We start from the raw sequence: 144,179 nt of genomic DNA on the forward strand, positions 1-144,179 counted from the left end.
GTAACTTGTTCGTAGGACAACGAATGTGTGCATATCACCATTCTACCGAAGGAAGATGATGTAGACGAGCACACAGACTGCAAAACACAACAAAACAGCATACGCTCAACTAGTCCAATACCTTGATGAACGCTCACTACAGCTTATCATGCGGGATGCTGCTGATAATGGAAGCGAAGCGCTCAAAATCCTTCGCAGTCACTACGTGTCAACCGAAAAACCGCGAGTACTAACCCTCTACGAAAACCTTACTACCATTCAAATGACAGAGTTTGAGGACATTACCGGATACTTGATCCGTGCAGAAAACTATGCTACAGGACTGAGGTCAGCTAATGAGACAATCAGCGACAACCTAGTAAAAGCAATGATTCTGAAAGGTTTACCCACTTCATATCAACCATTCTTTGTGGTACATACACAGCTGGATAAGACCCAAACATTCAGTGAATTCAAGTCTGCACTCACAAACTTTGACCAGCAGCAACAAAGGCAAGAATCAACAACAGCTATGACTGCCAGTGCACGAGGACACCAAAGAAACCAGCGACCTGCTAAAACACACAAACAAACATCCTCAAATCCACACTCAAACAAACCACGAAACTTCCAAAGCCGAATTTGTCAGGCATGTGGAAAAAAAACATTCAGCCTCGCAATGTTACTCTAGAGACAAACTCAAATGCGAATACTGCCACCTCAAAGGACATGCTGAAATTGTTTGCTACAAGAAAAGGAGGGAACAAATCCAAGTTTCCACTTCAAACACTGCTCATGAGGCAAATTCCTTCACATTCAAGGTTGATACCTGCAAAGCAATCAACTCACTGTCTGACAACTACAAATTCAAACTGATGGTCGACTGCGGAGCGACTAGCCACGTTATCAATGACAAGGACACTTTCATTGACTACGATGAATCCTTCCAACCAACAAAACACTTTATTGAAATGGCAGATGGTCACCAATCAAATGAGATCGTTAAAGCTAGAGGAACAGCACAATTCACAGTTCTTGACAGTGAACAGAAAGGACGGAAGATCTTGCCAAAAGATGCATTATATGCTCCTAGCTTCCCACAAAGTCTCTTCTCAATTCGTGCAGCAACGACAAATGGTGCACAAGTCACATTCACAACAAAAAACAACAAACTGACATCGGAGACCACAGAGTTCCCTATTATCACCCATGGTCGGCTCTTCTTTTTCCACACTGTAGACGAGAGCTCAGATACTGCCAGTATTACAAGATCACTTGATGAATGGCACAGAATTCTAGGACACCCCAACTGCGAGGACATTATGAAACTCCAGGATGTGACAGAAGGAATGCAGATAAGACCAGTGACGAACAAAAAATCGTGCACCACATGCTTGGAAACAAAAATCACTAAACAGCCACACAATCAAGACCTACCGGCTGCACCAGCCACAGAACCACTCCAAAGAGTTCACTTCGACCTTTGTGGGCCGATCAGTCCACCGTCAAGAAAAGGTCACAAGTACACAATAAACTTTATTGATGAATACTCCAGCCTTATGCACATCTACCCACTCCGTAACAAAAATGACGCAACAACTGCTATAAAACAGTACATTGCAGATGTTGCCATAGTAGGCAAAGTGCTGGAGCTACACACTGATTGTGAAAGAGAGTATGTTGGTGAACACTTCACAACATTGAGAAAAAACAGCATAAAACACAACCACGGCTCCCTATTCCTCGTACCAAAATGGAAAAGTTGAACAAGCTTGGAGAACGCTCATGGAGAATTCCAGAGCCATGTTTAAAGAAACAAACATATCTAAAACAATGTGGCCATATTCATTGAGACATGCACAGTACATCTGGAACAGGTCCTACCAATGTCGCACAAAGTTGACAGCTTTTGAATTCATGAAGGGCCAGAAACCGGACATGCGTAAAATACACCAATTTGGATCGGACTGTACTTACTACACGGAGGGCCACAAGCAAAAACTACAAGACCGAGGCTCACCCGGTAAATACCTCGGACTTGTCCCTCGGAGTCAGAGTTTTTGTGTTCTTACAGCAACAGGAAAAGTGGTGACAACCCGTAACGTAATGATCCATCAACAAGATGAGCAAGACATAGTCCTACAAGCCAACTTACAACGAAGAGGCAAACCCAGTCCAAAGAGATAAGAGCTCTGATGAACAAACAGTCCACGAAGATACGGCCATCACAAGACAAGAACCTGCCGAAACAAAATCAAACAAAGGCAGATGTGGAGCGAAAAACTCCACGCCACAAGAACCTGCTGAAAACCAGGCAAACAGACCTATAAGGTCAAAGAACAAACCAAAATATTTGGCAGACTACGCTTTCAGCAGTGGCGAAGTGACAATCGATTACGCCCTCAGAGCAGTCTACAATGTACCCCACACCTACAAGGATGCCATAGAATCAGCTGAAAAACAGACTGGCAAAAGGCAATGGACACTGAAATTGCCACTCTAGAGGAAAACTCTACATGGACATTGGAGTCCCTGCCATCAGACAGACCTGAAACAAAAGGCAGATGGATCTATGCATTGAAACAGGGTACCACACCAGGTGAAATCAAATACAAAACCAGATATGTAGCCAAAGGCTATTCCCAAACACAAGCCTGGACTATGACACGACTTATGTAAACAGTACTTATGAAAACAGTATGGAATGGCCGACTGCAAACCAGCTACCACACCAGCAGAAAAGGATCTGCAACTACAAAGAGAAAATGATACTACTCAAACAGATTTTTCCTACCGACAGGCAGTGGGTAGCTTGATATACCTGACCACAGCCACACGGCCAGACATAGCCTGGACAGTGTCAAGACTCTCACAATTTCTTGACCGTTACGGACCAGCTCATGTTGCGACGATGAAACGCCTTCTGAGATATCTACAAGGAACAAAGCACTACAAACTGAAATATAGCCCAGGTAACAGTCAACTTGTAGGATACTGTGATTCTGACTGGGCGGGTGATGCTGAAACCCGCCGGTCCACATCCGGCTATCTGTTCAAGATGGGCAGCGCTCCGATAAGCTGGAGATCTAAGAAACAAACAACTGTAGCGCTATCATCTTGTGAAGCGGAATTCATGGCTCTAGCTGAGGGCACAAAGGAGATGATATACTTGAGAGCCTTTTGCAACGAAATCGGACTCCCACAGCCTCCGAAAACAACCATGTATTGTGATAACCAAAGCGCCATGGTACTCATGACCAAACGGCCTGGACAAATGAACAGAACAAAACACATCAACGTGAGATACAACTTCATCAAAGAGAGAGATCATGTCAACTACTGCTACATTCCTATTGATGACAATGCTGCAGACATTCTCACAAAATCTGTCGGACGAGTTCGACACCAACACCTGCTGAAGTATATAAACATTGACATTGAGGGGGAGTGTTGAGATTCATGACTATAAACAATGTGCAATGCTATACTACATGTGCAATGCTAAATTGGAGTTACATACTGATGTATTACTGTTCGTTATTTTATCCGTGCTAAAGTGACCTAGTTGACTTGATACCCCATCGGTTACTTTTTACTGCTTTTGTTTCCTTCGTTCTCAAAAATTGTTTCTGAAGTACATCGCAAAAATCAAATATCTCCAAAGAACATTTATTTCTCAGCTACTAGAACTGTTACCACTACGGCTAAAATACTACTTCTAGAGCGATAGAACCCGGTAAGACCATTCCATTATTAATCTTACACAGCTTTGAGTTAACCAGGTAAAACTGGACACACTAATAGCCAAGCTTCCACTATGACTACATCAACACTTATGCCATCAATAATAACCCATTCTACAGTTTTATTGGTGTGTGAGAGTATTATTTAATTTGTGGTGTACATACTTTAAACACTTGTAATTAGTTTTGGAGAAATTTCCTCAGAAGCTGTTAGAGGTGAGACTACACTGTGGGTGTGCAATGGGTTTTCACTGTATTGCAGGTATGCACGCCAAGCATTGCTGAAATAGCTACATGCTGTTCAATGATAAAAAGAGACCTGTTGGTTCGGCTGGTGCTCATACCAACGCTCATTCGACAGCTTCCAAGTATGGCTTGGAGATCGACTGGTAGCACTAATCAGGAGTTATTGTCCAACTTAAAAAGTATGCAGTTAACAGGCAGTATCAAAATACTAGAAGCTTTAGGTGCAGCGGTAAATATTGTTTATATCGAAAGTTGAAATATCTTTAATTTTAGTTTTGGGAATCGCTGCCTTTTCTTTACTCAAGGGATATTTTTATTTTATGTTAAAATATGGTTTTTACTGATTTTTAGTTATAAAACTCAATTAGTGCTTTAAATTACATACATTGTATATCGTGTGAGCTCATTTTTTAATATTTTATTTTATTAATTCCAATCAATTTAGTTCTAAGCTTTTATTAAATACATTGCTTCTTATCATAAAACCGGTACTCTAAGTGGCTCTGGAGAATCTCATAGCATCACTGAGAGCTTATTGACTGACTGACTGTTACCTACAAGCTCTTTCTCCCTCCACATTTTAAATAACTACTTGTAGTTTTTTGTCACTCACCATCATTTCATTTCGTTAGTCCTCTTTAAAGCATTTTTCACACATATTTATTGAACTTTGCTTAGTGTTAATTAAACCTTTTTACCCAGCTATTTATATTTAATTAACCAAGACTGGCCTTTAAAATTGTCAGTGAAAGTTTTTATAAAATCCATGTGTGAGTGATTTACGAAAATTATTATCTTTTTACAGTTTGAGAGGTGCTACACTGCTCAGAACATAATTATCTCTTTAGATTAAAACAATATTTTTAAATGTGCAGGTAGACTCCAGGGGAAAAGCTCGATGCTAAAATTACCTATATCTTGTCTTTAAAAGTGGAGTTCCAAAGCGTAGACACTATTTTAAACATTTAAGGTTGATTTTTTGCAACAAGTTTTCATTGTATTGTTGAGTTACAAACATACAACAGGAAAATTGTGTGGAGAATTGACTTTACCATATCTAAAATTATGTTGCCACGTCATAGTTCAACTTTTTCAAAAAATGTGACTGCCAGCCTTTCACCTGTTGGTTCTTTTAATTTGCTTACGTGAAATATTTGCTTACGTGAAATATTTGCTAGATTTTAATCTAACACCAAAATTACTCTTTCATGGTTGCCATTTATTGCACTGAATTAAAATTTAGAGCACTCTATTGTTACTAGAGTTGTGAAACAATGTTAACTTGTCACATTATTTTTCACTAAAATTGTTTGATGAAATTTTTTCATTGAACTAGCATTTGTTCCTAGCATTTATCATTTGTAGATTCCTCAGACGAAGTTTGATACATTATGCATGATATTCTGTGTACCTTTCACGCTTTTTCAACATATGGTTTTGGTTCACTGTAGAAAATGGAGTTTTAAAAAATCAAAGGGTTATAGATGCTATGCTTCGTGTTGACCGTGGCCACTTTACCGATAGAGATAAATATGTGGACGCCCCGCAGCCCATTGGATATAAAGCTACAATCAGCGCACCTCACATGGTCAGTGGATTATGCAATATGTAGTTGCCTTCTCTCTAATGCATCTACTAGTTGTTTTATTTCAACTAAATTTTGGACAATAACATTATTAACACTTTGGAGCTTGGGAGATAATTGGGTAACGGTGCATCTTAGGTCGGTACAACGCGCATACAAGGCATGCGCGTTGGAAATTATTAATATTTTAATAATATTAATGTGTAATAATAATAATAATAATACTAGTAGTAATAACATTATATTATTATTCAATATTCTATTTATAGTCTATTAATAAAACAGGTCTAAAACATTACACAAAGTATTCTATTTATTTTCTATTGATTGTTGTATGCGCGTTGTATCCGCAATGTTTGTGCTTTGCAAGTGCCTTGTATGTGCGTTGCGCATGTGTTGTATGCGCGTTGTACCGACCTAAGATGCACCGTTACCAATAATTGCCTACTTTGGCTTTGTTGTTTTTACGCTTGGTTCACGTAAGATTACGAGATTCTGGTCACTTTGCTCCTGCGTTTTCATTATAATTCCAAAGTTTCAATTTGATTAGACGATTAGTTTTAAATATATAGTCAAAATATCGAGGGGTTATCGACTGAGAAATCAAAAATTGCTGCTGACAGGAAATCAGTTTATAATAACACACTGACTGAAATTCTTGATAATGGAGGATCAACACTAGACGAAGCTAAAAAAAAGCTTCTGCTCACCAACAAGAGCTTTACACTAAAATTGTTTTATTTTCTATCCATAAGAAATATACTCACAGTCGATGGAATGTTGTTAACACAATCTAGGATCAAGAGACCTGCTTGTATATACAAGACTAGGCTTCAAAGTGTTAAGTAAAGCTTTTAACTATTTTTGGCTTATGTATTGTTATGTGAATTATTCCCTTGTAGCATGCGCATGCACTGGAGTTGTTGGCCGATCAACTTGTAGAAGGAAACCGGGTTTTGGATGTCGGATCTGGCACTGGCTATCTGACTGCTTGCATGAGTATTATGGTAGGCGGACCACCGAACAGACGGATTGTTGGACTTTGTTTATACTAAACTCGCCCTGTTTCTTGCACGCATCCTTTAAAATAGCTAATTAGCATTACATCGGCATACAAATTTTTCCATAGGTAGGTGACAAAGGCAAAGTAGTCGGAATAGATCATATTGAAGGAATAGTCAAAGATTCTTTAAACAATGTAGCCCGAGACCCTCAGCTTCAGGTGAGCATAACAAGTGAGATTTGTCACGCTCTCCCAGTTCATTATATGTCAACTTAGTCTTCTTTTACTGCTGCTGAACTACACACATATTCCCTTATTTCCTTTCATCTAATTACAGGCCCTGATTGATAGCGGCAGGATGGAGTTGCTTGTTGGTGATGGTAGGCTCGGGTACCCTCCTGCCGCCCCTTACAACGCGATACATGTTGGAGCTGCTGCAGCCACCATACCTCAGGCTGTGAGCCTACTTAATCTATACATCTTTGCTTTTGATGTTGTCTGGAGAGCCTGTGTAACTACATCAGAAGTCGTTACAGTATATTACGGTTGTGACAAATTGTGATGCTGCTGTCTCTGGTTCTATTGCACTTTGCAGCTTTTCACATAGACTCTTCTGAAAACAATGGAGCTAAATTTGGTCTAATCATGTATAAATCGTAGGGCTAGTAAGTCTTTTTACGCATAAATTGAAAACATCATCCTTTGGCATGTAATCATTTTAATGGTTCTAATATTTGAAATGAGTGATATCTGCTGGAGTTATTGGCACATGTGTTTCTTATCAATGCCTGACGTTGATGTTTACAGTTTTTAAATGAAGATCCACGTGTAAGGCGTGTAACTTAGGCTACAAAGCTTAATTTCACTCAGTCTAATTCCTATGACCTAAAAAGTAAGGTTAGGCCAATTTTTTAGAGGACTAATTAAACGGTTGACAACTCTGTCAAGTGTCTAAACATATTTAATGGCTTGCAGCTGACAAGTCAACTAGCCCCTGGTGGCAGGATGATTATCCCCCATGGGCCACAAGGAGGCCATCAAGAGCTGCTACAAATCGATAAAAAACAAGATGGCACTCTTACTCAGAAGTCTCTCATGGGTGTCATCTATGTGCCTCTGACAGACAGCGAAAAACAGTGGCCTAAGGCAAGGTCTGTACTTTTAAGGTTACACTTGCCACCAATTTCATGCTTTTCAGCTTGTATCATTTACAAAAAACTCCAGTGCTAGGTAGTCATGTAATAACAGTCTGTGTTTGCTGATAGTGTCTGTTTGTAGCATTGTTTGAAGGGATTCCAACATACGGCCGTTTTTTTAACTCTTCGTTTTTGAGCTATTAAGAGCTTGTAATCACATTTTCACATATTCTGAACTTACCACACAGCAGAGTAAGACATGGTGAACCTTTTGATACCAAATAACTGTAATGTGAATTTTGTTGCAAGTCAACCTTAGTAGCCAGTGAGCCAACTCTTTTCCTTGCAAGTTGTCGAAAACTTCTGTACATCATGTGTGTGGGTGGTTTATTCATGGCTGTCTTTCCTTGATTTTAGGTCAGACTTATAGATACTACTTCCCTGGATGTCTACAGTGGCAGTTACAATTTGGAGTTACCTGGTAACATTTTAGGATTCTCTTACACATTTGCTGCAGTCCTGCTGATTATCTTAATTTAATGTATTGCATGCCAGAATTTTAAATTATCAATGGTTTTTTGCACAAAGTTATTATATGCGCTTCTTTTAAACTATCCTTTATTGATGAAATGTTTCAACCTGATATATTTTAATATTTTATAATTTATACCCATGCATCAGAAGATTCTTAGTTTCGACAAATAAAAAGTGAATAAGGGAGGTTCATTGACATTGTTCAGTCTTCAATGGTGTAAATAATATAAAATGTATGTATTTACAAATAATATCAAGATGTGTATAAAAAGTGAGAACGCATCAAGATAAATACATAAATATAAAAATGTAAATATTTATATACCAATTGTTAGCAAACAAAACTGCAGCCTATTGTAATGTGATACAGCAGCTGCCTTGTTGCTGAGTATTTCACTTGCAGCTACTGGTCCATTTCGACTAGAAAATTTGGCTAGAAAATGGATGCGGAGTGGATATGCTTCACATGTAAAACCTTTTGCTCGAGTTGATGAGTATGAAAAATAACATTCCAGTCGAAGCTGGCTCAGTCAGCAGGTAAACACCTAACTATACCCTGCATGCCTACTCGAGGCTTGTCCCAGACTATGATTCTTCCTTTGTCTGTGTTGGCGGCAAGACGTTGATTGTCGGGGGTAAAAGTACAGCTACAAACAAAATAAAATGACTGTTATTTGAGAAGAGAAATTTTTGAACGAGAGAAAATAAACACTAAAAACACACTATTTTCCGCAATGTTCTTTTTTTATCATTTTGTAGTACCAGTAAGTATGTCACATGTTGTGTAGTGCTGCAGCAGTGCTGCATGTAAATAGGTGCAATTCATTTGACGGCAATAACAGCAGAAATCTTAATGTTATTTGCATCTGATTGGTTAATTCAAGTAGGTGACAAGGGATGCCTACTCTATATTTTTGCCAAGACCATAAGTTCTAATAGCCAACCCATTTTAATTTTATAACCTTATGAATGCAAATTTTGCAACTAGAATTCTCTGTAAAATCCTAGTTGTACAACAACGCTTAGCTTAGAAAAGATTTTGATGTGAAGAGGATGCAATTAGGAACATAATTATAGATGTGGTGTGCCACATTGATGCTTTACAAGTACCGCACTGCTTGGCTCGTGTTGCGCAATGAGTTACCCTGCTTGCGTCATCAGTCCAAAATAGAAATATAGCAAAAAAATGAGCAACAATATCGATGACCATTCATGAATAGATTTTCAAATGTTTAGCATTTTTATTAATGTAACGAGTATGGCGTAACCATGCCGGCTGAGATGCTGCCACGGCTGACATCGATTTGATCAAGTTTGATCATATCAAACATTACGCCCCATCAGTTTCATGTTAGTCTTGAACAGTGACCAACGTGAACCACCCTGAAAGAGCGCTGCTATCTTTGAAGCTTCAAGAATCATCAGTAATAAAATAGCTTACCAAATGAATGGTTCATCCATGCCATTTACTGACAAAGTGCGAATCGGTTTGAGGTCCCAAGAACTCCAAAATCTGCAAATAATAATTTTCCAGCTTTGCATAGAGTTCATATGATTTTAACTACAATTCCAACCACAAGTTGTCCATAAAAGTGTTTTGGATCAAGCATAACAATTCGAGAAATGCAAATATTTTAGCAATCTCATTTTGTATGTACATGTAAATAATAAATGATGTTTACTACTACATTCCATCCGTTTAATTGTCTCAAATATATCAGAGTTTGAACAAAAACTTCTAGATTCTTTTGCATCAGATGCGGAACAAAAATCACAGACTGTTAACATATAATTTTAATTATATCCTTTAGTAGAATAAAACCAAAAGTGTTTCTACACATTTTTATTTTACACAAAGAACCTGAGGAAACGAGGGTCAAGTGAGAGCCACCACGGATATGGCAATACATTCCCCAACCTGGCCTTCATTACTGAAGAGCATTTATGAGAAATTCAGTGTAAATTATATATTCTCTGATTATTATTATACAGTTAATGCCAATGTAAAAAATGCTCAAGTCATGTCTTAATCATGGAACAGCTTACAATTATTTACATGATCATTGTAATGAAAAGAATTGTAACGGGAAGAATTGTTTCAGAATTTGAACAATTCACTTTTTGAACAGCCTGCTGTCAGCTAGGATTCATAATAAACACAACTGTGATGAAAGTTGTCATATAACAATCTTTAGGAACTGCAGGACAGAGAAAAATAATTACTCTAAAAAAAAGAAAAAAAAATGCGGGTCTGCAGGACCACAAAGACTTGCAAATAGCAATGTAAAACTGCATGGATATTGCTATATACACAACTGACAGCAAACTAAAAGTATAGTATAGATGACCGCATCACAGAAGGTAAACAGACACACCATCGTATGTTTCAGTTTATGTATGTTCTGTTATTTCAACCTTCGATTCACTATCCTGACTCCGCAATACTATTAGATTACCAACTTCTAAAACATGCTTAGTTAACCTACTCAATGATTCGTGACTTTTGTCTCTTCGGGTTTATTTGTGGCGTGTCACAAAAACATTTTTGTTGAAGATTTACTAATAAGCTATAAAATATTATACATATAAAGAGTTGGAGAATAGGTTTTAAGACAAAACTCGTTCAGGCAACAACAACATGTATTTCAGGTAGCTCTGCTAGTTTACAGTATAAGGAATTTTCCAATGAGGCCATTAAAGGTGAAGATAACCACCTACACGTGTATATATAGACTAAGAAGGGTGTAAGTCATGTTTCATATGGCAGCAGATATACTCACTGAATAGTTGCATCGCTCAATGCACCAACTAATGCATTAACAGATAGACCCTCTGGTGCAGCCGAGTAACAAAGCCAGGCTATCGTGTGGGTCAAGGTCAGGCGGGCGACAGGCTGGGCGTTGACTGTAAATACTTCTAGGACACTACCACTTCCTGCACACAAAATGGGTTCATTAACATTTCCTGTTAAAATTGAATAATAGGAAAACACAAATCAGTGATGAGCCTCAAACGTACTCTTCAATTTAGCAGATAATCTGTATATATAATCTGTATAAATTATCTCTATGGTTTATCTCTATGGATTGTCTATATAGCTTATCTGTATAGCTTATCTGTGCAAATAAGCAGTACAGATTAGCTTCACGGATAAAGTATACAGATAATCTTTACAGAAAACCTATATATATAATCTGTACAGATAATCTGTACGGTTTATCTGCACAGACTACATATCTGTATACTTTATCTGTGGAGCTTATCTGTACAGCATAGTTCCACAATGAACAGTCCTGCGAGTTAAGTAATGGTAGATGCACTTGAAACGTGAAAGAAGATATTACGACAGCATGGGATACAGGACTTACCATGTGGAGAACAGAAAGCAATGTCACCAAGAGTGGGGCTGACGGCAACACAGTCTATCCTGGACTTCGTCTCGTTTTGTATGCATCTCACGTAGCTCAACCTAGAAAACATTAAAACTTCTAGCTACAAAGGCGCTAAAAAGAATGACTTACTTGATGTGTATTTAGACTATAGATCTATTAACTATACAATTAACCTATTACCATACCTACTAACTAGTTTAGTATAGTTAATAGGTGCACTGTATGCCGTTTGAAAACACCAAAACATTATCTAAAAATCAAATTCTATGTGCTATACAATTAGAAATTCACGTAGACAACTGACTCAAAGTGTTATTGTGATCAAATGAATTTGTTAGGTGTTATGGCCAACGCTCCATATTCTATGTATAAACAAAACTCACTATTTCATAATTAATCATTTAGTAATGCATCGAGCACTACAAATAGTAACTAGTGATTTTGAAAGACTTCTGCAACTAGATGAAGCCTACACAGAGAAGATTACAAACTGATTCACACGAACTTGTTGAGATCCCAGATGATACAAAGACCCGACTCATCTGCAGAAACGACGATGCTGTACTCCTTGCAGACTACTAGCGATGTGATTGGTGAACGGTGTCCAATGAGAGTCACCTCCAGACCAACCCATGCCAACTCGCACAGCTAAAACAAACACAAATTTTTGAGGTGAACTTTACGTGTGAGCTGCTTGTACAAAATGGGATTCCACATACAGCTAACCAACTGTGACCCATGCATAAGAGAGACACAGCACTGCAAGAGAAAAATGTTGGAGATACTGTATGATATGAATGATGCCGTGTGCTGAATATGATAGTTGTTTAATCAAAATACTGCAATTTTAGTTTCCTTGAAATAAGTGATGAAACATTAAGTGAGCTATTTTATCACATTTTTATTAACAATTTTTAATTTTATTCACAGCAGAAATGCGATCTTTTGTTGGGACTGTTATTGTTTTTTGTTGATATATTGAACAAATATTTATCCTAAATATAACAATCCAATATATGCAATAAAAACAATGCTTCTTATTAACGACTTTCTATAAATCTTTTTTATATGAAAACAATTCTACATAAAACAATAAATTTAGTCAAAAATTAAAAAAAAGTTTGTTACGTAACTAATCCGAGTTAATTTAAAACCCCATCATATCTTCTACAAAAATATATGTGTACTTGTAACAGAACTATATTTTTTTAATTGAAAAAGTATAACTGAAATATATTAGTTTGATCTGAGCAACCTGCATTAAAGATTTTATAGATGAGGTTTGCTCAAAAGAATGCAGTTACTTCCTGCACTCCTTAAAAACATTTGAGAATGTCTTTAATATTCAATGAAAATTGGCTCATGGAACACAGCGATTGCCTTGACAGCGATTGCCTTGACAGCGATTGCCCTGACAGCGATTGCCCTGACAGCGATTGCCCTGACAGCGATTGCCTTGGCAGCGATTGCCTTGGCAGCGATTGCCTTGGCAGCGATTGCCTTGGCAGCGATTGCCCTGACAGCGATTGCCTTGGCAGCGGTTGCCTTGGCAGCGATTGCCCTGACAGCGATTGCCTTGGCAGCGATTGCCCTGACAGCGATTGCCCTGACAGCGATTGCCCTGACAGCGATAGCCCTGACAGCGATTGCCCTGACAGCGATTGCCTTGGCAGCGATTGCCCTGACAGCGATAGCCCTGACAGCGATAGCCCTGACAGGGATTGCCCTGACAGCGATAGCCCTGACAGCGATTGCCCTGACAGCGATTGCCTTGGCAGCGATTGCCCTGACAGAGATTGCCCTGACAGCGATAGCCTTGACAGCGATTGCCTTGGCAGCGATTGCCCTGACAGCGATTGCCTTGGCAGCGATTGCCCTGACAGCGATTGCCCTGACAGCGATAGCCCTGACAGCGATTGCCCTGACAGCGATTGCCCTGACAGCGATTGCCCTGACAGCGATTGCCTTAGAAACGATTGCCCTGACAGCGATAGCCCTGACAGCGATTGCCCTGACAGTGATTGCCCTGACAGCGATTGCTCTGACAGTGATTCCCCTATAAGCGATTGCCTTGGCAGTGATTACCCTGACAGTGATTACTCTGACAGCAATTCCTCTAAAAGCGATTGCCCTGGCAGCGATGACCCAGACAGTGATTGCCCTGACAGCGATTGCGCTAGCAACGATAGTCCTTGCAGCGACAGTCATGACAGCAACAGTTTTGACTGGTTGAAATTAGAATTACCCAGTTTATGTTGTCTAAAGCTTGAGATACACACAAAAGCTCACACAATCTTGGCCTGTGGTCCTTCAAAACTCTTCCGGTATAAATAAATGATTAGGAACGAATGAGTCTCTGCACATATTATGGAATAGTTTTGAAGTGACCCAGTATGAGAAACTTGGAATAGGTCAAACTTCTAGTCCAAAAGTTTTCTAAATGAAAAAATAATGAATGCGCAAACGCTTGTTTCAATTAGATGACTTCTGCTGTACAAGCCATCTGTAGGTCATGCTCATGCAGTAAGAGGTACAATAACTTAAAACCATGCATCAGGATTGACTTGCAACCCAAGTACATTGTATATATTGTTATGTTAGCATGAGAACTAACATATGGTGTTGTTCAACAAAGCGATTGTTGCAAAGCAAAAGGTGTGTATAAAGCCAACTTTCTGTAAACATATTTTTGTGCAATCGGTGAGATATGGAAGTACATTTCAGTGATTACTGCATGATATTTACAAGCTCAGCTCATATGGAAGGTGTTTGACTGAGTGTGCATCAGGAAACTTTATATCAGATCTCATTCCATAGTAATATGAAATATTACTTTATGAAATTACGCATCTAGCTCATAAGGTATGGTATCACAACTCTCAATTTGATACCTTAATGCCTTTTCCACTTTTAAAAATAGTGTTGGAAGAACGCAAAGGTGAAATCTAAGTGCCACATCAAACTTCTTGAGAAAAATTAAAAAAAGCGTCTTGCCAAGAAATGAGTTTACTGCAAATACTCACCGCATGCACGAGCTTGCTCTGCCATAGAAACAGTATGCGATACAAGTCAAACTCTCCCACAATATCAATAGCAAGACCATCGTAGACATAACAAAGAAAAGCGCCTAAAGGCATGAGGTACTACCAGTACTATCAGAATAGAGTTTACTAGTTATAGCAACTAGTATAGCTAGGCTCGTAGGGAAGTCTATCATGACTTCAGTGCATGTAGGGTACGCGACTAAACGGATGGCCACAATGCAGGCAAAGTGGCACTTCTGATGTCCGAAGCATCGGTTGGGGAGTAACTTTGCACGCAAAGTAACCAAAGCTTAAAAGATTTCAACTGAATATCTTTTATCATACTTAATTTGGTTGGATGTGTCACAACCAAAGCTCATTTTTGATTGGACAATGTATTGTTGACGATTGCAGTGTTTAGTTTATTTCGTAACAAAAACAGACTCAATGATGATAAAAAATGCAATGAGTGGAATTATTGGCGAATATTTTTCTGATCATTAAGAACACGCTTTACAAGCTTCAGTTGTTTCACGTGAAATATGCCCAGTTTTGAAGTCTCAAATCGGTTAGAACTAAACAACTAGATATACCTTCTGCTTAGAGTACTGTATCCTGTGTACTTGTATTATGCCAGATACAGATGCGATGAACAGCAGTCCACTGTCAGTCAGACTGCTGCAGGCCGTCACCTAACAAATAATAAGCAAACATTGGACTGGGAAATTATAGCAAATGTTATCCTTGTTACAGTTGCATTAAAATGCTAAGAACACTCATGCGTTAGTTGTATGCAAGTGTCAGGCAAGCTCAGGTGTCAGTTGCATACATGTGACAGGCGTACTTATGTGGCTGTTGTATGCAAGTGACAGGCATGCTCAAGTGTCAGCTGTATGCAAGCGACATGCATACCCAAGAGTCCGTTGAATATGTGTGACAGATGTGTGACATTCTCTAGTTGTATACATATGACAGGCCTACCCAAGTGTCAATTCCATACACTTGACAAGCGTATTTATGTGCCTGTTTTATACATAAAACAGGTAAATGCATGTGTAACACACAGAGACGCCGAAAGAAGATAGTGATGATATGAAAGATTTTACCTTATATGGCAGTGACAAGAAGATAGTGATGATATGAGAGATTTTACCTTATATGGCACTGACAAGAAGATAGTGATGATATGAGAGATTTTACCTTATATGGCACTGACAAGAAGATAGTGATGATATGAGAGATTTCACCTTATATGGCACTGACAAGAAGACAGTGATGATAAGAGAAATTTTACCTTATATGGTAGTGACAAGAAATTTATAGATTGTTTGTTCTTTTGAGTCTGTAGCCTTAGAACATTATCTGGATGGTTCCAAGTTAGCCTGGCTGCCCAGAGAGAGTCCGTCTTGCTAGACAGTTCACCACCTATAAAAGTTACAGACGCTGCACAAAAGGAAACGCATGTAACTCTTTGTGTTCATGGGCATTTATAAAGGCTTGTGGAGTAGAGATTCCATTAAAAGTCCACCCCTGCCATCAATATTACGACTTCTCCCAACACCAACTCAACAATGAGCTGTTTTTTCCTGGAAGTATAATTCACCAAGTTACTAAGTTTTTCATATTCATAATGATCTGCTAATAGTCAAAACTCAACCATATAAACTCCATTTATCTTTAAGCATATCTAAAAGCATTGCTGACCTCTGACCTCAACCTGATTAGTTTGTTTTATATTTATAGAATCATATAATCTCTACTTCACAACAACAATAACAACAACAATACTGTTTGAAAATGACTACCAATTCTTTCATAAAGCTAGTTGTGACTAGCATATGGCAAAAATACAATATCTCTATTATTGAGTAGGGTGGGGGTTACATTCTAGACCTACTGAATAATTAGGAATTTTTGTAAAATAGAAACTGGATTTTTTAATTTTAATACTTCAGAAAACTACTTTTAAAACTTTCGTGATCGCTATACATGCAAGTACATGTACATGTCCTCCTCCATGGGTAATACGCATATAGCAAATTGTATATACAATACTTAAATCCATAAAAAATCAACCAAAAATGAAAGAAGAGGCATGACTGGGACGAGAATCAAATAGGCAAAGTAAATACTAAATATTCTTGCACCAATCAGTATCACGATAACAAAATGATGGAAAGTGTTTGTTGGTGCTTCTCTGTAGAGTCTACAGAGAAGCACCAACAAACACTTTCCATCATTTTGTTATCGTGATTATTATTTGTTATTCGTCTACAGTGTAGACAAATGAAGAGGGATGATCCAATTCCATTCTACAGTTGACAAGCAGTCTGGAGCTATTCATGTAAGAAATGATATGTGTATCCCTGGCATCAACTAGCTCCTTGCTAAGGGACTTTCACATCAATAGACTTTCATATAAAATTCATGCATTAGTGATGACAAGGACAGTGTGTTGTTGTATCAAAATATCGAATCTAAATAAAGGCCATCGTATATGAAGAAGATGGCCTGTAGTCCATGAAACAATAAAACATACTGAACTGCTTTACATTGTACTGGCTTTTTAATGTATTCATTTTAAAACAATAAAATGACTGCGAATTTCAATATTTTATTATTATTAAATGACAATGAAGAAATTCAAGTCGCCACAAAACCCACGATGCACTGGAGCCACGATACAGTGGAGCCGTGATACAGTGGAGCCACGATACAGTGGAGCCGTGATACAGTGGAGTCGCGATACAGTGGAGTCGCGATATCGTGGAGTCGCGATACAGTGGAGTCGCGATATCGTGGAGCCACTATGCAGTGGAGCCGCGATATAGTGGAGTCGCGATACCGTGGAGCCACGATACAGTGGAGTCGCGATATCGTGGAGCCGCGATGCAGTGGAGCCGCGATATAGCGGAGTCGCGATACCGTGGAGCCACGATACAGTGGAGCCACGATACAGTGGAGCCATGATACAGCGAAGCCGCGGTAAAGTGAAGCCACGACACAGTGGAGCCGTGATACAGTCGAACCACGATACAGTCGAACCACGATACAGTGGAGCCATGATGCAGTGGAGCCTCGATACAGTGGAGCCTCGATACAGTGGAGCCGCGATACAGTGGAGCCGCGATACAGTGGAGCCGCGATAGTTGAAGCAGCAAAGTATGAAGTATAACTGTGTTCCAAATAGCCATTGTGACGACCTTGTGACGACCTTGACTCACATGATTCGTTCTGAACCTAGTTAGGGCTAGGACTTAGCAGTCGCGAGGAAAGCCAATCACTCGACAATCGATGATAATGTTTTCAATGTTGTTCAAACAGCATCTTGTGTGAGATAAGCTTCAACCATGAGATTTGAATAAGCATGAATGGATATTTAGACAGACAGAGGCTGCAAGAGTGAACAAACCTGACTTTGTCTCATGAGTTATGACACTACTAGAGGAACCCAGGCTAAATACTTCTTCCGTAGTAATGGCGACCACTCTCTGCGCCCCCATCAACTCATTCACTATAACCTTAGGCTCGACTGCATCTGCGGGAGAGCCCAAATAGTCGCCCCACTTGAGTCCAGCAACAGTGTCGAGAACTGGTCTAAATAAATTCAATTAACATAAAATACCAATATTAATATCATTATGAAAAATATTAATATTATTAATAATACTAAAATGAATAATATTAATACATCCAAAATGGTCATCGTGTGCGCATGTATGTGTGCATGTGTGTGTGCTTCCACTAATACAACCTACCATTATAGCTTTAGGCATGCTAGCTATAAAGTGTTAAGAAGGTCAAAGAAATATGTTCACTAATACACAACATACATGTCAAATCCTAGCCTATGTTCCTGAGTAAGTTGTGGGAGTTGCTCTGGGTGTTTACTAGTAAACAGCTGCTTAGGCATCTGGCCGTATGTACGTATCATGACCTTGATAGCACTCTGCTGCAGCTCATCCTCAATGCTGTTCACCTCTAGTCCGTAGTACGTCTGCAGAGAATATTATGACTGGTGGCTACAGTTTGTTAGAATTCAATTAAGGATATGACCACAACATAACTCATCATCTGTGCATAGACCGCCATCCTAGGATATTCCAGGAAGCATTAGCTGAGCAACAACTACTCAAGGTAGTAGAGTTGTCTGCTCTCTATGCATGCATTTGTTACGTTAAAATGATAACTCCTAATTGTTCACTGACTAGATAAAATATACCGTTATCCTGCTTTAAAAACCGATTCGGCAATAACAATGTTCGGCTGTGATATCGTGAAAATGCAGCATAAACTTGTGAAAAACTTTCATTAATGTAAAATTAATTGATTGTATTATATCACTTTATTTAATCATTCATTTGTGTCAGCCATATTTATCATTTTGACTACAGCATGTACTTCCTACTCCATAATGTCCCTGAGCTGAGAAAAGGCTCGCTAGAGATCTAGTATAAATAAAATAGCAAATACCAGAATACAATACAGTAATATAGAATAATATAATGAACCTGAGACCCAACCAGTTGAATACATATACAGTATGCACTTCTACAGCGTAACTAATCTGTTCCAGGAGCGTTTACATTAAAGGAATTTTACGTTATACGAACAGAAACATACGGGTAAATTGTCTAATCCGTTTCAAGAGCTTTTCAAACTCCCCCTTTAACCATGCAAATAGGAAAAACTAAACTAAACTTTTTAATTTGTTGGCTGTACCGCAAATGCAGTATTCTTAGTTTGCATCGATAACTTTTCTCCTTTTTTTGATCAATTTCACTGGTTTGATAGATCATGATTGCAGTAATTTTACAACAAGTTGATGGTAAACACACACCGTCGACATCCATTTACAATGATTTGCGTATTTTTTCTAGACAACAAAATCTATTCTGCAAAGTAAAACTAATAACAATTATTTTATACATTTACAAAAAAACAAAAATAGATTTTTCTGATGAAAAGAGCGGTGTCTACCTGATCGTGGTCTATCTGTATCCAGGGGTCAAGGTTCGGATAAAAGATAACTTTCGATAATACTCCAACTCATGACATTCAGATTGGTAAATCCACACAGTAAAACTTGCGCCAATCGATCACTTTCAAGTATTTATTAACAATCACGCAGCTACCTATTCTCTGTGTTTTGTCGACACATCTGACGATATATCACGGATGAACTAAAATGTCATGGAAGTTCTATGTATAATAGATACAACGCTAGACGTGCGTTGTCTTTTCTTTCACAAGTGCGACAAGATATGTTACCATTCAAATAAAATTTGAGAACTTGTCCTGGCTTGATATGTTACGTTACATGGAATTTTTCACGTTGTGCGAAGCAAAAACTGTGCATAAATTTTTTACATCATCTGGAATTTACGTTATATGAGTTATATGTTATAAGAACGTCTCGTGTATATTAACCCCTAACGAACTAACCCGAGATTATCTGGAAAGTGTATTTTCAAAATACTGGACTACGCGTGAGATATTTGGAGAATTTCTGCCACTTATGTAGAATTGCCCCAAGCAGACCGTATAAGATTAGAGACCTCCATCACACCGCGCCTGCCGAGAATGAACTTAACTTACCGCAGGGTGGAACTTGTTGACAGCTGCTCTAGCAGCCTCTCCTTGCTGCTGATAACCAAATATAAGGTTAATCCAGTTCTGGAGATTACTTGTCACTATCGAGTTCTCTAGAGCCTGTCGCAGTACCATAACAAATAGCCTGTTGTCCTGCTTACACCAGTCTGGCAGATTGAGATCATTCACCTGCGCCTTGTTTTGTCGCTTGCCAAAGTCAAACCCTGAAATGCCAGAATACCATGTGAAGAGAAGGGCTTGGACGCCTTAATAATAGCGATATGAAGTGATGAGAAGCCAGCGGAAGGTGATCCCAATATTTTACACTAGTGTATGTTAAGTTTGTAGCCAATAGCATCAATTGTTAGTCATTAGTTGACCTATCACAGAGGGCATACTTTAGTCATCTCAGCTATTAAAGATGAGCTTGAACAAAATTTTAATAGACTTTATCCAAAGGCATTTGCTATCATTTGAGATTGTTTTTGATGTTTGAGGTGATCTGACTGCCAGGATGTTTCAAGATTAAAATCTGATACAGTAAAGACATTACATCATTAACGGTTATGCGTTTGAAATAAAACTAGTATTGTTGTGAACATTCGCATTTAACAATGAAAGCCATGAAATTAATTATTTCATAGTTGAGTACTAACAACAAAAGAGTAAAATGTGATGTAAAGGTGAACACACCTTCGTAATTGACTAGAAACTCAGGCAAATAAAAAAACTCTGGGATTAGCTCCTTCACATCAGTTGAGGACCTTTCACTGGAGAGAAGCCATGATGTCTGCATCGAGTGGAATGTCCTGTCTGGTATGTCGAACTGGCCATCTGCGCAAAAGAAGCGATTGATGACAAGTAATGTCGTGTGAGAAGTGTTACTAGAATTAGCTGGAGGGAGCAATTGAGTAAAAGCTACAGACACTAATACACTAGTGTAATAGGAGCGTTAAAAACATGGCAAGTGCATCAAGTGAGAAAATGAACTTGCCATGACCAGCACCTAAGAAAAGGTGCGAGAAGGAACACACCACTACCAGCCCCTAAGACAAGATGAGAAAAGGAACATACAACTACCTGTACCTAAGACAAGGTGAGAGGAGCACACAACTCCCATCACATAAGACAAGGTGAGAGAAGGAACACACAACTACCAGCACCTAAGACAAGGTGAGAGAAGGAGCACACAGCTCCCATCACTTAAGACAAGGTGAAAGAAAGAACACACAACTACCAGCACCTAAGACATGGTGAGAGAAGGAACACACAACTCCCATCACTTAAGACAAAGTGAGAGGAGCACACAACTCCCATCCCATAAAACAAGGTGAGAGAAGCCATACACATAAGACAAGGTGAGAGAAGGAACGCACAACTACCAGCACCTAAGACAAGGTGAGAGAAGGAACACACAACTCCCATCACTTAAGACAAGGTGAGAGAAGAAACATACCAACACCAGCACCTAAGACAAGGTGAGAGAAGGAACACACAACTACCAGCCCAAAGACAAGATGAGAAAAGGAACACAAAACTACCAGCACCTAAGACAAGGTGAGATAATGTATATGTTAAAATGTACCTTGATACTTTAGGAACATATGACTGTAGGGGAGGAGTCTGATGAGATAGTGTAGAACCACACCACTGTTGGAGTAGTGCGAAGCGTAGTGGTAGGGTGCTAGCGATATGTGGCTAGAGTCAGGGAACCTCTTGCTCCGCTCTATATCTGCCTCGATAGCCTAAATAAAAGCCAGAAAAGGCTAATGAAAAGGTAAATAGGCCTTGAAGATGTGATCGCATCAAGTTTTAAAAGATTTTATTAGAATTTATAAATATTTTCTATCATTTGAGATAGGTTTGTGGTTTTAGGTGATCTGAATACTAGGAATTTTCAGCATTAAAATTGACAAAACTTGATTGCAGGTAAAATGCTCAAAAGAAAAATCCTGGCAGTCAGATCACCTAAAAATCAAACAAAATCTTAAAAAATAATAAAATATATCTATAATTTCAAAAAAATTCTACTGGAATTTAATTTGATTAATCAACTCTTAAAGGGATGATTAACATCAGCTCAACCTGTTAGAACAACATTTACATAGTTAAAACACGTACAAAACGATACCAAAAATATGACAACAGGAAATGCAAGTTGTATATTCTGGTCCATTGGATTATATTCCAGAGGCATGCAGTATTTGGTTTAGTTGCATGTATCAGAAGTGTGTAGTATTTGGTTTAGTTGCATGTATCAGAAGTGTACAGTACTTGGTTTAGTTGCATGTATCAGAAGTGTACAGTATTTGGTTTAGTTGCGTGTATCAGTAGTGTGCAGTATTTGGTTTAGTTGTATGTATCAGAAGTGTACAGTACTTGGGTTAGTTGCATGTATCAGAAGTGTACAGTATTTGGTTTAGTTGCATGTATCAGAAGTGTACAGTATTTGGTTTAGTTGCATGTATCAGAAGTGTACAGTATTTGGTTTAGTTGCGTGTATCAGTAGTGTGTAGTATTTGGTTTAGTTGCATGTATCAGAAGTGTTTAGTATTTGGTTTAGTTGCATGTATCAGAAGTGTGCAGTATTTGGTTTATTGCATGTATCAGAAGTGTGCAGTATTTGGTTTAGTTGCATGTATCAGAAGTGTGCAGTATTTGGTTTAGTTGCATGTATTAGAAGTGTGTAGTATTTGGTTTAGTTGAATGTGTCAGAAGTGTGCAGTATTTGGTTTAGTTGCATGTATCAGAAGTGTGTAGTATTTGGTTTAGTTGCATGTATCAGAAGTGTGTAGTATTTGGTTTAGTTGGATGTATTAGAAGTGTGTAGTATTTGGTTTAGTTGCACGTATCAGAAGTGTGTAGTATTTGGTTTAGTTGCATGTATCAGAAGTGTTTAGTATTTGGTTTAGTTGCATGTATCAGAAGTGTGCAGTATTTGGTTTAGTTGCATGTATCTGAAGTGTGCAGTATTTGACTTAGTTGAATGTACCATAAGTGTGCAGTATTTGGCTTAGTTGCACGTATCAGAAGTGTGTAGTATTTGGTTTAGTTGCATGTATCAGAAGTGTACAGTATTTGGTTTAGTTGCATGTATCAGAGGTGTGCAGTATTTGGTTTAGTTGGATGTATTAGAAGTGTGCAGTATTTGGTTTAGTTGGATGTATTAGAAGTGTGTAGTATTTGGTTTAGTTGCACGTATCAGAAGTGTGTAGTATTTGGTTTAGTTGCATGTATCAGAAGTGTGTAGTATTTGGTTTAGTTGCATGTATCAGAAGTGTGCAGTACTTGGTTTAGTTGCATGTATCAGAAGTGTACAGTATTTGGTTTAGTTGCATGTATCAGAAGTGTACAGTATTTGGTTTAGTTGCGTGTATCAGATGTGCAGCATTTGGTTTAGTTGGATGTATCAGAAGTGTACAGTATTTGGTTTAGTTGCATGTATCAGAAGTGTGTAGTATTTGGTTTAGTTGCACGTATCAGAAGTGTACAGTATTTGGTTTAGTTGCATGTATCAGAAGTGTGCAGTATTTGGTTTAGTTGCATGTATCATAAGTGTACAGTATTTGGTTTAGTTGCATGCATCAGAAGTGTACAGTACTTGGGTTAGTTGCATGTATCAGAAGTGTACAGTATTTGGTTTAGTTGCACGTATCAGAAGTGTACAGTATTTGGTTTAGTTGCATGTATCAGAAGTGTGCAGTATTTGGTTTAGTTGCATGTATCAGAAGTGTACAGTATTTGGCTTAGTTGCACGTATCAGAAGTGTGCAGTACTTGGTTTAGTTGCATGTATCATAAGTGTGCAGCATTTGGCTGCCTAGTGTAAAAATTGTTATCAGCAGAAAGCAATTTTTATAAACAGCTGATGACTGAATAATTAGTACAGTAATACTTCAACTTACGAGTGCTCTAACGTACGAGAAACTTGAGATACGAGCCAGCTTTTAAGCAAGTTTTAGCATTAACATACGAACAATGTTTGAGATACGAGCACGTGAGTCAGTTGCAAAGTATGCTGGAGGTGTTTTATGAGAACAGCATCACTCTGTATTTTTCAACTACTCAGGTTATACTTTTGTACCGTGTTTTCTGTGCGTAATTTTCAGTGCAGAATTATGTGAATTAAAAGTACGGTGCGTAGACCGAAAGTTTGCCAGTAAAATGAAAGATAATGCAAAGAAAAAGCAAATGATAACAATTGATATTAAACGGAAAATTATTGTAAATTATGCGAAATGTGTATGCGTGATTGATCTAGCTCAGCAGTATGACAGAAGTACATTTACAATTATCAAACCGAAGGGTTATATTCAGGGCATTTAGCTTGCAAAAGGACTAACCATAATGCGTTTCTAAACGACGCAGCGATCTTCACGACCGCTGATGAAGAGACTGCTCAGGCATTGGATAAAAGATAAACAATTAGCCGGTGACAGCGTAACTGAAACGATGTTTCAATAAAGGCGAAAAGGCCTATGTGAAAAGGCCGGTGCTATCTATAAAAATTATAAAAATAGACTTTCGGACAAGTTGGCTAGTGGTCGTGCATTAACCCTTAGTGACGACACCAGTGTTCGTGCTAATCGCAACACGTTGAAAGAGCGACAAAGGCAAACGTCCTTAGATAGGTTTATCTTAAAATGGCCGGCTAGTCGTGAAAGCGAAAACAAAGGAAAAATTAGTTAACCAGCGAGAAACTTCCAACTATGAACGCCGAAGAAATTTTAATTACGAAAAATGAAAGTTTGCTTTTAGGTTTGCTTTTAAGTTTGTTTTTTAAGACTGATAAAATCCAAATTTATCAAATTCAACTGTTGTAATGCAGAATAACACTTATATCTCCCTCCCTGGCAAATGCTAGCGTTAGCTGCTACTGTATGTATTTAATTTTACATTTTAATTAATCACATTTTCTTGCATTGTTTTTTATTTGTTGCTTTTTGAAAGCATGTGGTAAGTTAGGACAATAACCAACATGCTTTTTCTGTTACAATATCTTGTTTTGAGTGTTTTATTTGCATTTTTTAGAGTATGGAAACCAATCAATATATATTTAATTGTTCTATATATAAATAAATTGCACCAACATGCGTGTAAATTGACATACGAGCTCAGTCTCGGAACGCATTAGGCTCGTAAGTCGAAGTATGACTGTATTTAAAGAAGTTTTCATCTACTAACATAAATAAAATTGCGTTCCCAACAGGGATGAATTTGTGAGAGCAAACAAATTCGAGACAAGATAGAAGAGCTAAAGAAAGCACTCATAATGAAAGTTGTCCCACCTCGTAGTGCTGCTTGAACTTGGCCTCATTCTCAGGAAGTTGACTGGCAATTGGCTTGTTAAGTTTCCGATAGTTTTCCGGGTCATCAATGTCGAGAAAGCTGCTATCATAGTTGTTGAGCACGAACGGGAAGACTGGATACTGCATGAGGTCATTAAAGCTGAAAAACATTCAATAATCTGAAAACACTACTAGTAGTGAATCCTTGAACGCACAACGTATAATAGCTCCCTTCTTTTCAGACTGCATTCATAGTGTTGTGATTGTGAGAAAGACAAACCTCTATCTACCTCCAACCATCAAGACCGTTGACATAGGTCACGTGGAAAACTTATCCCAGATGCAGAGTCATCAAATTGATTGATTATACCTCCTACCAGTGAGAGTTGATGTGATGAACTGTATATAACCTACCTCCTACCAGCGAGAGTTGATGTGATGAATTGTATATAACCTACCTCCTACCAGCGAGAGTATTGAGATGAGTCAGGTAATCAAAGTTGGACATGTGACCACTGAGCCACTGCTTTTGAATAGAATCAAGGTCAGCCGAGCTGGTCAGGTTGGGAAGGGGCAACTTGTTGAGGGTGTCCCAGAGAACATCTCTCTCCTAAAGCATTAATTAGAGCAGTTGAGTCCAACAGACTGATCTATCTGGTGCACTAAATGTGTTGACAACAATAATAACATATAATATATAAAAAAGAAAATCAACACTAAAGCTGGGCCGTAACACAGAATATAAATACAAAAGGAATGTGATATGAGATAAACAAGAATCCATCGTTTTTTTTTACGTCATCAAGTCGTTCGCGCATACGCTCGTTCTCGAAAAAGCCACCATATTTGTAGAAAACGATCGTTTTTCTTTTATTTAATAGTACTTTTTGGTTTTGTTATGATACTATAATAAAAAAATTGCAAACAATAGCATCGTTTTTAAAAGTTCATTGCAAAAGCTTCGTGTTTTTAACGATAAAATTGTCTATAAAGATGGCCGACAATGATAAAATGACATCACAAAAAAACCGAAGGATATTCTGCAAATAAACTCTGTTTTGCGAGTATGTACAACAGCAAACAGAGTTAGTAGTCTCTAACACTCCATTCCTATGACTCTGTCTCCACCATAGACATATTAGTTTTTGCCAATAAAAAGGCTGAAGCTCACTGGAGAAATAAAGAGTGGGTTTGTGAGAGTTCACACTACAGCCGATGCTAGCGGTAAAAATTAGTGTATTTGTATGTTTGAGGAGTGCTTGATATTTTTGTCAACCAGTCTTCTATGACCGTCGAAAAGCATGCTTTAAAATGAAACTAAAGACACACCAATAGAATCTACTGAATTAAACTTTCGGATTGAATTTTATGTTCTGATCAAGTAAGACAATCACAAAAAATACAATATTAAAAATTATTGATGAAGGCTCCATGTGCACAATAGCTTGGCTAATCAAGGTGCAAAGCCCTTACAGTAAAAACTGAGTCGCTTTGAAACAATATGATGTTTTAAAAAAAAAATTTTTAATGAAAAAAATTGGTAAAAGAGAATAGCAAAATATACAATTTACCGTAAAACCTCTAATTGAAAGCCACCCTTTTGTTACCTCTATTTGACTGCCACTATAGGGGAAGAGTTGAAAAATAGAGCACTACCCTTTAATTGAACGCCACTTTGACATTCGTTGATCTTTACGTAACAATAATAGCAAGTGATCAGTAAAAAAGTGTCCACAAAATCGTACTAATAATGACTCAGTTACATTAATAACAATTAATTTTTTCAATGTATTTGATCGTATCAAATTCAGTTTTCCAACTCTTAAGCTTTTCAGTTTTTTGTTAAAACTTTGAAAGCAGCACCATAGAAATAATTAATAATAGTATCAGGCTAATAGAAGTTCCTTGTTTAACATGGTTTTGATACTTCGACATATGTGAAAAACGGTTTACATTCACGATGGTATGTGAACGACTAGTTTTTGGTTTTTGGCTAAATGTTGTCTTTAGCGTCCATGCAGCTAAAGGTTTATTATTATTTGTGTGAAATTCAACGTGTAAAAGTTTTGTTCTGCCAAAAAATTGTTTGAACGCTAATATCAACTAACTTAGCAGTGCGGAAGAGTTGAGGTCAGCAGACACTGTAGAAGGTATTGAACAGTCAAAAGAAGATGAATTTGTTCCAAACAAAAGCAACAATCAAAATGCAACTGGCCGAGCAAACGATGCAAATATTTTTGTTTCCAAAATGTTAATTTTTGTTTCTGCGTGTATTATAAGTATGGTTAGTTCATGGCATTTGTTCTTAAATATATATTTGTAGCATTTAATAATTTATTAAGATATAACCTATAAATTTGCAGATTTATAGCATATTATTTGATAGCATCCTTGTGGTAATCTCAACTCGGCTTATAATAGATAGATCAACACTCATAACTCCTCTTCTATAGCGCATAAAAAGCCAGTTTTGGCTACAAACTGTAGCAAACATATCAATGAGTGCAATGAGCTTTTATGCAACATTGTTGAATATAATTATCAAATAAAAATATGCCTTTAAATCTAGAATGAAATAAAAAATTGAAAGCTCCAAAAACTTGAAAGCAGGCCACAGGCTATAATATCATTGCAGGTTACCTGCAAGCAATAAATATCAGCTGATAGAGATATTTTTCGGCTTCCCAATGCATATTCATTTAGAGATCAACAACAAGTTGGAAGCAAGTTAGCAGATTTATTGCATCTAAAAGGTTTAACATTGCTCCGCCTAAAGGAGAGTGCAAAATATAGGCGACATTCGCTTTGCTGATAAAAGGGTTAAATTTATCTTCCCAAATTCTGAGGAGCTATTTGAAAAATGCAATTTCAACCTCTGTTTGACCATCACGACAGGGGAAGGGTTAAAAAATACAGCGCCATGGCGTTCAAATAGAGATTTTCTAGTATATTACAAGTGCTTGCATAAAAAGTCAATTTTTATGAATATTAAGGGTAAAAATTTTTGCTCGTGTTCCAGACCGCCAGTGTGCTTCAACGAGCATCCGTTACATGGCTGATGCTAATACACCTACAAGTGTCTTGCATCACCTCTTTCCCGCCCTGGTGAGCTTAGGCGTTAATAGTCATACACTATTTACATCACTGTGATAAACATAGTAGACAAGCTACCTTGGTGGAGTCGACAGCAAACAGACTAGCTCTGCCACTGGTCAAAAATATCTCAAGTGCATTGTCCTGCAGCTGGTAGCGTCTTTTGTAGAAGCATTTAATTTCATTGCATGGCCAGCGAATAAACAGCAACTCCTGTCTCTCAGAAAATACCTGCAATAACATGTCATTGCTGATCTGAACAGTACACTTGTGCATGTCTACGTATGGATGAAGATACAGTTATCAGTTTTTCCAGCTTCAACAGCAACATTACAACCTCCATAAAAGTTGAATTACACAAGCGTTGAAACACATTATCAAGCATTTTTCTGGATACAGCATACAGTCGTGTTTCATGGCCTACAGAATATGTCTGTTCAGAGACTGGCTAAAATTTGACCAGCAACATCTTGAATGAACCTTTCAAGGCAGTACTAACTCTTTCACTACGGAACTTTTTGCTTGTTCTGACAGAATTAATTCATGCCGAAAAACTTTTTGTTGAGTATCGCTGGTGTGAAAGCTAGAGTTTTTGTAATAAAGCTTTTATCTAATGATTTTTGGAATGGGCAAAAAATCTGCACACGAATGAAAGCACTTGGCAAACAAAAGCCATGGTTAATATTTTTTTAGTTTAGTGAAACTGGCTGCAAACAAATGCTATAATCCTTCCAGTTTGACCAAAATGCAGACCTCCTTTCGCTAATGTAAAAATATAATCATCAGAAATATCTGAGGCTCAATGTTAAAGAAGTTCACTAGCTGAAATACGTTGAGGTCACTGTTTACAATTTTACTTGTCATCCGTCTCAAGTTGAAAATAAAAAAAATTGGAAATCACGATATTATGCTGTGAATTCTGAGTAAAACGAAAACTAGCTGGTTTGTTTTGTTTTTAAAAAGTGACAACCCAATATCTTAAATTTATTGTGGTAAAGTGTTGGGTGCATCTGTTAACTCAGAGCGGTTATAAGAGCTTTTCATAGCGAAAAAATTAAAGCTAACACCAACCGTTTTGCTGTAGTCAGATATGGCATCATCTCCAACAAAATGAATGCAATCATCTGATATAAGAAGCTCTCCGTGAATTTCAGTACTGGGTGTTACATTGCTGCACTTACAAGTGAAGCTGCAATAAGCAATACATTATGCAATACACGAACAGAGATAACACTACGACTTCATATCTATGATACGCTATGATATGCTGCGAATTGTGCGCTAATAAAGTTACTGTGTGGAGTTGTGTGCACTTGTAAAGTTATCGTGTGGAGTTGTGTGCACTTGTAAAGTTACCTTGTGACATGTGTTTCAATGGACATTCGCATGTTGCGGATTAACACGAGCATGAATATAATTGTTGTTAGAATTTGTTAAAAAATATAAGGAATTCTACGCCAGAGGTCACAGCGGCGAATTCCAAACTTATCAAATTGAAATCAAAATAGGAACGACTGAAGTGTAGAAAATGTTTAAAATGGAATAGCTTGCACGGCATTTTCCCGGCATCATTCGCAAGAGCAGTTTCCATCTTTTGCAAGCATGAAAAATTCGGTACAAAATTGGGCGTAAAAAAAATCGCTTGACTGTTTCTATCTTTGTGATGGCACAAACTTGCGGCTTAACAGTGTAATGGAAACGCAATGTTAGTCTTATATTAGGATGCCTACTTGATTGTCTCATTAGTGTGCAGCCTGCAGATGACGTCTGCACTCGCTGACTCGTTCTGCCTTAGTTCCTCAAATAAGAACTGCAACGGCGGGCCACTCTTAGGCAGCTCCAGTTTATACTTGTACTCGCCAAGAAGAAACTTTGGTGCAATATTGAGCAGGTGACACCTCTGTAGCCTTTTCCTCACCCTTCCTGGACCCTCCGTCGGGTCCATTTCCCATGACTGGGGAAACCTTGAAGGATCTGTCCAGACAGCCCTACAATTGTTGAGAGAGACACAATGATGAAGCCAGCAGGTTTCAAAACCGGCATCATATTCATATTCATGTTCCTTATCTACTGTTCATCTAAAAGCTGCCCAAAATACTGATAACCAATAAATATGTACACTTTGTTTCTATAAAAAGCAATTCACGAAAGATTGAGCTGAAATTGGAACTTCTCACCACAAAAATACCTGAGAATTTTATTGTACTATTTTATAGCTGCTTGCCTATGTATAATTGCCTGAGATATTGCTAATATTTATACACATAAATTACCAGAGAAAGGCGACAGTTGTTCAACAAAAAGCTAAGGCTTGATTGAACTAAAAATAACTGCCTGTTTTGAATCTTAAAGGAAAATGAGTTTTTATGTTTCAAATTGCAGTTTCAAAATTTTTTATTAAATGGCAAAAGTTAGAACTTGAGCCAAGCATCTGGTTGCAGTAAAATACCCAACATGAGTGAACAACTCCTTGAATCACAGTTTATATACTAAGCCCGTGCATTCTGGCCTTAGTGTTGCTCACTACACTCATGCAGTATATGTATAAATGTTCAACTGATGTCTTCCAGCAAACTGATTGATGTTAGGACGCTGGCTATTCAGTCCTTTAGAAGACATTCTGATCTGTCAAAAAATTTGGTTACTCAAATCTTACTCATTGCTAACTGTAGTGAAATGCCGTCTGTAGTCAAATGAGCGATGAGGGTTTTTTCTTAATGAATTCTAAAGAGTATGGAAATATTATTTGTAAAGTATTCATTTATTTGTTAAGGCGGCATTTGATTCGCCCGTAAAAGGGTTAAATTTATCTTCCCAAAATTCTGACGAGCTCATCAAAAAATACAGCGCGACCCTCTATTTAAACATCACCTCTAATAAAATGGCACTATACGGGACGGGTTAAAAAATAGAGCGTCATGGCATTCAAATAGAGGTTTTACAGAATATGAAGATATATACGTGTATATATACACATATATATGTACATACTGTATATACTAATCACAGGCATTGCACTAATCACAGGCAATGCACTAACCACAGACCATGCACTAACCACAGACAATGCACTAACCACAGAACATGCACTAACCACAGGCCATGCACTAACCACAGACCATGCACTAACTACAGACCATGCACTAACCACAGACCATACACTAACCACAGACCATACACTAACCACAAACCATGCACTATTCACATGCGACGCACTAACCACAAAGCATGCACTAACCACAAAGCATGCGCTAACCATGACCATGCACTAACCACACACCGTGAACTAACCTTTCATGAGTGAACTGTTCAATAATCCTCTGCCACTGCTTGCGTACCGACACCTCAGTTGCTATGTGTATTTTCATCAGCTCAATAAACCTCTTCCGCTGCATGTTCTGTCTGTTTACCACATCTCTGTTTACTTCCATGGCAGCATTGCGGAGGTCCTTTACCAGTCTCTCTGTGGCTTTAATCACCCTTCAAACCAGCAAGAGTACAGGTAAATCATTTGCTGACAATATAACATTATGATAAATGATAGTGTTTCATTTTACACACGCTTATAAAGAAATGTTCAGGATTGTCATGGACATTATGTCTATGCGTTCCATTCTCAGAACTACAACAAAACTGATTTCGGTGCAAATACCGTTTTTATATAATGACTATTTTTGCCCAAAAAACTTATCAAAACTCAATTTCTGTAGCAGAAAACATTTACCCCTGCCCTCCGTGTGACAAGATTAGCCGATCTCAAATCAGATTCACTGAGATCTGAGAGTACGCAAACAAGTAGACATCCTAATCGTGAATCAAGAGATTGCCGACGACGAGATGTTAGTTATATACAGTAGCAAACTAGTCCTTAGGAGAGTTGATTTACTGCTGAGATCAACTGAATGATGTACAATTTTCATCATAAGCTCAATAGCTAAGGACTATATTATGCACCTGAAAATCAAAACACCTGTGCACACTTGACTACCATTCAGTTTTATCTAATGGTTGGACGACTCCTAGCTCATACCCTACAGGATGAAATTATTTTATGGATTTAATAATTCACGAATTTGTATACAGTCAATTCCTTAAATTATTAAAATCTGCAAATAATTAGTTTTACTTTTAACACAAGGGAGAATAACTACTACCTCAAATTAAAAACTAGCCGCTAGGCCGAGTTAGTAAACGTAGCTGAGTTCCAAACTCTTTTAAAATCATCGCCGGCGTTTTGAGTTAAGCCCATTGCCAATGTATCACACTTCTTTACAAAATTATTCAAGGTTGCCACAAGTTATTTGAAATTCGGTCACGGCATCGTCATCGAAAAAATCTCTCCTACAGTTCTTTATGGTGAAAAAAACTCATAATTTACCACAAGTTGTTGGTTCACCAAAGGCCTCCAAAATTCCAAATCGATGAATATTCATCAAAACCTCTGAATGCAGCGCCAGAAATTTACAGCTTAGCATGATCGACATAAATTTCCCAAGTAAATAAAAACCTAAACACGTGGTATACGCTTGTGAAGGTTGATTGCTAGCTGCATTCACAGATTAATTTATTCGCGAATGTGTTCATCCGCAAATAATTTAGTCGGCGAATATGCATGAAAAGACAAATTTCGCAAAAATTAACTCCGCGAATAATTTCATCCTGTAGGGTAATGCCATAAAAATATCAAACGCATGCATCAACAGCCAGCACCTGGCCATCTCATTAGATCCGAGTTGCTATAAAACATTAAACCATTAATACTATCAGTCCACCCTTAACTTATTCAAGGATGCAGAGAACTGCAGTCAAGAGAACATTGAAACTTTATGATCATTCGAGTTTATGAACAAAATGCGTATAATATGTCACCGATTTTTAATTCTTAAGAGTTAGTCCGACTAGAACATCATAAATGATAATACAAATGTATCATAAAAAGTTAAAATTAAACAGTGTAATCCATTGAACTCACTACTCTATGGTGTTATTATAACAGAAGTTGTTTCAACACTATTTCTTCTTATCAAACAGTTAAAATTAAGAAAATGATCAAGTTAAAGATGAACTTACACAAAACTTTAGTAGATTTCACCCGAAAGTATCATTTCCTATCATATTCCTATCATATTCCTATCATATTCCTATCATATTCCTATCATATTCCTATTATATTCCTATCATATTCCTATCATATTCCTATCATTTCCTATCATATTCCTATCATATTCCTATCATATTCCTATCATATTCCTATCATATTCCTATCATATTCCTATCATATTCCTATCATATTCCTATCATATTCCTATCATATTCCTATCATATTCCTATCATATTCCTATCATTTCCTATCATATTCCTATCATATTCCTATCATATTCCTATCATATTCCTATCATATTCCTATCATATTCCTATCATATTCCTATCATATTCCTATCGTTTCCTATCATATTCCTATCATATTCCTATCATATTCCTATCATATTCCTATCATATTCCTATCATATTCCTATCATATTCCTATCATATTCCTATCGTTTCCTATCGTATTCCTATCATATTCCTATCATATTCCTATCATATTCCTATCATATTCCTATCATATTCCTATCATATTCCTATCATATTCCTATCATATTCCTATCATATTCCTATCATATTCCTATCATATTCCTATCATATTCCTATCATATTCCTATCATTTCCTATCATATTCCTATCATATTCCTATCATATTCCTATCATATTCCTATCATATTCCTATCATATTCCTATCATATTCCTATCATATTCCTATCATATTCCTATCATATTCCTATCATATTCCTATCATATTCCTATCGTTTCCTATCATATTCCTATCATATTCCTATCATATTCCTATCATATTCCTATCATATTCCTATCATATTCCTATCATATTCCTATCATATTCCTATCATATTCCTATCATATTCCTATCATATTCCTATCATATTCCTATCATATTCCTATCATATTCCTATCATATTCCTATCATATTCCTATCATTTCCTATCATATTCCTATCATATTCCTATCATATTCCTATCATATTCCTATCATATTCCTATCATATTCCTATCATATTCCTATCATATTCCTATCATATTCCTATCATATTCCTATCATTTCCTATCATATTCCTATCATATTCCTATCATATTCCTATCATATTCCTATCATATTCCTATCATATTCCTATCATATTCCTATCATATTCCTATCATATTCCTATCATATTCCTATCATATTCCTATCATATTCCTATCGTTTCCTATCATATTATAAAGTATCATACTTTATATCGTTTCCAGTTGTTTTTGATCTTTTGGGTGATTTGACTGCCAGGATGTTTCAAGATTAAACTCGACAAAACTTGATCGCAGTTAAAACGCTCAGAAAAAAATGCATGCTGAAATGCTGGCATTAGTTGTGCTGCTTCCTGTCTCATTCATAACTGAAATAGAATATTGTACTCAAATTGCAGCGTTACGTGTCCCTATTCTGTCAGTCTCTTTGCCAGAGTTCAACTATAGACATCACAATCACACTTTTGCTTGATTCTGAGCATTTTAACTGCGATCAAATTTTGTTAATTTCAATCCTCCTGGCAATCAGATCATGCCAAACGTCAACAACAATCGCAAACGATAAAAAAATATCCATCCTTTCTAATAAAACCTATTAAAACTTTGTGCAAATTCAACCTTAAGAGAGAACAATATGAATATTAAATATGAAATTACGCATGCTAGATTTTGAAATTTAACAATTGAATGTGAGCACCAAGACAAGATCGACAGTGATTGGATATTTCAACTGACATAGTATCACCTGGCAAGACTTCCAACAACTCAAACAACTGACTGCAAATTGGTAGGAAATAAAAGGTACACAATTGAATCACTGTGAAGAAAAACAAACTCACCTTTGTTTTCTCTCTGCGAGCTGCCTTTTCCAGATTTTACGGTCCCTCATGTAAGAAGTCAACCAGAGACTTTGTATGTTGCTCTCTGTTTTCTCAGGGACGGGAAGGGTGGGAGCACTCGTAGAACGAAGCAGAAAAGCACTGCGCTTGTTTAAAATTCTGCGAAGAAAGCTCTCTGAAACGTCTTTGAGAAAATTTACCTGCAGGAACCTCCGCAAGTTGGGTAGTAGGAAGTCATTGGGCTACAGAAAATAAAGAGCGCTTTTAATAAATCTTACATAATCATATAGGAGAATAGGCAAATGCATTTCATGTTGAGAAACAAATTATTACCCCTCTGGGTGCCATTTTCGCATTTCTGCACAAATGCTTATGTCACTCGAGTGCCATTTTCACACTTCTACAAATCTGCAGCGACTCAGAATCGATGAAACTTAATAACCGGTGAATGAGCATAATACGTTTACAAAATATCTACAAACCTGATACGAGGTCTGATCCAAAAGTTCCCGGAATTGAGTTGTATACTCATGCATATTCACACGATGGAGAAACCCCATTGCAGGGTTGGCTGGGAAACACCTCTGGAGTGTTGTCACAAAATTTCAGGTTGCTATGACAATGCGTTCTCATGTGAGCTAACGATATGTCAAGGTCTGTCCGGTGCTTCGGTATTTTTTTTAACAAATTTATCGTCATGCCTAATCAATCGGAACAGCGTATTTGCATTAAATTTTGTGCGAAATTAGGGGAAACAAGAACTCATACAGTTGAAATGTTAACTATTGCTTTTGAAGATGCTGGTCTATAAAGAACACAAATTTTTGAGTGGTACAAACGTTTTTGTGAAGATAGAGACAGCACTGAAGATGACGCGAGGTCTGGCAGACCAGCGTCGGCAAGAACCTGCTCGTAAATTGACAGTGTGAGGTCACTAGTCATGCCAGATCGACGTTTAACCATTAGAGATATTTTGAGAGACTGGACTTATCTTTGGAACTGTTCAAAAAGTTTTAACTGACAATTTAAACAATTTTTAACAGATTAAACGAGTCGCAGCAAAGTTCGAGCCAAGCTTGCTGACTGATGACCAAAACGAGCTCAGGATGCACGCTTGCAACGATTTTAAGGAAGCTTTCAAGAATGATCAAAACTTTATTTTAAAGGTCGTAATATCCTTGTTTTTCCTAATCTCACACAAAATTTAATGCAAATGCGCTGTTCCTGTTTATTAGACATGATGATAAAAAAAATTTTTAAAATATCGAAGCACCGGACAGACCTTGACATATCGTTAGCTCACATGAGAACGCATTGTCATAGCAACCTGAAATTTTGTGACAACACTCCAGAGGTGTTTCCCAGCCAACCCTGCAATGGGTTTTTCCATCGTGTGAATATGCACGAGTATACAACTCAATTCCGGGAACTTTTGGATCAGACCTCGTATATCCACAGTAGAAAATATATTTATATTTAGATTTCCTATGAAGCAGTTTTATACAGTTGGGATGAGTATTTAAATAAGTTGTAAAAAATGGATAATGGCAAAATAGAATGCATTTTCTCGCGATGCTGCAAACGCTTTATAAATATTTGTCAAAACTTCAAAGCAACTCCCTTGACCTTAGTTCCATCGCACTATAAGCCTCTATACATCTATAAATTTTAAAAGGAAACGCTATATTTGTTGGTAATTACTTATCTCATACACAGAAAACGATGTCTAGCAAAAGTCGATGATCTGAAATCTTTCATTTCTATAAACAGACTCAAGGTTTTGTACGGTGTTATCGGTCTAGCTTTGTTATAACTTCTTTTAGTTTAAATTCTAAACCTTTCTTCGTTGAAGCACATATTGTCATTCATTTTAGGAGGTTTATGCTGTCGATAATTATATTTTTTACGATACAAATTTATTTAATAGTCGATCTTACATTTTTTCTGGTCTCCATTTCCGATTTGTTTTATACTCATATTGTTTTATATAGTTTTGCATTAATTTATTGTAGCTTTTGCAAACTGCTGTCACGTTATCTTAACACTTCTAATAGCAAAATGAAATGGCTAGCAGTTATACAATATGAACTAGAGCCCAGACAGTTGTGTTTTTATTTCAAAAAACGCGCTTCTTTGTATTCTGCATCATCTGGTTTACTATAAAGTCATCCAAGTCAGGTACTATTGATCATGTTCTGTCATATATGATATATTGTTAGCTTGGGTCAGCTAAAACAAGTAATAACATAGCTAGGGTAAAAGCAAAATGCAGAGTTTTTGTGCGAAAAAATGTGGCACCGAAGCACTTGGCGCAACAAGTAATGCGGCAGCCAAAGGGTTAATGTACTTAGTATACCTCTGGTACACGAGTACAAACATTCTAAGCAACAAACAACCGATCGACGAAAAGAACCTACCGTGAGATTATCGACAATCTTCTTCTGACTGGTATCTGGCAAAAGGCCAAAGACTGCAATGATGCTCTCAGCTGATATCTGATCGCAGGAAGGTGAGAGCATAAAGGTTATCATCTCTGTAAGCTGCAGCATACATAGTGTCAGAAGAGCTAATCACCAATGGTAATCCCACCAGAAAACAACCAATAATAGAGAAACTTACAATTTAGAAACCAACTACCGATAGAGAAACTAACAACTCTGAAACCAGCCACTGACAAAAAAGAGATGACAACTGATACAAAATGCTAACAAACAAGCATTCATGAACACCGCTTACCAATTTCCAAACAGTAGCTCTGAGTTTTTCAGACTCAACGATTGATGTCCAGAGAGACTTCTTGACTCCGGAATCTTCTTGAACTATCAGAGTGTCGACAAGCAATTCCACGACACTCGTTAATGTCTCTGAACATTTCTTAGCACTGCTAACTGTGGCAAAAAGAATATAAGAGATGCCTATGATGCAGATTATGATGACCTATTCTAAAAAAGAGGATGAAGTTATAAAGCTCGCAGATAAAGAGATACAAAAGAGACACAAAATTGAACAAACACATCTATACATCAACAACAAACTTAATCAAGTCAAATACATGAACAAGATATACTCCTACTCAGGAATTAAAAAAGTGTGTTCCTTGCTGGCTCGCAAACCCCCAACATCTCCCTCTTGCCATCCTGCCATGCTACTACAGCAGGTTAAAGTGTTAAGGAAGTAAAAGAAGCTGTGATGACAGTAAAGAAATAGCTTCCACACTTCTTTCTTCAAAGTTGGGTAATACTTGCTTCCAAGATTCAACAAAATATTGCAGCTTATTAGGACACCTGAATTTCTCTCTAGCAAATTACTAGATGTACTAACAGACCATACAAACTGTCAAATGAGGACCGTCCAACAATGCTAAACATCTATAAGATGCCCGAGACGCGCGATATGCACAACTAGACAGATAAAAAGGGCAATATTTTTTTGAAAACATTATTTCCATAAATGGTCTAATCATAAAATCCATTGTTCACTAAAATGACTTAAAAGTCTTAACACTGCATATGTTTAATTTTTTAATATATTTGTAAAAGCATAGATTTAAGTTTGCAAATTTTGAGCCATCTTTTTAATATTTATATCTGAGAAGATGAAAAGAAAATTGGTAATTTTGACAAACTGTCTATTTAATTTGTAACGTCTACATGTAGTTATGATGCAGTTCATATACATAAATGTAATTAATTTGGTCTCTATTTTTTTCTTACTGAAAACTGTTAGCGAAAAAAACACGCACAAAAACTTTCAGACCTCCAATTTAAAACGAGGCTACTCAAATCTCACAGCAGGTCTACTATAAAATTAGCATTTCCAACTTTAAAAAGTGAACACAACTCTAAATGAAATAACAATTACATGTTTAGACAACTCCAAACTAAGGATTGAACGTTACAGTATTAATTTCTGAACAAGGCTTCATGTACGCATAAGGTTTTTGGAGTTATCTTAACTTGCATTAACTAGCCTCCACTATGGTCTGCCTATTACTAACCTCTGTAAAGAGAATAGCAGAAAAAATCCTTCAAGGTACAGAGCAGCATCTCGGCAAGAGAGTTCTTTGTATTCTTTGAGTCTCCGCTGTCAGTAGCGAGGTGGTGCAGAGATGTCATCGAGGCTGTCAGAGACTGGTTGCCTCCCCCTAGCGAAATTCTTTTGATGGAAAAATTAGCTGAGTCCTCCAAACCCCTGTTGGGCTCTAAAATGTTACTTATTGAGATGGTACGAAGTGCACACGCTGGCTCAATAAACGGATGAACAATCAATGTGCAGTGTGACCGAACCACCAATTATTCAGTCAAACTTCACAGAAAAAACAAGTGGCATCCCTAAATAGTACTTTTGAATAGGCAATACTTAACACATTGAAGCCTTACATATACAAGCGGGTTTCCTAAAGGGAAACTAATTAACTAGCACAATTTAACAATTTAACAAGTGCCAACTTGTTGAGTTCAATAAAAAAGCAGAAATAAAAAAAGTAAACTGTTTTTTTTTCATACTCTTTCAAAGAAGTGACGTTTCAGAGAGATAACTGAACAAACATAATAATTGCAATACACTAGAACCTGCTAGAGGGAGTATATATAATATCTGTTATATAAGCAGGAAAACAAGTAGTGTTAGTATAAAACTCATCTTGCTGAGGGGATGAGCTTTGATTACCAAATATTTCAATTAGTTTGTCATTAGAAACAAATGTTCAATAAGGAGACATTTTACGTTTCTCGGTTGGTTAGAAAAACCCTCGGTATTTCGGCAAGATCTAGTAGTTCAACCAACTTTAAACTCTGAAATTATACTGAAAACATATGATGCACAATGTGAACTCAAGCTAGTAACCATATGATGCACAATGTGAACTCAAGCTAGTAATCATATGATGCACAATGTGAACTCAAGCTAGTAATCATATGTGCACAATGTGAACTCAAGCTAGTAATCATATGATGCACAATGTGAACTCAAGCTAGTAAACATATGATGCACAATGTGAACTCAAGCTAGTAACCATATGATGCACAATGTGAACTCAAGCTAGTAACCATATGATGCACAATGTGAACTCAACCTAGTAATCATATGATGCACAATGTGAACTCAAGCTAGTAACCATATGATGCACAATGTGAACTCAAGCTAGTAATCATATGATGCACAATGTGAACTCAAGCTAGTAATCATATGATGCACAATGTGAACTCAAGCTAGTAATCATATGATGCACAATGTGAACTCAAGCTAGTAAACATATGATGCACAATGTGAACTCAAGCTAGTAAACATATGATGCACAATGTGAACTCAAGCTAGTAATCATATGATGCACAATGTGAACTCAAGCTAGTAATCATATGTAAACCAAAAGTATGGAACAACAAAGCGAAACTGCAGCTTGCTTTACTTGAGCATAGGACTAGTCGGAGGAAGACAATTCCCGAATTACCTCAAGTCTAGGCTTCAATGTGTTAACTAGAGTTAAACCTCAACTGTCTATATCCCTTCCACTCATGCATTCTCAACATACGACGTAAAATTTGAGAAAATACTTGTCTTAACATACCATGTAATTTTCAATAAATGAAACTTTTTAAAAACGTTAAAATTCTACGAGTAAAAGTGAAAAATTAGAATAAACATAAAAATAACTAAAACATATGAATTATTTAAAACCCTATCCAGTGTAAGTTATGCCCCATACTTCTATCACTCATATCACGAAGACAACATATTGCCAAACTTTCTTTTCCATTTGCGTGTTCCTAGAATAAAGTAAAAATAAAACATCTTTTTACTAACTATTAACTACTTTAATTACTTGTGTTTTATATATTAATTTTTAACGTGAAGTTTTATTTGATTTATCTAATTGACAAACCATTGTTACTTTTTATAATTCTTGTATAGAATAATTTGGAGAAAGTTGCAAATAAAATAAATAAAAATAAAATTATTGCCAATAAAAAAATGTTTCCACATATTTTAGTTACATCGGTTAGTATTATTAATGCTCTCCAAAAAACCTGAAATAGTATATAACTTTATAATAAACAAAATTAAATAAATTGTTTTTTGCAAAACTATTATTACTTTATATGATTTATTATTAAAAAAATTTTATTATTTATGAAACAAAGTTCACATTGTATATTTTTTATAAAAAAAATTGCAATGCTTATATAATCTCACAATGTTATTTATGCCTATAAGATGCTACAACATTTAGAGCAAATATGCCCCAAGTGACAAAATTTTTTAATTTGAAATTAAAATAAGATAAACACATAAAATGGATGTATATAGCTAAATTCAAATGACTGGAAACCAGATGAATAATCAAAAGTGCAGATAAGTTTCAGATGAATAAGAACACAAACATTGAAACAAATCACTAGTCTATCATAGCTATTGAGTTATAGTAAGAGTGTACCTGGGATGGAACCTCTGCTGAGAATTCTCTGTAATAGAGCGAGAGGCCGAGCCATAGCTTCCTGTTTAATGCTAGTGTAAAGCTCCTGATAGATGAGGCTAATGGCAGTTTCTACACGGGAGACTGCATAGGAACCTGTAACAGATGCCACATGTCATTCCATAACAGGTGTCACATGTCATGTCATGCCAAAACAGGTGTCACATGTCATGCCAAAACAGGTGTCCATGTCATGCCAAAACAGGCGTCCATGTCAGATGTCTTGCTGGACAGTTGTCACAAGTTATGTCAGAGTTATCTAATATCAACCAATAAGAGGTACAACATCAAGTCAATATCGCAATGACAAAACAACACGTGAGAGAAGCATAAAGCAAAAGTTAACCATCAACTCAAATTGGACATTAATTATGACAATGATGTTTAAAGAAATAAACTTTACTCAGAAAAAGTATGTAACAATTTTCTAATAAGCAATGTACAGCATTTGACTAAGAACAAGTGAATGACTGTTTTTATAATAACTGCAGGGCCTGAGCTAACCCTGAACGTTAACGATTTGTGTCATAGGAATTACAAAAGACTCCAAGTTGAAGAATCAAAACTTGGAATACAAATAACGAGTTTGTGAGTCTTAACAACAGGGTTGAAATAAAATCTGGCTAGGCCTTTTTTTTTAGTTGTAATTATTCTTAAAAGCGGAAAACATTTTTAACCGTATCACTATTTCCGTTTTCCATGAATATACGTTAAGTTGATCTCGTGTTTAGAAATATTTCAGAATGCTGCAAAATGATTTCTGCGCTTAATACAACAGTAATATGCGCTACATACAGTGCGTTTCCATTCTTCGAATAGCTTCAGAGTTGCTTCCACCACGATTTATAGAAAACCTGAACACATTTGGTGCAATTTCGCTTCACAAAATTTGTGCAGTCATTCACTGTGAGAGTACTATTCAATATCATAGACACGCTCACTGTTGATGGATCTAAATTGATAAAACTCAGTTAAACTCTCACCAGCGTAGATAGAAAAATTCAGCATACAACTACTTGGGTCTGCTACAAAAATATCCTAATGCTACTCACTACTGTTTCTGCTTGACTTCTCTCTTTTTCGATAATATTTACATGCCAAGAATGAATTGCGCAAATAAGGATAACAAAACAATTACTTTTTTACATCTGATAATTGACTACGCGCGAATTGAAAAGTGACCTTGACTCAGAAGTTACATCTGATAATTGACTACGCACGAATTGAAAAGTGACCTTGACTCAAAAGCGAGTCGACTTTAACAAGTTTTGTTTAGAAGGATACATTGCGAATCTTGTAAAGATCTATGCAGTGCAACTCCGAATCGTTGAAACGGTAGAAAATGAATTCGTTGGCAGCGGGCAGCTCTGAGCCTATTTGATGCATGCAAACACAGTGGTACCACACTGCCTTATGTGATGTGAAAAATGACACAGTCAAGTGCTGTAGCTATTGAATAAAAAACAGCCAAGAATATGTCAACGGTTTTTATGCGTGATGGTCTTCCATATCTAGCCTTAGGACACAATGTAAAGGCTGTGTTCAACCTAGGAGTCAGCCATAACATACTTCCTGCCATATATTCAAACTGTTAACTGTTAGGGAAAGCCACTAAATGTGATGGTTCTGAGCCTATGAAGTATTAACAAGAAGATACATATATGTGTCTTATACTATAATCTTATACTATAATTATATATTATAATTATAATATATAATTAATACTATATTATAATTATATACTTATACTATAATCAATGCACTGGCAGAAATTGCAGGTTACAGTGACTCATGGGGCAGACATATTTAGAGTAAAATGGCACGTATGCAAATCAATAAAGATTACCCCGCTGTTCGCGCCGCTCCCTTCTCTCCAACAGCATGAAGGGACACAAAAGTGACTTTATCTGATCTGTTTTAGACTCATTCTTCCCATATCTGTGGCAAAGAAAATTTATATGAAAACAACTGCCATCTACAGTAATCTTTAAACACGCTTTCCTCCTACTGCATGCTAAAGCAAAATTTACTAATATTACAAGAGCTTTGAGGCGATTAGTGCGGAAGAAAATAAAATTCCACAGAAAAATGATGCTGGAAAGAGAAAAACTAGACCAAGCACACTGAGGAGAATATATCTAGTGAATTGGCTGGTGAATCTGAGGGCATTGAGACTTACTGATACTAAGGCAGGAGTGCTTGATGTTACGCACGCAGTTATGCGCTGACTGGTTTAGCTGATCGCTAGTGGTACTTTTAAAATGAAAACTGAAACGCAAAACCTATGTCAACTTATATAAAACACAAATGCTGTAAAATAGTGCAGAGCAATTCAGAGAAAAAATGGATTTAAAAATAAAATTAATAAAATCTAATATTAAATATATACAATTGATAATGCATATATCCTAATGAAAATCAGTTCGCATAAATGTGAAGGAACAGATATAATGTTTGAGTTGGACTGCTCCAGTGTGCTATACAGAGACTACTAGACACTAGTACTGTCAGTTCACAATGCCTCATACTTTAACTCCAGAGTGCTTCAGTCTCTTGTGAACTTATGAAGCCAATCTGTATACAACAATCAATCTGTATACAACAGTCAATCTGTATACACCAGTCAATCTGTATACAACAATCAATCTGTATACAACAATCAATCTGTATACACCAGTCAATTTGTATACACCAGTCAATCTGTATACAACAATCAATCTGTATACAACAATCAATCTGTATACACCAGTCAATCTGTATACAACAGCCAATCTGTATACAACAGCCAATTTGTATACAACAGCCAATCTGTATACAACAGCCAATCTGTATATAACAATCAATCTGTATACAACAATGGTATCCTCAGACAATAAAATGGCAGTAAAGGAAGTGCAGTTGCATGAGCAGAAAGAAGACACTAACTAGCTGTGTGCGTGTCACTTGTTCGTTATAGTAAATATTCATACTACAGATATCTAAAGCTTAAAAAAACATGCTAGCAAGAGTCCTAGAAGAAATCAAATACAACTAGCGAGAAGCGCAGACATAGAAACCATGACAATTTGCACCAGTGCGTAGAGTTACCATGACAATTTGCCCCGGTGCATAGAGTTAATGTGTGAAATATGTAACGGATGCAAGAATCGGACACATACATGACAACATAGTTGGCAATCTTCTGTAGAAATGTGTGCATATAGGCAAGAAGATTATCCATGTCATCAGAATCCATATAAGGGTGGTGATCATTCAAAGCCATCAAACAGTTGGACAACACCTGGCGGAATCAGCAGACAACTAGTGCAATTATAGCCACCTGCTTTTTCTTGGCAGCATGTGACCACAACTGTAACACCTCATATGAATAAAACGAAAAACTGCAAAACTAAATAATTGAAAAAATTATTTAGACTTGCTGTAAAGCAAGGGCTGACTCTAACAGTTGAGGGCAGGTAGCTTCAGGTCCAAGCAGTTATTAGAGATCCTACTCGTGAGGCTACTGCCACAGAGTATATTACTGTACTTTTTGATTAATACATTTACGAAAGGTATTGTTCATTTGTGAGGAAGTAATACAACTGATAATATGGAAATAGCTGCAACTATACTGAAGTTGCGACTATCATAGTGTTGTGACTATCATAGAGTTGCAACTATCATAGAGTTGTGACTATCATAGAGCTGCGACTATCATAAAGTTGCAACTATAATAGAGTTGTGACTATCATAGAACTGCGACTATCATACAGTTGTGACTATCATAGAGTTGTGACTATCATAAAACTGCGACTATCATAAAGTTGCGACTATCATAGAGTTGCGACTATCATAGAGTTGCGACTATTATAGAGTTGCGACTATCATAGAGTTGTGACTATCATAGAACTGCGACTATCATAGAGCTGCGACTATCATAGAGTTGTGACTATCATAGAGCTGCGACTATCATAGAGTTGCGACTATCATAGAACTGCAACTAACATAGAGTTGCGACTATCATAGAGTTGCGACTATCATAGAGTTGCGACTATCATAGAGTTGTGACTATCATAGAGTTCCGACTATTATAGAGCTACGACTATCGTAGAGTTGCGACTATCATAGGGTTGCGACTATCATAGAGTTGCGACAATCATAGAGTTGCAACTATCATAGAGGTGCGACTATCATAGAGTTGCGACTATCATAGAGTTGCGACAATCATAGAGTTGCGACAATCATAGAATCGCAACTATCATAGAGTTGCGACTATCATAGAGTTGCGACTATCATAGAGTTGCAACTATCATATAGCTGCTACTATCATAGAGTTCTGACTATTATAGAGCTGCGACTATCATAGAGCTGCAACTATCATAGAGCCGTGACTATCATAGAGTTGCGACTATTATAGAGCTGCGACTATCATAGAGTTGCGACTATTATAGAGTTGCGACTATCATAGAGTTGCGACAATCATAGAGTTATGACTATCATAGAGCTACGACTATCATAGAGCTGCGACTATCATAAAGTTGCGACAATCATAGAGTTATGACTATCATAGAGCTGCGACTATCATAGAGCTGCGACTATCATAGAGTTGCAACTATCATAGAGCTGCTACTATCATAGAGTTCTGACTATTATAGAGCTGCGACTATCATAGAGCTGCGACTATCATAGAGCTGTGACTATCATAGAGTTGCGACTATTATAGAGCTGCGACTATCATAGAGTTGCGACTATCAAAGAGTTGCGACAATCATAGAGTTATGACTGCTACATAGTGACTAGCCATGGTGCGAAAGCAAACTAGTAATACCTGTACAAATCCGTTGCGAACTGCATATCCCAGACTCGAGACTCTCTCCTCAAATATCTACAGAGATAAAACAAAAAGACAATAAAAAGGATGAGAATTCAATTACAGCTCTTAAATACAAATTATATAGAAAATTCAGTGACGTATAAGAAAGGCATTCTCACACTTTTCCAAGTGCAAGAAGAGTTGGCTAATGAAATACCTGGAAGAGAAGTGAGAAGGCTTTAGAGCAGAGAGTCAGGTCATGGCAGCACTTCTCAAGGATGCCAATCAGAGGCAGAATAAATGGATTTGAGAACTCATCTTTGCACATTGCTGAGCAGCTGCAGAAAGTAGAGAATCACTAAGGTGAGAGCAGATAACTCCGATGATTGGGCGCAGATGGTGATAAAAACGGGTATAGAGCTTAACCTAGGCTAATAAAACAAACTAAAATAAAGGGAAAAACCTAGCTGAGGAGGGACTCAGCTAAAAACATAAAACAACAATCGTAAAATCAGTACTTTAATCTAGTCATTTGCCTCTCCAAGAATTCAACTGTTTGATGAAACTGGAGCAACGCACTTTGCTGCAATGTGTTTTCATAGCATTTCATCACCTAACAGTCTCTGAAGAAAATGTCAACAAATGTCTTCCACGTGTAAGCAAGCCACACAAAAAAAACAACAGTACCTTAAACAAATACTCTAGCGCAAATGGCACATCGCTGAGACTGGCACTGACCTTTGACCTACATACTGACCTTTGACCATTGACGAGCAGAGCACAGATGTTAACCAGTTTGTCAGAGGCGATGACTTTATTAAGTTGGGTCGCTACGAGATGAAAACCCCTCCTGTTGACAAATGCCTCGATATCTTCTGTGCTGCTCATCTCAATCACCCGACTTAACAACTGCACAAATCACAACATTTCATTTACTTTCTCAGTACTAACGAATAAATACCTTAATTCCCATCTTTGATAACTCTATGTACCCGTATGCTAAAGGGTACACAATTCCAAACTAGACTATAAAGTAGAAGGACTAATGAGTAATTTTACTACATTCAGTTGTTGGATTTCTTTAAAAGCGGACATATATTGAAAGTTGTGATATATGGAACTAGCGCGAACTTGATTAGTAACTCACTTTGAAGGCTGTGTAGACAACATTCACATCTTCATGATTGAGAAAGACTGTCAGGGTGTCAAGTGTCATAAGATCTGAGCAAAATATTCGCTTGTCAGTTGCTGTCAAATCATTGCTGAGGAGAAACAGCATGTGCAGGAGGTCTGTAAATGTGACAGATAAACGTGGGTGTACGTTTCAGGAGATACTTGATAGCTCTAGCAACGACAGCAATCGTCTTACGTACTCATTCATTCAGAATCTGTGTATTCAAATTATTAGACTATGCTTGAGATATCTCAGAATTCCCACTACTCCTAAATAAAACTACCTGGCGATATCTCAGGCTAAAACAAAACTAGTTCCACATTACTAACAAATAAAAAAGTTTCACTCCTTTGGAATACTGATCTAGTTTTCTACTACATTTAATCCTGAGTAAAAATCAGAGAAAAAAATTGCATGCAGGTGTGTTCATTGTGAAACGCTTCACCCAGAAAATAGGTCCTTTACATGGTGAATGTGACAGGCTGTGGCAGGTTAATGTGACAGGCTCTGTCAGGTTAATGTGACAATCTGTGACAGATTAATGTGACAGGCTGTAGCAGATTAGTGTGACAAGATGTAACACGTTAATGTGACAGGATGTGGCAGGTTAATGTGACATACTGTGGCAGGTTAATGTGGCAGGGTGAACTAAGGTTATTTGTATGAGGATTGCATTTTGATTACTTACTAGCACTGAGCTGAGACAATGCTCGATCATCCATTGTTTTGTCAAGAGGTTCGTAATCATCATGCGATGCTATGATATCAGGTCTATCGGGGACTGGGATATCGACTACAAAACAAAGTTGTAACTGTTATGCTATAAAGTGGACATGGCAGTATGTTAGGTAGGCACACAGTGTTTCCTATTCGATCTCTATTAATTATAAAATTACCTCCTGCATATATTAGAAAGTGTTGCACTTCATCAAAGTGAAGAACAGGTTCAGACTCCGGTTAAACACATGAGGGGTCAGAACGTGTACAACTCGTAGATTGAACAAATCATGCGACACATGTAGTACGATGCAATGGGTTATACAGAAATGGTAAAGCAAGTAGGTCAAACTCTAGCAACTAGAGAAAAGACAGTGCTCACCTAGGTCAAATGTTGGAGAAGAAGGCAGTGTTTGCTGCAAAAGCAAATTGTTATTGAAAGGCGGTGATATGCTGCGGTCGGTTAGTGAAAAGTTTGTATCAGTCACAGATAACAGGGGACTAACTTCACCATCTCTTTTAAAATCAACCTCAGAGTTTGTCTCCGCTAATATCACCTGTTCTGAATCGACCACCACATGCCTTCTTTTAGACTCAACATCTCTATCTACTGATTCCATCTCTCTCCTAACTAATTCTTCTGCCAATGTTCTTGCCTCCAAATCACAAGCTTCTGTCTCAAACTCCACCTCTTCTTCTGTCTCCATCCTATCAACCTCCGAGTTTACCTCCATCTCTTCAGACACTGCCTCCAAATTTTGTGCGTCCTCTCCTTCCTCAACATTCTCCGGTATAGATGTAATCTCAGCATCACTTCGCCGGTACACCTTTTTTAAATGGTGTTGCAGGCTACTGGCAGACGATGGTACATTGTCAGACAATTCAGCTGAGCTGGTTCTTGTAACGGTACTGCCGGTGAGAGTCTCAGTTGATTGGTCACTCATACCTTCTGTAACCGAGTCAGATTTACGCACATGCACTGAAGGAAGCGCAATTAGATGCCTCAGAGAATCTAGGCAAAGAACACATCCTGATGCTGAAACTAAATTTTTACTTTAAAACTTTATAACACTTACGCACAATTTACAAACCTTCATATTATCAAGTGTTTAACAACCTACACTTCACAAAATTTACAACATTAAAATTGCGAGAGCCAAAGGGAGCACTTGAGGTTCTAACCACATGTAATTTGAAGCCCAAACAACAGGCAGCCACTAAGGCTAAGTTAAATTATTGAACTTGGGATATTCCGATATATTTGTAAATAGATGTGGAACTAAAACCTTATAAAAAAGCACAGACAAGGCAGCAGCCAATTAAATTTGAACCCTCTAGCACCACTGGCAGCGCATTCAACATTAGAATCACAGAAATTGAACTGAGTGATTACATGACCGACAACATGAACATCTGACAGATGACCCCAACAGAGACAGGTGTCTTGGGAGTGCTATTGATCAATAATCATATTGATAATATGTAGAGCTCTTATATTCTGTCGACAACACACCACACCACACCGCTAGTGTCACATCCAAGCATATGATTTATTTTACAGCTCCTCAGCCCAGCTCAGAGACAAAGATTTGAATTCTCCCTTCATGCTAGATTGGTTTAATACACTTAATATCTACATGTAAGTACAATCATGACCTGGACACAGCTAAAGCTATCTACAGTATATTGAACCAAGCATATTCTATCCTTGCAAATAAATTTTAGCTCAACTCAATAATTAACAAGAGACTTAGACTGAGATATAATATCCTAACTACTTTACAGAGCTTCCCCAACTTCTCATAAAGGTTTTTAGATATTAATGTTACTAATATAAATTGGGATAATTAAACATCTCAGATAATTAATAAACCTTTGAGAATTATGTTTACTGGAGATGTAATCAGGAATTTCTTTCTTTAATATGTGAGGACATGAGAAACTTGTTACAAAGTTAAGAATTGATTGAATCAAAAGCAGAAACTATAAATTTGATCTGCCACATTAACTGATCCAAGTTTGACCTCTCCTCGCTGAACTCCTCATGTAGCTTCAGGGCAACTTAAATTTGATGAACAGATTCCCATGCGGCGTTTCTATTCTCTATTCAGATCTCTTCACCCCTAACAATTTCACATCTCTCCACCCCTTCTTTTACTTAAGAATTCCACATCTCTTTGTTCTCCTTTCATCTTAGGTGTAAGTAAACCAGGTCATTCACTTTAAAAGGAGAGCTTTCGAGCTAATCCACTTCTCACCTCAAACAGTTTTGCATTTCTGAACCACTAGAGAACTCTGAATGTCTCTGAATGGTTTCCAGCAATATAAGTCTTTTGCTTTCGTTTTAAAGCTTATGTAATGACAGTCGAGTAAAAATTCAAGCATGATTTAAAGGATAACGTGAAGGTTAGTTTAGACTAGACTCCTAACATGAGTGAATACATGGGAAAAACTAGTAAGAAAAAGGGGTGAAATTCCACTCTCCTTGTAAAGTCTAGAAATGGGTCAGTAAGTTATTAGAACAAGGATAAAGGTATTAATAACATGTGAAAGGCAGACGATAAGTAAGTGAGTGAAGGGTTAGACAAGCGAATGGAAGAGCGTGCTTCTTACGGTAATAATTGATGGATGCTGAAAAAGAAGAGCAGATAACTACCTTCCCAACTAACTCGTTGACAACCTAAAGGCAAACGATTGCCAAAGTTTATTTTTACTAAGCATGTAAATGCCGAAGTTAATATAACACAACATCATCTACATACAACCAGAAAATCTATCGATCATTTCAATTCAGTGTGACCTATAGTTAATGATGGTCGTTAGGTTTTTTGTCTATAATTCTTTGCATCAATTGTAAGTAAAAGTGTAACTTTAATTTTTTTTCACCATGACTACCTTCTCACTAATCCTCTCGGCATAAATTATTAAAAAAATCCCATTGAATACTGTCAAATGATGTGACGGAGAACTACCATACTTTTCGGACTATAAACAGCACCCCTATATAAGCCGCATCTGCTTTATTCCCCAATAGACGATAATAAAACAATACATAAGCCGCACCTTTGTATAGGCTGTAGCACTCAGGACGGTGCTTTCTAACGCAGCAACAACTTTGCTGTTTAAAACGGAACAGTGCCGTTAGGCACTGTTCCGTATTAACCGACGCTTTTTAACCCAGTGCCTAACGGAACAGTACCGTTAGGCATTGCTTCGTTTTTTCTTCCACCGCTAGAGGCGCACTAATCGGAGATTCTGGTTAATGCGCCCTAGCGGTGATAGAAAACACCACAGAATAGCCGCACCCTTATATAAGCCGCATGGCTCAAATCATTAGAACAAAGTAGCGGCTAATAGTCCGAAAAGCACGGTACACACATATGTACTGATAAAAAACTTGCGATTTTTGGAAGAACTTTGAACATTATATATAGGAAAATACTCCAGATGTGGAGTCAAAACATTGGCTCAAATTTTTGGTAGTATATTGCAATTTTATTAAAGTGGTCAGAAATCAAGATTAGGCTGTATATACAGCGTTACTCTGCTGATGTTAGATACGATGGAGCAGAGCAGAAGCGCGGTTTACAGCTTCCATTTCCCGACTCTCGTCATCGCAGTAACGATATTAGCAGTGACTGAATACAATCAAATCTACTTTTGACATATTTCCAACAACCACATTCCCCTAAAACATATACTTATTTTCAGAGTGGTAGACAGTTTGGAAGATATCTAGTCACTTCAGTTTGGAATAACAAAAGGGTACCGAATGAAAACCTAAATACTGCGAGAAGATAAGCATTGAACTTCCTCGTGCAACCGTAAACAAAGACAAGCTTTCTTATATTGGTAAAAAATACCCCATCTTTATTGCGTCACCTCTGAGTCTTTTGCGTACAGACTAAATACATGGTTATAGGTAGAGGTTATACGCACCTTCACTAGTGTAGCCTTCTTTAGAGTCGTCTGTCTCATCCTTTGCAGAAAAGAAGGTATCAGAATCATCAAGACCACAAATCGACTCAGTGTCAGACATATCTGAAGTCTGCCGGTACAGAGAAAGGGTGCTGCTTGCATTTGAGCGCAGAGAAGCTGTCAATACAAACGAGACGTGTTTACAAATTTGCCCTACATATTCTGATGCTAAACCAAGATTCCAGACAGAGAAGTGATGACTGTTGATACAGGAATATTGTCCATAATCATTATCAGCTCCAAAGATTAAACATTAAACAATCCTGACTTAATCTATCTTAAAGCACTTGAAAGACTTGAAGCACTACTTTAAAGATTTGAAGCACCTGCAAGCAAACATCACTTTTGTCCCTTAACCTACAGCTGAAATTCAGCTGATGTTAACACTTGGAAGGTCATTTGAAGAAATCATAATAAGCATGTTAAAGAGTGAGCGATAGGTGCTAAGGAATATTTTGCAATAGAAAACAACTCCAAACAAAACTAGAATTCACAGCTTTGCCATCTCCTGTTTGTGTTGCCCACAACGATCTATTTCAGACGTGACTACTCCTGTTTGTCATGTCCATAACAATCTATTTTAGATATGACTATTCCTGTTTGTGAGGCCTATAACAATCTATTTCAGATGTGACTATTTCTGTTTGTGAGGCCCATAACAATCTATTTCAGATGTGACTATTCCTGTTTGTGAGGCCTATAACAATCTATTTCAGATGTGACTATTTCTGTTTGTGAGGCCCATAACAATCTATTTCAGATGTGACTATTCCTGTTTGTGAGGCCTATAACAATCTATTTCAGATGTGACTATTCCTGTTTGTGAGGCCCATAACAATCTATTTCAGATGTGACTATTCCTGTTTGTGATGCCCACAGCAATCTATTTCAGATAGGACTATTCCCATTATTGATGCCCAAAGCAATCTATTTTAGCTATGAATATTCCCATTTTTGATGCCCACAGCAATCTATTTTAGGTATGAATATTCCCATTTTTGATGCCCACAGCAATCTATTTTAGATAAGATCAAAACGTATGAACTCAAGCGAACTGATATGAAGATAAGTGAACTGAAGATGTGATCATAGAACAGAAACAACGACATCTGTGAGTAAAATGCTCACATAACTGGGTGCTCCAATGAGTAGAGGGGTAGAGTTTACTCCTGTCATACTCGATGAAGGTAGCGGCTGCCGGGTGCAGCAATAGCAGATGCATGCAGATGTCCTGGATGAGTTTCTTGTCATGAGTGCACTGAAGGGTGCGATAGACCATGAGGGCTAGCTGGCTTGTGAACCAGGCTGAGAGAGAGTAGTCACTGTTTTTCTGGAACTGCACCTACAATTTAGTTGATGTATTATCCCAGTAAATGCATGGGAATACGGGTTGGTATTTTACAACAATGGAAACACCAATGTATGCCCTTGTGCCAACGCCATTTGCTCTAAATCTGGTTTTCAAGGCATTTCAGCAAATGGATCAACAATTTGATATCTGCTCGTAACTCTGTTGCATTGGTCACTTTTTATAAGTTATTTTGGCAACACTAAGCTTACTTTTGGCTTTGTCAAACTCTCTTGAACATGGCAGAAACAGAAGTTAAAAGGAACACTTAAATATGACACATCTTTATAGGTCAATACACACCCAGTGTAGGTGGCCTTGACAAATCAGCGTTTTGTATACGCCAAAAAACATTGGTGAGATTTATGCCTGGTGTAGCCACAGAAGGTAACGCGAATGAGAGCCTATGTTGATAATAATTATACCTTAAAAGGGGCTGCATCAAGATATTGTTTCACATTACTAACAGGTCTTCAACCAATAAAAACGTGAACAGATAGAGAATTTTTGGAGAAAAGGCAATCTTAGTCTTGAGCCTGGGTACCACAAGAGCAAATTCTTAACTTTCTTAACCCCACTGTAGTAAGGCCTCGACAAACGAGCACAGGGTAGGAAGAGAAGTACTACAAAATTCATAGCTAAGACTATTCACCTCATGTTTTTCTTTCTCGTTTGTTCTACAAAACATATTTTCATTGAGCAAATCAAGCGCACATAGTTCAAAGTTGTTCCAATACTGATCGCCTACATGCACTTGCTTTCACAAAATACTTATACCGCTATCATAGCGATGCATTGGGCAAAGATTTATATAAACGGTGTTGCCATTCGTGCATGTTTGTGAGACATGTCACAACAAAATAATAAAGAAAAAAAAACAATTTGGACATCGTAAATGATGGCACTTGAAGCCAGCAAACTGGATGATACAAAGTCTACACTGTTATTGAGAAGAACATACAAGTTTATAAGAAAAACAAACTACTAAGACCTTCCCTATACATAATACAAAATATAACAAATAAAACAAAATAGTATAATATAGTCATAATATAATTACCGAAGGTATTCGCACCGCTGTCTGAGGTATCTCACACTCGAGCAGCGCCATGCAGTTGCTTTGCCTGAACCTGTTCTGAGCGGAGACGCTCTGGCAGAGAGCCGTCCAAATTGGTTTCCACGACTGCGGCCTTGACTGCCAGATTAGCCAATCAAGTAAGACCTCTTCTATGAACTGCATGTCAACTAGGAGCACGTCTGCCTCTACATGTCGCATGGCGTAGTTGATTAGCACCTGCAAACAGCTATATTCTGTACACAAATGTCTTTATTGACACAAAAATCGGAGTTGAAGTAGGTATGTATGGTATACATAACTAACTTTTTATAGGCATTAGTAACCATCAACAAAATGATGCTTTTCATTAGATGCCATGAAAAAATGACAAGAAATAAATCAGGAATTATTTAGTTGTACAAACGTGTTTTAAAAGTTGGTAATCTCATAGTATTTCGGACGAGTCATGATATTGAATTGTAGGTTGTAGTAGCAGACAGTTCATAAAATGAAACATACGATCATAGATGGACTATGTTGGTATCACGGAATATAAAATGATGTTTATCATATCTGTGGAAGGATAAACACAAATATTCTGGGCATAGTTGATTGGTGATCAATTAATCACCAAGTGATGCTGATTAGCTACAAGGAGTCGCAACTCTCAGAGTCAAAAGTTAACAAGATTACAATGAAAACTATTTACTTCAAGAGCTAAATGTTCAGAAGTTGGAGCGAGATGAACACATGTATAGGATGCCTCCAGCAAATGGCTTGTATGGACAGCTGTATCTTCAGTAGACAGTGTGTACACATATACAGTGCTGTCAAAAATTATGATACACTCAATCATTCACACCTTTCCTTATTTTGGTGCCCTTGCTGGAGCCATTTTATTCCTTTTATTACCACATTTTGCACTTCATTGGATGCAAAAAACTGAAGCAAAATAGATGAAGAGCCTCGCGGTCTCACTTTATAGCAGAGGTGACGGAGCTACATAGTGTCAGCATGTTATACCTGTATCAGTAAAAATCCTGCCACTTTACACACCCCAATGGTCCTTTTCAGCGCCACCAATTATTACAAGAGTAGTTCAAATTATGTTGCAATAGTATCACAAATTAATTTGCTGAGAATACAAGATGCAAATAACTAGGATATCTTTTGATTTTTGTCACGATCGGTTGCATATGCATCTTCATTAAAAAATGAATTATTGCTTATTGGTAACTTACACCGTATCAATTGTTAGAAAGCTCTACACCTAAAGCTACATATAGTTTATATGGTATGTGGTGGTTTCTAGCAAAATTAAGGAAGTAAATCATTGCTACGAGTGAATGTCTGAGGTGGTCTCATAACTTCTGACAGAACTGTATGTATATTCAGCAGACAGCATGTATGTACCCGCATAACTCCAAAGCACATGCAAGCACATAGATTGATATTTTAAATCTAGCATTAAATTTTTAAATAAAAAGTTGGTAACAATCAGAGCAACTTTTTGATGTCACATGATTGACTTGATTTTCAGTGTTTTTATATGAAATATGTTCAAATTATATCAATTTTCAGACTTTTAATACAAGCAAACCAAAAATGTATCATAGTGTGGAGTTGTTTTTTTAGAGCATGAGAACGTGTACTAAGGATTGGAAGCGAGATTTTGATAGCCTTTCCGATCAGTCAATATGTCGATATTTAAGAAAAACTCAGGCTATTTATTATTGCCATCCTCCTACCGACATTTTTTCTCTGCACCTCCAACCTATGAAGTCACCATTGTCCTGCATTTAATCGAACAGTTATGAACTCAAGGACAAATGAAAGGAAAGAAGCCCCCAGAGTTGGATGTCTACCAATGCGCATAACATACTACATGGTGTAAAAATGTTGTTAACCAGCTAAGTACAGTAGGTATGCTATAGCATAAGGTACAGTCGCTACCTTGGTGATGGCTGGAGTAACGAGACACTGCTCTGTGTGAAGTATCTTGCTGAGCAGCTTGTAATCAAGAGGTTTCTGGGTGGCGAGAGGAAGATCCGCGGACTGAGTGCAGCTGTGGAGGAGACATTCTAAGGCTAATCTTTGAGACGATTCGTCCAGTCTTAGCTCTACACACTATATAAGAATATAACAATGGTGGGCTACAAGGTATCGAGAACCGCTTTGGGCAACACTTCAAGCCTCTCTATAGAATTAGTAAATATGGCTGAAAGGTCATGTAATATCTAATACCTATGGCACAAAATATAACCTTGCTTTGCTAGAAAACAAACATTTTTGAAAGATACATTTAGCCTACTAACCTGAGCATATGTATAGCCTATGAACCCGAGCATACATATAGCCTACGAATCTGAGTACAAATGTAGCCTGCGTATCTAAGCATACATAGCCTATGAACATGAGCATGCCGAGTGCAGCTAAATGAAGCTTAAGTGCCTATGAACCTGAGCAAGTGTGTAGCCTGTGAACTAGAGCATACACGTAGCCTACAAACCTGAGCATACATATAAAGGAGAAGATTGCTTCCCCCTAAGTTAGCCATAGCTTCCTCTAACCCCGTGTGTTTCACCACACTCAGCTGCCCGTAGTAGGCTGCCGGCTGCTCCTCCACCCTTGAGACAAAAGACAGCAGTCTATTCTTTGTGTTGGCCACTGAGAGAAACTTGTCTCCACTTGTCAGCGGATATAGGTTGTAGAAAAGACAACAAGGCTTGTATTCCGGACCTATGACAGTGACGAGTGCTTGCTGTCAAATAGAAATGAATAATCGTATGATAGCCTCTTAGGCATAGCAAAGGTACATAGATTCCGAATTATTATACAGAAAAATTATTAAGGAAAGACATCGGAGAAATGAAATAAAATACTATGGAGATGTAAAATTTTAATTTCATAAATGAACAACCATCTTAAAGGCTTGATCACGATTAAAACGCTCAAAATAAAAAAAATGTGCGAAATGATGTCAGCAGTTGCTATCGTTGCTATCAACTACTAGTTGATATCAACTAGTAGTTGATATCAACTAGTAGTTGATATCAACTAGTAGTTGATAGCAACTAGTAGTTGATATCGTTGCTATAGTTGATATCGGCTCTTGCTTTAAAATTGAAGCATTTATTGTCTTTATTGAAGCCTTTATTCTGTCAGTCTCTGCAACTATAGACGTCATATTCGCAATCCAGGCTTGATCTGAGCATTTTAACCGCGATGAAATTTTGTTGATTTTAATTTTGAAACACCCTGGCAGTTAGATCACCTCAAACATCAAAAACAATTGCAAATGATAGAAAAATACCAATACTTTTTCATAGAATCTACTAAAATTTTGTGTAAGTTCATCATTAAAGTGTGCCATAGAAGGATGGCTTGATGTGTGAAACATTCTAGAAAAATGAAATATCTCATAGCAGCATCTTACAATATCACATTGTATAAAAGATGGATATGATTTTCTGCAAACAAACAGTTTCAAACAGAAAAACCCCAAAACAATATACAGTCAAACATGGATAACTCGCCCACGGATAGCTCGAACACATGGTTAACTCGAACGGTTTCTTTGGTCCGTTCCCACGTAATGATAAATTGCTATAGATAACTCGAACTCAACACTGTTAACTCGAACTGTTTTTTGCCCAACGGCTACTGAAACGGTTGTTATCGCTTTAGAAAATCACTTGATTCCAAGCCATAGAGGTAAACCTCAACTTTTCGTAATTCATAAGCGTCGTTATTACCACCATCGGCAAAATATTTTTGTCAACGACTTTCCTAAAGGTTTGGTGAAATTTGATTTATACCAAACATCCGCTTAGCGATCGCCCTTCGGAAGCAAGGTAAAGTGAGGTAATCTTTGCATAAACTTCAAGAAAAATCAGCAAAATTGATCGTGGGTAAAACGCTCAGAAGAAAAAGATGTCTTTTCTTTTGAGCATTTTAACAACGATCAAGTTTTGCCAATGTCAATCTAAAAAACGTCCGGGCAATAACATCACCTCAAACAACAAACCAATCTCAAGTGATAGAAAAATCTCTATACTTTTTGATAAAAACGTTTTAAACTTTACATTAGAAGCATTTAATTTGAAACAAGCCATTGTGCTTTTGATTTATATTATAGTTTGTATATGTACATGTATCTACTAATGAATAAGTAAATGCATGGACTTGTGACAGTGCTCTGATAACTTGAACGCTCTGATAATTCAAACACTTTTGCTCGGTCCCGTGAAGTTCGAGTTATCCATGTTTGACTGTATATTCATTTGGACCTGAATGATAAAAAGCTAATAGCAAATATGCACAGGGCAAGATGAGTACGCACAAGGGTTTGTTTAAGTCTGGAGGTAGAGAAAGACTTGAGATGCTGGAGAGCAGATGGAGGCAACCGTCGACAAAGAAGAGGCCGCCTGTCCATTAGCGGTGCATCAATGTCGGCGATACAGCGAGAGAAAGTGTTGAAGCTCGGTCCAAGGGAATAAAGTTCAGCGCACTGTAAGCCTGTTAGGCAACCTGTACAAAAACAGCAGCTAGTAGATTAGAATCCTTGTAGATTATATAAGAGCTTGGTAGCTGACGTATCACAATCTACTTCAGGAATGAAGCAGGCTGCAGGCAAAATAAGGGGCTTTGTAAAATGTTAGTAGTCGCATAAACCCTGCGACGAACTCTCTGCGTAGCACACAGAGGCATCAGACACAAATATATTTTTTCTTTGACATTTATAGAAATCAATGTTTTATTATGATAATTGTAATATAAATTGTACACTTTTAGTATTCCTTTGTAAAGATTGTATTAAAAAAACCATTTTCTGCAAAAAATAACATTATACTGGTTTATCATTGGTTTAACTGTTTTTTTGGCACTATTTAAATTTTTTTAATTATGAAAAAAACCCAAATCTTTTTTGCAGTTTTGCAAATACTGTGGTTTGCCAATTTGTGATTTGCAATTTATCAAATACATATTTATTTCACACATTTCGCACATTTTGTTTTATAATAAACTTTTTGATGATCAGCTGAGCCAGATTGACAAATCAACAGGCAATAATATCAAACACTCCTTATATACATAAATATACTAACATCCATCGCTAGCATCAGCCAACAAATTCTTGATATTCCTCAAGTATGCTTCAACGTTTACTTTTACCAATGCTGCAAGTAGGCTACTGTGAGGACTAGAGCTCAAAAATGTGCCAATGATGTTCTTGTATATGACCATAATCTTCTTCTTAGCTAGCTGCACTATTTTACCATTCTTAGATGAAGTTCTGGAGAGTGGTGCCCGGTAAGAGGTTTGAGAGAGAAAAAGAGTGATCTGCAGCATTTCAGTTTGTCAAGGGAGTTTTGTCAATTACTACGCAGCAGAATTTTCCCGCTTTCTGATAAGTAATAGTATTTAGCTACAAATGCATGTTGTTGGAGCCATAAACACTGATGTTGATTAAAATGTTGGTATTTTATGATAATTAGTTTAAACATAAGTCAAGAGTATCATACCGTTACATATGTGAAAACCTCATAGATGGAAAACCTATTATCACAAAATGCCAACATTTCAGTCAATATAGGGGGCCTTATTACTAATGGTATAGACGACTCCTGTCATTCAAGTCAGGGGCACACATGTCAAATGTTATCAACTGTATGAATATATTAATTGTAGATCTGGAGTTTGGGTCGCCCCTTATGACCCATGTAATAGCAATAATAACAATAGATAGCATAGCCTTCTGCTACCAATTCTGACTCGAATGTTAGCCTTGAAGCTCTGACTGATTGACTGACAGTCTGGCTGTCTGACAGACAGACTGACTAACTCGAACTGTCTGGGGCACTAAATCATTGACACATCTTTCATTACTTTTAGAAAATATACTTCTATGGGCAAATATTTTATTAGTTCAGCTATCACAAAAGGCATTCGCTGCTGAGCCCTCATCCGCTTTTTTATTAATAGAGTCTGCTTTCCGTAGCCAACTAGAAAACGGCATTTGCTGTGATGGAATGTCAGCAAAACGGTGTGGAAAATATTTTATCAGAAATATTTAGAGGGTTAGCGAAGAGAAAAACTGAAAACTTGGGTGAGAATGAACAATAAAATCAGGAACTCACAATGCTCAGCTACAGCTATGTAATATGTAAATTATTGTAAAAACTCAACAGGTTGAAAGTTCAAAATAAGCAATGATACTTCCTAGTCCTCTTCACAGATGTATAATTTAGGGATAAGCTTTCGCTGGGCTGCTCAGATCTTAAAACTTTGCAACTAATAGAACAGTAAGAGTGACGTGATTATATTTACATGCATCAGACAATATGTTAAAGAATTTACAGTAGTTCCTCATATTTCAGTTAATCGAGGCAGATGCCCCTCACGAAAAATGAAAGTCCGCGAAATAGAAATATATGAACTAATGAACTCTTATCTTATAAAGTCATTTTTTCATTAATCATAAACAACTTCTACTTTTTAGGTTTATCGAAAATTTTGAGGGTTGGGGGCTTTTAAAAGGGTGTCACAAGCACTTTGAGGGTTGGGGGCTTTTAAAAGGGTGTCACAAGCACTTTGCAGTTTTACATTTCACAAAACATAAAAAGAAAGCAGCAAACTTTGGCAATTGCTATCATAATGATCCTTTGTTTTTTATTCATATTGTTATTTATAGTTATTGTATTTATGTATACATCAAAGTGATTATGCATTTTAGTTTATTTCATTTTTTTGTAATATTTTTACCGAAATACGGAAGCCATGGAAGCTGAACCAGGAAGTAGCTAGAGGTTACCATAAATCACCTTATCAGCTTGTTTGAAGGCTTATTAAAGCTCATGATTGTTCAGATAAAAATACTAATTTGCTATTTTGAGATTGAAGAGTATCGCACTGTAGCAAGATTGTTGGGCAGAACATTACTTCTGAAAATGAAGATTTTTTTAACAAACAAACTTGTTTTGTGTTTTTTTGAACGTTCAAAAGTGTACAACTTTGTTAAGATAGAAAATGACAATGAGATCATGCCCACCTGTGAATATAAGTGTGTGCGCCAAGTGAACCGACTCTTTCTTCACATAAAGATTTGATCTTTGGCCAACATGAAGGTCAAGGTTAGACTGGTCATCAAATATCACCTTGCTTGGAGCTGTGAAAGCTTCTGTGCCAGCGCGAATCTCTCTCCCATCAACACCAAGAGAGAACTAACAGCACAGAAATTGTCAAAGACACCCAACCAGCTCACGCAGACCAAATATATATATATATATATATTTATTTGGTCTGTTTTATATATTATATATAACACAGAAAGTTCTTACTCTTGTCTAAATACTGTCACGCCTTAGCGTTTGATACACGCACACACACAGATAGTTCACCTCTAAAGTCATTTTATTTATATCGTAACGAAACCTTAATCTAAATAAAGTAAACGCTAGATATTACGGTGTTGGAGGATAGATCCTAAGGTACAGCCTAGAGAAACTTCATCGACCGATTCAAGGTCATGATTAGGTCATGTGTGACCAACCTGTACATAAAGTGAGAGATTTTCCTTTGTTTTGATGTCAGCCATGAAGCTAACCATTTGCCATTTATTAGTTGTCAAAACAGAAGGCACAGGCACTCGGCCAATCACATCACCCGCCAAATTCCCGATGAGCAGACAAATGTTGCCATTGGTCACTTCACTTTGTAGGGTGATTGTCAGCTGAGACCGTGTTATGCTCATCAATTGCACTGGTTGTTTAGCTAAAACACCGAACACTAAAAGATTATAACCTATGACAAGGTTTGACTGCACTTTTGAGAATGCTCAGCTGTTTTTGATACAACACTTAGTTCAACTTAAGATGGAAAAGAAATTCCATCTTTCGTTGATTAGAGAAATTCTAAATAAACCAGTTATATAACTGAACATATTGAATAACTATTTTCTATCAAATGTAGCTTTAGCACCCGAAAGTATGATCAGTAGAAACTTACACTTATATTGAGAGTTATACCCAGTGCTAATAGAGCCATCTAAATAGAGCCAGAGTATGACTGATAGGGGCTGGGTGCCAAATTTATCTATTTGTGAAACGATAACTCCAATGTCACGTTCTTTGTCATTTCGATCAAGAGGAAAAGCGATTGAAGAGCATGGCATACACTTGCTCTGCGTTATCACTGTATGCACACTGGCCAATAAATGACTCTGTAACATAAAATGATATTCACATTGTAACAAGTGTAAATAAACACTCGATATTGTTGCTTGAGTTTATAATATCCTTTTAAATTACACAATTTCATGCTTAAGAAATGTCATGCAGAATCAAAGAAACAGACAATCCTTGGTCTGCAGATCTAACCACCAATAAACAGGAAGCTGACCTTGAAGCAAGACTCCTTGAGAAGAGAGAGCATCTTGAAGAGAATGCCAGAGTTCATATCCAAGTAGGAGACGTACTCCACAAGTGAGAGCACAAGTCCAGCTAACGGATCGCATTCGTCAATAACTTCTTGTTGATATCGTTCAAGAAGCTTGAGCACCAATGCCTGTCAAAAACATGCATCAGGTGAGTCGAGAATCTTCACATGCCCTACTGGTTCTAGCGTATGCACGGGTATTAGAATAATTACCTAATGAGCTGGAGTAACGTACGTGTAATGCTAGATCTTTACTAAAAGGTTTACTAAAACAATACTCGCATTTTAGGCCAGCTTAACAATCATTGCACGTAACCATTAACAGTGCTAGTTATTAACTCCAGGCAAGGGCTTCAAGAGTGAGTAAGATATCTTAACCAATGTAATGACTATTTGCCCAATGAATCCGTTGTATTCCATGTAGCTGTATGGTTAAGTTCGCCATCTCTAGGTCCGGAGATCCCGAGATTAAATCCAGTGCTGTGTTAATTTTTCATTGCTAGATTTTAGTTGCTAAACCTGGACACAGGGTTTGACAAAGAGACAAACACTTAGATTTATATAGATTGATCATATATTATGCAGTGTCACCATAGACACATTCTTCATTCTAATGCTTCTTGCGCTAGATTTAAAAAATTTTGGCCTTCCCTAGAGCCCAGGAGGATGAAACAGATTCTTAAACAACTCTCTTCCTTGTCTTGTTATTATTGTTGTTGCTGACTCAGTAATTCTAAATTGCTGCCCTGCTATATCAGGCGGTTGAAAATCACAGGTTATATATACTGATTTTGTACCCTTTCTTCTCCAAAGCATCCTGTAAACTTTATGAAATATTCTTACCGCTTTATGTTGTAGAAACTGCCAGCTATCCACACTGTGCATTAGCCGGTCCATGTCTAGGATTAGCGTGCTGATCTGACTTTGTGTCAAAGACACTGTCTCGAGAGTCATTAGATCAAAAGTCAACATCCAGAACTCGGGTTGTATAAGATTGTCATAAAATGAACAGCGTTCAGGAGTAGATGACTCTGCAAACAAACAGATGGATTGTGACGCACTCTCTTCTGTAAATAAACCACCATTAGATATTTAAGGTCTTGCAAGCAACTCAATGACAACCAAGACTGCAACTCATGTTCCTACCACTGCTACTCAGTTCATTTCTAATCAAGAGTGTGATTCTCAGGTTAGACAAAGTGGAGTGCAGTAATTTCCTAGAGAAACAAACTTTTTTAAGCAAGCGCTCTGTAACCAACCTTAAAGATGAACTGACACAAAAATGTTTTAGATTTTATCAGAAAGTGTTGGTACTTTTTATCATTTGCGATGTTTTTTATCATTTTTTTATTATTTTTTATCAGTTTTTTTATCATTTGCGATGCGTTTTCGATGTTTGAGGAATTCTGACTGCCCATGATGCTTTAAGATTAAAATCGACAAAACTTGAGTTAGGTTAAAATGCTCAGATCAAGCGAAATTGCAATTATGACGCTTTTAGTTGCAAAGAGGCCGACAGAATAGAGATGTGTAATGCTGCCACTTGAACACAATAACCGATATCAACTATCATAACGATAACTAGTGATGTCATTTCGCACGTATTTTTCTTAGTCTTGAAACATCTTGGCAGTCAGATCACCTCAAACATCAAAAACAATCGCGAATAATAGAAAAATATGGATACTTTCTGATAAAATCTACTAGAATTTAGTATAAGTTCATCTTTAACCAAGACTAATAGTGTCGAAAACATGATAAAGCTCAGGCGGCCAACCCGGATCTGATAGAACTAACATCACTAAGACCGAAGGCGTAAATGAAATCCTTAGACCTGTAACATCTAGATGACAAACTAACATCTAATAAAACAAACATTTCATAGACTTACCAACATTTCATAGACTTACCAACATTTCATAATCTTACCAACATTTCATAGACTTACCAACATTTCATAGGCTTACCAACATTTCATAGGCTTACCAACATTTCATAGACTTACTAACATTTCATAGACTTACCAACATAACTCTCATCATCTGCCTCATATTCATCGCTACTGCTGCTCGCCCCTCTGTCACTACTGCTCACCCGTTCCTCTCTTTTCGTAGAATTATCTCCCTTACCCGAGCCTTCTTCTTGACTCAGAGAAAAATCTTCAGGGTCATTCTGTAAAGTCACACAGTTACCATATTGCTGCAAACTTACGTTTGAAGCTCAATATAAAAATCATTTGTTTAACATTGGTTTGATATTTCAAAACTGTTGAATTTTCACTTGATTTGACAGATCAAAAACCTCATATAGATCGCAAACAGATACTATATTAAACTTTGTAAAAAGCTAAACATAAACAACCAAACTATGCATAAAAAATTTGGCAAATAATTTGAGTGTAGAGTCTAAGATTAGCTGGAAATTTACAGTGCATCATAAAAAATTCATATGCTAAGCAATTAAAATAAAATTTTACAGTGTGTCCAGAGGTGTGGTAAAAGCTATAATTCATAGCAGTGAACAAAAAACAAAAAATGGAATCAGTTAGAAGAATGAGTTTGCGAGCCGAACAGTATAGGAACAATCTCAAATCAAAAGTTTGTAGCACCCCACTATATTCTATGTAAAATATCTCAACAATGATGTCTTAAGTCAAACTTCTTTCAACAAACTGAGATGTCATAGTACTGAACGGGTCACTTGGTCATTACCTGACTGCAAAGTCTGTGAGTGCCCCTCGCTGGTAATGTATGAGAAGAACACGCTAGCAGAAGGCGGAGTATGTGAAAAACTCTCTCATTGCTCACTTCTCTGTCAGAATCAAAGTCACACCTTTGAAGAATCTTGAAGATCTCCGAGCACAAATTCTCAATTGTGAAAACCTACAAAAAGATTTTAACAAAATGTATTCCAAACTTCACCGCGCTTTCTCTCAGCATACACGGCGATTACATAATATTCTTAGAATCACATTTTTTAAAAATTCAAGCTAGTCAGTCATCAGAAATGATAGAAGATAACTCTAACTTGAATAATTCAGATGAGAGAAGATAAGATAACTCCAACACATATATGACCACTTACAGCTTTGCCAATGGTAAGCTGATGATGGACAGATAGCTGCAAACAGCCAATCGCAGTTGGCAAAAGTTGCAAGAGAAAATGCCTCTGGGTAGAACTCAGACTGTTTTCTAGTATTAGGGTGGGTATGATAGAGCCCATCACATCCAATGAAAGCCTAAAGTTACAACAATCATACAGAATCCATAAAAGGAACATAAATGGAAATATCCAAAACAACCTGTAATTGACATCAAAGGAAGCAAGTATGGACATTGCAGCCTGACACGAAACTGGGAGTATTAGATTCCTTAACATTCATCTAGTAATGACATGTTTCCACTGTTTTTAGCAATGGCACATTAGCTATGCAGACAATACATTGGAAAAGCTAACAGCATCTTATCGCTAATATCTACACGTAAGTGATAAAACTTGAGCACACCTCGCAACACGCAATGTGTTTTTCAAGTATTTTAGGTTCTTAAATTTATAGTGAACAATAATTTGAATCCTTTTTCAAAAGATGAACCTAAATCTGCTTTGAGTGATTTATATTAATAAATCCCCATGTGTCATTGTGTATCTGCATAAACCCTATGCATTTCCTCATGTTTTGCCTCATTTTCATTCAAACTTCACAAACATATGCACCGTGCCTTTCGCCAGGTCGATAAAAACATTTGGTTTCAAACATCTGTCTGGTTCTTGAAAGTCAGCCTCTTAAACACCCGCCTGCTGATTGTCTGATTAAAAATAAAATAAATCTTAATAATGATAACAATATGACAAGAGAACCTTTACTTGTAAAGGTCAAACCAAGGTTAAACAATGGTTTGTTAGCAGTTTTAGGTACTAGTTTGGAGATTGGAAAGAGTAAATGCGCAACAAAAAACGTATCAGCTGATACCTATGAAATACTACATGAGGAATCAATTTCTTCCATTGTAATCAATAGGCTTAGTGAACTTAGATGAGCTCATGGCACGAGTATCTTGTGATCAAGTCACCGAGTTTTCTATGATGACATCTTGTTAATTGCTGAACGAAAATTTAAAGCTTTCATTAGCAGACATACATCACCCACCTACACTTAGTTTCCATGCAACTAGAATATAAAAGTTATGGGTGCTCCCATATGTATACCCTACCCACGCATAAGCAATCAAAATCTAAGCTAGCTGCTAGCAGCCCGAGTGGATGATGAAATACTTACTGTACTCCGGACTGTGACTGAAAACCTGACCTAAAGAGAGAACTCTGTTGCAAGAGTCTGTGACAACAGGTCCACTTCTCATTCGTCAACATCATCTGCTTCTCTGAGATCGGAGCTACAAGAAGAGCTAATACTGATCAGTTCTGCTTGACTGATGGCACGACACGAGGGCTTGAAACTCATGGGGGCCACAATGATAGCCCTTCTTTTTAAGACTGCAGGAAGACTAGGGGCTACAAAGAGCTCTTTTATCAAAAACTACAAGGAGAAAAACTAGGGGCCACAGAGAGCTTTTCCATCAAACACTACAGTAAAACTAACGGCCACAATGAGATTTTCCATAAAACTCTACAGTATGACTAAGGGTCAGCATTACCTCTCCTATTAGTCGCTTTTTCTTGTTTGGAATTACTAATGCGAGATGTTATCTAAATCTTGCATAACCAATTGAAACAGCAGTGTTAAAGAAAGCAGCACGACAGCCAGTAAAAAGCTTTTAAAGTGTGCATATCACAGCCAAAGGTACCAAAGTATAAAGGAATAAGTCTGAAGGAAACTCAGTAAAGTGACACAGTTTCAGCTACTTCTGGTCTCATGGTCGCACAATATCATTTGTCGTGTTCTAAATCACGATAGAATCAATAGTTTGAGAGAAATAAAGTAAATATTGCATTCACTAATAATTCATAGTGCACCCTCGAATTCGCTTACTCTGATATACGATTGTTTCACCTTACGAAGTGAAACGTGATGATTTTTTCCCTCACTATACGAATTTTGTTTCGCCATACAAATTTAACAAAATTTTCAACCGAGTTCAAATTTGGCAGTCGGTGTGCATATTACGTACATCAAAATAACAAAAATGCCAAATTGCTGCAAATATTTTCACGACATCCGGAAGAAACACGATTTCTCTCAGTTCAGCAATTCTTGTGGGTAAAATAGTAATATTTTCCCTTTATAACCAGCAGCAAAGTTGGAGATGCAATCTCTTCACACAGAAAATCAGTGGTCAGACAACTTCTGTTAACCTGCTAACAAAATTCCACTTCATTACGAAAACTTCATCGTTCGGACTTTCTTGCCGAATTAGGTTGAAAAAGGTTTTAAACAGGTGTGCTAAAAGTTATAGTGAAAGCAGGACAAAAACTGATAAGTGATAAAATTTTAGTGATGAAAAGTTGAAACTCGGTGAAATAATTAAAAATACATACCAAAACTTAGGTTTAAGTGGGTGTGCTTAGTAAGCTAAACTTATTCGAAGTGAATTTAAAGTTTTTCTTATACGTACGTTTGTCTTGAAGGTAAGAACTCTCTACGGTACATAGTACTGCTCATAGCACATTGTAACGGTACATTTTAATACAAATCATAACCAATAAATTCACTAAATATACTGAAGTTCTTGTAGGTAACTATGGTTACTAAGGTTAACATAACACTTTGTTACTAATTTTCAATATGTACAGCACTCACATAAAACTGACTTTGTTTGCATGTTTGGGATGTTTGTATTATATAATTACTATGGTTTCTACACCCCTACATACGATTTTTTCACCATATGATGCCAACCCTGGAACGGATCACAATCATATCCTGAGGGTGCACTATATTGTCCAATCACCCGCAAGCTCTGATTGTGCCTAGTCAAGCCAAACCGAGCATGATGGAAGTTGTTTGATTAGAGGCTTGTAAGCTTTCATTACTTCAAATTCTTCTCCTAGCCCAAGCTTCCGATATTACAAACTTCGGTTGGGTCACCATAATGCCACCCCTTTAGAACAGTCTTTTGGAATCTTAAACACATTATTTTTGTTGCAATTTTTGGTTACATATTCTGTTATTTCCTACTGGTAGCTCCCTATAAGAATAAGGAAGATAACTTCCATGCTGGTATCATGCCGATCAATTAAAAAATTCCAGAAATGTTTTAATACTGACTGAAATGACTGATAGGAAGGCCTTAACTTATGATAGAAGACAAAAGCTCTCAGACTTCCACACATACACATATTAGAATCTGATTGATAACAATGACATTATTTTAATTAACTATTACATGTTCATCATTTGAGCAATTAATAAAAGCTCTCAGACTACTACACATACACATTAGAATCTGATTGATAACAATGACATTATTTTAATTTAATTAATAAAATTAATTAAATTAAATAATTCAATTAATTAAATTTAAAATGCGACCAACTGTCTCAAATTTGTTTGAAGGATACAAACAACAGGTACCCACCACTGAAGTCTGGAGTCTCATAAATTAGTTCTATCATCACAAAGTCAGAGTTGGGGGCCTGCACTCCGGGCTCCCCTAGTATGATTGTCAGGAGAGGTGTAAGAACCTGCTCTTCACTGCGCAGCTGGATCAGCAAGCTAAGTACCTACGGGTACATACAGAACTTCTTGAAGATATTGGAACAGACAAATATAATTCATCCAATGTAGAGAAGACAACTCTTCATTTTGACTTGGAATCCATGCAAAACAGCTTAATTATCATTTAAAAAGCCAAACATAATATTCCGACAGTGTTTATTAGTTATCCATTATAGATCATGAGTGACATTTGATGTGGTTATAACAACTGTCATAATGAGAGGGTAGCCGAGTCTTGCTCTGCCAATATGTGATAGTCAATATATAAACAAAGACTATTTTAAACAAGCAAATGCTATTTTGTTTTGCATAAAAGGCGTTAGGTCAACATGAGGATGTAGATTACCAGATGCTGCAGTTGGTGAAAATTGACACAAGGTATGAGAGGATATCAAAAACAGTACAAAGGCTACATTTACATAAACTTCGGCATGAAAAAAAGCTAAAAGTTGCATAAAACTGTATCAATAGTTGCATTGATTTCTGAAGAGCTGACCAAGCTCATGAGAAGCATGTTGGATTCGCCCATGCCCTGGACGAGAAAAAATTAGGTCAGCTCTTTCTGCGCACGGCCATTTGGAACAGACTAGACATACCGGACTGGAGATACCACTATTGGGCTCCCCTGGTAAGGAAGGAAAAGTTGTGTACCATTGCTCATTACGTTAAAAACTGGTTCATTTAAGGATCACATACAACTTGTCATTCATATAATAGCAGACTTATGTGGAGTATGTCCAGCTAATAGCAGACCTATGTGGAGTATGTCCAGCTAATAGCAGACCTATGTGGAGTATGTCCAGCTAATAGCAGACCTATGTGGAGTTTGTCCAGCTAATAGCAGACCTATGTGGAGTATGTCCAGCTAATAGCAGACCTATGTGGAGTTTGTCCAGCTAATAGCAGACCTATGTGGAGTATGTCCAGCTAATAGCAGACCTATGTGGGGTATGTCCAGCTAATAGCAGACCTATGTAAAATGGACAGCCATTCTTCTAGAGTTAAACTAGCCTCGGATGCCCTGCCAGAGTTTACTGTATTCATTACCAAGTAAGATATATACTTGCCCTATAAGGTACTTATCAAGTAAGATATCAAGTAAGATAATGTACTTACCAAAACCAAACCATGTTAAACTGAATCTATGCATGGTCTCAAGTGACCACTTGGTGTGTTTGATGTGAACATAATTATAGTGTCTAAACAACCACACAATCTAATCGTCACTATAATAAGAGCCATGCTCCTTCGAATCGATGCTTATGGTTTAGAAAAAAAATTTCTTTTAACGGGATTTGAACACACGAATTGCAGCTTCGTAGAACAATATTCCACCATTGATCGCCTTGAAGGCGCAAACACGCTAGGCGATATTTAGTGCGATACCACGCTGCATGGCACTAATCGGCGCTAGAACTCGCTCAGTGAGCTCATGCAGAGCGATAACGATAGACATTTTTTATCACAACTTGACCACACGAAAGATGCATTTCGATTGGTTGGTTTTCCCATAATGCAACTCTATGGCTGGTAATTTTCTACAAAATGACTAGATTTTTAGTTACAGAAAAAGCTGTACAAATACTAACATCCCTTTACCGCTATTCGTGATGTTTATGTTAGGAACGTCTCTATACACGCTTTACAGGACTCACGTAAAATATAATAGTTGTCTGCACAACATAAGATTAGGGACTAGTGCTTTATAGAAAAGGAACTCAGTCTAATACAGTCGTATCTCAACATAGAAGGATTCCAACTTGCGAGAGATTTGAGACACAAGAAAGATTTTGAGCAAATTGTTGCCTTGAGATACAAGATAAATTTAGGAGACGAGCATATGAGAGGTTTCTCGATGCACATGAACACAGTCTATCTAAACTATAAAGCTAGTTTCCTGATGAACGACATAAACCACTCCATTTATATGCAAATTTAACATGTGGATTGACAGAGCCATGTCGCCAGAAGTGGTTACCTGTAGAACAAGTGGTAGCAGAGTGTTGTATTCAGCCACACATAACTCAAGCGCCTTCATGCTGTAGGCAGATGACAGGAAGTGATCAATACAGTCATCTTCGGTGAGTGAATGGATAAAGGCAGAGAGACAAGTTTTTATACACTCCATGCTGACAGCTATGAAAACAGTGTGATATGAATATTTTTTAAAATACATTATATTGTAGGAATATACAGGCCTACCACATTACACCATGTTGTAAGACTAGCTGAATACATGGCACAAATGAATAGCATGGGTAATAAAAAAGTTTTTGCATAGAAAATTTATTTTTAATCCACATATACAACATTTACCATTATAACTTTTAAACGAAAGTGTTGTGTTTATTTCTGTGTGTGTACGTGCGCGTGTGTGCGTGTTCGGCCAATGCATAATTCAAATATTGGAAAGCTCGAGGCATAGTTGAAACACTTTGTTGAAACAATTTTATACTTCTTATGCTACACATTCGCTCATGATTGAAAACAGATTATGAACAGCGGTAGGTAATGTAGTTGTCATTGATTAAGTTTCTTTACCCAATGAATTCGAGTAACTTAAGCTAGTAACTTAAGCTAGTCCAAATTTTAACTATAATAAGAACCGTGTCTGTTCAAAGCCAGTTAAGAGCATTAAAAAAGAGATTGCTCCTAACAGGATTTGAACCCGTACATTCGGATACATACATGTAGATGTGAAGCCAGGCACACAACCACTAAACCATGCAGCCACCTTGCAACGCTTCAAAATCATTGTGCATATAGTCATTATACATCATGATTTCTCAAGGAGCACTGGACAGCAAATGTGCGCATTTTACGGACATTAACTGGACATACGGACAATGACAGACACTTGATTTTATTTATATATAGAAATAAAATACAAGGTACATATATACATATATATATACATATTTCTCAAAGTATGTGTGTATGTGAATCGGTCATTCCGGCTATAGCTATAGTGCAGGTTGATTATTTTACCGATGCAGCCACGCGTTACGATGCCCCTGTTGAAAAATATTTTTCATAAGGTTCGATTACTATGTCTGGGGTCAAGACCAATTTTTCTCATGCGGACCATTATATTGTCTCCGTATCGTCGTATTCAAAGTTTTGATGGATAGCTTTTGGTGGAATTGTAAACTTTTTTATATGCACGCACTTATATGCAGCAATTATTATTATTATTAATTCAACATATTCAGGATTTTTATTTTGTTTGCTCAGTTCGCATTAATTGTATCATTACCGAATCATCTTTTATTATAATCATAGCAAAACCAACTTAATTTAGCTATTACTTGCTAATTATTTCACATTTACATTTAAACCTTTTTATACTCATTTTATTTTTTTTAATTTATTTGACCTGCACAAAACATTTTCCTCATGATATGAAGTTTAAAAGTTGTTTGACAAAGTTTGAAAACCTTTACAGTTGTTTTTATTTTCTCTCTTAATTTATTTCAATTACACAAAACACTTTTCTCATGATATGTAGTTTGAAAGTACGAATAAAAGATGTTGTTATATGTTAAGGACATATCAATTTTCTGACCAAAGACTTTTTTATTACTCGGACAACGCCGGGTATCACCGCTAGTATATATACATTTACATATATGTATCAGATTAAATCATATTGTATTACCATGTACCAAAGTACACTATATAACACCAGTATGTAAGAGTGCACACTGTACTGTGAGCTCTAGAGTAGAAAACAGGAGAAGCGAACCTGATTTGTCAGAATAGAAGAGGTCAAGAATGGGCTTGAAAACATGTCTGTAAAGCAGGAAGACAAGCTGAGAGTTGCATTGTCCAATCATGGTGCACAAATGTTGCAGAATTATTTTTCGTCTCTCTTCATTGTTTATCGATACGACCAACTCCTGCAGTATACTCATACCGGCCATATCCTCAACATGCTTCAAGGATTCTGGGCTACATCTCTCACAACTCGGGGTTTTACTCGTCGCTTGGCCTAGAAAGAACAGCTTGACATTTTTTAAGACAAAACAGATAAAAAACTAGAATCGATGCAAGGAAATGGAAAAAATCTCAGGTTTTTAATGCCTACTACAACAAGTCCCATATGATCAAGAATGAGTGCCTTTTTCTGCGAGAACGAAAAGAATGAGAAAGAACCACAGAAGAATTTAAGATGGAATGCTCTCCCTGACACCAGCAATTGCTGACGTCTAGATCACATACAACTGACCAGAAGAATATGAGTGACTGCCATTCCAGTTACAATTCAGAATCCTTTCTAAAAACCTAGCTCTAGAGCAGAGGCGGGCCGCACGTGGCCCGCCCCTGCTCTAGATGAAAGGCAACTACATGAATAAACACTTTCAAACCTAACACTTCGCGTGTGAAAAGCGATCATGAGACAGGCAGCATGCCATATATGGTATAGCGCATCTCAAGTAAAATATTATAAAACCGGTCTCCAAAATTTACGACGGCTGATTTCTGATGAGTAAGTAACCCATTGGTAAGTACTCGCTGCCTTTATCCTTCATCTTCACTTGATTACGATACCTTCCCTTCAGATGCATGACATCTCATGATAAACAATCAATGGTGTAATGACTATTGTCATTATAACAATTAATAGAATAGTGTGAGCTCTAGCTTCGTAGAATGCATGATAAAATTATTTTTTCAAAGAGTAGACAATTCCATATGATGATCTAAAAACCTCTCCGCTGGGATAAAAACTGAGTATATATGCGAGTTAACAAAACAACATTAAAATTAATGGCTCCATACTACCTACACATTGATAAATGTTGTAAAAAGAGAACCTACGCACTAGAAGTACACTAGTTCAGCAAGTGCGAACACTGTAAGTACCCTTTTTGCGGTCCTGGCAACTTATCCATGTGTCATGTTTGTGGAGGATGATAAATATCCAGTAAGTACTGAGAGGTAAAAATAATTTATTACCTTTCCGCCCCCGCTGTGTTATGCTTTACTTATCAAATGTTTGTGGTATTAACTAACCATGCGGATGACTGAACAGAGACAGAAAGACCAGAGGATTGAGCAGACAACAGATACACTTGTGGCAGCTGCAGTAATTTAGTCAGGGAGGGGAGACAACAAGCTGTTCACAAACTCTCAGCATACACATTCTTCTTTAGAAGCAATTTGGTGTATGTTACTAGTCAAGAAGTGAAACACTGTGAGTTGTCTTCTCATTCTAACGGTCATTGTTGAACAAGCCACCAACTTGAATCATATTTTGGTGTAATTTGCGGAGTGTAAGTAGACCCTTGTTCAAACCCATTCCTGTGATTACATCAAGAGGTTTTCTATAGCTTCAACGTATGTAGATGTAACTTACTTGGGATATATACATAAAAAAAGTCAACGGTGTGACGCTTACCTGACAGCTGATGGAGAATGAGGGAAGTGAGAGAAGAAAGGATGGAATGTAGGATTTGCTCGCTGTAGTCACCGAGGTTAGCAGAAAGGAGTGGTACTATGAAGTCTACCTGAGCCATGCAACAGCACCCACTGTTTTCTGTCAGCCATTCCAGTATCTCCATCTAACAGATAAGATCAGGCATTAGAGATAAAATGAACTAAGGAATGGTAAAAAAGTGGGAAGAGCAAATGATTACTAACAGCTTTGATTATCTGAGATAAGGCGAGAACATTCTGGTTTAGTAATCATTGCGCAACGCCATGCGTCTGCTGAACACGTGGTGAACGCGCTAGGATATAAAGTAGGTTCTCGTGTGAAAAAAATGTAAAATCGGACATTTAATGCCATTAACCTAGAGGCTTCATAAGCCATGAACCACAAACGTGTAACGGATCTTGTGATTTCTACGCAAACGACATTGTTGTAAGGAAGAAAACCTCTCATTTCTGCCACTTTTTGCAAAACTTAAGTATTAGAAAAAAACAAATTATCTCACCAATATGCCTATGACATAACAAAAAAGTATTTGCTGCCATTTTTTTCCGTTAATTGGTGGACAAGAACATATCTTGGAGCTTCATAAAAATGGCTCTAATTTGCTTGTGCTCGCGGGAACTATTAATATTTACAATAAAAGCCTTGTTTAAACTTTGACCAGAAAAATAAACAAATCAATTCTGAATTTTAAAGACTTTATTTAGTTCAAATCAATGCTTTAATACGAATGAAAAGCCTGTTGCATATTGTCAAACCTAAACCCATCTCAAAGCATTACAAACCACTCAACTCTTGAGCCAATTGCATTAAGCTCCTTTTGAGCAGCGTGGAAGCATCCATGACTATTAGTTATGCGCTAGCTATTCATGGCAATGGCATAAGGGTATATTAGATTCTAAGCAGTGAATTATTGAAATCACTTTGACAAACGAGTAGCAGACGATTTTTGTTTTTTGTTATTTATGAATCTTATTCACTTCTACACAGATTAACATACAAACTTGAATATGATAAATCCTAGCACATCGTCTGGTGTTAACGCTAAACAACAGCTGGAGGTTAAATTAAGTGCAAAGGATAAAAATTGATCCCACAGACATACACATATATAATGAGGAAAAAAGTGTCATTAACTGATATATTAAGTTTGACATAACCATGGATTTAAAGGAGACAAGGGAGGGTGGGAGTAGTCCCAAAGATTGAATGGCTCTCATCAGAAACCACAAAAGCAATTTGAATATTAATTTGGAAATGTTGCTAAAGCGAATAACTAGCAACTCGTGAATAAATGAATAAACACAGTACAAAATTCGGCGCTCCTATCACTCTACATGATTTTAAAATATCTGTAAGTATATTTTACAGTCCTTTAACTGCTGTTTCCATATAACAATGCGGCTAAAGATTCAATTGTCAAAACATGTCACAAAGTCAGTAAATGAAAGAATGATCAGACAGCGACAGCAGGTTCTTCAACTGAGACGTACTGCAGCACTGTGCGGACCAATATATCATAGTATAATGGAATCACAATACTAGGGAGTTTTCATCAAACTCTAACTGACCACACAAAACATCTTGTACAATGATTAAAACATTTGGGGTTAATAATTAGATTTTTTCTTTGAAAAGAACAGGCGCTACAGCAAGTTCTTAACACTAAAATTATTGTAGATGATCATTAAGGTCGGTTCACACTATATCGATGTATGTCATCGACTATGCATACTGTGATCCGATGACATCGCTGAGGCAATGCACGGATACGTCGGAAAGCACTGCAGCGGTCAAACTTTCCAGATATTTCGCTGAGCATCCACGACAGTCCGTGTAATGGGCACCACTTCGGCAATGCTGATTGGATGTCCTAGAAAACTTGATCTATAGTCCCCTCGTGATAGTTACTGCAGGACTAATCTTTTATCGTTTCGGCAACCACTTTGTATGATAAGAAAGCTGTGCGACGAACTATTCGCTGATGCAAATGTGGATGACTATGTGATAGTGTGAACATGGTTATCACATACGATCACCAATGTATTTTACCGACATTATATGGCATATACACATATACATATATATATCTATATATATATATATATATCTATACATATATATTTTTAAAAAAATTACGAAGAAAGTAAACTTTTAGTAATTGCACTACAAATTTGTTTCGTGCGATGCACTCATCAGTGTAGAGTTCTCTTTTTCTATGCTTTTGCACCTGCTTTTAGTTTATTTATATATATATATACATGTATATATATAAATATATATATATACATGTAGGCTATATATATACACCATGTGCAAAGCTTATCACATTTGTGATTTGAGCACCCTATGTCAGCACATTGACTTTCCTAAAATCTGTGAGGCAACTTAGTTGTTTCATGGCAGGAAGTCAACTCGCATTGGCAATGGAATTTGTCTTCCTTGCCTACTCTGATCTGCACTGATGAGGCTTCAATAGCCAAAACAGTACTGTCTGTAGCATAAGTACATATATTGCCGTGTATTGCCTACATACTGTACTGCGATACGGCGTGAACCAGCTATTGGATCTGTTTAGACTGCACATTAACTAATCCATACTGCCATCACACAACCACTTGTCAATGTTCCATCGCTGAATAAAAACACTGATATTAGGCCAAGGTCGCTCTAGTCATATCTGTTGACAATCAACTAGATAACACTAGCAGATAACTCAGGTTCTAGGTGCACACTAAATATTCTCAGGTGGAATTAGTCCGTCAGATGACTATAAACCTAATAGTCTAAAACAATTAGCAGAGTGGGTGTATTCAATACAACATAACATGTTGTATTGAGTTGAGATAGCGTTTGCTATATATAGTCAAAAAAGCATTTGCTATATTGAATCAATTTTCATTTGAAATATTAATTCACTATAGCAAATACTATATTGATTTAATGTACCATTTGCTAAATTAATACAATAATGCATTTTTTATATCATGGATAACTCGAACTTCACGGTACCGAGCAAAAGCGTTCGAATTATCAGAGCGTTCAAGTTATCAGAGCACTGTCACAAGTCCATGTATTTACTTATTTATTAGTAGATACATGTACATATACAAACTATAATATAAATCAAAAGCACAAATGGCTTGTTTCAAATTAAATGCTTCTAATGTAAAGTTTAAAACGTTTTTATCAAAACGTATAGAGATTTTTCTATCACTTGAGATTGGTTTGTTGTTTGAGGTGATGTTATTGCCAGGACGTTTTTTAGATTGACATTGGCAAAACTTGATCGTTGTTGAAATGCTAAAAAAAGACATCCTTTTCTTTTGAGCGTTTTACCCATGATCAATTTTGCCGATTTTACTTGAAGTTTATGCAAAGATTACCTCACTTTACCTTGCTTCCGAAGGGCGATCGCTAAGCGGATGTTTGGTATAAATCAAATTTTACCCAACCTTTAGAAAAGTCGTTGACAAAAATATTTTGCCGATGGTGGTAATAACGACGCTTATGAATTACGAAAAGTTGAGGTTTACCTCTATGGCTTGGAATAAAGTGATTTTCTAGAGCAATAACAACCATTTCAGTAGCCCTTGGGGCAAAAAACAGTTCGAGTTGACAGAGTTGAGGTCGAGTTATCTATAGCAATTTATCATTACGTGGGAACGGACCAAAGAAACCGTTCGAGTTAACCATGTATTCGAGCTATCCGTGGGCGAGTTATCCATGTTTGACTGTAGTTAACTTTCTCAAAGCAAAGGGGCAGTTGAACATATTGGAAAACATTAAGCCGGTGTGCTATACAAAACTCAAGCAAGAACATTGAGAAGGAAACTTGTTACCTTCTATTAAAGGGTAACAAGTTTGTTGGCTTTTGTTTAGTCTCGTTTACCAAGGACCCTTTGGTTAACTGTTTTTACAATTTTTCATTGAAACAGCTGCTCTTGTTTAAAGAACAAGTCAATAATTTTTTTTAGGGGATCGTGTAATAACCACCTCTACAAAATATTGTAATGAGATACTGAAGTAGAAGGCTTTGGAGAGAGGGACAGTTGTTATCAATAGAAGATAGCGTTAAAAAGTAGGTAGGAATAGCTGAGGAAGCTGTAATCATCAGTTGCACTTTTTTTAGTAAAAAAGTGCTCTTTAGAGACCCTCCAGAAAGCCTTCTGGGTAATAATAACCATACAGTTTTGTGCAATGGTTATAAAAAGTGGCATATGTCAATTCAGCATAGATGTATGACTGACAACACTAACAGGAAGGAAAGCTCTCCTATGTCCATGTCGACAAATGACCAACCTTTTTTTAAGGAAAACTAAATCGTGTAAAAAATGTTCAAAAATATTCATGAACATTTTAAATATAACATAGTACTGTTTTAGAGAAACGCTCTGATATTATGAAATATAGTTGTAATATTCATGATAGACACTAAGCTATACTAGCTCATTTTACAATTTTATGAAACAGATCAGCAGCGAATATTTTATCTTGCTGACTACACAGTCAGCAAGATAAAATATTCACATAAAAGTACAATTAGGTACAGAATCACGGATTCAAAGTTGATGTACAGATTCTGATGTGACCATGGAGTATGGCCTGAGTGTTACTATGGTTACCAAGCAGTGCACATCCGCATAATAATAATGTTAATACTTGTAAACTCCTGAACTTCACTTTAATAAAAACAACATGCTAGTAAGTCATAATTCATCTACAGTTAATAGTGTTTTGACACTAATGGTGGAGTTCAAGACCTTCAGCTCACATCTGATAAATATTATGGAGATTACATTGCTCAAGGTTTAGAAGGGCTGTAATTGCAACACACATGTTCTGATCGAAAAATGGCTATAAATCATTGAATCATCATTCATAGGAGTAAAATGACCTGGTGAGACAAGCAATTTAGCTTCTCCATTTTAGTTCAACTTTCTTCGTGATTGTCGATGCGCCACAACTAAAACCGTTTGCAATCTTACTTACTAATAAAATTTAGTAGTAATTTATTCATTCTACCTAGTTGTATCCAGATGTAACTATCAATTAAATCTGTAACATTCTCTGAAGCTGCCCTGGACGCTGCTTCTGCATAGCATCCTGCACAGAGACGCCAAATCTATTGCTAATACCGTGTACCCTCAGGTTATGATGACCCTGTTATACAATTGTTTTGCCTTATGATGCGAAACACAAGGTTTTTTGCCATACTATATCAATACAAATTTCTCTCGAAATTCCAACTTGGCAGTCGGTGTGCTGAATACGTTGGAATGTAAAATATGCCGATATACTGGTCACCGAAATCCCTCCGACAACGCATGAAAGAGATACGATGCTCGATCTCTCTCAGTTCCGTGTAGTTCGTTATAAGTTATTGTGAAAACGAAACCAAAGACAGATAGGTGATAAATTGTAAATGATGAGAAATACAATACATACTAAAACTTAGCTTTAAGTATGTATTTAGTAAGCTATATTCATTTAAGTTAAATTCCATGTTTATGGCATAAATCTGTTACAAAGATAAGATCTCCCAAAGGTATGTACTGCACATAGTGCATCGTAATGTTACATTTCATTGCAGATCATAACCACTAACTAAATACACTACAGTTACTGTAGGTAACTATAGTTACTAAGGTTAACATATTACTTTGTCGCTAAGTTTTAACATGTACAGTACGTATATAAAATTTTGATGATTTTTACTAGGGGATGTTTGCATTAGATAATTACTGTAGGTTTCTACACCCCTCTATATGAAATTTTCACCTTACAATGCCAACACTGGAACGTACATGTATGGCGAGGGTCCGCTGTATAAGCAGGTAAATGCAGTTCTATGGTTCTAGCTAAAATAGACTGAGCTCTATCAGGACTATTTAGGGGGCTATAGGATGCCCAACAGGAATGCTAGATCTAGAATAAGAATTATCCAACAATTTGTGAGGAAATTGGATAAAATATCTTTTCTAGAAAAGGCAAGGTGACAATCTATTGTTTAGTACTACGAGTACCGATGCCCTTGGAATTATTTTCGACACTTTCAGCGATATGTAATCGACACAAGAATTACACTATTGAAAACCCGTGAATGAATATAATACAATAGTTTTAGCATACAACAAAGGAAAGGTGATTGTTATGAAACAAATGCTTGGTGATAATAGCCTAAAACCATTAAAGTGTTTGTAAAGTTCTTATCCACTTATCCACTGTCAACAAACCCATATGATTTGGTTATCGTGTATCATCAGGGTAGAAACTGATATATTTCTGCTAAAATTGTGAAATGTATGCGACTGGAGTCGGAATGTCACACACATAGGAAATCCAAAAGCAGGTCCTAATAAATTCACTCTAGAAGAGACGCACAATGGTAACATAAAATAACTGACACCGGACTGACCTTGATAGCGAATGACTGCGGAAGGATCTGGTACAAGTTCAAAAGCAACCTTGAGAGACAAGCGACAGCGCATTCCTGCTTCGCGAAGACTTCCACGGAGAGAATATCATCGTGATGATGGAAGTTGCTGATCAAGTCGCAGTGTCTGTGCTTCTTTCTCAGACAGCGCAGATTGTGGATGTGTTTCACCTGCAATTCATTTCAGCAGCGAATAAGACATTCTGTCAACGTACGGTGTTTTTCATAACTTGTTCATATCTAATTCGAGAAAGATGAAGACCTGTGTAAAACTATATATGTTAGTACTCAGGCAGTCTGGTGTGTTGTGGGAGATTGTCATGAGTGCCAACACGGCGCAGAGAATAAGTATACCAACAATAAATCTAAACATAGACCATAGACATAGAGCGTGAATGATTGGTGCAAGCAGTAGCGTGCTGGCTGGTGAAGCTCAATTTCGTGGTTCAAATCCCGTATAATGTAGCCTTTTTCCCCATGCCTTTAAACGAACACGGTTCTTGTTATAGTAAAGATTTCACAAGTTCACATCATTCAATGTTGTTTCATTTTTCAAAGATTGGCCTGACATAGCATTCTTCAGTAGAGAGAAAAACATAAAACTGCACACTTGCTTCTTTGGAGAATGATTTTCCTGTGAAGTTTGTGCCTAAAAGCGTATGAGCAAGAAGGATCCTTCAACCAATAAGAATGGTGACCGCCAAACTTCATTTCTACGCCACACTGCACACTGTGATTAATAGTCATTCAGATCACACTCAAAAGACGAATTTGCACATATTTTAGTAAATTCTTTCAGAAAGTATTGGTATTTTTCTATCATTTGCGATTGTTTTTGATGTTTGAGGTGATCTGACTGCCAGGATGTTTTAAGATTAAAATCGATAAAACTTGATCGAGGTTAAAAGTCTCAGATCAAGTGACCATGCGATTATGATGTCTATAGTTGCAAAAAGACTGACAGAAAAGAGGCGCAATGCTGCCACTTCAACACAATAGCTAATATCAGCTACAGCAACAATAGAAACTAGTGACATCATTCCACACATTCTTTTTAGGGTTTTAACCCCGATGAAGTTTTGGAAATTTTATCCTGGCAGTCAGATCACCTCAAACATCAAAAACAATGGAAAATGATGGAAAAATATTGATACATTCTGATAAAATCTACTAAAAATTTTTAGAAGTTCATCTTTAAACTAAAGTCAACATGTAAAAAATATTACTATTAACATTAAATGAAGAAAATAAGAAATGCACTGTGCAGGTGAAGGTCAGCACTTTCGAAACGGCATGGTGAGCAACCATTTTAAGAGATCATCAGTGATGCAGCTTTATGTGAACATAAGACGCCGAGCCTAGCATAACAAGTGTTTTGCTGCACGAGATTACTGTAAGGTTCCCACGGATCCGAATTCCCACGATCGAAACGGATCTCAACATGACACTCATCCGAACATTTATACAGATTTACTTAACCAGCAGATACCCCTCACACCAACAAACTGACATTCTAAAGACCATCTATCAACGATTCACATGAACATAGAAATACTCCGCCTAGGGTTGCATGACTATGTAAAATTTATCTAACCGAAGTAAATTAACTCTACCCATCTTGGCTCTCCGTTTTCCGAGTCTTATGGTTTCAAGCAACCATAAAGCTATTTCCCATTTACCATAGTGTTATATTTTTAGTATATCTTATTCCTCAAACATTTTAATCCGAACAAGGCGTGGCCTCACTTTTTATATATATATGGCCCCTTCATTGTTATCAAAGGGGAGCTTGTTGTATTAACCTCTGGAGGAACATATTTTATCATTTTATTCTACGTTTTGAGACTTCTACTACACACTCTCTCTCTCTCGACGCCAGGTATTTTCCAACTGTGTTTCAGTTCCTCATTTTAACAGCCATTGTCTAACTTTTTAATTAACTTTTAAACTTGTGTTCATTTTATTGTATAATTAATAAATCATTCTTGCTTTGGTTTCCTTGTAAAATAACTAGCTGATTGAACCAACCGCAAACTAATCATCAATAATCTCAAGAGAGAACAACTTCCAAAGAATCAGGTCAAATTAAAAACATAAAGATTGCCTCTATTTTTGGGCAAATCTTTACATTGGTGCCGAAACCCGGGACCAATAAAAGTAAATAGAATAATAATATTCCTTTGAGTTAAATAGAGTTTGAGTTAGTAGTAACATAAATTGTTGGGTTAATAAGTTGAATGAATAGATAATTAACTTGCTTAAAAAGTGATTCATATACTTAACTTGAATATCTTAATAAGTCAATAACGGTAAATACACACAATGGCTGAGGAACAAGTGAAACAGGCAGTAGTGGAGAGCATCCAGGCTTTTCGAGAGGAGATGATGACGGCACTTAGGGATGCGATGCAACAGGCCGCATCCCACCAGGAACAGCAGATGACAGAGCTGAGAGCCGACCTGCAGGCATCAGAGGAGAGGACCAGCCAGAGAGCAAAGGAGCTGGTGGACTCCCTGGCAGGGGTCGTGACCGAGACGTCAAGAGATATCCGCGAGCGGGTAAGGCAGGTTCGCGACCTGCACCGCACCGATCAGGAGGAGTCACAGATGGGGAGGTCCCGCCGACGGGAGAACCTGACAAGCCTCGAAGGATCGGAGGGTGAGGACGTGCAGCTAGGAGGGCCATCTGAAGTAGGTTCTAATTTATCTGGTGGTGTTGGGCTAACTGGTGAAGGGGAATTGATGCATGGTGGTGGTGGTGATTTTGGTGTTGGGAACTCCCGGCAAATTACCCAGAGGTCTGACGACACAGGGGGCAATCCCAGGGATTGGTTGAAATTTGCATTGAAGGGATTTGCGGGGGAGACGGGTGATCTGACTTGGCCCGAATTCCTGTCAAAATTTGAAACCTGTTGTATTTTCAATAGAGTGCCAGACAAAAGCCAAACAGCAGTATTGGGTTTTTATCTATTGAGCATACCAAAAGGGTATTACGACGAAATTATTCATAAAGATAGAAACATTACTTACAAAGAGCTGTGCAATGAGATGAAGATAAAGCTGGGGGCAAGTAGAGGGTCAGATCAAGCTGCTCTTGAGATTTCCATGACCAAACAACTTCCCCGTGAGTCTGTAAAGGAGTATTACGAACGGTTTAGGAAAGTTGTTACTGCTAGTGGGACCCCATTGTCAGACCCCTTTGTATCTTTGCATTTCAAGCTTAACCTAGTAGATAACATTCGCAAAAACTTATTAACTGTCTCTGACAAGGCTATCGATGAGATAGTCAAGATGGCTTGCAGTGTAGAGACTGGGCAGAGGGCTATAGGCACCCTGCGCGGTCGGGGTGAAGGGTATGAATCGTCCGATAGCATGGGTATGGCTGATATACCCCAAAATCGGAGATTCACCCCTAAAAGAGCGGAGAGTCAAAATCTCCATAGGGAGAAGGGTTGCTTTGAGTGTGGGAGCTTGCAACATTTCCGTAAGACATGTCCCTCCCGAAAACCTAACCATGGTGAGAGACAACACCCTTCTAACCGTATGCTAACTAACCCCTCTCCTAGGGAGTGGGAGCCACCTCGCGGTTACCAACCTGATTGGGAGAATCCGCGCCAGGTACGGCCTCCTGACTCCTACTTTGAGGGAGCGGCGTATTATCCCCCTCGGGAGGCCATGGTTCCTGGGCCCCCGCCTCCTTTTGGCAACCCGAACACGCCGGGCGCTCCTATGCGCGGGCCGGGGGCTAGACCCTCCCGACCTCCGCATGGGCAGCGTTCAGGGCGGGCTCGGACCGCTAACAACTGTGCTGTGTTTGATGTCAGTTTTCTTGAGGTCGTGGACCTGCGGCCCGAGCCGAATGATGAGGGTGGCATCGGTGGTGTAAAGGTTAGCACGGAAGCCTTGCTAGCAACGCAGGCACCCGGACACCCTCCTTCCGCACCTACAACAAGTAAGCATCAATATTCATTTCTGCTGACTTTACTTATACTGATCATGACATGCCTGACAAATACATACATAAAACTTAAGAGGGGAAGCAACTCCCGTTCAATGTTGATTACGATGACCAATGGACTGATAGGGATTATGAACGGACTGAATGATGGACTCTTAAGGACTTATGCCATACTGATACTCCTTTGCCTACCGACTTGTGCGGCCACTACCCCTATGATCTGTCGTACGTCGAACCCAATTGCTCGGTTTAGACTACCTGAGACCCCGACTTGTGTTCTACCTTCTGCTGACCTGATACCTGAACCAACTCCCATGACTATTGAGCTATATAGACAGAACCATGCACAATACCGGACCAACGCAATAGTGTGCAAAGTAGTACAGACCTTGGTGACTTCCTCCGCAAATTTTGTAGGCGGTAATAGGAAAAAGACTATTGACTACAAAACACAGCCTGTGACCTTTGACTCATGTGTAAGAATGAGAGACCAAAAAACGAGCGACTTTGGAGCGATGACTGAAGCAAATGGGGTTTACAAGACCGACAATAAGGTTGACGTCAGGTACATATCCGGCTTTAAATGCTGTCAGACCTACTCCTTCACGGCCTCGAACGCATACCTCTACGAGACCATAGTCTTAAAGAGACATGGGGATGGCGAGGTTATGGAGAGCGTGGTTGGAGTGGTGTCGCACTGTATTTACGAGCAAGGTACATGTAGCCTTAGGGACGGGTCTTTTCTAATGTGGACCCCGGACAAAAATGAGACATGTGACTTCCTGTTTCAGAGGAAGTATGACGGACAAGCGCAAGCTAATACGTGGCTCTCGGAAGATGGTGAATTGGCACTGACCTTCACCCGAAACACCACCTTCTCCATGAGTGCGCAGTGTGGCGGACAGCTCGAAATATCTGACCAGCAGATCGCCGTGAGGAGACCCCAGTCCAGAGGACGAAGGGAGGCAGAGCCAACCAAAGGGGGTCTGGTGGTCAGTTCGGAGCTGAATGCCCGCCTGCAAGCGGTGGAGTGGAGGATGAGAGATAACCTAGTTACCATGTTCCGAGCTGCCCTTACTGCCACTTGCCAATACATGAAAACTACGACCCAACTACTAACTACTTCATTAGCAGGTAACCCCACCTTAGCTACTAGACTGTTGACTAAACAAACTTACTTGTTTGCGCGACTAACTGGAAATCTCATTACGGCTTATCCATGTGAGCCAGTAGACGATTACCATATCATCGCCTCAGACACCTGCAGTGACAGAATCCCAATGACAGTCATAATTAATGACGAAAACATGACTCTATTCATGGACACGCACACGCATATCCTCTACAGAAACACTCATTCAGACGACTGTGCCTTAGATGTGGAAATACCTGTGGTGTTGAGCGATAAGGCTTATTTCTACCATCACCAAACCGGCACACTGACAGAAATAGGCAAAACTGACACACTAAATCTGGTCTCTCTGAACTACTCATCGACAGCCTTCCCACTTAATGGCACCATCATTCACAATCTTGTCTTACATGACTGGAAGGAATTCGGACACAAATATAGTTTAAATGACTTGCAGGGAGAAAATGCAAAACAAAAAGCCGTTCTCGAATATCTAGGAATCTCTTCTCACGTACATGCCGACCCGCAGCAACAGGCTGGAACCATGGCCCGGTCCATAGTTAAAAAGGGAACTTTTGCTTTTCTAACAAATTTAAAAGAAGTAGACCTAAAACAATTGTGGATTTTTGTTTGTTGTATCATTGTAACAATAAAAACCTTGTGGCTATTAATTAGAACATGTACTCGCTGTAAGTCTCTGTTGAAGGAACCAAAGCAGAGGCTAAATAACTATATGTGGGGTGGTGGCACTAATGGCTCGGGAGCAAGTACTAACCTCTCGGTGCAGGTCAACCAGCAGGGCGCTGGGGAAATCCGCCAGGACTCAGCTGAGGCGGAGGACCCCGCTGAGATGGCTCTCACGGCTCCGCCTCATCCTCCTTCCCGCAAGGATACTCCAATAACCAGTGAGTTGTATGAGGATGACCCGTCAAGAACGCTTCCTCGTCCGACTCGGAGACCCAGGAGGGGCCGCCCCCGGCGGTCGGCTAGGTTCGCTCCGACTGTACATGACCTCCTCTGTGGCTCTTCCTCCTCACACCTGTCCTTGACCCGCTTGAAGGTGAACGGGACCCCGATGGACGCCCTGATCGATACTGGAGCCCAGGTGAGTACCATGACCCAGGAGCTCTGCAGCAGACTCGGCCTCTCCAGGTGGGTACGGAACAGTTGCAGGGCTATCCGCTCTGTAACAGGTAATGTAGTCAAGGGAATAGGCGAAGTGTATGCACCATTACAGTTTGAGCCGGAAGTGAGATGTAAGGGATTATTCTTGATACTAGCCAGTTGTCCCTACGACCTTATTATAGGCGTAGATAATCTTAAGAAGTTTGGTCACGTGGGGTTTGAATACACCTCCGGAAGGCTCAGACTAAGTTTTAATCCTCACCAGGTGCGTACACTTCGTGACCTTGATGTATTAATAACCGACAGGGTGGACACCGGTAAACAACTAGCCACATTACATACAGATTTAGTTTTCCCGCCTATGACAGATACAAGATTTACAGTACCTTGCTCAGAATTTGGCGGGAAAGTCACCGTCCTATTTGAGCCGGGACATCTACATGAGGATTTGATCCTCTCAAGGTCAGTCAATCAAGCCGAGGGCCACTTTGGGTGCCGAGTAGTTAATACCAGTGAGAACCATGTGGTGGTGTACCGAGGCACGCCTTTGGGGGTGTTGGAGGCCCTTCCTGCCGAGGTTGTTTTGGACCAGTGCACACTGGACCCGGCAGTTTTGACTCCTCCAGGGGCGCCTCTCGAGGATGTGGTGTCCAAGGTAGACCTGTCCAAATCGGTTCTCACTGAAAATGAAAAGCATGATTTGCGAAAGTTCTTGCACACCAAATCAAGAGCTTTCGCCACACATGATTATGATTTAGGGAGAATCACGGGGTTAGCAGGTAGAGTATGTGATACGGGAGACACCTTACCCATCAAGAAAGCTCCCTATCGTTTGCCCGTCTCGCAGCGAGAACCGCTGGATCGTGAAATTCAGAGAATGTTACAGGCAGGTCTAATTGAGCCCGGAAACCAATCAGCATGGGCATCCCCGGTCCTATTAGTGAAGAAGAAGGAAGGAGCTTGGCGACTGTGCACAGACTATCGGGCGATCAACGCTGCCACCAAGAAGCTGTGTCATCCTCTTCCACATCAAGACTCCGTGCGGGAGATGCTATCCGGACAGGGCCTGTACACAACTATCGACCTCCAGAAGGCGTATTGGCAATTGGAGTTGGACAGCGAGGAGGATAGAGACCGCTCAGCCTTCGTCACCTACAACAACGTGTGGAGGTACCGATGTTTACCCTTTGGCATGACTAATGCACCCAGTGTATTTCAACGGGCTGTCTCAGTTATACTGGGAAATCTTTTGTGGGTAGAATGTCAGTGTTTTTTAGATGATATTTTAATCTTTTCACCCCCAAATTATGCTGAGCATAAAAGGCGGATTGGCAATGTTTTGGACAAGTTCATCCAGTATGGAGTTAAAATTAACCCTGCGAAATCTGTTTGGGCACGAGCTGAAGTGCAATACCTAGGGTACGTGTTTACTTCAGTAGGCAGTAAGCCCGCCCCTGGCTTAGTGGAAAAGATACACAAATTTCCCTCACCTCATGATTTACCCTCTTTACGCCGTGCACTAGGCATGTTAAATTTTTATCGAGCATATATCAGTAACTATAGTGAAAAAGCACAGCCGCTAATAGACTTGTTGAAGAAAGATAGAACATTTACGTGGTCTAAAGAGTGTGAAGAAGCATTTACTTACCTGAAGGCAAGACTGGTCGAGTTTCCGGTGTTACGGTTTCCTAATTTCAGCCTCCCCTTTTTCTTACACACTGACAGCTCGGGTTATGCACTGGGGGCTCAGTTGTGCCAGTATGTCAAGGGTAAGTTGCATCCGGTGGCATACTATAGCAGAAGTTTAAACGAAACTGAGCAGAGGTACAGCACATTTGAGCGAGAAGGCTTGGCCATCGTGGATGCTTGCACTCATTTTAGGCACCTGGTGCTGGGTTACCCCCTTACAGTGGTAACGGATCATGCACCCCTACAGTGGCTCATGACAGCAAATCATAAGAACTCTAGGCTGGCCAAGTATTCTTTGAAACTTCAGGAGTACAACTTAAAGGTAGTTTACAAACCTGGTAAGACACATGTAGTTCCCGACGCCTTGTCCAGAGCCATTTACACAACTGAAGGGTTCGTGGGAGCTACCGCTTTGTATTTGAATGCGTCTCCAACTGAGGTTGATGATTTTAGTAGGAGACAGAGAGAGGACCACTTCCTGGGACAGATTCTCGGCCTCCTACAAAGCGGGACCATTCCACACCAGCTGGACGTGACCCAGAAGCGACACCTCCAATTACATCGCGACAAGTACTCCGTCCATGGTCACGTGCTCTACTTCCATCCTGCCGGCAGCACTCGCCCGTTACTTTGCGTGCCTCATTCCATGCAGCTTGACGTATTGCAGGCATACCATTCCGGTTTGTTTGGTTGCCATGTTGGGAGGAAGCGTACCCTCGGACGACTAGCCCAGAAATACTACTGGCTGGGAATGCACCAGACCGTTGCTGCCTTCGTGGAAGCCTGTGTACTCTGCAATCAGAGAAAGAGAACTCATTCCAAGCCGGTGTACCCACTCCAGCCACTAGGATGCGAACGCCCCTTCGCTAGGGTGAGTACAGACATGCTTGGGCCACTACCTGTCACTCAGCAGGGCAATCGGTACATACTGGCATTTCAGTGTTGCTTCACAAAGTACGTGGTGGCAGTACCAGTGCCTGACAAGGCCAAGGCCACAGTGGCCGAGGCTTTGGTTCAGCACGTGATATTGCCACTAGGCATGCCAGGCGTCCTGCTGAGCGACAATGGTGGCGAATTTGTGAACGGGGTTATGAAGGAACTGACCTCCCTGTTGGGAATTGAGAAGAAAGAGACTACCCCCTTTCACCCGGCCACTAATGGCCTCATTGAGCGTTTCTTTTCCACTTACAGTAATCTGATGGCAACCATGGTCAGCTCATGCCAGGACGACTGGGATAAGTTGACCCCCTTTGTCATTCACAGTTATAATAATACCCAGCATGCCAGTACAGGTTTTACTCCCACTTACCTCCAGTGCGGGAGGGAAATTGACATTCCTTTTGATCTCTGTGTACCTGCCTCTTTGCCTGAAACCTATAATGAAGATAAAAGCGTTGCCGAAACCACTCGTGAATTCCTAGCTGTAGCATGGCGTTTGGCAAGTGACAATATTGAAAGTGCTCAGCGCACGTACAAATTTTACCATGATATGCATGCTAGGCAACACAAATATGTGGTAGGAGATACAGTCTATGTCTTAGTACCTCGCACCCTACCTGGGAAAGTGAAGAAATTCACGTCTCAGTTCCACGGCCCTTATGTCTTGACTGGCTTGAGAGGATTAAATGCCCGTGTTAAAGCTATGAATGTAGACGGTAATCCTACCGGAGTAGAGTTTGTTGTCCACTTAGAGCGCCTAAAAAGGGCTGCTTCTCCACTTGCGCAATTTGTTAAACCTGCCTACGTGTCCAAAACACTAATCCCTACACCAGACGGCCACGTAGATAATACCCTTTCAGACGGGCACGTGAATAACCAGTCACGCGCTCCTCAGCCTAAGCCCAGGAACCATACGTATAACCTGCGGTCCAATACGCAGTGACACTCTCTTTTCTTCTAGTTTTTTGTGTATAATCATTTATGCGTATACTTATTAACTTTGAGTTTGCGTACGATAGCGTAGTCCCTTCCTATTGGTTAGCTAATTTCCATTTAGCATTGTGTGCCCTTCGTAGCTATGCCGTCACGCTCAGTGACCGCGGCTTACGCCTGCTTGCCCTTGTTGTATGTATAACCCTTGAATTCTCGAACGCTACCCATGCAAATAAATTTTATTGTGAGTAATAAGTCACAAGTATGGATATAGAAGAAAGCTATGCTGATTTATTGTATCTTGTAAAAACTTATCAGAAGCTACAAAAATGCTTCACAAAAAGAGGTGATGATTTAATCCGTAGAACTATGTACGTGGGGTAGGATCCTGACGCTCGGTGATTGTTTATATTTTATTCGCTGTTTATTCCCTCTTGGTTTATCCTTTATACTTTGTTTCTCTTTGTGCCCGCCATTCATGGTGCCTTGATATGGATTTTTGCGCTTTGTTTGCGCAGCCTTGCCGGTCTCGGATACCACTGTGTTTATTATTCCTGATGAGGCTGCACCTGTCAAACATGAAATTTATTATAACACCCTCGCCTCAGTTCATAAGGCGAGCGTAGGAACGTTCACGCTTGGTTGATTTTGGCAATACTCCTTAGTAATTATCCGGACTAACTATTCTAACCCAATCAATGTTGTAGCACAATGGCGTACCCTATACAAGTAGGTTATCGCCACAGCCTGACCGTGTTTTAATTTAATCTGGTACACTCATGTTATGTTCATCAAGTGACCCAGCTGGTGGGCCACTACAACCACTTTCTATGACCTTATACTTTATATTATGCCAAGTAGTCCCTTGTCACAGATACATGTAGAATATTTTAACAGTACTAACCTGATGAGGTGGTAAATGGGGGGAATCCGTAAGATCCCAGTAGCGTGGGTGAAGGGAGGTGATAGGTATCGTTGCAGGAAGGGGAGCCGAGGGAGACTCGCGGCTCTTCCGGTGTAGCTCTTCGTCATGGCTGTCGGTAAGTCTCGTTAAGCGTTTGACGAAAAGTGGTAAGAAAGGAGGAAAGGAGATGCCCCGGAGGAGGCCAAATACGAATACGAACGAGAAGATGTGGCACCCCGTAGAGTCCAGGTACGGGAATGCAAGTTGCAAAAGGATGACACACGACAAAAACCTTGCTGCCGAACCACCGACGGGGGTGGCGCCTATCCAGCATACTTTACTGAGATTAATTTGAATTGTTGGTTTGAATAGTAATAATGTTTTTAGTTGAAACTGGAAGTAAGCTGAGCACAGTTGCATTACATGAATTTTATGAATGAATTTTCTTAACGAATTTAATTTTAAACAAAATTAATTGTAAACACGTTTAACCATGGAACCTTTTGGAAGAAGAGGCCTGGGGATTTTTTGGCCCTTTGGCCATTCGCATGCCATAATCATGGTTTAAGTTATAGGTTCCTACCCCTCCCCGCTTGGTTAGCCTTGAGGAGACAGGACCTTGAGATAGAACTTTGAGACTGCATGCAGACATTGTCAATGCCTTACGACCCACCACAACCCATAGCCACAATATGTCTGTCCTTCAATGACCTTATGGGGCCTGTTCTACCACTGAGGGAGGCTCCTAAGTCATGAGAGCCATTGTCTCTGACCCGCCTCCCTCCAAATGAGTGAGTAGACAATGTCTCGTGCAAGAGGAATGCTAGAGGTAGCGGCCAAAGTCACCCACCCTTCCAGATAAAAAAAAAAAAAAAAAAAAATTTATATGGGAGGAACACTTGTGCTGCTGTTTGTTTTTATTACTGTTAGGCGCAGAGAACCAGGAAGTTGCCCACTGCGTCAGCTGTCTACCTTAACCTTCTACACTATCCAAGCTACCTTAACCTTCTACACTATCCAAGCTACCTTAACCTTCTACACTATCCAAACTACCTATATCGTCTACATTGTCCCAGCTATCTAGATCTACCTGGCCTGCCTGACACTAAACTGGAGGTTAGATGAAAGTCAGCCCCAACCCCCAGGACAGTTGGTTAACGAGGCAAGTGTACGCCAATAACGTGAATTGGATTGGTGTGTGGATAAAATCGTTGTTTGTCGAAGTTGGTTTTGTGATTTTTTTTTTACGGCTTTCTATGTTTTTTGTTTTGGTTTTCTTTCTTATATGGTTTATTTTTCTTTTGGTATTCCGTACATTTGGTTAGAGTTTTTGCTTCGCCTTTGTGAGAACTTTTACTCCTGTAGTTTGTGTATTTTGTTTTAGCCTGGCAGTCGGCTCTGGAGGACGGATAACCAACCCGGGTAGAGTTCGTGAATGTGGACGAATTGGGAGTCATGCAACCCTGCGCTTATTTACCAGCCACCCCTGAGTGTACCAGAGAAGCTATATATCACCAACGATCGTGGGATTGTCCATATGCATACATATATCTATACCAAATACGAACTACCATGTCCTTGTCTGGAGTCGTCTCCCGTGCCGTTCGACTGGCGGATGGGGGAGGTGTAAGGTTCCCACGGATCCGAATTCCCACGATCGAAACGGATCTCAACATGACACTCATCCGAACATTTATACAGATTTACTTAACCAGCAGATACCCCTCACACCAACAAACTGACATTCTAAAGACCATCTATCAACGATTCACATGAACATAGAAATACTCCGCCTAGGGTTGCATGACTATGTAAAATTTATCTAACCGAAGTAAATTAACTCTACCCATCTTGGCTCTCCGTTTTCCGAGTCTTATGGTTTCAAGCAACCATAAAGCTATTTCCCATTTACCATAGTGTTATATTTTTAGTATATCTTATTCCTCAAACATTTTAATCCGAACAAGGCGTGGCCTCACTTTTTATATATATATGGCCCCTTCATTGTTATCAAAGGGGAGCTTGTTGTATTAACCTCTGGAGGAACATATTTTATCATTTTATTCTACGTTTTGAGACTTCTACTACACACTCTCTCTCTCTCGACGCCAGGTATTTTCCAACTGTGTTTCAGTTCCTCATTTTAACAGCCATTGTCTAACTTTTTAATTAACTTTTAAACTTGTGTTCATTTTATTGTATAATTAATAAATCATTCTTGCTTTGGTTTCCTTGTAAAATAACTAGCTGATTGAACCAACCGCAAACTAATCATCAATAATCTCAAGAGAGAACAACTTCCAAAGAATCAGGTCAAATTAAAAACATAAAGATTGCCTCTATTTTTGGGCAAATCTTTACATTACTGCCGGGGTCTCGCAGCCGATATGGGAACCACACTCATCTGAGTGACTACTAGCGGATGTGCCCTTGAATGGGCAGATCAAATAACTTCAGAGGAAGCTGGACTTGTACTAACCACGGTCTCTAGTGCCATGGCCACCATAATTACCTATGGTAAATATGGTAGGTTAGTAAATAGCCATGTTAGTCTACATTTACCAACCCACCAACTTAATCAATTCTCCATGCTGCGAGGAGAAACTAAGGCGTTGGAATGGGAGGCAAAATATGCTAATGTGCCTCTCTGAGAGCTAAAAACTGGGAAGCACGATGCTATTGTCACGGGACACCGTCAAGTGTTAGCTGCCATTCTTATAGACTACTATGAAAGTAGATTATTAATATAATATATTGAATTATTTATATTATTATAATTTATTAATTAATTAATATATATTAATATATTATTTATCAACATATAGTAGACTTTCGTAGTAATATATATTAATATATACTATCTTAATATATAATTAATATATATTAATTTTGTATATTATATAGTAATATTAATCTATATACATTAGTTTATATAGGCTCTAGATAAACTACAATACTTATTACACTTATTAACACTATAATAACAGTTATTAGCACTATAATAACGGTTATTAACACTATAATAACAGTTATTAACACTACAATAACGGTTATTAACACTATAATAACAGTTATTAACACTACAATAACGGTTATTAACACTACAATAACGGTTATTAACACTAATAACGGTTATTAACACTATAATAACAGTTATTAACACTATAATAGCGGTTATTAACACTATAATAACGGTTATTAACACTATAATAACAGTTATTAACACTATAATAGCGGTTATTAACACTATAATAACGGTTATTACAACTGCCATTCTTACGACACTCCTTTAGCAAGCCAGTTTAACTCACCTTTCCTTCCTTCATCTGTTTTATGGCACTCACTAGAGAAGAGGCTGTCTGTTTCATCAGCTCTTCCTGTCCAGCGGCAATAAGTTGTGACATGTGCCCAGGTAACAGCGAGGATAAGAGTTGTAAAACATCAGCGCTCATCGCTATGGTGTGAGCCAATGAATGAAGTTTGGTACAGAGCGATTCGAGCACTTGCAAAAGCCCGACGAGGCACGCTGACACGACAGATATCTGCATGGGAACATGACAACATGGAACAAGTACTGTCAGCTGTTTTAAAAATGGTGCATACCTAAAAAATATGGTTTTCTCAACCAAGTCAGTGTTACCACTTTTATCATTACGTATCATCGACTGCAGATGTTGGTAATACTCTAGTCTTTATAAAATAACACATTCAGGATCTTGTTAACTGCTGTCATATGCTGTCTGCTGCTGTGTTAATTGAAATATGGAGAATATGGAGCATCACCAATAATAAATTCTACTTAGGTTAGTGTATCTATTCTATGTTACTTCTATTAGCCAATAAGATGCTAGTTTTCTGAACAATTAATGAATTCCAACTTCTCTCAAGTATTTATCTATATTAATAAATCCAATTGTCATTGCGTCTGTGTGTCCATTGGTCTGCCTAAATGTTACGCGTTTCCACACTTTTTGGCCAATTTCATTCAAACTTCGCAAACGTATGCTCGGTGGCTTCCGTCAGGTCGCTAAAAATATTTGATTTGAAAACTCCATCTAGTACCTGAGAACCATCCTCTTCTGCGGGCCATCTGCGTTGATAATAAAATAAATCCCTAATACCGCCAGGCTTACTGCTAGTATATTATAGGTCAGGAACCTCCTTAGTGACTATATACTCCCGTGTGAATCATGCCCACCAACCACAAAACAATTTTAAATTTTTAAACAGTTTCTAAATAGTTTGAAAAACAAGCTATTTCCGTTATGCTCATAGACAAACAGACGGCCTCCGCCAGGTCAGCCTTACAAAAGACTTCTAAGACCTGGTCCATCAGAAACTGGAGTAAACAACTAAATACTCATATAGCTGCTGCTAGGGTAAAGATGTGTAGGAGGTGAACACTCGAGCAGAGATTCTCATGCAAAATGAACGAACACCTATGAATAGACATAGATATGAAAATACTTTGGTTATACGCTGCAAATAAAAGTTTTGAAAATCCTGACAACTTTAGTACGAAACTATTTTAAATAAAAACAACTTTTGTGGTAAACCATTTTACATGAGGACCACTTTAGTAGCAAATCATTTTATATAAACACCACTTTAGTATTGAGACATTTTATAGGGACACCACTATAGTATTGAGACATTTTATATAAACACCACTTAAGTATTGAGACATTTTACATGAGGACCTTATTATCAGTGAACTATTTAAGATAAGGACCCGCTGCAATATAACCTTTCAGATAAGGTCACTGGAAGTAGTGAAACAGTGAAACATTTCTGAAGTGGATCAATTACATTTTGGCCACTCCAGATGGGAGAGATAAAGGAAGAATACATGGCTAAAACCTTTATAGTAATAAATGTTGAGTCATAATGAAGACTTTTAATTTGGTTAACTTTGTGACTTCAGAGTTGAGTTATAAAACATGTGGTAGTGCAATGAAACAACTGAGCTGCATAACGACTAAACAGGGCAGAGAAAATGAAAGATTCTACACTTTTGTCTTTATAACATTGAAGGAAGTTGATCCAACAATCATAGAAGGTAGTGGTAAAATTATTGTCAATAAAATATAGCATAGCTCCGAAAAATAGACGGTGGCAAAAAATGGATAGTATATAACGAAAGACAGTGCTATAAAAATATAACGGATGTTTATAAAACATCATATAGGCTAATGCTTTCTTCATTATAATCTACCATACTTTTCAGACTATAAACCACATCCCTATATAAGCCGCATCTGCTTTATTTTCTAACAAACGATAATAAAACAATACATAGGCCGCAACTTTGTATAGGCCGCAGAACTAAGGACGGTGTTTTTTAACCCGGCAGCAAATTTCCTGTGTGAAATGCAACAGTGCCTAACGGCACCGTTTCGCATTAACCGACGCTTTTTAACCTAGCGCCTAACGGAGCAGTACCGTTAGGCATTATTTCGTTTCTTCTTTCACAGCTAGAAGCACACTAACTGGAGATTCTGGTTAATGCACCCTAGCGGTGAAAGAAAAAGTCACAAAATAGCCGCACCCTTATATAAGCCCCATGGCTCAAATCATCAGAAAAAAGTAGCGGCTAATGGTCTGAAAAGTACGGAATACATCATAATCTATAGTCTCTGTCAATATAGAGGTCATAACCTGGGTCACATAACCCAACGAGGTCACATGACCCAACGAGGTCACATGCTCAAAGTATTTTAAGCAATGACTTTTTATTTTCAGTCGCCAAAATTGTTGTAATGGCGGGTTTATCATTGTTTGAAATGAGAAAGTGATAACAGAATTAGCCAATGTGATGCGAGCGATGCAACATACTCGAATCAGTGCTGACATCATCAACAGAATAATTTAAATATTGAAGCAAAACTGATATTAGCTATTTGAGTCTAGATTAAAAGAGAGAAACTGAATGAAACAAGCAGACATACCGTAGAAGATGAACAAGTTGCAACATCTGAATAGACGAGGGCCACCTCAGAGATGATGACCATCACACTGTGTTCCTCTACCAGCCTACTGCTGCAGATAAGACTTGTAACCCGACAATAAGCCTGCACAGTCTGGAGCATAAGAGAATCTAAGGAGCTTCTTTCATCTGTCAATTTACTTGAGTTGCACCGAGGGTCGTCCTCCCTCAGCAATAACAAGCTGTAACAAGTACAAGTCATGCAGAAAGTATCCAATCCGTACAGATGGAATGGTATGTCAGAAGGATTCCTGGAAACACTTAGTAATGCACTTGTTCAATAAGCAATGTTCAATAAGGTTTACACTATATTGTTGTATCTCGGCATTGATGCAACAATACTTCGGTGATCGTCTGTAATAATGATGTTCACACTATCACAAACCCATCCGTGTTTACATCAGTTAATAGGCCGAGGCATATCATTCTCATCATACAATAAGGTCACAGAAATAATTAAATACTAGTCCAGCAGCAACTCATGGAAGAAAATATAGATCAAGCTATCCGCTATAGCCAATCATCATCGCCGAAGAGATGCACATTGCATAGGCTTTCGTGGATGGGCGGCGAACTTTTGGAAATGTTTAATTCTTAAACATTTCCGCTACCGCATTAAAATCTTACCAAATGAATATTCTGCCCGACTTAACTGAGATGAATTTTTCAAAAAACCGATATACCTCTAGTACTTAACCAATATCTTGAGAATAAAAACGGATATCGTTTTACTGTAAAATGCATCTTATTCAAAACAAAATTCTCTACAAGATAAGTATAAAGTGAATTCCACTCTCGTACAATCTCCAACATTTTATTTGCGTTGAACGAATGTGGTGTGTTTCCCTTACCCTGATGATAACAATCTGGTTTTCCCATTTTGTTTTAAAAAATAATTAGAAATGGAATTGTTGGACCAAACAATTTTCTTTTAGGTGCACGTGATTGGCAACAAGGTTGTTTCACTGGAGACAAAATTTGATTGGTCTAGCTAATTTGTGGGCTTCATAATGAAAAGAAAAGTGAAATCTTATTGATAAGCCAATATATCGTTTTACGGTTGGTACTTTTATCGCTGCGAATTGTTGGAAATGCTTAGCGAAAATTTTTTCTATTGATAGCAAGTGATTGGCAAAAAGGTTGTTTCACTGGAGACAAAATTTGATTGGTCTAGCTTATGTGTGGGCTTCGTGATGAAAAAAAAGTGAAACCCTATTGATAAGCCGATACATCGGCTTGCGGTCTGTAGGCCTACTTATATTATTCCGAAAGCCTATACATCGGCTTACGGTAGCGAAAGAGTTAACAACTGCAATCTTTCCGGCCTCTCTCAGCTGCCTTGACGATACGATCGGTTTCTGGTGCACATAATCGACGAATGATCGCCGAGAGGAGACAATACTGACATACGCCGATCCAGTGTGAACCAGCCTCAAACTAAATGGTTTGTAAATCTCAGATAGCTTACTAAGTAAGTTTTGATAAGATTGTAGTGCATCTAGCATCCTGTTAGTTGTGAGACATTTTCATATTTGATTTCTGGTATCAATAACCTTAGGGTAGAAGCTAAAGTTCAGTAATAGCCACCTTATTAGATTTGGTGATCCTATGATATAATTTTCCTTCTCTTATGACACACACCGGGGTCATAAGGATATGTATTGTATGTATTGTAGCGCAAATGCGTATCTGATTATTAAAGGACAAATTTGACTTGAAGGTTTTGTAACCTTTAAGTCAAATTTATAAAACGTCCTAATTTATTTAAAATTTAAATTTAAAATTGAATCCTCGATGCATTTTTGCATCCGCCAATATCATAGTTCACTTGATATAACACAAATTCAAAAAGTTGGACAACTGCCATGTTTTGAGGATAAAGAAGAAAGAAAGAGTCTATGCTTTTGTTTTTAAAAAGATTTAGGGAACTTGGTTGAACTAACATAGAATATAGCGGTGAAAAATATTGTCAAAACCATATAGCATGGCTCTTCATAAAAAAAAGGCAAATAATCATACATTGTTGCATAGAACTCTGAAGGACACCCGAGATTGGGGCTTTCCAATAACCACCCCATGTGTTGGAGCACCCAAATATGAGAAAAAGATGCTGTCTGAGGTGCACCATGGACAAGATGCTAGCTTGGTTGTTCCTGAGCTGGGCAGTTGCCCCATAAATGGTTCATACCTTTTAAAGACAAACAGAGCTCATTGGTTTAAAACTTTTTTTTTTATCAATGTGTAGATAAAAATCTTTTTCCAATTGGCTGTTTTAGGCAGCTATACATGCAACACATTTCAAGTTATTGGCATTTCCAGACACTGGTAACATCTTATTATACCAATAAATTGTTGTAATAAATATAGGTAATTCAGGGCAAACCTAATTATATAATTATAAATTTTCTTTCCCGAAGGTTTGACTGCTAAAGTTACTGTTTGACCAGTTTGAGGTCTGAATACAGAAACTCATATATATATATAGCAATAAAAATTTCGATGCAAAACATTAAATTTGAATCACTTTGAGACGGCTCATGGTTGCAGTGTGCGACAGCATAAACGCAAGATCAGTGTAAAAAATAAGTACAAATGACAACACTACTAGGCCTTTTATTTGTGTACGGAAGTTGGTCTAAAACACAACGCCTTGCAACCTGTACAGCGGTTACAGTAGGAGTAGTTTTATTACCGATTGTGTGAACAACTCCTGTTATTCTATAGTTTTCTGAACGCCTGAGGGTATGTGTTTGGGGTGCTCAGAAGCATTACACGTCGTAATGGCAAATACTTCTGTAAAACGAGTCGAAACTTGGCCAACAATGATTCTCATTTGTAAGTGACCTGCACAGTTGCTGGGTTGTCGATAGATTAAAATTGATATCGTAAAGAATTTACCTTAGACTAAAATTATGTTGTCTGTCAGAAAATAATTTTCATGAAGACTGTCAATGTTATACCTTTGGAACTATTGAATAGCCCAATACATTGATAGTCGAGATAAAAATCTCAAACAACATTCGCTTAGCCTATGTTACAGATTTTTCTGACATCTAAAAGTGGCAACAAACAGAGAACCAAACTAACAACATCGCCATTTTCAGTAAATGATACAAGGGTCAAGGTCACATTCTTGACAGACCAATCATTGTACAGAAAAACTAGACAAACTAAAGACACTTTTTGAAAGTGTTTTACAGTTTACTGGATATCTGAAAACAATTACTAAGTTTCGATACTACAGTGGTAGCGTAGCGACGCACCCCCATATGGCACTGCAATGCCATCATGGTAACAGTCGTATCATTCTCACTCCATCGTAATTCAGTCTCACTGTTTAGAAGCAAAACACCCATGCGATGTGCCATCCTTGTGCCACAGAAACGGCCTTATCGACCAAGTGGCGAAAAACTTGTGTGTGCGCATAGGTCCTGCTTCCCTATTGCTTCATACACAAACATATACCTTGACATAAGGCGTCACACAAGCTTTGCTCATCTATAGAACATATAAACTATGGAAAGACGATCAGCTTGTCGGGGCAGCATAGCGCTTCGGCATTGGTACATCCAGATGTCGTTACACTATCGCAGTATGGAAAATTAGTAAATGTCTCCTTAGTTGATGGAAGAATGTAATGAGGGAAAGATGCAGAAGGAAAGCGCATGCATGAAACTAAAACTGAACACAGACTCATCCTAGTAGTCACACATCTTAACCATCTTAAAGGTAGATAATGAGGAAACAACGTTAAGGAAAACAAGGAAAGACCCCAACGAATGATGACAGAATCGTTATCTGTGCAACTATCTATTGTTTTCCAACTATTTTATTTATGCTAGACTTTGGAGTAAACAAACAGTGATAAAACATAATTGCCAGGCCCAGTATGAGAGAGTAATGAGCTTGAGTATGAGCTTTAAACAAGATTTAAAGCCCAACACAAGTAAAGATTATTTGAAGACACAAGTAAAGATTTGTGGAGTTACTGTAAAATCTCCAATTGAACGCCCCCCTCTATTTAAATGCCACCTCTATTTGACCGCCACAAAAGGGGAAGGATAGAAAAATAGAGCCCCACTGCGTTCAAATAGAGGTTTTACGATTTGTGAAATAATCTTAAAATAATCACTTCTTACTAAAAGGCAGAGAAACCGGAATCCTTAATGATAAAACATCTATAAATAAACCAGCACATCCAGGGGATATGTAGCTAGAGACAGAAAAATAATAAAACCATAAGCTGTGACAGACGGCGGGTAGTGATTCCACACTTGTTTGATGCGCAAGTCATAAGAGAGCATGTGTATCCTTATTTTTTCATGACGTCATTCTATCGTTGTCTGCCATCTTTATGGACAACATTTATCGTTAAAAACACGAAGCTTCTGCAATTAATTATTGCAAACAATGCTTTTGTTTGAAAATTTTTTATTTTAGTATCAAAACCACACCGGAAAATACTATTAACTAAGAGAATGACTATCGTTTTCTACAAAGATGGCGGCTTTTTCGTGGACGAGCGCATGTGCAAACATGGTGATGACGTCAGAAAAACTATGGATACAAAGTGACTCTATATGATTAATCAATTAGGCTTGATCAATGAACTTGTAAACTCCCAATGACTGAATTACACAACTAGTCCTTGACATTACTCCCAGCAAATCTCTCTTATCAAAAGTTTGCACAACTGCTGAAGAACAAAGAAAACCAACCAATAAATGGAAGCAAGTTTGCGCAAAAATGCTATCACTAGCTGGGACATCATTTTGTCACTACATTATGCATCAGTAAGCAGCTTTCCATTTTCAGCTTGTTGGTTTTCAACTGGGTTTCTTTGTAATTTTTGTGTGTTGTGTCATAAAGGACTGGGTGTGCTTTTATTAAATCTATGAACAATTCAGTGTTAATATTGATGATGTTTCAATTGTAACATAATAGCAAAATGTTGTTGCTGTACGTTGGTGAATATCGATATGACACAAATTACCAGCCATAGAATTACATTATGGGAAAACCAACCAATCTAAACGCATCTCGCGCGCGATAAAGTTGTGATAGAGAATGTCTAGCATTATCGCTCTGCATGAGCTCGCTGAGCGAGTTCTAGCGCAGATTAGCGCCACACAGCACAATCTCGCACTAAATACTACCTAGCGTGTTTGCACCTTTGAGGCGATCAAATTTGTGCGAGTGGTGGAATTTTGTTCTACTAAGCTGAAAGTCGTGAGTTCAAATCCCATTAAAAGAAATCTTTTTTCTAACCCCTAAGCATTGATTCGGAAGGGCATGGCTCTTATTATAATGATGATAAGTTCATATGGTTGTTTAGACGCTATAATTATGTTCACACCAAACCCACCAAGTGGTCACTTGAGACCATGCATAGATTTAGTTTAACATGGTTTGGTTTTGGTAAGTACATTATCTTACTTGATATTTTACTTGATAAGTACCTTCTAGGGTAAGTATATATCTTACTTGGTAATGAATACAGTAAACTCTGGCAGGGCATCCGAGGCTAGTTTAACTCGAGAAGAATGGCTGTCCATCTCGCATAGGTCTGCTATTAGCTGGACACATACTCCACACACTCCATTATACACCAGGGGATCTGCAAGAATGTGTGACATATATAATTGTACCATGAAAAAGATAAGCAAAGAGTGAACTGCAAAGCAGAAGGCAGCTTTAGACCAATAGTTTACACGGAATCGGAGAGAATATCAACAGCTCTCGATAAATTGTAATGACAACTAGAAATTCTGCAGTTTTAACAAATATATCGCTTAGCAAGAATCGATGCACCTAAAAAACAGACGCTTCATCTTTAACAATAGTGGCTGTGACTTCTATCTCCATCTTCAAAGACTTAGCGACGAATTACGTATTCAACGAGGATGCATGAAATAGTGAATAATTTTTTTTCATCTGTGACAAGGCTCAATGCTAGCAGGATGAGAGCCAGTCATTCTATAAAATTTCCATACTGTACTTGGGAAGGAAGGATTTAGCCGTGTTAAACCATAGCTCATATATAATCAGTTAGTTTAGATGGACTGATAAATGATTCCTATCTGTGTATTTATTAAAGAGAGGTTACTGTCCAGGACCCTTCCATAGGCCATTATTTGCAGGCTCGGCTACCCACGAGCTATGATGATTCAAGCATGGAAAGTCTACGACTATATGATAGAGTTTGATTGCTATCGGGTATAAATAAAAACAAGGAGCATATCTCTGGTATAACTTATTGACCGTTACCAACTAATCAAGGGTGCATTAATCAGTTCAGCGAATGTGCCAAACCTCGACCATCGATCATAATATGGAACTCCTAATTTTCTGGTTCCAATAGAATCGTTATATGTAATAATGTTGTAGCTTTCCCTGCCATGGCTACACCATATCATATCTAATGTTGAGGTCACTTGCCCTTCATAGAAACAAAGACTTACACTAAAGTTCCTTCACCTTACTTTTCTTCCATAAATTTTAAACATGAAGTCAGCCAAATCTATTTCGAAGGTCAATAACACTTCTGTCTACATTTCCAAAATCCCCTGGCAGTCACTCATAGAGGAGGTATGCATACATAACTTTAATTATCGCTGTACTTCAGAACATGTCACGTATAAATTCGGTCACATAACATTGCATTTAAAGATGAACTCGTGCGAAATTTTTGTAGATTTTATCAGAAAGTATCAAAATTCTTCTATCATTTGCGATTGTTTTTGATGTTTGAATAAATACGTGAACACAGAATAAAGACGTGTAATGCTGCAACTTGAGTGCAATAGCCGATATCAACTATAGCAACTAGTGATGTCATTTCACGCGTATTTTTCTTCCGAGTGTTTCATACGTGATCAGGTTTTGTCAATTTTAATCTTGAAAAATCCTGGCAGTCAAATCACCTAAAACATCAAAAACAATTACAAATGATAGAAAAACCTACAAAAACTCTGTGGAAGTTCATCTATAAACTAGTAGCAAACGGAAATCAATTTTAGTCGAAGACTGTATTTATCTGCCTTTATAGCCTGCTCTTTTAAGGTTGACTTGCAACAAAATTCACATTACAGTTATTTGATATCATAAGATTTACCATGTCTTACTCTGTTGTGTTGAAGGTGCCAAATATGTGGAAATGTGATTACAAGCTCTTAAAAGCTCAAAAACGAACAGTTAATCGCAGCCACGCGAGACCGCCGTAGTTTGGATTCTCTTTCCAAAGCAGCTCAAATGTGATGCAGTCGTGAGAGATGGTTTCTGTTTACACTTTCTTGCAACCTTATTCATCGAAATATTTTCACAAATATACTTCACGCATTCAATAAAACTATGTCTATTGTTCTTACGCGTCTGTTTTATCGTCATTGTATTGCTGTCACTTTAGCACTGATATTTTATAACTTACCGTAAAAAATCATTAAACTTTTTAACCTTAGCTCGAAGGAGTACATATTATTGTCTGATCATCATGACGAGCCTGTTGGTTACCTGTGATAATCGAAAAGTGCTGCAAAAATTATTTGCGAAGTATTGGGTCACATGATCAGATTACGACTTGCCGATTAGACCGGGCTGAAACAAAACTGTAAAGTAGCGAGCATCTATATTTGATACGGGGTCTTTGGTAAAACCCGAAGTGTTTGTCATAAACTAGTACTACGATAAGTTTTATATTGAGCTTTGTATTGGCCTTTCAATTCAGGCGAGAACATACATGACAAGATGATAACCAAATTTCGTGGCTACATCATCGAAATAAAGAGATTCCAATCTACGGCGGGCTTTTCGTTTTTGAGCTTTTAAGAGCTTGTAATCCCATTTCCACATATTTGGCACTTGCAACACAACAGAGTAAGACATGGTGAATCTTTTGATACCAAATAACTGTAATGTGAATTTTGTTGCAAGTCAACCTTTTATATTTTGCATAGAGATGTTATTCAGTCATGCTTGTAAAAAACTGCCCATCCAATTAAAACCACTCAAGTGTAGGGTGAATAAATTAATGACATGTTTACATACATCAGGAAGTTCACAATCAGAGCACTGTTATGATAAGTAGTATGGTATGATCATCCGCACATATAAGCTTATAATAGCCATAAAAAGTAACATATATTCTTAAGTGCAGTGATGCAAGCAACATATGTTACTAGATTAGTAAAAGGCTGGCCGTGAAAGGCATGCACGCCACTATCAAAAAAATGTAGAGAATTACGTTCAACTGTAAACACCCATTGCAGCTAGTATACGGTTGCACTTCCTACTTGTATCTGGTTTTGTTTCATATTGATATATAGTTTTGTTTCATATTGATACGTAGTTTCATTTCATATCGATATGTAGTTTCACTTCATGTTGATATCTAGTTTAACACCATCATGATATGTTGTTTCTTTCATATCAATATGTAGTTTCACTTCACATTGATACATTGTTTCCCTTCATATGGTTATGCAGTTTCACTTTGTGGATATCTGGTTTAACACAATCATGACATGTCGTTTCATTTCCTGTTAATATCCGCTTTTTTCATATTCATTTAGTTTTGAGTCCACACTGACGGAAAATTCACTCATATGTAAAAAGAAAATTATCACCTTAAAGGTAACCATTAAGAATTTTAAAACTAGAGCCAAAAGTGACTACTCTATGATTTCTGGAGCTAGCATAAATCAAAAAGGAACAATAGACAGAATATGACACATGTCCCACATACTGACACGGGGCACCAGCAGGCCGATGTCACTGAATGCAGCACATTACACAGAGACACGAGACATGTCATGCTATATCTGTGGTTCCTAAATAGGACATCATGTTGGCAGATAGTGGGATTACTGACCTAACTCGGCCATATCAATAGTTCTCTTCGATTGTAGCCAATGCCAAAGAAGCTTAAACAAGTCTTCCTTGCATCCGACTGTCTGCAACAATCAATCAATAATTGGTAACTGTTCAAACAGAAGAGAAGAATTACTAGCTATCAAAGCAGCTCAATATATTGAGAGTGACGTTATGACAAATTGAATACACCCTGCCATAACGGGAGGAGAGCGTGCCCAAAACACCATATAAAACTGTCGGAACTAAGGCTTGATTTTATGCACATTCAACTCCTGCTTGACAAATAGGATGGTCAAGATATAAAGGAATACTTAAATGCAGTAACAAAACTATAATTCCTTTTCCACATTTAAGACTATAGGTTGGGGTCTCAGCATTTACCCTTAGTGAAGTGTAAGCATTTGATAGTGGAACAAAGCAATACTGCAAATCTCTGACTCTACACCAAATTCTAGTGGTTCTTAGCCTGTGTTTGATCGAACCGTAGGGGTTCTGTTAGTCAGTCATAGGGATTCGATGGAGGTCTCTCAAAGGCAACATCGGAAGTCACACTGATTTGCAAAGAAAAGATATGTAATTTGCTGTGAGTACACAGTGATGTTAATGCACAGTTCGCTTTGCGCACTAGTAAAACATATACTGAAGGTGAAAAAACTCATAATTTATTTTTAAATAATGAAGAGTTCAATGAAGAGGCATCAAAAACTGGTGTGTTTAGTACATCCAACAAGGTTAAGAACCAGTGACCTGATAGAAGACAACAGTTACTATGCTAAATGTACATTGATTGTACTGCAGCTGACTGGTTGCAATGCAAATTGTAATTATCATAATAGCATTCATCTCTTACATATCAAATCTTCAGGAATGCCACAAGTGAATGACCCTCGTGCAAACCTCTCACTTATGGTTGACCGTATTACGCGGATACAGTTTCTGTATGATATTGTATAAAAGGTATCAATATAATCCATTTTACAATAAAGTTACCTGAAACTAAAGGTTCACAGATATCTTTAACACAATTCATAAAGATCAGTGTTTCAATCTACTGAGAAACTGATAGGCTCTAGAATATTGTGAATGGGTTTTTATGGATACTCAATAGATCAAAGTTTCAGCTCTTGCAGCCCTATACTATCAAGATTACTAGTACCATAGATATAGTAAACCGTTTACTATATCTATGACTGGTAGTCTAACGCCCTGTGACAGCTTGTCAGGTGTGGTGACTACCTGCAGTTATTCTGAAAGGCTAGTTGGCGGCAGATTGGTGCAGGTGTTGCAGTGTTGGCCCAAAGTCGCAAGTTTGAATCCCATATGATGTGATCATTTTGCCAATGCCGGCAGTCTAGTGTGCCATTAGAGATCATCCGAGAGTGTAATAACCCTACGTACAATTATGCATTGAGCAGTTGAGTAGTTGTTAGAATGTTGGCATACCATGCTGAAAGTTGCGAGTTCAAGCCCCATACGATGTAATTTCTTTACCCAACCTCCAACAATGGCTTTGAACAGACTATTATCCTAGTAATCAATGTGCTTAGTTGAATTAGTAATACTTGTCAAGGAGAGTCTAGCTGTTGAGCTATTCTATGCTCTTTCATCTCAGCTCTAGTGAATGTTATATAATCTATTATAACACTGACACAATGGCAAGTTAATCCATCCACTTCATGCAGTTAAGCCATTCCTTTCTTCAAGAGAACATTTCCCTTTCTCTTTTGAAGAATTATAACAGTCACATGAACAGCTCGGAAGCAGTCAAACACTCCGGAGGGTTACTAGTTATAAACATCTTACAGTTCGCCTCTAGTTCTATTACTAGTACAGATAATAAAACTATTCAAGCTGAAAAACCATCATAAGCTGTAGGTTGGTACTTTTAAACCGATTTCCATACAGAAATATACAGTCAAGTAGATAGTAGTGAGTCTGTGACGGCGCGGAGCTACCCTGAAATTAAGGTTGGATGACATTCTTGTTACCTCTGGTGGCCCTTTCGATAACTGAACCCCGACCCGCCCTTTGCAGGTCAGGCATGTTAGACCCCAGGCCACAAGTGCTCTCCAAATGATGTTAAAAAGCAAGATTAAGGTCATCAATTTCAATTTCTAACCAGGATAGTAGACGTCCACTATCCCTGCGCTATTCACAAATTGTACTAAAATATCAAGAGCGGTCTAAGTCATGTAATATTTCTACCGGAAATGCGATCTGTTAGATGACAGAAGTCCTTGTGTTTTATGGAACCATAGCAATGGTTATTAAACTATGCTCGACCACATTTTTCATAGCACTTTCTCACTCGCATCCAATGATACTTTACCCTTGAGCTATCTAATCCTAAAATGAATCTTATCTGTGAGGGCAAACTGTTTCAATGGAGAGATAAACAGACGCATGCCTGCTGGAGACTTGGGTGATGGTACCGGAGAGATAAACAGATGCATGCGCGCTGGAAACTTGGGTGATGGTACCAAAGAGATAAACAGACGCATGCGTGCTGGAGACTTGGGTGATGGTACCAGAGAGATAAACAAACGCATGCGTGCTGGAGACTTGGGTGATGGTACCAGAGCGATAAACAGATGCATGCGTGCTGGAAACTTGGGTGATGGTACCAGAGCGATAAACAGATGCATGCGCGCTGGAAACTTGGGTGATGGTATCAAAGAGATAAACAGACGCATGCGTGCTGGAGACTTGGGTGATGGTACCAAAGAGATAAACAGACGCATGCGTGCTGGAAACTTGGGTGATAGTACCAGAGAGATAAACAGACGCATGCGTGCTGGAGACTTGGGTGATAGTACCAGATAGTAGCAGTCGAAGGTAACATCAGAACACACCACTTACTTTTGTGCCAAACTTGAGCAAGCATTTCAGGATTAGATGTCCACTCCCTTCCATCATGAACCTTTAAAAACAAACTATACAATGACAGTTGCTATTTTTAAAGACAGTTGTTCATACATGCCGTGTATGACATTTGAGTTAGGGCAGAGATAATATGATGAGCATACTAGATGTCTGTGTAAGAATCACAGCTTTATTTATACATTTGAGATGAGATGTCTATGTGTAAGAATCACAGCTTTATTTATACATTTGTCTAAATAAATGAATATCATGCTATTGATTGTTTCCAGTTCTATTCCTTCAGAGGTCTCTGAAAAGGGAATAAATTGATTTGGCGCCTTGTATTGGCTGTCGATTTTTCACCGCCAATTAATGGGCTCCAGATTATTTCACCCAACACATTTTTTTCTCCCCACAGTTTGGTATTACTGGCAGACTATACCTTCTGCATCATAGTTTGCATTATTGTCAAAATAACGCTTTGAATACTTTCCTAGTTTAAATCCATACATCGCAATAGTAATATATAGGTAATAATATTAATAATAAACATAACATCTATTTTTTATTCTATACCAAAATGATTATTTTATTTCGGCACAAAACTGTATGAGGTTAAAAGCATTTAGTTATATCAAAAATAATAGCCAAAATATCGACTCCAAATCATCGGCATCAAAAGAGCGGCAGCAAAAATATTTAAATGATTAGAATAGCAGTTAAAGTGGCCTGAAAAAGCACTAGACTCCTCTAAAAATAACCAGACAACAAAGGTTGTATTTCGATCTAATTTTTGCTCCACTAAAGAGACATTCTTTATTATGAACTAGCAAATTTCTACTTCGTAAGAAACACGCTCCATATATAGTTGTATATTGCAACAGAACGTAATTTTCTCACTGAGTAATAAACCCATATAAAAATGCAGGTTGATGCTATCATATACGACCAAAGTTGTCCAACACACTAACTATCTAACTCACTTGAGCACCGGTGTGATATCATTACTGTCTGCAGAGCAACTCAATATGCTTGTCATAAGATCTTTAGTCAGCAATGTGCATATCTTCTGCGTCTTTGCTTCATGCTGTAGGTCAGCGCAGTTGCAGTGCGATGACTTGAGTGACAGCAATTGCTTTAAGAGATCTTCGGTTAAATGTGATATATCCTGTGAGCAATAGACAAGCTTAGAGTATATAGTAGAATGTAGCACTCGAGCTTGGAAATTTCCAAAAATTACCAGACGATGCGATATTGCAAATAGACGATTCGCGATATATCGCGGTATAATTATTAATAATTATATATGACCAATATGAATGGTATCACTTATATATATATATATATATGTCATACCATATATATAATATGGTATAATTATTAATAATTATATCGCTATATATCGCAGTATAATTATTATGTAAAAAACTTATAACTTTTTGTTAATATTTTTGTATATTTTAATTTTTAAAAAAATTGCTCTATGTTCATGATAATTAGAAACATTTATTTCATGAATGCCTGTGTGCGTGGAAGGCCTTGAAATAAGTATATTATAAGACTAGTTGGCCCGTGCTTGTTACAGTAGTTCCATGTGTTTTAGTTCCAGTATCTGTGAAAATCTTTAGGTCTGAGAGAAATCACCATTACACAATTATATCATTTATACGATTTGAACGTTTTTAAATGGTGCCGATTTTCAAATCGTCCACCTTAAAAATCGCCACCATACAATTAAATCGCCATATCATGAAGCTCTAATGCTAATACAATAAAATATCAAACAGTAAAAGGCAGATATTTCCATCCCCTTTACCAGTAAATCGCATTTAAAGTTAGGATATATATATATTTCATAGTAATTTTGGAACTTTGAATTGAAAACTCTACCTTACGCAATCAACTTCCAGTACAGAAATAAAGAAATACACTTATACCTCTACATATAAAATTGTGTATGTTAAAACTGTCATATGCTGGATCGAAGCTCCAGTAAGAATACATTGTAATTCTTCTAAATCGTTCCACAGACCAAAATCATGTGACAACTAAATCACAAATTCAGGAAACAATTACACATTGTAAAAAACAAATGCAATATATAAAAATTAAAAATTGGTGAAGCAATCAATAAAAAGGTTATCATTTTATGGTAAAACTTTGTTACATAAAACTAATTTGTTTCCATTTAGAGACTTCTTTGCGTCTCAACACTGCAATGTTAGAGACAATATTCTTATGAAATGTTTTATCAATTTATTTCATACTCAAAAGCTTCAACAGTAAATATTTCAAATAATTAAAGAAATTTAAAAAATAAATGTGAAAAACAATTATGCCATAAACTAAATTAGTAAAAAGATAATCAATAAAAGGAGGTGAATTTAGCCCCGTCAAGGGCTTGTCAAGGGCCCGTCAAGTTTGTCTTCCCAAAATTCGGACGACCCATTTAAAAAATACAACACCAGCATCTATTTGAACGCCACCTCCAATTGACTGCCACTATAGAGAAAGGGTTAAAAAAATGAGCCTCATGGCGTTCAATTGAAGGTTTTACGGTATATACACATATCTATATACACATATCTATATATATATATATATCTATATACACATATCTATATACAATGTATATATATCTATATACACATATATATATATATATCTATATACACATTTCTATATATATACACATTTCTATATATATATATATATATGTGTGTGTGTGTGTGCGTGTGTGTGTGAAAGTATGTGTGGCCCTCCAGCTATAGATATTATTAGAATAGCGTAGCTGGAAAATGCTGACGCAAGGTCATGGCGTACCCTCTTTAGAAGCCTAGCGCTTATTAACTAGCTTACTGGAATTTTCCATTGGCAATGTGCCAGGCTAATAGCTTGAAAGTTACAGTTGTTTGACAAAGTTTTAAAACCTTTACAGTTGTTTATATTTTTTTCTTAATTTATTTTAACTGCACAAAACACTTCTTTCACGATATGTAGTTTGAAAGTTGGAATGGGAAATGTTGTTATATATTAAATACAAATCAATTTTCTGACCAAAAACTTTTTTATTCCCCGGGCAACGCCGGGTAGCATAGCTAGTATGTATATATATATGTATATATATGTATGTATATATATGTATATATATTTATGTATATATATGTATATATATATATATATATATATATGTACATATATATATACAATGTATGTATATATATAAGATATATATATATATATATCTGCACACTTGAGCAGCCTAATTGAACATCATAAGTAATAAACATTGTTGTTCAATGTTATCATAACCACTGAGATCAGCAGGCTTACTTGGGACTCATAAATCCATTGGTGCAGTGAATCTGAAAGAGGCTTATCAACGTAACAATTCTGCCGACATTGCAACTTGTAGCCTCCGCTCATATTCCTGATATCTGTATATAAAACAAGGGCTTTTAGCAAGTTTATAGCTCATGCAAGGAAGAATCAAGCTCATGCTAAAATCTCTCTGGCCATTTACCCGTAAACCATTAATTTCCAGCAAAAAATTGACCAGTAATACAGTAATTGACAAAAGCTACAATTAACCAAACGTATCGATCTGCTCTTCTAGCAATTTTCTGAAACCTAACATTGCCCGATCTTTTTAACAAAACCATCATTTTGGCTAAACAAATTTTGTCAAGTCTTTTGGAGATTCATCCTTGAGTGAACTAGGCATTATTTTATAAGGAGACTGACATAATAGTTGGATACTCCACACAGGAGTGCATAAGTAAGAACAACTGAAGCATTGTATGAATGATATCTAGTGTATCGGTTTTTAAACTCTAACAATATTCTATTGTAGAAAATAGCTAAGGTCACGTATCACGTGAAATCCCTGCAAATTCTGCGCACAGCCTGATAAGGCTTCCAAATGATCTGCACTGGATAAGCACTGGCTAAACAGCTTGCTGCACAAAACTGCATTGAGATGAGCAGACAATTCTCGATGCCTCCAATATGTTGTTGTTATGACTACGAATACATAAAAGCACTCCTATATTCATACTGATCAAGAAGTTAAGAAGTGCGTTAAATGAATTACTATGCTTGTAGTTCTCAGGTATTATCACAATGAGTAAAGATCATAACATCTTATACAGGTTAAAGTTCTATCATTGTTAACATCTTGCACTTGTAAAGACTGTAACAAATTTACGCAATAAAACTTTGACAAAAAAATTCGGCAATGGTAAAAAGGGTTACAAAATAAAAGCTCGTAGTTGCAGTCCCAATGCATAGTTTAAGCCCCAGGAAGCCTGCTATACCTTCAATACCAAAGACAAATCCGTAGTCATTTCCAAGGTTTATGCTGCTTATTCATGAATTCTGCAGGACATACAAACTCAAGTACCAACATGAAGCGGTAGATCAACATTATAACATACTCAAGCTACAGTCTACAAGTTTGCAATATAGTTTATTGGCTTGAAATCTCATCTAAAGGCTGTTACTATCATTTATCCATTTGAACAGTAATTTACAGACTTCTACTGTAATTGACCATTGAACACTGCAGCTGACAGACTTACACTGTAAATAGGCTCATACTGCAAAGGACACATTTTTATTGTCCCTTATACAGGATGGAAACTTAAGTTCTTAAATCATTTCATAACAGATTTTAAGTTTGTGCTGAAAATCTTACCTTACACAGCTTACCTAATCAATTTCATGTACAAAGATGAAAATGTACACTCACGCCTCTGTATAAAAGTAACTCGTTCCGGAACCTGTTTGTATGTCAAAACTGCAATTAGCTGTAAAATTGCCGTCTCAGGCAGTGTGTATGAGGAATTTTAATAACAATCTAGCAACTACATGTATAACTAATTTTGAAAATGGTAGAGCTGTGAGGCAATACCTGAAAAGCTTGACACTAAGCATAGAATCAGAGAGCTTTCAATGTAACATAAAAGCTATTAAGCTAGTGGCAAGGTATTGTTATGTTACGAAAGCTATTCATTGAGTTGAGGTTAAGTAAAAGAAAGGATACACTATGACAGGCTATTAACCATTACAACAAGTAATAACATTATTTACGACCACTAACACAAATAGTTTGCAGCAACCAGTGTTTGAAGGAGTTTACTGAGGGGTGAACACATTTACTACCTACAGGGCTACAACAATACGCTGCTACTGAGACAACCTTCCTGGAAATAAAAACTATCTTGGAATACCAGCTAACTGAAAACAGGGCATGATTATTTTGCTTTGTTATTTTCCAAGCACTACATACATTAAGTTAAACACGCATATGAAAGTAGAAAAATTGTTTGTACGTGGAGCTTTTGCCCATTCAATGAGATACAATAAAACTGCAACGACTTAAAAAAACTGCAAGCAAAAACGTGATGATAAAATTTTGTTGTTAGTAACAGCGTGAATCCAGAGTGAAAAAGCAGCTGGTTACCAGATTAAATGTACCATTTATGCATAGCAAAAAGTATTTCTCTCTCTGGGGTAAAAACTCCGAGGAAGAATAAATAAGCATTTATTCAAGTTTCAAATACGTATTGCAAGCAATTTTTTCCCAAATATTGCTTGCTTGGCTAACAATTATTTATAAAGTTTTTCTGCAACATATTTCGTATGTATAGCAACTTATGAACAGCAATATCAAAACATTGATTAAGTTCAACACCTTTCTCCACCTTTTAGGTTTACAGCGTATTACTACAACACGCAAGATTTTGACAAATAATAACAATTATAATAACATAACCGTTTGAAGTGGGACAGAAATTTAATATCCTTCGTGCATGCATAATATTAAACATTAAGACTCAGCGTATATCGAATAGCATTGGTGATAGCGAATAGAAACTCACAATCTTATATGGAGTTGTATTATTATGATAAATCCCGGCAATTGTCGTTAAATTGTTCTACGACAGTAATAAAAAAGATAATGCTTCAGTGAACAGAAACATGTTGTAAATAGCTACAAAATACTGCTTTTGACATGCTTCGCCGTAGACGTTCTATGAAAAAGTGCATTTATTTGCGATTTCCGTACGAGTCACATGTCTTGCCTGTACTGTTTTACAATGCCTTAATTAGCTCGGGTTCTTAACATTTTACATTCTAACTTAGTTAATCCAAGTTTTAAAACTCGGGTTATTCACGTAATTGAACTGTGTAGAGCTGGTGATCTAGAAATCTGGTGATAGATATTTGTTCTATAAACTACATGTAGATAAACTAGTTCTAGGTAAATGTACAGGTAGTTGCGGACAGATTCGCTCGAAACCTTGACGCCTTTAAATTGTCAAATCTAATGAGTACAGCTGATTTTGTTTACAGAACGCTCGGGCATTGAGACATCTCAACATACTAAAAGAGTAGACAACTTCTATATTAAAAATAACCATCGTGCAATGTTAGCACGCTATTAAAAATTTTGCTCACGTTTTGTGGATAATTTTTTTGTCGTAAGCTTCAAGTGCATATGGATAAAAATCCTAGGCTACGGTGGACAGGCTTCAATGTTGCATTGTCCTATTGACCAATTCTATTGTGCAACAAGCTACAGAAATGTTCACTGCATCAAACAACGGCATGTCATAAATAATATAGAACAAGCTTAGAAAATAATTTCGTGTAATACATCATTAAAATGTGAAGTTTTAAAATGAAAGTATAAGCAAATAAATAGTTGATTTTGGTAATCAACCAAAGAAATAAAACTGTTCGAGTGATCTGAAGATTTCTACAAAAAATATATTTTAAAAGTACAGATTTTTTAGTGTTAACTCTCCCTCCCCGTTCTCTCTTTTTTTCCCCGTTCTCTTTTTTTTTCCCCCGTTCTCTCTTTTTTTTCCGTTCTCTCTTTTTCCCCGTTCTCTCTTTTTTTCCCCATTCTCTCTTTTTTCCCCGTTCTCTCTTTTTTCTCCGTTCTCTCTTTTTTTCCCCGTTCTTTCTTTTTTTCACCGTTCTCTCTATTTTTCCCCGTTCTCTCTTTTTTCCCCGTTCTTTTTTTTTCCCCGTTCTCTCTTTTTTTCCCCGTTCTCTCTTTTTTTCCCCGTTCTCTCTTTTTTTCCCCATTCTCTCTTTTTTTCCCCGTTCTCTCTTTTTTTCCCCGTTCTCTCTTTTTTTTCATTCTCTCTTTTTTTCCCCGTTCTCTCTTTTTTTCCCCGTTCTCTCTTTTTTCCCCGTTCTCTCTTTTTTCCTCGTTCTCTCTCTTTTTCCCCGTTCTCTCTTTTTTTCCTCGTTCTCTCTCTTTTTCCTCGTTCTCTCTCTTTTTCCCCGTTCTCTCTCTTTTTCCCCGTTCTCTCATTTTTTTTCCCGTTCTTTTTTTTTTCCCCGTTCTCTCTTTTTTCCCCGTTCTCTCTTTTTTCCCCGTTCTCTCTTTTTTCCCCGTTCTCTCTTTTTTTCCCCATTCTCTCTTTTTTCCCCATTCTCTCTTTTTTTTCGTTCTCTCTTTTTTTCCTCGTTCTCTCTTTTTTTTCTCGTTCTCTCTTTTTTTCCCCGTTCTCTCTTTTTTTCCCCGTTCTTTCTTTTTTTCCCCGTTCTCTCTTTTTCCCGGTTCTCTCTCTTTTTCCCCGTTCTCTCTTTTTTTCCCCGTTCTCTCTCTTTTTCCCCGTTCTCTCTTTTTTTCCCCATTCTCTCTTTTTTCCCCGTTCTCTTTTTTTTTTTCGTTCTCTCTTTTTTTCCCCGTTCTCTCTTTTTTTCCCCGTTCTCTCTTTTTTTCCCGTTCTCTCTTTTTCCCCGTTCTCTCTCTTTTTCCCCGTTCTCTCTTTTTTTCCCCATTCTCTCTTTTTTCCCCGTTCTCTTTTTTTTTTCGTTCTCTCTTTTTTTTTTCGTTCTCTCTTTTTTTCCTCGTTCTCTCTTTTTTTCCTCGTTCTCTCTTTTTTTTCTCGTTCTCTCTTTTTTTCCCCGTTCTCTCTTTTTTCCCCGTTCTCTCTTTTTTTCCCCGTTCTTTCTTTTTTTCCCCGTTCTCTCTTTTTCCCCGTTCTCTCTCTTTTTCCCCGTTCTCTCTTTTTTTCCCCGTTCTCTCTCTTTTTCCCCGTTCTCTCTTTTTTTCCCCATTCTCTCTTTTTTCCCCGTTCTCTTTTTTTTTTTCGTTCTCTCTTTTTTTCACCGTTCTCTCTTTTTTTCCCCGTTCTCTCTTTTTTTCCCGTTCTCTCTTTTTCCCCGTTCTCTCTCTTTTTCCCCGTTCTCTCTTTTTTTCCCCATTCTCTCTTTTTTCCCCGTTCTCTTTTTTTTTCGTTCTCTCTTTTTTTCCTCGTTCTCTCTTTTTTTCCTCGTTCTCTCTTTTTTTTCTCGTTCTCTCTTTTTTTTCTCGTTCTCTCTTTTTTTCCCCGTTCTCTCTTTTTTTCCCCGTTCTCTCTTTTTTTCCCCGTTCTCTCTCTTTTTCCCCGTTCTCTCTTTTTTTCCCCATTCTCTCTTTTTTCCCCGTTCTCTTTTTTTTTTTCGTTCTCTCTTTTTTTCCCCGTTCTCTCTTTTTTTCCCCGTTCTCTCTTTTTTTCCCGTTCTCTCTTTTTCCCCGTTCACTCTCTTTTTCCCCGTTCTCTCTTTTTCCCCGTTCTCTCTCTTTTTCCCCGTTCTCTCTTTTTTTCCCCGTTCTTTCTTTTTTTCCCCGTTCTCTCTTTTTTTCCCCGTTCTCTCTTTTTTTCCCCGTTCTTTCTTTTTTTACCCGTTCTCTCTTTTTTCCCCGTTCTCTCTTTTTTCCGTTCTCTCTTTTTTTCCCCGTTCTCTTTTTTTTTTCCCCGTTCTCTCTTTTTTCCCCGTTCTCTCTTTTTTCCCCGTTCTCTCTTTTTTCCCCGTTCTTTCTTTTTTCCCCGTTCTCTCTATTTTTCCCCGTTCTCTCTTTTTTCCCCGTTCTCTTTTTTTTCCCGTTTTCTCTTTTTTCCCGTTCTCTCTTTTTTCCTCCGTTCTCTCTTTTTTCCCCCTTCTCCCTTTTTTCCCCGTTCTCTCTTTTTCCCCCGTTCTCTCTTTTTTTCCCCGTTCTCTCTTTTTTTCCCCCGTTCTCTCTTTTTTCCCCGTTCTCTCTTTTTTTCCCGTTCTCTCTTTTTTCCCCATTTTCTTTTTTTCCCCGTTCTCTCTTTTTTCCCCGTTCTCTCTTTTTTTCCCCGTTCTCTCTCTCTCGCCTTTATTCAATGCAATAATACAACTTATTAAATGCAGCAACTTGCTAATAATTCCACACAGTTGACAGCTGACGCACTAATCACAGAGTGAATCATCATATGAGTTGGTGTAGTTTATTATATAGGTATCATGAAAGAGACAGAAAGGATTAGATGCAGACCACAGTGTATACGAGCATAAGAGTTGTGCTATTTTCCACTATCTTTAGTGCTATTGAGCAACTCCTAATAGCTTTTCTTTTTAGCTAGCCGACTTAGCTATAGTATTTGGTGGATTAGAGTGCCTTGACTGACTTGAACAATAAACTAAATACACTGCATGCTCACTCGTATATACATAGACTATTGGGTGGATGAGTGAATAAAACAACAAACTATTGTAGTAAATTAGCATCAAAGTTACGAAAAAGACTTTCCGCCACTAAAGCGAAGGAACAACTCGTTATCACATAGTCAGATAGTGTGAGCATAGGCTACAGCTGTATGTGCACTGGCGAGTCCAGCAGCCCTTGAGGATCAGTGTCGCTAAAATGTGGGGAAGGTTCCAGAAGTGACACCTTCGGGCGAGCCACAACAGACTCCATAGATCGGTGGAATGTAGAAGCCTTGTCCCGTACTGGTTGCCATTTTGGTCTCTTATACTCCCTGGAGTATGGCTTGCGGTCTTGTACTGGGCGAGACTCGGGTCGCCGTTTGTAGGGACGCGGAGCCCAGCTCTCCCTCCCTTCGGTTTGGGTGCCAATGGACCTCCGATGAAAGGAGTCATTGTGTGTGACTAATTTCTCACGCTGGTCAAAATATCAGTCACAACGAGTGCACCTATGAACATGCGTGCGTTCATGACGGCGGAGTGCACATGGCTTGCTGGTAGAAAAGTTGCAATGCTTGCAATCGAACACCATGTTGGATGATGCATAGCAGTAAGTAACCTGGGCTTATATATGCAACCAGGTAATTTAAATTGTGACATAAGCCAACGGTTACCGAAAACCAAGGCGCTCACTAGGATAAGAACAGGCTAGAATACGCTCGCTAGAAAGATTATAGGGCAACCACTTCTTTAAACTCACAAGTAGAAAAGTACCCAAAAGTAGAGAAAGAATATTTGTTGATTGTTTGTTTTATTACTAACTCTTTTTCCATATTAACGCAGGCATTACAAAAATGTAGCCAAATTTGTATATCATTTATTTACTTGTACATAGTTTGTTCTTTTAAAAAACAACTGCCATTTTGACCTACAAATTTTAACTACTCATAACCACCAATCATATGTTGAGTTTGCATCTGTTTGCTTATATAAATAGTTGTCCTTGCATTGGAGAGGCAGTCGAGACTTGGCTTGTATGGTGAAGCATACTACGATATCACAATAAATTTATTCAAGTATAATTATACATCTTCTTTTGTAACTTAAACAGCTTGGCTTAAAATGTGTGCTAGTCTATACACAGTTCATTATCAGCTGTTATAGAGTCTGTATTATCTGCTTTTGTTGGAATTGCGCTGGTGTATATATACAGTCTGCTATCGGCTGTAGTATATAAAGTCTGTATTATCGGCTCTTGTTGGAGTTGCGCTGGTATATCCCCGGTCTGCTATCGGTTGTGTGACAGCGAGTCAGTATTAATGACTTTTCCGCTGGCAGTGACAGAAGTATAGTTAAATTGGAGGTGCCTAGGCTACTATAATCAAGCATCAATTCCTTCTTGACCTGATTCGGGGTTTGCTCTGATTTTACTTCACTAATTCAAAAAAGATATAGGTAGAATTTGTATGCACTCAATATGCAAAGTAAACTCACTTGGTTGTGCTATCAGGAGGAATCTATATATTATTTTGCCATAAAAGAAAAAAAACACATGTTTTGTATGTGCTCAAAAATATAAGATTGTTTCTCTATATAAAAGCATTAAAAAAGAGTAATGATTGAGCGAGGTTTTATGTTTGATCAATACCAAAGCTGATTGAGTAAGCAATAAAAGTAAAGATAGATATTGCTCATATTTAAATGTTCTCCTATTAAGAAACATATAAAGCAAGCGTTAGGAACTTTTTATAAAACTTAAACTCTACTTTTTCAAGCTGGGAAACTATTATTTTTTTTTCTCATAATTATATTCATTCAAGTGTTGATTGGCATGAGTAATTGTATGCGTAACCTTTTCTATACAAATTGTAGAAGGGGATGCAACTTTTCAAATGTATATGAACTGGCAAATGAAAAGTTTATGAAAAGAAGTTTTACTAAAAACATAACTATAGAAACCAGGATCAAATAGGAAAATTCTTATTTTATCACATAACTCATACTTAATAGCTTTATGATAAAGAGCAGTTCATACCCTCTATTGAATAAAAGCCGAATTCAGAAAAGTGTTACACACAAAACTACAACAGGCAGAAAACATCAACTGAATTCATACTGCTGACTTTGTATCTTTAAATATCATGCACATCATCAGATATATCTGAAACCTTTGCTACCTAAATAGTGTATCTGGTGCCGAGTCAAATATACCATTTGTTTTGAGTTTCAATCAACGCTTAAAAAATCAACTCCGCATTTTGTTCAAAAAATTTCATAACCTGAGGATTTTAGAGTGGCTTGCACAGATTGACTGCACTAAAGCTGATACACATTTATTATTAAACTACTGGTCTATTTATACACCTTAGCATATAACACCTTGTGTAAGCTTTATTAAAATACAGTACATATTTATTATTGATCTATCGATACACCTTAGCGTGTAATACTATGTGCTAAGGTGTATCATATAATACTCCTTACACCTAATATATTTCTTATATTTATCTATTTACCCAAATGATCTACCTGCTGTGAACAACATTTAAAAAAATTGTAACTTTTTTTCCTCAGCAAAAGTAAATTCAGAGTTAAAACTAATTTATCAGGGTCTCTATCTATCTGTCAGGTCTATCTATCTGGAGTACTTATGGCAGCAGTTCATGTTACCAGCTATGTGCAATGACAGTATGTTTGGTCAGAGTGCAGGTATGATGAAGATTTAAATAGCGTAAAATAAATTGTGCTGAATTTTACGGTAAGCTGAAGGTTTTTACATTATGCTTCAATTCAGCCAACCTCATTTTCGGAGTTATGTTCCCGTAACATTTCAAATTTCGCTCACTCTAATTTACTATGTTGATATGCCACAAAATTGCCGAGCATAGAATTGAACACTAGCAAATAGTACTGATAAATGAAGGTTATATTCTTAGATAATTTTAATGGGTTTTTAATCACGAGTGTAAAGAAGCCTAGACAAAGTTGGTATGATTATCTGTGAGTAGACGATTTCAGCAAAAAATTATATTACGTTCCCTACCACAAGGCGAATGCAGAGTGCTGGAGATGTTCTGACAAATTTTTGTTATTACGAAACCAGAAATCAACGGAGATAACTTATATGAGAAACTCTATGAAGAATTGTCTGAACCTTCGTTGACTAAGTAAATTAACTGAGCATGTTTTCTGTATTTTAAGTAAGCTACATGGCCGACAATATACTATATGTTACTTTCTTGTGTTAGCATGTTGCTAAAATTCAAATAATATCTTGTGTGCCAGCCAAAATATCAGAGGCATTTATTTTTGTGTTGTTACCATTATAAATTTGTGCAACTACATAACAGTTTTATTGATTTGTTCAGACCTTTCCCAAAAAGGTAAATACATACTTTTTTACTTGTTAAACTGTAAATAAGTCTTATAGTGATCATAATAATTTATGTTGATCATTGATAACAAATTGTAGCTATTTAAAGCTTTTGAATTCAATGGTGCCCATTTAGTTGTATACACTGTAGTTCTGTTTAGTTGTTTCATATTAATGTTTTTATTGTTATGTAATGAGAACATGCTTATGCACGATAACTACTGCTCAACTTGCTAAGCTAGTTCAGTTAGGGTTTGCTCTCTTAATAAACACACGACTCATTGAGCTCATATAAATCATTGTACATAGGTATTCACAAAGAATTTGCATCTTGCTTGAGCATTTTCAATTGAGTAGTAATGCATTAACACGTTGGAGCCAAGACTATAGATTCCGATCAAAATTATTCTTACAAAAAGCTTAGTTTTCTCCAGTTGAATCCAACAGGTTGGATTTCAAATAGCATTGAGTTTGGCATACTTTGTTGGCCTCATTGGAGTATAACTTGGTTTCAGTTCTCTCCTATTAGATCTACCAGGCTGTGTTACAGGAAGCATTATGAACAGTGCACTCCGTTGGCTTTAGTATAGTAGAAGAAGTTAGTTTCAGCTCCCTCATGTTTGGGACATCAACTTCAGATAGCTTTGGGTTCAGCGCACTCTGTTGGCTACAATAGAGCACGGTGAACCATTACGTATATCGCCATCTCAAAAGTACGAGTTGTCACCTCTTTTTCCTTTCCTAGCAAGACCACGTTCTCTCCTCTCGACTGTCCCGCTATGTGATTTCTACTCGTCAGCCAGCAGCTTAGAATTTATGATGCAAGTTTCAACTGTTACAAAGAATTCATGTTAAGCTGATGTCATAAATTATGATAATTACGCATAGTAGTGTTTAATAATTTTTTCAACAGTTGTTCTTGAGATAATATTAAATGCGTGGCTCGATTTGAATCAGCCAGTGCGCAAACGCTGTCAACGAACGAGTTATATTTTCCTAAGTCGCCAACAGCCAACCTATTTGTGACGTTTGCAAGTTTTCTCCGGGCAGCTTTGGGGCGTTCAGTACCAACTCAATCTAGTCGTTCGTATTTTTAATAATCAGATTGCCTACTGTCAGGCTGCATCATCTAGTTTTGCATATTTTATTAGCTGAGACAAAACACGAACGAACTTCAACCGTACTCCATACTTAAACGCATCGCAGAGAACAACATCATGCCTTTAATTTCGGCCGATGTTTCAGAAGTTATGAAAAGTTGTCAGAAAGACATAGAAGTGATTCACAATTGTTTAAATCCTTTACTCAACCGAACAGTAAGATTGTTTTTGCAACTTTGGAAACTAGGTTGCCGAAGTTCAGACGAACGCCAAAGCAGCTCATACCTTCATACGCAAGCTTTCGCAGACCTGTCACAGTGGAGTCGTGAGACAAAGTTGCTAACTGATTTGTTATATTATGCAGCAACGACAATTTCTGGTCAGCAAACGCTCGGGGAAGAATATGTATACATTGTCCAAATATTTGGAAGCACTAGGTATCATCCAAAATTTTTGCCAAGGATGGCAATGGTTGGACTTCACTGTATCTGTCCTTACGCTGTTGAAAGGCTAATACACTTCTGCATAAAATACGTCAACGAAAACTCTTGGATAGCGGAAAGGAAGAAACATTTGATCAAAGAGTTTCTAAATCACGTGAACCATGTTACTGCATGGTGTTTTGGTTTACAACGCAGCTTGTTTTTCCTTAAGATGACATCAGAAAACTTTTCCAAACATTTGACACATATAAATTATGCGTCAGTTAGACGAACTCCACTGAGACATAACGTATGGTTCTCGGTTCTAGGGTATTTAGGGGTTATTCAAGCGGCTGCCACATTTACACGCGGTGTGACTACCGCGCAAAAAGCTCTTCAGCAGTCTTACTACAAGGGATCGACGAAATCAACTACACGTACAGCTAACCAATCAAGATGCCCGTTATGCTATGATCGATATGACAGCATAACAAGCACACCTTGTGGCCATTTATTTTGTTGGAAATGTGTGTATCCGTGGTCATGTTCGACTGGCCAATGCCCAATATGTCGCGTAGATTGCAAGCCTAAACAATTGGTATTACTTGTTAACTTTGTGCTATAGACATTTCTGATCACATATTGCTGTATTTGCACTTATTTGTTGCAACATGGTTAACAAATTAACAACATTGCACTGTATATTTTAATCACAAATTTGTACTGATTGCAATATTACATGAATTATTATATAATACATTTCGTAGTTACTGTACACATTCAGTTCTGTGGGTCTCCAATCAGATACAATTCAAAAGTTCCTTTCGTACTTTTATCGTCACAAACGCGTGCAGTGACCGAGGGATGAAAATTAGATTATAACAACGACACTCCAACTATGTACAAATAAACAACTGCTGATCAACTTACTCATTCTGTTGCTCTGAGTAAAAATTGAGTGCTAGAAAAAGATAAAACCTCATGCGATTGCGATAACCGCACGACTGATTTTAAAATAGTCGACAGGTCGAGTGATAAGAGATATCCACAGCGATGAAAGATAGCCTGTACAAAAAGGAAGAAGAGTAGCAGTATATCGCGTCAACTGGACATTTACAATAGCCTTATGTAGATAGTAAAAGATGATGGTGCATCAAAGTGTTTTTACAGTTGCTAAGCATCTTCGTCATCTTCCAGCTTCCTCTTGGTACCTCGTGCCTCCTCTACAAGCAGTACACAGTCACATCAAGCACAATTAGCGCTGTGAACAATTATTACACCTAGTATCGCCTCATGCATTGGGTCACAACACATAAGTGCAGGCATTGTAACAACGTCTACATTTGCAAGCACGTAGTATTAGAAGAGGTTCTATAACAAACTTTTCATTTTACTGCCATTTGCAGCTATTTTATGGAGTATAATCATATTCATGTAGCGTAACGTAAGGACACAGAAGACTGTTACGGAAGGTTGGTTAACGGCCCAAGTCAATAATTAATCTTTGTAGACTACTATATGATAAATGGCCTGGCAGCTTGATGTACCCCAAATGTTTTTGACAAATTACAAAATGCTGTGATTGAATTAACCCAACGATGATCCTCTATTCACTGTTCGATAGCTATTACCGATCAGTTATAAGGGTACACCTAGGTAATGAAAAAATACTTCAAATTTTTTAAAGCAGCAATTTTGCACATAAGTATGGTAAAACCTTGCCATACAAAGTTTTTTAAAATCTTTATTTATTTTTATTAGTTGTACTCACAAAATGTATATCCAAAATTCACATTACAAATGTATGCATTTCTCCTTCACATAGTTTGGCTACATTGTGCTTCAACAATATTAAGCCAATAGTTTCTTCATACAGTTTTGATTGAAAATCATGGATCACTTGAAGTAGTGAGAGTGCAAATAGCAGTGAAAAATAAATGGAAAAATTTTCTTAAAAGCAAAATAATAAAAAGCATGAACAAACATTTTTTGACCAATTCTTTAACAAATTTTTAGAGCCTGTTAAGCAATACGGTAAGAAAAAAGTAAAATTGCTGATGCAACAAAACCCTAAGGAAAGCGGAGAGACTGGCTATAATATAATGTAAAATATATCCTGCATGAGAACATCAATATAAACAAGTGATACTAATTTAAAGTTTAGTTAGTCCATGTTAAACTTGCTACACTTCTCTCAACATCTCAATTCAACTGTCTTTTACAGTGAAGAAAAAGAAGTGACAATAAAAAACCTTTTTTGATTGGCTAATGCTTCATTTACTTTCTTACCTATAATCCAATTTTTTCTATCAATGATTTTTGGTAAAGCTATAAGTGATTTGTGAAGTATCTACCATTGACTTTAGGAAACGTGAAAATAGTTATGCAAAATACTTTGTATTTTCATAAAAATGTTTGATAAAAACTATCGTAATGGGTTTACCTCGGTATGCTGACATTTGACTGCTGGGCAAAAATATTTGGATGGAAACATTGATTGTGTAGAGGCGCTCCAAAAAATCGTGGCCCAAAAACATACAGATCAAATTTTGATTTTAAAGGGCAAATTTCATTATTTACAATACCTATAATTTCCCAAAGTTCCAACTTTTTCTCAGACCAAAAGACTGCCACAAAATCCCAAAACATTTGCAAAAATTTGAGCTAAATTAAAATTTTTAACATTGAAGGATCATGCAATTGTTATAGAACTGATTTGTTAATAATCTTCCAATTGTTTGAAATCTTAACTGATTTTAATCACTTGAAGATCTAATAACTTTAATAAAATCGCACAAATGCATCGCTGAACTAAAACGACCAACCGCAACGGCTCTAATGGCTACTTAACATAAAAATAGACGACTTACCCTGTGCCTGCTCTTCATCTTCTTCCTCTTCATCCTCCTCATCCTCACCATCTGGGTTGAACTCTTCATCTCCGCTCTCATCCTAGAACAGGGCAGAATACAATCATTGATGTAAATCACAGCTGAAAAACAGCCAGAGTCAAAACTACATAGTATAGAGTATGTTATATTAATTATATATATTATATTATTCGTATGCACTATTAGCACTGAACTTACAACAAAAAAATACGCTTGGACTTTATAATTTTAATCTGCTATAGTTTAATGTGTTACAGCTTATCTGCATAGAGTAACAATTATCACATTACTGCTGTAGCAGTAGCCAAAGAGTTGAGACAGCTAGGCTTTTGCAGACAGGTTTCTCTCAGTGACAACGCTTAAACGCAATCTAACAAGATAGACAAGTACCTCAAGGTCCCTTCCAACGAGTGCACTCAATTTTCCCTCGTCTTCCTCATCTTCGTCTTCCTCCTCTTCATCCAAATCATCATCATCGTCATCATCATCTTCGTCGTCCTCCTCATCGTCATCATCATCGAGCGCCCCTGAAGAGTCATTGTTGATGCCCAACATGGAATCCGAGGGATTGTTTGCACCCATCATCACTTCCTGCACATCGCTGTCATCCTCATCATCAAACTCATTCAACTCGTCATCATCGTCATCTTCATCGCTGCCATCTCCTTCCAAACCTTCTGAACGAAAGAAACCATTACACACCATCGGAAAGAAATTTTGCTTGTATTGACAAGAAACAAATTTTACGATCATAGTCGTGTTGCCCAGAACAGAATTGAACAAAATTCGTCATTAGACCTGAAAAATGATTATATCAATTTCAGAAAAAGAGTAGGAATTTATGCCAAAATAAACCAAACAACGCAACACCTTACAAAAAGAAAATTTTAGTTGTAAATCACAAATACAATACATGTAGATTGGCGATTTTTCTAATCGAATCGTTAAGAAATGGAAGCTTTATAATCAGTGATCAATATACTGTAATTGATAATGTACATCTGACTAGCAGCATCAACTATAAACAAATACATGTATGCTCATATGATGACATTAATACTCAACAGACAGTTACTTAAAGGTCGACTTGCAACAAAATTCACATTACAGTTATTTGATATCAAAAGATTCACCATGTCTTACTCGGCTGTGTTGCGGGTGCAAAATATGTGGAAATGTGATTACGAGCTCAAAAACGAACAGTTAATCGCAGCCAACACAAAACCACCGTAGATTAGAATCTCTTTCCAAAACGGCTCAAATGTGACGTAGTTGTAGGAGATGGCTTCTGTTTACACTTTCATGCAACCTCCTTCGTCGAAATATTTTCACAAATATACTTCAGGCATTCAATAAAACCATGTCTATTGTTCTTACGCGTCTATTTTATCGTCATTGTAATGCTGTCACTTTTAGCACTGATATCTTATAACTTACCGTAAAAATTTGTTTAATTTTTTAGCCTTAGCTCGAAGGAGTACATATCATTGTCTGATAATCATGACAAGCCTGTTGGTCACCTGTGATAATCGAAAAGTGCTGCAGAAATTATTTGCGAAGTATTGGGTCACATGATCAGATTACGACTTGCCGATTAGACCAAGCTGAAACAAAACTGTAAAGTAGCGAACATCTATATTTGATACGGGGTCTTCGGTAAAACCCGAAGTGTTTGTCATAAACTAGTGCCACGAGAAGTTTTATATTGAGCCTTTTATTGGCCTTTCAATTTACGTGAGAACATCAAGTGACAAAACAATAACCAAATGTAATGACTACAGAGAAATAAACTGATTCTGATCTACGGCGGTTTCGTGATGGCTGCGATCAATGGTTCATTCTTGAGCTTTTAAGAGCTTGTCATCACATTTCCACATATTTTGCACCTACAACCCAACAGAGTAAGACATAGTGAATCTTTTGATACCAAATAATTGTAATGTGAATTTTGTTGCAAGTCAACCTACAAGGAAAATTCTAGTAAGATTGATTCCTACAGATGCAGCTGTTAATTCCTGGTTACAAACGTGTTCTGGCTTTCATTAAATCTCATTTTATAATATATCTAATAGTTCTAGCCTAATTAGCTTATACTTACTCATTAGACATTTTGTGATGTCACAGTTTTTAACTTAGGATCAAAATGCAGCTTGTCTTTTACGTTAACCAAAGCATTTTACAAAATCATAATACATGTACCTGGGTATTTCCTTTTGCCACATTTTTAAATTATGGTTCGCCTTACGAATGGTAGCAAAGGAACTAGCAAGCTGCTAAACTCATAGTTGTAAATACAGTACGGGCTCCTACAACGTAAACAGTTCTCCAGGTACGTTTACGTAATTACATTATAGAGATTTTACACCATAAGGACAGTAAAATACATGTAAATCGCCTAATTCGTTCTAAGATCTTTCCAAACTCATCCCTTTGGCCATACAAAAAATAAAAGCTTGAGTAAACTTTAATTTGTGAACTGTACCGTAACTGCAGCATTATTAGTTGGCACAAACAATTTTTCTCCTTTTTATGATCAATCTCACTGGTTTCTATAGACCATGATTGTAGTAATTCTACGATAAGTTAATGGGGAGCGCAGGTCTTCGAGGTTCATATACAACGATTTGCTTATTTATCTAAACAGCAATGCATACTATTCAAAGTAAAACTAATAACAAACAATTTTATATGTCAACAAGAAAGCAAAACAACATATTTTACAAAAAAGCGATACAACTTGTTTGTCATCTATCTGTATCAAGGGGGTCAATGTGAGGATAAAAGAGAATTTTCGACGACACTCCAACTCCGTGACATTCGGAATGATGGACCGATACTGTAACGCCTGCACCAATCGATCACCGTTGTATATATGAATAATGCGCAGCTACCTTATTTTATGTTTCGTCATCTGGCAATGCAATGTATCACGACGAACTAGATTGTTGCGAAAGTTGTATATGTGTATAATATGTAGGTACAACGCTATACATACGTCATTTTTTCTTTTGCAAGTGTGGCGAGATAAATTAACAGTCAAATCGAATTTGTGAACTCGCCCGACTCGGCACTTCAAGTTCTATAAAATTTTTCATGTAGTAGGAAGCAAAAAACTTCACATAAATTTTTTAACGCCATCTGGAATTTACGTTATAGGAGGTATACATTATAGGAGCGTCATACTGTACATTTCTAACACTCCAATCAGTAACTCCAATAGATTAAATATAGTTACTTTATGTAGTTTGGCTTCAACACTTCAAAAGGTTTAATCTACGCGCTAGCCTAACAGGTCCACTAGGACCGTAAAACACCCAGATTACTATGAAGAGTTCATAAAAATGATATCATTAAATCAAAATGAGATCATTAAATTGAAATTTTTAACCCGGGAAATTATATTAGATGCAATCGGGACAATTATTGTACAAAAAAGCAAACTTTGTTGAAGTGGCATTTTGTATCATATTGAGAGACAATTTCAAGTGGCACAATGACTTGGTTAAGACTACTGATGCCTCACGAAACTGCTCAAAGCTGTAATGTATCATTTTTACAGTGAACTACACATTGAGACTGTTGCCCTATTGTATATTGACATAAAAGCTTAGGTTTTCACTTTCATCTATCACTAATTTATTAAATTAGGTTGCATAATAAATTAAATTTTCACTTTTAGTATATAATTAAGCTGAGCAACTATGACATGACATTACCTTTGAGGTACTCTGCTTCCCAACACCATTACATAGCTAACATTATACACAATATTTACTGCTAAATGGTTGCTACACGACTTGAAGTTTTAATCTTGATTACTATGACTAACATCCTAGTCCCACAGACTTTTCTATCACTCTTGTTCTAGTCGCACCATAACAGTTGGCTGTGGATAAATTTTTATATATCTTTGTGTATATTTCTGAAGGTATAGTTACAATTAAATTGAGATGTTTATCTCTCAACACAAGCACTAAATGGCTATCAATTGAAGAGTGCAACATTTAAATGTTCGCCACAAGGCGACAAATTTTAGAATAAAGCACAATTAATAAAACTATTTGTGTTGACACAGCAAAACCACATTTCTGTAACAATAATGAAAAATACTTCACGAGTGCTAAAACTTGGAAGTAGCAGCAGCATGTTACTGATAAAACGCGATTGGAAAACATTTTTCGACTAAAGACATACCACTATCAAAGTTTGTAGATACAAAAGATGGGTGTAAAAAAATCGAATGCTTGCTGTGGCACCCAATTTTAACATAAATAATCTTTACCAATTCAGAATCATTTTGCTTAGCGATTCACTACTGTGTAAGCAGGCTCTATCGCTTTATTTTTAAAATGAACATTGATAATCCAAGTTCCCTACCAGCCAGTTAGCAAAAGTATATGGTATACACGTACTTGGTAGTGTTCGCCTTACTTTTTATACATTTAATTGAACATTCATGTTTTGATGTTGTAAAACTTGAAGTTTCACTAAACAAAACTCACCCTTTCTACATGTCAGACTGTCAACTCACACTCAAATCTCATCATGTATTTAGCTATTGCGACCGAAAATGAGCATCGATTGCAGATAAATTTTCTATGTACTTAATAATTGGTGACGCATGCATACATCACTAACTCTAATATTCCCTTCTCAATCTATATCGATACAACATAATCAAAGCTGGTGAGAACTATCTAATTTTCGTGCATTAGTTAGACTGTATCATATATAAGAGTACGTCACACTTATCAACAACCAATACATGGTCACCAAACGCTAGCTTAATCGAGTTGCAATTAATTCACGCTGTTGTTTTATGCTATTACCAGGTTCCTTATAAAAACTAGGATTACTTGCTCTAACTGCACTGAAATTAGTCTATGCTTTCACACAATCCCACTAATAAAATTAAAAATGCTCAAATCCAAAATTGATTAACAAACGGTTATGACGCACACATTTCTGATTCTGGAGCCTAGTAAATAAATGTTATATATCAGGCTTGTGATGCATTAGTACTGCACTACATCATCTCAGTGCAGTACGCAGTAATTTTGCAGTGCATTAAAACTTTCTGATATGCAGAAAACGTTTACTGCTACTGGACTCCTACTGCGTATTTACTTCCATGACGCATTACCCGAAACCCAGCGATTCATGCATACTGCAAACGCGCATTCTTCAAAACTTGAAACTGCATGTATACATGCAACTGCGCATTAACATGACGTTTATACTATAGATCAACTGACACTGCTGACTGTCTAAGCGTATGTTCTGCATCATAAAAATGTTAAACGCTATGTTCAACAACTTCATGAACTTGGGCTCAAACTCCTATATCATTTTAGGCTAGGAATCGGGGAGTCAACATTCCAATTGATGAAATTAGGATCTTTGCATTGTATTTTCATTAACATTATGTAATAAAAACATAGTAGATCTTTATTTAAACCATATAAAGCATGTTAATTATGATCTGTTTATTTGTCCACTTGTACTCGAATCTGTGATGAGTTTTTATGGAAAATGTAATGTGCCTGTATATATAATGTAATGCAAAAGTTCCCATTACATTTAACACTGGGAAATGCGCACTAGCAACACTCTCGCTGCATACATCACTGCACACTGCAGTAGGTAATACCACCACTAGACCAATACTGCTTCCTGCAAATGAGAAAGTAGTTGTACTGCAAATATACTGTGTTAACGCATTGCGGTAAAACTAATACAATTATACCGCAAACTGCATCGCTGTGACATGTTTACTTCTGCACTTCTAAAGCAACTACATGGATATACATCCAAAAATTAACTGCAGCTGCGATGCATTTTACATCTAGGCATCAGTGAGTACTTATGGATGCGCAATTATGTTCTCATCTTGGTCACAGTCTTTCCAAATATCATATTCACAATCATTAATGCAAGCAACTTGGTTTGTTGCTCAATGATATTTACCTAGTCTCCACAAAAGAATTTGACTTATAATGCTAGAATAATTTTGTATGCTTTTGAGAAAGATGTGATGTTGAAATTTATAACAACCAAGAATTGGCAGTAAAAATATTCCTCATACCCGCTAGCTTTCGTGACTATAGTTTTACTACTATTTCTATTGTGAGTTGACCTTGATAGGAAACGTCGAAGAGAATGGTAGTAGAGTTTCTTCTAAATGTTGAACAGTAACTCGATTCTCTGCAAAGAGAGTCTGCAATCTTGTACAGAGACCAAGCATAACAACTGGACTATCCACCATACCTTCCTCATCTTCCTCATCAGGGGCCTCCCTGTCATCCCTGTCAAAGCCATCAAGGAAAAGCAAATTTTTTAACAAATCAAATACAGATTCCCTGTACGTCTCCAAACTTGTCACATCGCAGTTGAAAAGATCGAGTACACGCAGATTCTCCAAGTCTTTCTGGAACATAATTATACAAAGGAGTGTCAAAATTAGGTGACAACATACTTCGGCAATGCAGTGCAGGTTGAAAATATATGATACATTCTTCAAATGTGATGAAACAGGTTTAACAATATGACAACTGACCGATTTTCACGGTTATTACATTGTCCTAGCCTTGTCATGACTTTTTTATACAATCGTGTATGGAGCGAGATACTTTATCGGTCCTTAGTCTGCTTTCAGATACAATTGTGTAAATTACAATGAACTAGTTTACAGTAAAGCATGGTGTTACATTAATATTTCAACTCATGAGAATTAAATTTGAAAACAGAAAGTTCTACAACAAGGTGCCCACAACAAGGTACTTGTTCAGTGTCTATTCAATAACTGAAGCAAACACTGATTGAAAATAAGATTGACACGAATAAACACTGAAGCCACCAAGGACCATTAGAGGATGTGTAAGTGAGGTAAGTGTAGTTTGTGAAACCAGTGCTAATTTTCACAATGCCTTTTTAAAACCTCTACTAATTCAAGGAACAATGCAGAACACTCTTGGTTAACGAGTATAGAGAGTCTGCATTCATATTTAGGCACTTTTAATGTTTAATCAAACCATTTGGATCTTCTATGAGAAATCAATGCTTGATAATTAATTGTGGTTTCTCAACATAAAACCACCAATAAAAATAACTTTGCTAATAGCTTAGTCAACATCCACTTGGCACTACTCACCCAGCACACGGCGCACATTTGTAAACAAAACAAAGAGGAAGACATGCCAACAATGTAGCAAATCACCAAAAGCTTACCAGAGGTTCGAGAGTATCGATGTCCTTAATTTTGTTACCGCTAAGATTGAGATTTGTGAGATTAGTGCAAGATTTGAGAGCTCCTAGACCTGTGGACAATCTGTTGTCACTTAGTTCCAACTAAAAAATAAGATCTCAATAAACAAAAACAAGTTTATCATACAAACAAGATGGTAATCACTAACAACCACGTTATGAAGAATGTGCGTGCAACCATATCAGACTGCTCAACAAATGCAAAAGCATTCTGCGACGGGCAAGTCCTGATTACTGAATAAAGTTCTTCGCTCCTTTATCTGTCAAGATTATGATCAGCATATCCAGTGTGCAAATAAATACTTCGTCATGAACAGATTCCGTCTTTAATGTACAGTAAAATTTTACAACATCGACAAACACAAACCTTTCTTAGATTTGCTAGCTTTGGAAATCCTTTCAATGTGGTTAGTCCAACGTTAATGAGACTTAATGACTCCAAGTTTGTGAACTGCTCGGACAATCCTTCTATGCATGTCGATCTGCAGTTGTCCAAGTTCAGCTCCACGATCTACAAATACGAGCTGCAAGACTGCAAAATGCAGAGCTCTGCGCAGTGCACTGCTTTTCGTTACGGTTCACTGAATCCTTACCAATATGTCAAAAGTTGGAAACGATTGCGCCTCACTCATAATAAGCTACGACACCCTTTAAGGCATATTACGCTATTATATCACAATGAAGCTTGGCCTTACAAAACACACAGAGAAAAAGAAGAGAGCGTAAGCGTACACAACTTACAATCACACATGGCTTATTACCACAAATCTTCTAATAGAAAACGTTGAGTGCGTATTGGCCGCCATTGTGCCGTGTGCACTCAACTGTTTCGTCAATTACCAGCCTAGTGAAAACACTATCTGATACAACAAATTTATTGGTCAACTGTAATAGTAGAAGTAACTCAACAACTGTAATTGATAAGGCGTGATAATCCGCAATACGACAAATTAGATTCTAGATTCGATTGTACACTAAATTGACATATGAAACAGAGAGCAAATCACACTGTGTTGTGCAGAGAACCACATAAAATAGCTGACGGAACATCAGGATTTAAAATCACAGAGAAAACTACAACAAAGCTAATATTGCACTTACGCATACACTTAACGATGCAAGAGAAGTTTTAATTTTTATTGCACACGCAAATTTAAAATTGTTACTGCCAATGAGTTAAACAGACTCTACGTTATGGCATATATTTATTTTTGCAGCATTTGCGCAAGACTAAATGTTTACAACAAAACGAATTCATGTTACACATGTTATTTCAACTTCTATTTTATTTGCGAAGGCTATATAAACACACGCAATGCACACTGATCAACCTATTAAAAACTTAGAGCACATAGAATAAATATTTAGATAAACACAACACAGATCTTTTAAGTGTAATAATTTAACAACAGCTATGACGCAGCAAAACCTTAAATTGAAGATTCTTGTGGGTTTTGTTTACAAACTAAGCGCAGAGATGTTTGCGCGCCTGTAGTGAAACCAGGTTTTAATGCATTCAAAACAGATATACGAGAAGATATACGGCAGATATACGAGAAGGAAAAGCATGCTTGTTTTAACAAAAACGATTCTCAGAGAGGCGTAAATCTTTCAAGCACGAAGCGACTCGACGCAACGGTTATCACAATAAGTAACGGCAATGCACAGGCGCGGTAGGACCGCTTTCCCTTATGTGAAAGGCTTACGAACTAGGATTTAAGATCTTATATACGAGTCTAGATTACATCTAGCATCATATTTTTTGACGTTTTATAATATGAAAAATAGAGCTATGAGAGTAACAATCGCGAGAGTTAGTTGAACGTAAATTCTGTATTTCACTAGTACTATTTTCTCATGAAAACCTCAATAAATAATATTCACAAACAATTCGTTCCACTTTGCTGCAAATGAGTTCTAAAACATCGTCTGATAAAGCAAAAACAAAACCGTCAAGCACAATGTAATACTGAGTAATTGTCAACTTATGGCGTATTTTGATTCAAACGGTTTGGAAAGAACAGTTTAGCCATATTGACAGACAACTCGTTAAAAGCTGCATTTTGTTCATCGCTTAACAACAAAAACAGAAAGACAAAAACTAACAGCTACTTCACAAACAATTCTATCAAGAAGAGTCATACTACCACTAATCATCAACACGCTTACCTCTTCTGGACTTCGTCCTCGACTTTCCAATTGTATCCGTTTCTCCATTTAAAAAATATTTATACCTTCTACAACCAAATGGCTTTGTGTTACAAGTCTTTTGTTACACACTCTGTACCAGAACAGGTGTTGTAACTAAAAATGTTAGAGAATCGGCTTTCCCAATCAGAACAAGCTACACAGTAAAGTCGGGTGTCAGAACAGGTGAAGACTGGTAACGGAGAGAGCGTAGATAACTGCTCGATTACAAATATCGCCGCACTACGCGGGATAAGGCAATTGTGCGCAATTTTTGTAGTTTAGGGATGAAAGCAATTAATTGTCCATCCCATCTCTTTGCGATGATTGGTTGTTTATACAAATTTTCAAAACAAATCGCATGTGCAGTTCACGTGGTTAAACTTGCAAGCCCACGTTGTTTTATCTGTAGGTCAAGGATGGGTTTATGGCGTACATATAGCGATTCGGAAGTTTTGCAGCTAGTAAAAAAGTTATACTTTCTGCGACACGCGGTTTTCACTGCTGTAACATTCTTAGCATGATTTGGTGTATTTTTACTTTAATGTGGTTGGAATTAAACGTATTCTATGCATGTATAACGCAGTCAGTAGCTCAAGGTGAAAATTATTTGTTGAGTTTAATCTTCACAAGACAATTGTCACTGACTTATGATTCAATTACTGTTGTTGGTTAGAAGAAACAAATGGTATTAGAAGGTATAACTTTTCTTTGCACATATGTGTGAGTGAAAATATTTTGCTACTGCTATTTTTGATTGCCTAATAAGTAAGATTACTATCCAAGCAATGCAAATACGTGTACTTTAATTTACATATCTTGGGCAGGCGATATAATGGCTGTTAAAGTGATTTTGATAGCAACGAGAAGCAGTACCAGTATTACATTTGTACATGCAATGTGAATCTAAAGAAATATTTCCAGGTCGAGTTTCTACCTTCTACAACGAATGCTATGGTTCTGAAAACTATATACATGTATGTGGTCAGCAAATTGCGATATTTTGTTTGTCAACAACGAGCCTGACAATAAATCTGAGAATTTAGTACATTGTAGGGTTAGTTCAAACCAAATAATGCGATTTGCAATGACATATGTCTGTGATCTCAGCATACAATTGACTACACATAGACGCCAGTATAGGTGTTACTGGTTCTAGAATAAATGATCATTATGCTTCAAGCTTTATAATGAAAAGCAATAGTTCAGTTTATGATTCCTTAACCTTAGTTCTTTTAAAGATGTGGTTGTGTCAAAAAGGTCGATTTAATGAAATTAAGACCAATAAAAGGCTAAAACATCAGCTACAATTTGATGTCATTTTTGTCTTTGTAGACTAACCCTGTCCAGAGATATATGCGTTTGAAGGAGGTCATCTTTTAAAAAGCTCAGATTCCAGCCGGTGCTTCATTTGTGACGTAACTAGTGATACATCTGAAAAGAGTCAACGAGCAATAAATCTAAGATCGCTTCATTAGCCAATCATCAGCACGAAATTTTTATATAGTTCGTAATAAATGTTATCACTCGTAAAATGCGTTGTCTGTGATCTCAAATTTAGGGATTTTATTCTGTTATTAAATCGCATGGACATTGATATTTACTAAATTAATTAACATCATCACTTTAATGAATTACTCGATCGACACATTTTATTGACGAACAACAGAATTGTAAAAATTGCTGTAACGTTACTGCGAAGGTGGCTCCGAGTTTACTGTGCATCAGGTGGTTAAAGTGCTATGGAGGAAGATAGGAGAATAGAGGTAAATTTATCTTTTACTTTGAGTCTCTTATAGATATACTGTTGAGTTTATATTCAGATTATATTTCCCTGTTTGAGGTTATAATGTAATTTCTTGCGTGTGCGAGATACGTATGTACAGTGAGTTCTTGACGGCTTCTTTTTAATCCATAGCATCTAGCAATACAATGGCTTAGATTGATGAATATACTAAAGGTAATATTTTTAGTACTCATTAATACATGTACTAATTAATAAAATTTTAACTTTTTGCTATCACGAATCATTGTTTTATAATTTTTTATCGTTTCACTGAGCTATATTTGCTTCAAATTTTCTGTGGTAGATTTATCTAGTAAATTAGATTTATGATTTGACTTTAGATGTTCACTTCTCACTTGTAGAAAGTTAAGAAAATCGGTTGATCAATGCAAATCTTTAACTTCCAGAACCAAAGCTTCGAATCGTTGGCTTTGGGTACTTATGCTTTTGTTAAAGGTTGACTTGCAACAAAATTCACATTACAGTTATTTGGTATCAAAAGATTCACCATGTCTTACTCTGTTGTGTTGTAGGTCCCAAATGTGTAAAAAAGTGATTATAAGCTCTTAAAAGCTCATAAACGAAAAGCCGCCGTAGATTTGAATCTCTTTATTTCGATGACGTAGCCATGAAATTTGGTTATTGTCTTGTCACGTGATGTTTTCATGTGAATTGAAAGCCAATAAAAAGCTCAATATAAAACTTATCGTAGCACTAGTTTATGACAAACACTTTGGGTTTTACCGAAGACCCCGTATCAAATATAGATGCTCGCTACTTTACAGTTTTGTTTCGGCCTGGTCTAATTGGCAAGTCATAATCTGATCATGTGACCCAATACTTCACAAATAATTTTTGCAGCACTTTTCGATTATCACAGGTGACCAACAGGCTCGTCATGATTACCAGACAATGATATGTACTCCTTCGAGGTAAGGCTAAAAAATTAAATGAATTTTTACGGCAAGTTATAAGATATCACTGCTAAAAGTAACAGCATTTACAATGACGATAAAATAGACGCGTAAGAACAATAGACATGGTTTTATTGAATGCGTGAAGTATATTTGTGAAAATATTTCGACGAATAAGGTTGCATGAAAGTGTAAACAGAAACCATCTCCCACAACTACGTCACATTTGAGCCGTTTTGGAAAGATAATCCAAAACTATGGCGGTCTCGTGTGGCTGCCATTAACTGTTCGTTTTTGAGCTTTTAAGAGCTTGTAATCACCTTTCCACATATTTTGCACCTACAACACAACAGAGTAAGATATGGTGAATCTTTTGATATCACATAACGGTAATGTGAATTTTGTTGCAAGTCAACCTTTAAACATTTATTCATTTTTAAAATTACACTCGCAATCTATCTAACTTCCAATTTGAAAGCTTTCAATAGATACGCGTTAGAATGACATATCTATGAATGGCATATATTTATTGCATTTATTTTACTGATTACAGGATGTGGAAACTGCCATAAATGGGAATGAGAGACTTGAATGTGTGCTGCATAAACCACGACGTTTTGTTTGAGTTTGCTGCAGTAGATGAATATGCCCTATTGTATGAGCTGTAACTATGTGAGTGGCCACGACTTGGATGGATATTTTTAATAAAAGCTTTATGATGAGATGAAAATTTTTTTGTTTGTAAAAATTATATAATAAAATAATATATTTGAAAATAATGCAAAACATGATTTGCAGAACATTGAATACATCATAGCCCCGTTGACACCTGTGCTGAAATCTTGTCTGACAGATGGATTTATGAAGTGTAATCAGAGCTGCATGGACAGGCACTTTTGCATAGCTTGACCATTTGTTTAGTACTTAAATCGACTAATCAAATGTGTCCAGTGAATTTTTTTCTACAAATTGAAACCAACAATGACTTGATAACGTTGACAGTCGACTATACAATGTACATGGCTTTTATGGATGTAGTTGGTTTCGCCACATATTCTTTTCAAAGACGCAGCTTGCTTATTTTACTTCGTAAGAAACTAGTTTTCAGTGTGGGCAATGATATACAGCCCCCCAGGATAGGCGACGGGCATCACATGGGCGGGGCTTTGGGGGGCTGTATATCATCAGTGCGGGTAGCGACGAAACTGTGCCGATACAAAGACCTTATTCTACATAGTTTGCTTGTCATAATTACCGTAGACCGGTAAAATTGATAGTCGGTACTAAGATGTTTACACAGCATTTAGAAGAAACTAATATGACAAGTTTTTAATTTCCCTTGTTTAAGGCGTTTGAGACATTGGTAATAATGCATCTGTAGCTGGATTTAAAATTATATTCTATCCAACATGAGCAAATACAAGATAAAATATATGCCAATAGAGCCGCGTAGGACTAGACTTCTATTGCAATAGCCGATGTGAATACGAGAGATGAAGACAGGTTGTATCACGCGTTACATCATTTTGGGCAAGTCTGAGCATGTTTTTTGGCCTGAGCATTTTTACTGTGATCAAATTTTTTCGATTTTAGTCACCAAATATTTTGACAATGAGATCGCCTAACACAACAAACAACATATCAACTGATAGACAAAGAAAAATACTTTCTTTTAAAATCAACTCAAATCTGACGCAACCACATCTTTAACCGAAATGTGGTAGAGAAAAGTAGGTAATGCATCTAGCATGACTGGCCATGTTAGATGCGTTACGGCTTCCGAGGCTTCACAAATAATGGATCTACATTTATGTACTATGGATGATTCTTTTTTGAGTAATAGTAAATATTTTTTATTTCGAATACTAATTATAATGACGTAGCACATGGCAATAGTGATAACTTTTCCGACACTGAGCATGTTGAAGTAGTCACTCAAGGTAGTATGGGAGGGCAGCAAAAGTGTACGGGCTTGTTGTACAACACTATTTAATGCTTTTGACTAGGTTGAGGTTGCGGACGATAATAGTAGCAGCAATAGTTTTGTTCTTTGTTAAGTAAAGTCCCTGGTATTCAACCACATGCTGCCTTTGATAGTGAATTAGAAGCCATACAGCAGCATTTTTCAGCGGATATTTTAGACTATATTGTTGAAATATGAACAGTTATGCTCAAATTAAAAAGCAAATCAACAATCCCAGCAGAAGGTAGTCTGTTTTTGGTGACTGGGAGGAACTTACAAGACCTTAACTTTAAAAAACCTCGGCTATTATTGCATTTGGTCTTGATAATAAATGCAGCGTCAAAGATTCCTGGTCTACACACCTCTTGCAGATTTCACCTTTTTTTTAAGAAACATTGGCAGGCAGCGATTTGAAGCTATCTACCGCACAATGTTGCATGTTGGGTAGTCTGATGCACAGAGAAACGCTACAATTGAGCCATTCTTGGAAAAGTCTTGTAATCAAGTTTTAAGAAGCATTCTATCCATTTGAAAATTATGCAAATGACAAAGTGGTCAATGGTTAGATAGGTCGATGGAAATACGTTCCATACAAAGACCCAAAGCCTGAAAAATCTCACATCAAAGCCTTTGGGCTGTATGATTTTGCAACTGGCTATGTTTGCAACATTCTCACATGCTCGCATACAGTATTTGACTATCTGTTACAAAATGTTGAGCAACGTCACAAAATCTTTGCTGACAGATATTATACCACATAAAAACAACTTCAATATCTGAAAGATAAAAATTTGTATTTCACAGGCGCTCTAATCAGAAAAAAACTCTTTCTCCAGCTCGGATGTTTCAAACTAAATCAACTTGAGCAAAATGATTTAGTAGAAACCATTCTGATGGTGTTCTTGTTACTGACTGGGGAAACAAAAAGGCAAAGAAACCAGTTGTGGTTGTCAGCACGAAAAAGGTTTTTGGTGTTACCTAAGTCAAAAGAAAAGGGGCAGAGGTATCTGATCCAACAGTAGTGCATAAATATAATCGGGGCATGACTGGTTGTGATCGAGCTGACCAGATGGTCAATTGTTAATGGCATTACCAACAGAAAACGACATATTGGTAGGAGAGGATCTTCTGCTAGCTTCTTCAAGTTGTGCAGTTCAACTCCTTGATATTATGCAAATTGCATTAAAGGTTGACTTGCAACAAAATTCACATTACAGTTATTTGGTATCAAAAGATTCTATGTCTTACTCTGCTGGGTTGTAGGTGCAAAATATGTGGAAATGTGATTACAAGCTTTTAAAAGCTCAAAAACGAACAGTGAATCGCAGCCATCACGAGACCGTCATAGACCGGAATCAGTTTATTTCTCTGACGTAGTCATTACATTTGGGTATTGTTTTGTCACGTGATGTTCTCATGTAAATTGAAAGGCCAATAAAAGTCTCAATATAAAACTTCTCGTAGCATTAGTTTATGACAAACACTTCGGGTTTTACCGAAGACCTCGTATCAAATATAGATGCTCGTTACTTTACAGTTTTGTTTCGGCTTGGTCTAATCGTTTAGTCGTAATCTGATCATGTGACCCATACTTCATGAATAATTTCTGCAGCATTTTTCGATTATCACAGGGGACCAACAGGCTCGTCATGTTTATCAGACAATGATATGTACTCCTTCGAGCTAAGGCTGAAAAATAAACGAATTTTTACGGTAGGTTATAGGGTATCAGTGCTGAAAGTGACAGCATTACAATGACGATAAAATAGATGCCTAAGAACAATAGACATGGTTTTATTGAATGCGTGAAATACGTATATTTGTGAAAATATTTCGACGAATAAGGTTGCGTGAAAGTGTAAACAGAAGCCATCTTGTACAACTACGTCCCATTTGAGCCGTTTTGGAAAACGATTCTAATCTACGGCGATTTTGTAATGGCTGCGATTAACTGTTCGTTTTTGAGCTTTTAAGACTTTGTAATCACATTTCCACATATTTTGCACCTACAACACAGCAGAGTAAGACATGGTGAATCTTTTGATATCAAATAACTGTAATGTGAATTTTGTTGCAAGTCAACCTTTAAGATCTCTGCAAACTGAGCTTCAAGCAGTACAAACAAGCCCTTGTGATGTAATTGTTAGCCAACGCATGCATCAGTATAGAGGCAACTATGACCCATCGATCTGTTGGTCCCTCAACCTCTACCCCTGTAGAAAGGCTTGAATCAAATAAACATTTGGTTAATAATGACCAAACTGCATTGTCTACAGCCCTCCTGCCCAGCGAAAGCATACACATTTTTTATATTGGTTGCTCCGACAGGCCTCAACTTCACCTCAA

General features: G+C 37.4%; 7 protein-coding genes and 3 long non-coding RNA genes across 14 annotated transcripts; 3 read left to right on the forward strand and 7 right to left on the reverse strand.

Annotated features, from left to right (window-relative positions):
• The first annotated feature begins 2,683 nt into the window (after positions 1-2,683).
• On the forward strand, positions 2,684-3,433 carry LOC137397469 (uncharacterized). Its single transcript, XM_068083758.1, has one exon. The coding sequence runs from the start codon at positions 2,684-2,686 to the stop codon at positions 3,431-3,433; it is 750 nt and encodes a 249-aa protein (XP_067939859.1).
• A 551-nt stretch (positions 3,434-3,984) lies between these two features.
• LOC137397637 (protein-L-isoaspartate(D-aspartate) O-methyltransferase-like) lies at positions 3,985-8,422 on the forward strand. Its single transcript, XM_068083935.1, has 7 exons — positions 3,985-4,147; positions 5,420-5,556; positions 6,456-6,560; positions 6,683-6,775; positions 6,894-7,013; positions 7,532-7,707; positions 8,110-8,422. The coding sequence occupies exons 1-7, from the start codon at positions 4,027-4,029 to the stop codon at positions 8,120-8,122; spliced, it is 765 nt and encodes a 254-aa protein (XP_067940036.1). The 5' UTR covers positions 3,985-4,026; the 3' UTR covers positions 8,123-8,422.
• A 26-nt stretch (positions 8,423-8,448) lies between these two features.
• Positions 8,449-52,731, reverse strand: LOC137397634 (lysosomal-trafficking regulator-like). 4 transcript variants are annotated; one of them, XM_068083933.1, is made up of 33 exons: positions 52,660-52,701; positions 51,334-51,351; positions 49,103-49,669; positions 48,692-48,796; positions 47,977-48,119; positions 47,587-47,738; positions 47,047-47,167; positions 46,845-46,901; positions 45,196-45,317; positions 43,884-43,975; positions 41,999-42,133; positions 39,563-39,766; positions 38,302-38,453; positions 37,983-38,105; positions 35,566-35,807; positions 31,905-32,093; positions 30,344-30,601; positions 29,685-29,802; positions 28,692-28,844; positions 25,979-26,130; positions 25,521-25,680; positions 21,819-21,978; positions 20,927-21,067; positions 20,240-20,457; positions 18,475-18,638; positions 18,054-18,238; positions 15,936-16,066; positions 15,235-15,333; positions 12,124-12,266; positions 11,595-11,695; positions 11,007-11,160; positions 9,668-9,739; positions 8,449-8,873 (listed from the first exon to the last, which is right to left on the reverse strand). In XM_068083933.1, the coding sequence occupies exons 3-33, from the start codon at positions 49,662-49,664 to the stop codon at positions 8,753-8,755; spliced, it is 4,929 nt and encodes a 1,642-aa protein (XP_067940034.1). In that variant the 5' UTR covers positions 49,665-49,669; positions 51,334-51,351; positions 52,660-52,701; the 3' UTR covers positions 8,449-8,752. The 4 variants fall into 4 exon arrangements, with proteins under 4 accessions (XP_067940034.1, XP_067940032.1, XP_067940035.1 ...); XM_068083931.1 differs by having other exon boundaries at positions 11,007-11,190; XM_068083934.1 differs by having other exon boundaries at positions 11,007-11,156; positions 11,591-11,695.
• Positions 52,637-111,569, reverse strand: LOC137397470 (uncharacterized). The gene is made up of 30 exons (XM_068083759.1): positions 111,465-111,569; positions 110,479-110,539; positions 107,618-107,699; positions 104,236-104,368; positions 98,714-98,933; positions 96,077-96,307; positions 91,299-91,363; positions 90,588-90,781; positions 88,188-88,359; positions 86,900-87,059; positions 82,068-82,256; positions 75,614-75,776; positions 73,958-74,203; positions 72,191-72,348; positions 70,073-70,217; positions 67,816-67,930; positions 66,624-66,777; positions 66,251-66,421; positions 65,564-65,711; positions 64,383-64,570; positions 63,504-63,668; positions 63,111-63,324; positions 62,656-62,876; positions 62,155-62,326; positions 59,446-59,633; positions 57,613-57,864; positions 57,057-57,230; positions 55,107-55,340; positions 53,827-54,040; positions 52,637-52,815 (listed from the first exon to the last, which is right to left on the reverse strand). Exons 1-30 carry the CDS (start codon positions 111,518-111,520, stop codon positions 52,637-52,639), a joined length of 5,064 nt encoding a protein of 1,687 aa, XP_067939860.1. The 5' UTR covers positions 111,521-111,569.
• On the reverse strand, positions 84,755-86,148 carry LOC137396142 (uncharacterized). The gene is made up of 3 exons (XR_010978481.1): positions 85,681-86,148; positions 85,116-85,215; positions 84,755-84,977 (listed from the first exon to the last, which is right to left on the reverse strand). It is a non-coding gene; the product is annotated as an uncharacterized lncRNA (long non-coding RNA).
• On the reverse strand, positions 89,249-90,387 carry LOC137396144 (uncharacterized). The gene is made up of 3 exons (XR_010978483.1): positions 90,325-90,387; positions 89,949-90,091; positions 89,249-89,452 (listed from the first exon to the last, which is right to left on the reverse strand). It is a non-coding gene; the product is annotated as an uncharacterized lncRNA (long non-coding RNA).
• LOC137396143 (uncharacterized) lies at positions 93,680-94,921 on the reverse strand. Its single transcript, XR_010978482.1, has 2 exons — positions 93,778-94,921; positions 93,680-93,746 (listed from the first exon to the last, which is right to left on the reverse strand). It is a non-coding gene; the product is annotated as an uncharacterized lncRNA (long non-coding RNA).
• Positions 111,570-116,832: 5,263 nt separating the features above from the next.
• On the reverse strand, positions 116,833-117,579 carry LOC137397471 (octapeptide-repeat protein T2-like). Its single transcript, XM_068083760.1, has 2 exons — positions 117,271-117,579; positions 116,833-116,868 (listed from the first exon to the last, which is right to left on the reverse strand). Exons 1-2 carry the CDS (start codon positions 117,577-117,579, stop codon positions 116,833-116,835), a joined length of 345 nt encoding a protein of 114 aa, XP_067939861.1.
• Positions 117,580-124,348: 6,769 nt separating this feature from the next.
• On the forward strand, positions 124,349-125,874 carry LOC137396984 (peroxisome assembly protein 10-A-like). Its single transcript, XM_068083265.1, has one exon. The coding sequence runs from the start codon at positions 124,525-124,527 to the stop codon at positions 125,452-125,454; it is 930 nt and encodes a 309-aa protein (XP_067939366.1). The 5' UTR covers positions 124,349-124,524; the 3' UTR covers positions 125,455-125,874.
• Positions 125,513-137,400, reverse strand: LOC137396985 (acidic leucine-rich nuclear phosphoprotein 32 family member B-like). Of its 2 annotated transcripts, none has more exons than XM_068083266.1 (7): positions 137,153-137,400; positions 135,351-135,494; positions 134,948-135,067; positions 133,988-134,147; positions 128,111-128,397; positions 127,700-127,781; positions 125,513-126,052 (listed from the first exon to the last, which is right to left on the reverse strand). In XM_068083266.1, exons 1-7 carry the CDS (start codon positions 137,198-137,200, stop codon positions 126,003-126,005), a joined length of 891 nt encoding a protein of 296 aa, XP_067939367.1. In that variant the 5' UTR covers positions 137,201-137,400; the 3' UTR covers positions 125,513-126,002. The 2 variants fall into 2 exon arrangements, with proteins under 2 accessions (XP_067939367.1, XP_067939368.1); XM_068083267.1 differs by having other exon boundaries at positions 128,111-128,394; positions 137,153-137,399.
• Between the last annotated feature and the right edge of the window lie 6,779 nt (positions 137,401-144,179).

The sequence above is a fragment of the Watersipora subatra genome, chromosome 5 (assembly GCF_963576615.1).
Source record: "Watersipora subatra chromosome 5, tzWatSuba1.1, whole genome shotgun sequence".
NCBI lineage: Eukaryota > Metazoa > Bryozoa > Gymnolaemata > Cheilostomatida > Watersiporidae > Watersipora > Watersipora subatra.

Excerpts from the sequence above, each read along its gene's own strand:
- LOC137397469 (XM_068083758.1), top strand. The coding sequence starts at position 2,684 with ATGGCCGACTGCAAACCAGCTACCACACCAGCAGAAAAGGATCTGCAA.
- LOC137397637 (XM_068083935.1), top strand. The coding sequence starts at position 4,027 with ATGATAAAAAGAGACCTGTTGGTTCGGCTGGTGCTCATACCAACGCTC. Across the intron at positions 4,148-5,419 it reads GTTATTGTCCAACTTAAAAA|AAAATGGAGTTTTAAAAAAT; the intron begins GTATGCAGTTAA and ends GGTTCACTGTAG. Across the intron at positions 5,557-6,455 it reads CAATCAGCGCACCTCACATG|CATGCGCATGCACTGGAGTT; the intron begins GTCAGTGGATTA and ends ATTCCCTTGTAG.
- LOC137397634 (XM_068083932.1), bottom strand. The coding sequence starts at position 49,664 with ATGAGTGACCAATCAACTGAGACTCTCACCGGCAGTACCGTTACAAGA. Across the intron at positions 47,739-47,976 it reads TTGTCTACACAGCCTTCAAA|TTGTTAAGTCGGGTGATTGA; the intron begins GTGAGTTACTAA and ends TGATTTGTGCAG. Across the intron at positions 28,845-29,684 it reads TATCTGACTACAGCAAAACG|GTATTTTCTGAGAGACAGGA; the intron begins GTTGGTGTTAGC and ends ATGTTATTGCAG.
- LOC137397470 (XM_068083759.1), bottom strand. The coding sequence starts at position 111,520 with ATGACAAGCATATTGAGTTGCTCTGCAGACAGTAATGATATCACACCG. Across the intron at positions 90,782-91,298 it reads ATTTCCCTCCCGCACTGGAG|AGTACACAGGCTTCCACGAA; the intron begins GTAAGTGGGAGT and ends CTCTGATTGCAG. Across the intron at positions 63,325-63,503 it reads TCAAGGAGTCTTGCTTCAAG|AGTCATTTATTGGCCAGTGT; the intron begins GTCAGCTTCCTG and ends TTTATGTTACAG.
- LOC137397471 (XM_068083760.1), bottom strand. The coding sequence starts at position 117,579 with ATGGGGAAAAAAAGAGAGAACGGGGAAAAAAAGAGAGAACGGGGAAAA. Across the intron at positions 116,869-117,270 it reads GAGTTAACACTAAAAAATCT|TATGTTGAGATGTCTCAATG; the intron begins GTACTTTTAAAA and ends CTACTCTTTTAG.
- LOC137396984 (XM_068083265.1), top strand. The coding sequence starts at position 124,525 with ATGCCTTTAATTTCGGCCGATGTTTCAGAAGTTATGAAAAGTTGTCAG.
- LOC137396985 (XM_068083266.1), bottom strand. The coding sequence starts at position 137,200 with ATGGAGAAACGGATACAATTGGAAAGTCGAGGACGAAGTCCAGAAGAG. Across the intron at positions 128,398-133,987 it reads TGATGAGGAAGATGAGGAAG|AAGGTTTGGAAGGAGATGGC; the intron begins GTATGGTGGATA and ends TCTTTCGTTCAG. Across the intron at positions 126,053-127,699 it reads AGATGAAGAGCAGGCACAGG|AGGAGGCACGAGGTACCAAG; the intron begins GTAAGTCGTCTA and ends TACTGCTTGTAG.